Source organism: Eleginops maclovinus, chromosome 9 (assembly GCF_036324505.1).
Source record: "Eleginops maclovinus isolate JMC-PN-2008 ecotype Puerto Natales chromosome 9, JC_Emac_rtc_rv5, whole genome shotgun sequence".
In the NCBI taxonomy this organism is placed as follows: domain Eukaryota; kingdom Metazoa; phylum Chordata; class Actinopteri; order Perciformes; family Eleginopidae; genus Eleginops; species Eleginops maclovinus.
The window spans coordinates 12,240,776-12,365,931 of record NC_086357.1 but is presented as its reverse complement, the minus strand read 5'-3'; the positions used below and the strand labels follow the sequence as shown (position 1 = coordinate 12,365,931).

Here is a 125,156-nt window from a genome sequence, read left to right as displayed (position 1 = left end):
TTTAATTGAATAGATATGCAATATCAATAAAACAATGAAGCATTTGTTAAGACATATTATAAGCCTTTCAATTTTTTTAGCAGTGTTTTGTCCGAAGTACCATGTTTTTTAGTTTGGTGAAAAAATGACATAATTTGGAAATCTTTATGACATTTTAGGGGTGAAAAAAAGGAGATTATAGTGACCTTCACTACAACATCATATTTGGATCTGCATGCAGCTAAGGACATAACAGTATTAGAGTAAGAAATTAATACCCACTTGATTCCCATGCTATGTTCTTATATAACTGTTGTAAATAAAAGTGAGAAAGAAATATAATAAAAGCTGATCTCTATTTTTGGACCTGAGCATTTGGAGACATGTGTAAGTGATTCACTCTTGGCAGACTTTATGAAGTAATATACACACACACTTCACGGGCAAAGAACATACAGAAAAAAGGAATTCTGCTTGTGAGAAGCATAGGGCAAAAAGAGTGTGAAAGAAGATAATTGCGTGTTTGTGTGTACAGGAGGAGGTGAGGAGGGTGGAGAAAAGGGTTTATATTCCCTATGGTGCCATCTTAGGAAGGTTTTGGGCCCATGGAACCATCTGAATGGATGGAATGTTTCTCCAGACGTCCCAGAAGCACATTCTTCCACCGCGGGATCTCAGTTTGTCTTTTCTTGTTCCAAATTCACTCAATTATCCCTGACTGCTCTAAACATTCCTGGAGCCCCACATTCCTTTTTCAACTCCAGCTAGGATCACCAACCACCAGCACCCTCCTCCCAACACTAACACCTGCCCCCACCCAGACATCTCATTCTTTTTTTCCATCATTCCTCATCACGGATGGACGTGGCCCAAGAAAAGACCCTCTCTTTCTCTCTTCTCTTTCCATGCTGAGGAATTTGGGTTACTTTAGATGAAGGAAAGCCCTCATACTTCAGGCACACCTGGCTGGTACATTGTGCAGCTATAAAAGAAATGAGTGAAAGCAGACACGATCCTCCAGCTGCGGATGAAGCGGCACCAAAGCAGCACGTCTTATTTGTCTAGTATGATTGGACTTATGATGAGATCCTAGATGTCTAAAGTGACACAGTAGTGTTATTACACCAGGTGCTCAGGGCTTATTTAACTCCAAGCAGTCAGGCAAATGTAACCTAATTAACACAGAGGATAAAGTGATGAAATGACATGACATTATTTTTTAAAACTTGGTGTTACTAGAAGGAAAGGATTGTATTTTGAGGTATTTCAATAACAGCTTCAGTGTGGTCCGATGTTTTCCAGAAAATTCTGTCAAGAGTCTCTTAGCTTAAATAAAGTATGAATTAACATTGCATGTCTACATGCACACAAATGAATGACAGACACCTCTTGGAGGATCTTTGTACTATCAAAAGTTATTGTGGGAAATAATTTACAAAGAAACTGGTTGATGTAGAATGTATTGCCTCTACTCTCATGCCCCATTCCCACGCAGGCAAATGAACTTGGAGCTTTTAACATTATTTCCCCACTGGTAGGACCCACACATTTAAAAAACAATCTTTTCAACAGATAATGACAGGACAAAGCTGACGCACAGTGTCAGAAATCAGTAACGACATCTGGGAGTCCATCTAATCAGGTGGATAGCACCCTGGAGACAACCACTCCCTGCTAGGAATGGAGCTTGCTTTGAGTAGTTATCCAATCATGATTATACTCTATAGTTGAATTTTGAGGAGTTAGCATGAGAACTTCAGAATTGATTGGGCAGGAGCTGTATTATTTCGTTGCTGCAGCAATGTTGTTGTCAATTCTCAGGCTGTAACTTCTAATAAGTCTTCAGTGTCTGACATCCGATCAAGCTCTCCAGTGATCTTCTTGTCTTCCGAGTCCTTGCTACAAAAGTTTCATTACACTGGTAAGTTTGAAAGAAAGTTATTTTTCAATACCAATTTCAACATTCACCATCCTGCTGCTGTACATTCTCATTGGCGCACCAAATGATTATAAATCCACTTCTGAGAATAGTCTGTTTGTCTTTTTGATAATAAAAATGGATACATGTCTTGTCTGCTACATACAGTGAGCTTCACCACTTTCCTTTCTTGCTATATTTATCAACTGTTGATGCTCCAAGCTAGATATTTAACGCCATATCTGCATATATTAAAGGTCACCTATTATGCAAAATGCACTTTTTGATGTTTTTTATACATAAATGTTTCACCGGTGTGTAAAGAGACTCACAAAGTGTCAGAGCATACAACCCTCTCTCATTTCCTCCTTACCCACATCTTTAAAAATGGGGGTACAATGGAGTTCCTTTCCATTTAAAGCTACGGACTCAGAATCAGCCCTTTTGTAACAGGGCTGAAATAGAGGGGTATGAGGCATGGCTACAAAGGGTGATCTGTTTGGTATTTTGAGCAAAGACTTTAGAGACACGTTTTGCGTAAATACTGCCCTATAGTATATTGTTGAAATATAGTACAATAGGTGACCTTTAACACATGTGAGGAAAACACACTCTCAAGATCTCAGAACTGTCCACCAGGGGAAAACAGCCAATGTGATGATAGTTTGATTTTCAAAGATGGCCACAACGGAGGACTATTTGCTTTCGTAGGTAGGATATCTTATTATTAGAGAGACTAACTGGGAAATAAATGTACATGTTTGCTTGCACGACAGTAAAGACAGAGATGTACTTAAAATATGTACACTGCAGCTTTAAGCATAAATAATCCTCGGGAATAGATGAAACACAAATCTAGTTATGAAATAGTCCTCCTGAATGAATATATTTTATAATTAATTTTGTCAAGATAACGACAAAATGGCCAAACACATCGATCAAGTCTGGATGGTGCCTTTTTCTTTTTAAATAGTCGGCAAAAACTCAAATAGAATCAATGTAAGTATATGATTTACACGGGTCTGCTTTTTCAGCTCTACTTTTCTTGAGAACTGGACGCGTTGGCCTCATTGCTGCCCTCTTTCACACAAGAAGAACCCATAACTCAACAGACTTCCTGCTGCTCCATGAGCTGACACAGAAAGGAAGTGTTGCTAGTAAACACTGCATACCAGTTATGACATTTATTTTCAGTATAATACAATGGAATCCGTTGTTTAAACATTTCCGGCTGCTCTGTTCCATCTGTCACTTAGACCTAAAAAGGAAGGCTGAGGGCCGTTTGCCACAAACTTCCTGAGACCCAATTCTGAGAGCAGCTCTCTCTTCAACTGTGAATGCTCCTAGTGGGATTTGACAATGTGATGCCATTACATCAAGCCACAGCATAACACAGAGTAATCGTTCAAACATTGGTGAACAGTGAAATAGCTTAAGCATCCTATCTGGGAGTTGCAGACAACCTCGCTACAGAGCTTTGAGCATAATCCAATGATAATTTCTGTAAAGGAAAGAGACCCCCCTCCTCATTGTTCTGGGAGTGTGTTAGCGTAACAGGGGCTAGCAGACTTAGTGGAAACTATTATGCCAGGGCAATTGCAACATGGAGACGCATGTCCAGCTTTTGGAATATTTCCTGACCTGAATGGGTAATTAAGGAATAAAGATTACGGCATGTTATTCTCCATTGACGTACACTGACAACACTGTTTCCTATTGCCGTAATACACGGTTGGATGCACTGCTGCAGCCATATGCACAACTGTACTCACATACAGTATGCACATACACACTGGAGACTTCAGTTCAACATAGCAGGGGAAAATTAACAAAACATGACATAGGACCTGCTGTCCAAACAGTACGGAGATATTAAAGGGGTATTCCAACAATTTAGTGTTTCACTTTCACAACGTTAGGACACATGAGAGACAGTTAGAAAGAATTGACGGTCGGCATATCCTGACATTTAGTGCCTTATATAGGTCAGGCTCTAAAATTACTGGATGATACATATCCCATAATGCTGTGCATGTTCGTTAAACATTTCCTTTCAGGTAAATGCCTATGTGTTTCAACTTTTGTAATATTTCCAATTTGTAATGCAGGCTTTCTGTTTGAAATATGTATGTAGTTCCGAACCCAGAGACAATTACATAATCAAGCTTTTTATTTCATACACAATTTCATTTTAAAGTAGTTTTCATAGATTGAGCACCATCTTCAGGACGAGTACACTGATGTTGATGGGTAAAAAAACAAAGTGCCTTTTTAAAAATCTCGAACATGGCATATACAAATGGGACTAATTACCATGATGCTGCTCGGAAATACACACATGAGAGCATTGCACATGTGCTCATACAGACACACCCCCCATCCAAAAAGGGTGTGAACAGACAGGCACACCTCCAGTTCCAATACTCACACAGACACATATTAATCTGATTGCAATGTACAACATTAATATCAATTAAGAATTATCCACAATTGGACATTGGTTATTCTTAAGGTAAAAAAAAAGATATAAATCACAACCAAATCCCATGACGCCTGGAAAACAAAAGTCTGGTATACTAAAAGACTGAACATTCTTCCGTGTGTAACTTTTCCTCATCGGGTATTCAGCGGCCAGTAAAAAATAACTATGAGGAGTTATTCCCTTTTGCTGAATGGATAGGATCTGGTACGAATCAAGTTAAGCTGTTATGACTCATATTCAAATACCGGGAGCACAGTGATGAGTCACTGTTTTATAGATAAAAGCCGATTCATTATTTGCCAGTCTCGGAATAAATCGTCAGAATAAACTGAAGAAGCAAAAGTCCAAACTCACCGGAGTAGCTCTCCAGTCGTCTTGTTCACCGCTGCTGTCTCAGTGTACCGTCATGTTAAAACGACACGAGATTACAGGGGACAGAAATGAAATGTCCGATCCTTATGAACAGAAATAAACATTGTGCCCTCGTGCAAAATGTCCTCTTTGGAATCTGCCAGCCTCCCATGGTAATAATAATGGTTTTATGCTGCGGCTTTACGCACTTCATTTCCATCTGGTGAAAGTGTTCATCAATCGGAATAATTTAGAAAAACTTCGGTGGAGGGGACTTATTGAGACAAAGACCAAGTATTTCTCTCCCCCCACCAACACCACAACATCTCTGGTGGAAAATTGGATCACTTTACCTACAGCGGGACCCCCTCCGAAACGTGATGGACACATTGCGTGAAAAGTCAAATGGCCTCAAGGAATGAATGCAAAGGAATTTCCCTGCATGAAGAACATATTTAACAAGCCTTTAAGCTGTCAGGAATGCTTTGTGGTCTGCTGGCCGAAGGGAGAGAAATATGTTAATAATGTAGGCTACTGCCATACCAAATATGGCAATATTGTTACGTCTGAGCTCTGGTGCGCATCTGGAAACGCTTAGCTCCTCTGAATAAAGGCACTGGAAAGACAGAAATAGACGCTGTAAACGTATTTCTTCCCACACCTTTAGACTCGGAGAAAAACGTAAAGCTATTTTAAACGTGGCCCCAACAACATGCCAAAATATTCAGTTTACAGTTTCAATCAGCAATGGCATCTCTGACACAAATATGACAACAAGACTAACATTTTAGACTTTGTATAACTGATGATACAATTAGTTTTTTTTTGTAAACCTATAATACTTGCACTTTTTACCTTAAGATATACTATCGATGATCTTATGATATTTGAGTCATATGATAACAATTAAATAATAATTAAAGCTCAGAAACGGATGCACTGAAACCAATGAACTATAACATATAAATACTCTATTTCACTCATGTGTCTTTAGAGGGGGAAGAATACAACATTCATAATTGTAAAAGTTATAATAAAGTACCCAAACGCCGCTACTTATACAGAAAAAAACTCTGAACTTGAGTTGATAGATGTGAGAAGCGAGCAGAGGAAGAAAATGAAAGGGGGATAAACAAGAAGGGAAAAATGTGAGACGGAAAAGTGTGTTCAGATGGGATCCAGGGGGGAAAAATCCATTTGAGAAAGAGAAAAAAAGAGAGAAAGGTTTAGACAGGGTGGAGCTTAGGTCTTGGATGGAAAATGCGCCGAGAAACATTCCTGGCATAGTTTGGGAACAGTTCAGCAGGCAGCCCAGGAACGACGTCAGCTTCCCACTACGGTATAAAAGTCCGGAGGTGGCTGGACCTCAGCAGACTGCAACCGCTTTACCGAGAGCCTCAACTACTCTAAAGGAGCCTCTAACACTAGAGACTACCAGCAAACAAATCAAAAGACAAGACGACTGAGTGAGGGAATACTTAAGGACTCCTCCGAAGACAGACAATACTTTTCATTAAACTGGGACCAGGATTCATCTTGAACACGCAGAAGAAATTTTATCCAAAATGCTGATGCTTACCGTTGTCGTTACCTTCCTTGGAAGCCTACATTTGGTGAGTTCTTTCTCTATTTCAATCTTAAAGAGAGTTTGTTTCTAATCAGTCTGAGAGTGAAATAAGCAAATGTTGTTGTTTTTAAACGGAGGAAATCCTTATAAATGTTCGATACTTTAGGGGATATTATGTGTGGCATGAAAACGCTTCAGTGTTTAATGGAAGTGTTGATTGTTGGCTGTACAGGTCCTCTCCTCCTCCTCCTCCTGCCCCTCCGTGTGGGAGTGTCCGCTCGAGATGCCCAAATGCGCACCCGGCGTCAGTGTCGTCCTGGACGGCTGCGGCTATTGCAAAGTTTGCGCCAGGCAGCTGAACGAGGACTGCAACCTGACGGAGCCTTGTGACCACACTAAAGGGCTGGAGTGTAACTTTGGGGCCAGCTTTGCTGCTGCTACTACCCGTGGCATCTGCCGAGGTATGTTCAAATACCTTTTAGCTCCAGATGTGCAATGCTTCTGAATTAGTTTGGTGTTTTTGTTTTTTTAATAAGGGGGTTTCATTCAAGAGCATGGGGACTTGAGTGATTTCAGCACTGTGGAATGCAGATAGAAGGAAACTTAGACTAAACCTCAAAGTACAGACAGCCCACTGTGGAGGGGAAAAACACTCCTCAGGCAGCCTGAAGAATTTCACAGTTTAACTGATCCTTACCTGGCAGCCATGTGATGTGTTCAGCAGACGTTGCTGAGCAGAGCAGGAAAGAATAACATTCCTTTCCTCCTGTTTTTCTCCCCTTGCAGCCAAGTCAGAGGGCAGACCCTGCGAGTACAACAGCAGGATCTACCAGAACGGAGAGAGCTTCCAGCCCAACTGTAAACACCAGTGCACATGCATAGATGGCGCTGTGGGATGTGTCCCGCTGTGCCCACAGGAGCTCTCCCTGCCCAACCTGGGCTGTGCCAACCCCAGACTGGTCAAGGTAGCAGGCCAGTGCTGCGAAGAGTGGGTGTGTGATGATGGAAAGGACACAGACATCCTGGAGAAAATCTTTGGGAAAGACATGATGACCGATGAGTTGGAAAAGGACCTGACCAACAGGAATGAGCTCATTTCTATTGTGAAAGGAGGACTCAAGTCTCTACCTGGTAAGAATTATGTCTTTCAAATGTAATGGTTTTTTTTTACTGGATACATACATAAAAGATGTCAGAATGTTGGATTTTAAGATGCTAATGTGTTTTTCTTTTTCTTTCAACTACAGCCTTCAGATCACAGCCTGAAGTCCACATGTTTGACAGCCAGAAGTGCATCGTCCAAACCACACCCTGGTCCCAGTGCTCCAAGAGCTGTGGAACAGGCATCTCCACCAGAGTCACCAACAACAACAGCGAGTGCAAGCTGGTCAAAGAGACAAGAATCTGTGAAGTGCGGCCATGCACACAGTCACCTTACTCCAGTCTGAAGGTAAACATAAGCCACCATGACTGAATGTGATGGAATACAAACATGCCCCTGAAAATGCATCACTTCTGTGTCTTTAGTACATTGCTAATCTCCATGTTTCTGATTTATTCCTCTGCAGAAAGGAAAGAAGTGCAGCAGAACCAAGAAGTCCAGCCAGCCGATGAAGTTCACCTATGCCGGTTGCTCCAGCCTGAAGAAGTACAGGGCCAAGTACTGTGGCGCCTGCGTGGATGGTCGCTGCTGCAGCCCCCACGACACCAGAACCATCCGCGTCAAGTTCCGCTGCGAGGATGGCGAAACTTTTAACAAGAACATCATGATGATTGAGTCCTGCAAGTGCACCTACAACTGTCCCCATGCCAACGAAGCATCTTACCCTTTCTACCGCCTGTCCAACGACATCCACAAGTTCAGAGACTGATTGGTGAACGTCCAAAACCCCTCAGACAGTAAAACGATGAGCAGCACTGGAAGCCAGTGGCAGTCCAGATGAATGCAGGGGTGTAAATAGACTACCAATCAACTATCAACTTCTTGTTGTAACTAGATTCCCAAGGAATTGTGGGCTTACATCATGAGGACTAAATGAAGTGCACTGTTTGCTGTGACTAAGTCAGCATTCTTAACTATGAACTGCTTCATATTAATGGAGCATCAGAAGTAGCTTCGTTATGGAGCAAGATGTAATTAATATTTGTACATTTATGTTATTGGCTGATATCAATTCACTGTGTATATGTTGATCCTTTACTTCAGACATGACCCAGACTGTAGACTTGTGTGTGTATATGTGGTTGTGCACACACGCAACTTCAATTAGCCGACCACCCTGTATCTTAAGAGCAAGACACCGAAATGTAACCTCTGCACTTGTATAACAAGTGTGTGGTTTCATTCCTTCCTGACGTGGGCATTATTGTTCATGTTTTGTGGCAGCTATTGAAGTCCCTTCATGAAAAAGACAAAGCGAAACATGTCAAAGGATGAATATATGTTTTATTATTGTTATTATTATTATTATTTATCAAAAATGTAGCTACTTTATTTGGATATTATGTGTCATACTGGAATAAATTGTAAAATGATTTAATTTTATATGCTACAAATAAAACTGATTTATTTATGAAATATGACACTGCCTGAGTACAATCTGTTCAAGCAAAGTGCAATGCTAACATGCAGAGGGTATACAAAAAGCATGGCTCCCAAAGAAAATCCTCCTGTTATATCATTGTGTAGTCCGAATAGATTCTCAGACAGACACTGAGCAGGGTCAGTCTGTTCTTATATAACAACCTTGGAAGCTATCTCCTGACTTTCTGTGCTTTGGAATGCTATTCTGCAGCGAGCTAGCTTGCGTTCATTTGATCTGGCTAAGCCATACACTTGACTGATTCTAAGAGAAGAAAAAAAAAGAAGATTAAGTCCACGAGTAGCAATGAGTATGGGAGTATGCCAAGAATCTTAAGTGCTGCTCTGAATGGCCTTGGATTAGACACCATGCAAGGGGGGGACAATCACTATTATTGTATACAATGGGCTGTATACAAAGAATTGCATTCCCGGGTACACTTTTTTTTTCACAGAGCGGACTCGCAATTCCAAATTGACCTAATTCATTAGTAGTTGTCTTTTAAAGTGAATTAGTTGCATTGGCCTCTGTTGGCTCTTAAACTGCAGGGGTCTGCTAAACAGTTGTAAACAGCCTGGCGAAGTAGGGAGGGCTTAAATCTGTCTCAGTTTAACAGGCACAAAGAAATACTATTATGAGTTTGAAAAAGAGGAAGCACAGGAAACAGGGGTAACATAGATTGTTTTGGTCATAGAAGTTTCAAATCCAGTTTTCCAGCTAGTGAAACACTGTGTTCTACCGTCAAAAATGCCACTTTACTCTTCCTCTGGTGCTGTCATAATTTATGTTTACCTGAACCCAGATTGGTCCTGCATGCTTTAAGCTTTTAAGTTTTATCACCCAAAGATACATGAATCCCGGGAAATACGAAATGCATAATTAAAGAGCACAATAAGTATCTGTCTGAAAAGGATGTGTGTTATATTTCTTTTTTGAGACAAGTGATTTGATGGCAGATGCTTGCACCTGGTACAAATACCTACAGTGCAGTTTGTACTGGGGTAGAGAGAGCTCAGGGGCAACGACAGGGAAGGGTTTCTTTTTTGATCCAGGTAGAGGGAGTGGCTCAGGAATGCAGTAGTGGCTCAGAAAGCAGACATCCTGATGGGTGGCAGATGTTGGAAAATATTTCAGAGCAACATGTTCACTTTAGCTAAGAGGATTTTCCAAATGTACACAAACACTCCCAAAGTGCTCACTTGTATCAACTAAAGGCATTTAATCTTGACAAAAACAACTATAAAAAGATTTCTATTGGCACTCCTGCACAACATTTATGCACAGCTGCTGAAAATAAGTCTTAATTGGGTGTATTTAAACGGAGGTTGAGTGGGACACATTGCCTTTGATTGAGCTGCATACCACACAGGACGTGCCCACTGAGGTTTTACAGATTGCTCACATGAAAGGCTTCTGAGGTTTACCTAATCACAAAGATGTGTGGCTACCCCTTGCAGCTCAGATTTTACACTCCAAACACTTTCAGGGAGACCCCTTTTTGCTCTTTGCTGCCCAAAAAAATAACATTTCCATCTAGGTCATTCAGAGGTTAGAAAGTGTCGTGCAATCAGAAGTAATTTGTCTTGTTGACACGATGCAGCTAACTTGGTTATGAAATGGCATCTGTACTTTATGTGAGCAGTCCTTTCGGTCATCCGTAGCATTCCTTTATAATGTACAGAATAGCATAGTTCACATCCTTCAGTGTCCCTGCCAACACAGCACAAACCTGTAAAAACGATTGCTCTCAGACACACAGGCAAACAAAGCTCTCACACACATGCGCCCCTGCAATTAAATCACTCAGCGGCTACCTCATTCCCTGAACCCAAAATGTTTTTATATGACAAAGACATTAGCATTAAAGCTCCATCAAGCACTACGTAATGCTGTGCAACCAGAAGCTAACGGGATTGAGAGTGGTCATTACAACGTGCTGGAAGCTGCTGAGCACTGATGTCAGCTATTTAACAGCCCCCTTGTCTCTAACCTCAGATTAATATTCACTGTTATAAGGAACCCAGGGGCAAGAAGCATAGAGGGTTTAAGGCTGGCCAAAAAGTACAAATGCAGAGGGAGCAAGTTGTTTTAAAAAGCCCCATCTGCTGGACAAAATAGGTAAAAACATTCTGTTGAAATGAAATACACTTCGTCACCTTTTTACACTTGCACATTCTTAATATTCAATTTAGCATTTTGGCTGACTCTGAAATCCTGCAAATGATTATTTTACTATAAATGCGCATATTCATTTCTTCCATTTCTCACTGAAACAAAGTGATGTAAAAGGCATCCATTTGCCAAATCCTGATAGGGTGGGGGACCCTCTTGTTAAACCAGCATGAGCACACACACACAACAATGACAGTGATGCAAGTCTCTCAACACACCCATCCGATCCCCATCTGCAATTACATAACTGATGAGCAGACTTAGGGGAAAATCACATGCGATTCCCTCCCAGGCTGTTGGATTGTTCAGCCGGTCCCCAGAGGGCCACTGGCTACTGGAGTGATTAGTTTCTCAAACAGGCTGAGCATTGATGGGAGAGGCAGCTCTGAGATTTTGGGCGTCTTGAGTCTTGGCCCAATGGAGACAATGTTGGACTGAATAATCTCTAAGGGGGCAAAAACCATCAACAGCTGAGCTAATGTAGGCATATCTCTCTCACTGTTGTTTAACATGGGCAGAGCAATGACATTACACATCAAAAGTTGTCATTTTGCCTTCACAACTATTAAAATGTTTAAGGGATTTTAACACTACAGCTCTTTTTTTTGTAACAATTGCAATTGGCTTCCAAAAGGGCTACAAAATGTGAGATATCTTGGACATAAAATGTGGACCCAGGATGGGAGGTGACAAAGTGAATGATGTATCAAGTTTTTACATACATTTGTGCTGCATCTTCAACTTCAAAACATCGTCAGATTTTAATTCATATATACAGGCATTAAACGTCTACAGACTTCAAACTAAAAACTATTTTATCACCGGTAGATTTTTACATTATATAGTTACTCAATAGTGAGCTAATTCACATGAGATACATAAAACAAAAACTAAAAAGTGACGCTTCTGACCACTACTCTCTAAAAAAGCTACCGCCTTCTATATTCCATAATATGCTACAATTAAACTTCACTCTGGTCACACAAATGCAGCGAAACTAGATCATTACAGCACCATCCCTATAAGTCATGTAAAAAAAAGTGATTTGAACTCTGAGCAGGGGTTGTTCTCTGGTCAGAAAACAGATTTTCTGCGGTATTCTGCCTATGGAACCTTAAGTGACAAGAGTAATGTATTTTCCCCCATGCTGGGTAATTGCAGGCTGGTTTCCACAATTGTGGAGAAATAAGGGCCAGTAAGGCATTAGTCATTATATTGCCACCCATTTTCCCCTGTAACACAGTTCTGATTTCTTCTGCCTCTTTGATCTTTGGAGCTAACAATGGTTGAGCCATGGAAATTGCTAATGAGTGGCAACTATGACTCGAAGTTTCGTGCACTAAAAAAGTGCCTACTGGCCTTCCCCTGTCACAAACCACAGTAAAGTAACCTCACAAAGAAACAGATATAAATGTAAAAAAAGCACATACACATGCTCTTACATCAGTCTTAATCCTAGTGTCAGTAAAAACCAACCGATTTCGCAGCACAGATGGCACTATGTGGTGACATTAAAGATGTTGCATGAGAATGAAATCCTTGAAATGTTTTATCCCAGTTCAAAAACGTGATGTTGCTTAATTAAGTGTTAAGGTTCGCAGCACATATCGAGCTTTCTGAATGTATTATCCCAGGCCAGGTAGGATATATTCTGCTCCAAGGTTTCTCGCTATGGGGCTAAGATGCTCTAAACACGTCAGCGGCCTTCACTGGCAAAGAGCAGCATTCTTACTCCATGTTTCTTGATATCTAGGCTACACAAACTAGCCCTAAAAACATGGTGTGCTTGTTGATCTCACACTTAAACATTGAATCTAAAATACTTGCACTACTTCATAGCGGGCAGCATCTTGTATCCTTGGATGTACTAAGTTTCATAGCAAGTGCCAACAGAGACCCACATTTCCTCAGAGGATAACCAAATAAGACTCAACAGCAATGATAGCCAAAAAGAAGATCAAACACGGCAGATCAGATGAAATGAGTTCAAACTGTATTATCATTGGCCATCGATTGTGAAAGGGTAGCCTACGTTTTATTTTTTTGGACAGGCGAGGGTGTAGAACAAGTCCCTCAGCAGAAGTATGTAGTCCCCAGCTGCCTTGCTCTCCAGAACTCCCACTAAGACTGCGGTGCTCCAGCCAGGGGATAATGAGAAGCTCCAAAAAAGAAAACAAATTCCAGCACATGCCAATCAGCGTGGATAGGTGCAGGACTTCAATAAAATATTCATATAAATTAGAAAAAATAAACTAAAACTCAATTAAAAGGATGTGTCCTGTTACAACGCTCCATTGATATGGAGTCATTTTGTCACATGAAATGGAAGTTATTGAAAAAACAATTTTCAATAAAAAAAAGAGAAGAAATGAGATTTGAATGATGAGTACATGTCATTAGGGTCTTTTGATACATCCTCTTACCCTGTAAACCAATACATTGTTAATATTTGGCATGTCTATATAAAGTCAGGACAACACATTAACAGTAAGTCTGGTAAAGGCCAATGTTAGCAGGTGCTCTAAAATCAACTGCACCACGATTACCTTAAGGCTGATAATAAAAGAATAACAGAAAACAAGCAGGCTGTGTTTGCTCAGACTGTCACATTGAAACAAGACAGACAAAGGGAACATGTGAATCACTTCCTGCAAACAACTTACTAGAGATCGGTCTCCGAGGTGACCATGGTGACAACATTGCTGGTCTGTTTGTGTTGAAGTGTGGTAGTGGCTTTTGTTTATCCTAAGAGCAGGATGAATTTACTCAGCCAAAGTCTCTTGAGCTTTCCGCCTAAATCTGTCCTAAAGGGTGACTTAACAGGTTAGTAATACTTACGTTGTGTACAAAGTAAAGTACCCACATGTGACTTGCATGTTATAAGTATGGACTTATGAAGAAAATGTTTGGAAACATTACAAAGATTGAGCCTGTGCTTCCTGGCGAAGGTTTTTGTTGACTGAAAACAACTTATATATAATAATAAATAAAGGGTTTCAGATTTGATAATATCAATGACAATGAACAGGCAATAGAAAAGCCACTGCGGTTCAGCATTTCTGTGTTCAGGAAAACAGATGGCATCATTTAGTGGTACTGGAACAGCATGATAAGCAAAACATCGGTCGAATGTCAATTTATAACGTGACATAAGCATGCAAAATTGTAGACTTGGTTGCATATGAAAAGTGTTTGATTTCGAGCAATGAAAATGTTTTCCATGCCTTTAGGAGGTTCTGCCTGATAAATGTTTCTTAGTGTGCCTAATGACAACCACTCTATATGGCATGTGAAAGTGGGTGACATCAGGCCCTGGAAACATGATTTTGTGCTTCAGTACCTGCCTTTCCTGATGCAGTCCTGCCAACATTAGCCTGTTTCTGGGTAAGGCCACCACAGCAAAACCATGTCCCTGAAACTGCTCTCATAAAAGAAAAAGCTCTGCACGCAGCTCAATTGAACTCTGCCCACCAAATCAAGACTAATTAAGTGCAAACCAACTACAGAAATTTGAAAAGGCAATTTATTTAATTTAGAGGAATTATTTCCAATGCTTATGTTCCCCACTGACTAAAAAAAGCTCAAATTTACTTTTAACAGCAAAGAGAAACAAAGCAGAGCTTTTGTGTGGTCGCATTGAGTAACTTTATTGAGATAGAAAATTAAGAAAACTGCTAAAATAAAATGGGTGGTAATTCAAACCAGGCAAAGCCATGACAAATAAAGGAACAGATGTGTGCAGGCACCAGAGTTTTGTACTTTTATCCACTTGGTGGTATGTTACATGGGTCTTTGCACAGTACAGTGTATTGTCTGCTAAAAAGGACCCACATATCAAAGTACTGTACATTTTAGATTTTGAATGAATAGTACTGTGGGTGGCATGACAACACCTAACAACATCATTCTGCTCTAGCTGGGAAACAGCCACCATGTTGCTTCTTTAAATAAATCAATTGCCTTTTTTTGAAATATTGCTGCTTGCTTTCTTGCTTAGAGTGAGAGAAAAAAGATTTTGGCATCTTTGGACTGAGGCAAGCAGGCTGTGGCCCCTTTTCCAGTCTTTACACTAGAATAGTTATCCAGCTGTTGGCCGAAGTCTTGTGTTTCACAGACAAAGTGGTATTAATCCTTTCATCTAGCTCTCAGCAAATAATTGACAGGCATATTTTCCAGGATCTTTAAAACAGTTTCATATCTTTGTTTGGTCATAACTCGCCAGCCCATTTTTGTACATATATTTTTGTGTAAAAAATAAGTTATACTTTTATCCAATGCTGTTGATTGACCAAGCTGTATGAAGGCTGAGCTGGACATTACCAGAACATATTGTCCAAAATGCATGGTAAAACCTAAATATGGACATTAAAATGGAATTTGAAGGAAAAAGAATGAGTAGAATGAGTTAGGGGTCTCTGCGTCCTCTCTCGCAGAGGGATGCGCAGTCAGATGTGAGATCATTGCCTCTGACTGCAGAAGGGTGGAAAATGCGTCATCAGCGGCCGGACATCAAAGAGCGCCCGTCCATAGGGGTTAACATCCACAAGAGGTTAGCATAGGTTATAAAAACACATCTATAAACACAGGCCCCACCAATGAGCCACACTGTCAATTATATCTGGCAGTCTGTTGTCATCATAAACCAACATTAGGTAAGAACACGGTACGCAGAGGCACCACATGCGTAAGTACATTCAGACAGGGAGACACCCCAGGAGGTGTCAGAAAAACGAGCATGTCAACATTAACTTTTATTAGCTGATGGAAAAATCTGACTAATGGTCTAAGTGAAGCTCGACAGACGGGAGAAATGTGTTGAACTTCAAAGGTGATAGAAGCGCAGCGAGGTGCTGGTTTCCATTTTAGAGAGACAGTATTCAACACAGACTGCTTCAGGAGAGCTGGGCTTTGTCATAATCACAAATTATATTTTCTTTAAAGGAGAGCATTTTTCAACATTCTCAAAAATGTTTTTAATGACAATTATAAACTTATTTCATACATGATTAAAAACACTTTGAGAAACTGGAATCGATGCACACTATTGATCCTTCAAACAGGAAATGATCTCAAGGTCCATTTGTCATGTTCTCTGGAGCTTTTGATCATATCACATGATGCGTATGAACAGATGGGAGTCTGATGATCATGATCAAAATCTTCAGAACAGCAGATAAATTGACAAAAAGACAGGTATTAAAGAAATGAGCATTTGTAAATCCAACATATTTTAAAATAATGTATTAGTATGTTTGGTCCAATACTAGTGAGCAGCAGTAAAGGACAAATCCACAAAGATTTCCAAAAAATGTCTTTATTTAAGAAATGATGATTCTAGACAAATAAGGTCAACTTAAACAAACACATAACACAACTATAAAGTGGTACCTTAAAACGAGCTTTTGAAACAACTGAAAACACTGTCTGGTGGCAATAGTCTGCCGTACACTGACAGAAGATTGATGACCTCCTGTCAGATATGTCTGCCTCCTCGCTCATTTCACCCTGAACATCTGGGCGTTATCATTTCAGTCCACAGCTGACAGCAGCATTAGCTGACTAATTTCCATCCTGACACTGATGGGTATGAACACGCTCTTTCACAGCATCCTCCTTAGTCATGCAGACCTCAGCACTCTTCTCTGACAGCTCAATTGTCATCAGTGTAACCTCATTTATACACCGTCCCTGCTGCTGTCACTGTGTTTATTAATACCATCGTTAACATTTAAGTCCACCCTGTCATTAATCACCTCCATGTTATTAGCAGGGCTTTTGGCATCATCACAGCTCCTACCACATGGGGTATTGTCTTCAGTATGTCCTTCCCCCTCCTCTTTCTCTTCATCACTACTGTCTGGGATCTCTCCCTCCTCTACATCTTCCTTCCCTACTTCTCTCTTGGCCCTTTTCACTTGTCGGGCTTCAGTTTCAGGGCAGATGTTGCTTCCCCCCGGGGTGCAAGCTCCTTGTAGGGATGGTGAAACTCGGATCACATCTTCCTTCTCTCGGTCCGCCTGTTCCCTCTTCGTTGCAAAACTACTGCAGGCTGATGTGGGTTCAGCTGAAACAATATGACCCCATTGGTGTATGAAAAGCATGATTAAACACAGCCCTTGCTACAGTTACACATTGTGATAAGTCAATAGGTAACCACAAGTGATCAGAGCGGTCAGTTGCACAAATATGGTTAGAGCACAGCTTGGGGTCATGTTTAAAGCCACACGGTGGGAAAGAGAGGGAGAGTACAGACAGTTTGGGAATGATGACGCTATGGTTTGGCTTCATGCTGGGTTCCAGGGCGAGGCAGAGAGCCAAGCAATTAGTTATGCAATAAAGCAGAATAGACATGTGTGAAAGAAAGGCTGCAGAATAAATGACAGCAAGAATGATAATTGTAAATTATAAGCAATTCTTCCCCAACATAAGCTCCCCACAGTCTGCTGAATCATAAAACGAATGAACCCGTTTAAAAATCACTTAAAACTTCAGACACTTTTGCCATTATGTCTTTGTCTGTATTCTAACAAATGGTTATCAAGCTGATCCCATAATGTGAGAGATAAGTGCTATTAAGCCTCTGTTCTTGGTGCTGAAACACGCAACACAATTGAAAAGAACAGTCTGCCTCGCATTTACCATTGTCTTTCGCACGGACCATTTCTTAAAGGATTGAAAGGCTCTAAAAATGTTCGACCCTATAAAGTTGAGGTAAGGAGTTTGAGTTAGGAGCTTACTTAATTAACTATAAATAAAAATACAAGCCTGCTTTGGTAAATTGTTGACTGTGATGTCTCCACCAATAGTTCTTTGTCAAATAGGGCCGTTAGGAGCACAGTCTGTAGGGACTTGGCCTTGGAATCGTAGGATTGCCAATTCACGTCGTTATCAGACCAAATTATGCACTTGTAGCTGGAAAGCAGTTCACCTCCTGGGCACTGCCAAGCCACCAAAACCCCTCTTTACTCTGCCACTTCTCCTATCATCCATACTGTTCTGTTTGTGCATGTGTTAACACAACAGAGTGGAACAATTAATAAAGTATGTCTTATTCTTCATCCAACACCACCACATGCTCAAAATACATGTGGGCCTCCTGTTCACTTCTATTTTCATAGAGAAAAGGGGCAAAAATAAACGTGGTTACATATGCGATTAAACTTGTATCTTTGATGGAGTGCGGAGATCAACTGCAGTGGAGTTTCAGGCTGATATCGTTTTGCAGACGATGGTCACATTTGTATCTGTTATTGTGCCTTAAGGCTTAATAGTCTATTGGTACCGGGGTGAGGGATCAAAATTGCCATATATTATTGTACTGAAAGCAAGGCCATATATTACCATTTTTAAAGCTAGTAATGTTTTAAGTAATTATGTCTTTTTTATAGATATTTTTGGGCAACCGGTGCCTTGATTGAAGGGAGAGTTTTCAAAGGGGGAAGACGGAGGGAATGGAACATGGCAAATGGTCCTAGTCCGGATTTGAATCCGGGTCCTCCCCATGTGGAGCTAGTATGAAATATGTCAAAAATAATTTAACAATGTTACCCATATAACAGGTAACAAGGTTAAAATATCGTTAAAGAGATGCCCAATAAAGGGAGCTAAGAGTGAGTCTTGACTGGCTGAATGCAGTTGAAGCCAGAAACGTGACCTGCTCTACACTGCATGTTGGGAGTCTGCTGGACCCTCAACATTACTTTATCCTCACTGATGTGCCGCTGCCAGTGTCCAATTGCTCTTTATCACTTCCTGCCCAGCTTCCCAGGCCATGGCATTTGCAATCAACAGGATGTTTCTATGGCTAGCGTTATAACAAAACAGTGTGACACCAAGGCCTTATCACTGAAAACACACACTCCTACAGAAATTACCTAATTCGTCATTCAGTCCGTGTGGGTCTGACAGTGTAATGATACTGGGTTAGTGTGGTCTTTGGTGACCATACTCACCCTACTGGAATATACGTGCACAGTTAGACCACGAGTAGAATACTAGTGCTTTATGCTTTTCATAACATGCCTTTGTTCATGACCTAGTTTAATTTCCAGTCAAGACACACAGGCTGATCACTGTTTTCTTGTGTTCAGTCTTTTCAAAACTCGTGAGGTCACCTTTGAAAAGTAAGCAATGTTTGATCCTCTTTTTGGCCTGAGGTTAGGTTGATGTGTGTGATGCTGTGCAGAACACCCTCATTTCCGTTGGGGTAGTATGTTGCCATAGTGAAAAATAAAGGAACATGGAGCCACAAAGTCTCAGCTGGAGAAACCAGGACATGATACAATGCTGTTGGAATTGGGGAAGTGGAGAGGGGTTTGTGTGTTGGGGCTACGAAGGGTTTTTACTCGTGTCATGTTCACCCACTTGTTTAGTTACAGAAAAGATCAGTTGGAATGTGGTGATGAAGGAATGATAACATGCTAACAAAGGATTAGTAGGTTAGTGTTGGTGCAGGAATTAGTGAGAGGGCATGAAATTTATAGCTAGATAAGGGTGTTTTTTTTTACCTGGTCCTTTCAGTGGATACTCCTTCCAATGGTCTCTGAGTACAACATGCAGCACGGGATACTCAATCATTGTTTTGTAGCTCAGGTTGTCCTTTAGGGTCTTCCCAATGTCCAACTGATGGTACCTGTTTCAGGGGAAAATCCAGACATAAAAGAGGTGATTACAAGACATCGGTGCTGGGATATTAGGCTAATTTCAGCTTTATCAAGTTTGCAAAAAATTAAAACTTAAAATAGATACTGTTGAAACTTTTCAACAGATATTTGGTGGCTGAGATCATTTAAAGATTGTTAGATATTTGAGTCATGGCTCTGCCTATTGACGATCCTGCTTGGAGTTCTCAAGAGATGGAAACTGACTTTACCAAGAATCAACAACAAATCTCACATGGAGCAGATCTCATACCCTTCCTTTGGCTCTTTGTCTGAGATGACATCAGTCTTGTGTCTAAGTAGTCCTGTCATGCATTAGTGACGGTCATAAATCACCAGAATAAATAGTTAACTGGATTCTTGGGAGACAAGGCTTGCATCTACACTCAACTGATTCAGAACTGTTGTGCTTAAGCTGTCACCACCGAAATACAAAGCATTATATATTTTGGATGTATACAGTAATTGGCACCTACCTCGCCAACTGTCAAACCCATGCCAGAGTGAAGATTGTTGAGCCATTGTTTGTTTTGCTAAAAGCACAAGCAGACTGAGAACCGCCTAGGTAGACACCCTCTCCCAAAGCCAATCAAAGCATTCTGCTATAATGTGACATTTACAGGTCTTAACTGGTGGGCCAACTTCCAAGAAGCCCTCTCTCCTGGAAGAGTTTCTCTTAGGTGGGCAAGATATCATTTCCCAGGATCCTACAAATAAATGGCTACATTTTTGGCACTTCCTGAAGGACAGGATAAAGGAAAAAAGAGATAACCTGTGCCTTTCAAAACAGACAAAGAAATCTTGCAAGTGTACAACAAACAGTCGCAGGGTGTTTCTGGCTCGTGTCCACATTAGACGAGAAGCAATAGCTATGGTAATTTTAGGGTAGAAAGAAAACAATGTGGTCGAAGGTTAAGTATTGAAATGCTGGTATGTGCATATAGATATATTTATAGAAAGCAGAATATCTAAAAGGACCATATCCATTTGCAATCTGCATTCCAGACAAATACTGTTTCTATTTATTTTTGTTTTTATGCCAGTCTTGTGGATCAGGGATGTTTTTTATTTTTGGAAGGATACACTTACCAGACAAAAACACAAGTGTGTAAACAACAGAGAGAGCAAGTTTAGATGGCAGAGTAGATTGCAGCTCCCTGTGGTGTTGATCCATTGTTGAAGGTTCTGGCCATTTGGCCAAATGGATGGCTCAGCCAAGAACACACACACATCTGGTCTCTATATAGTGTTCTAGTGAATGAACAGAACAGAACAAAGGGCAACACTGATGTTCTCTTCACAGAGGTTACTATTGTTTCCCCTCTAACCCATCATCATGGACACAGCATTAGTTACAAGGACGAAACATTGCAAGATATTAGGATCCTGAAAATACTTTATTGTTTTTATTGGTACCAGCATTCCAACAAATGTAAGGGTGAAAGGTTAGCTAGCTTCAAAAGACTTGCAGATTTCTCATAGCTATGAAGCAAACAACTATGCATTATTTCGAACAACAATGAATCAACACCTTTGCAATGACATTGGAAATCATTTCTGGTCTCCAGTAACTACACATTTTTTACTGGTACAGTCTTTTGTAGCCAAACATTTTCAAATCTCTCCGCAATTAACTTTAAATTCCCTCTGAGCATAATTTAAATTGTATTAAAAGTCAGCTTAACAATTCTTTATCACCACATCGAAATCAGCAATATGCTGAACTAGCCATTTGAAACCCACAGATGCATCTAGATGCCACCTTTATTGCAGCTCTCCACTGGTAGAGGCTAGAAAATCTTGGCAGTCTTGGGAAGTCTGCATCAGTGATTTTCAGACCAAAATCTTTGTCAACAAGGTAGAGCATCCTGGCATATAATCTCCAAATACTGCTGAAGATGCGGCATAAGCGGCACATGAGGCTCAGAATTTGAAATGCTAATATTTGACCAACTGTCATATTTATTTTAAACACCACAGAGGCAGTAATATGTTTATAACAGCAAGTATATGCAACTCCTGACTACTAACAATGCACAGCAGAGGAGCTACAGGAGGCTGGATTTACAAAATATTGTTGCCTTGAGCTACAGTAAGTCATAATAATGTCGAGCCACCAAACATTACTGTGCAAACATACAGGACTCCTGCTGGCTGTAGCCCGAGGCACACAGGAGTTGACAGAGCTTCAGCAGTAACATACAAGTCGTTTTTCTGAAGCAGTACTGTTAGTTTTGAGGTTAGGAGCTTGTGGTACACACCAAATGCTGTTTCTACGAGCATCCCTCTGCTGATTCGGTCAGAACTCAAAACATTGTTAGCATGCCAATAGTGCTGCGATCTTATGGGTTATTGTTGTTATTATAAATGTAATAAAGTATTTGTTGAATTAGAAACCCTAGCCTTATATTACAGCTTGATAGAACAAACAGCATTTAATTGAACTACACTGTACAATATTTAATCTTACATTCTGTTATTGTATATTTAATTGTATTTACATGTACATAGAATCCTGCATTACTTGATCACTTTCAACATTCCATGCATAATTTAGCGTATTTTTTTTCTGACATTTAATATACTTCATCTGCACTACTTATAGACTGGTCTAACAAAATACCTGCACTATTTTACTCTAATTTAAACTACTCCGTTTCATTTTGCACTATATTTTATGTGATTTTAATATATGCCGCATTGTTGGAGGAGTTTGGGACCCATCTTCATTGCCATAACCACACTATAGCTACTGTGCATCTGACAGTAAAAACCCTTGAACCTTGATATTTGGAGTTGATGGACATAGCAACACTAATGTGGCTGTAGCATTCATACGGGACAGTTAGAGAAGTTGTAGCGTCTGTCAATAGTCTTTATATATACTGCACTATAGCATAGGGACCAATCATTTAGGGAAGGCTTAATAATGCTGACCACAGATTTAAACAGCTAAACATATTACCACAGTCTACCAGTGACACACAATTGCTCAATATAACCTGCTCGCTAATTTAGTAACAATTGCCCAAACCAGTGCACTGCAGGAGACCTGGGGAAGCATCTGCTGCACAGAAACAAATTTAACATTGCTTCAGGGAAAGCTGAGGGAGAGCAGATCGACAGGCTCAGGAGGGTTAAGGAGAGGGTTTGCCACAAATATGTGCGAGAAAAACACTGCCTGGACAGGACAGAAACATTACTGTCTGATGGGTCCACAACACTGGTTAAAAAAACTGAATGCACACACACAGAGGTTTCCTTTTTTTGGCTGTAAATGTAAAAACAGCATCTCTACTTCTGGCACGTCAACAGGCTGGCTGAGAGGAAAGGAGTTAAGGGAAATTAGGAAAGGGCATCATCTGGATCTTAGGAGTGGGATGAATACAAAACAAACATTGAATATAAACACAAACAAACATCCAGAAAGTTTGAAGGCTTCTTTTGATGCACGGTCAGTCTCCTTTCCAGTAAGAGAATGTTGACTGGTTGCACAGCTATGTTTAGCTTAGCACAAGAGCTCCTTTATAGGAGTCAGTTGATATTCCAGTAGTCATACAGGAACAACAACATGCAGTCATACCCTTTGTGTTAGACTTGGCTCTAAGTAGCCATGACTACTGCTGTCCATGACTTCACAACATGAATACCGCTTCAAAACTAGGGGCTTCTACGAAGATTACATCATTTCAAAAGGCCCCTTTGTTGTCCCATTGATTTGACCTTGTTAGTGACCCCCATAAAGGGATTTGACCTCAGTCTGTAGAGGCCTTTTCACTTATCAGTCATATTCCTGTTATGTACATCTACTTCAGGGGTGTCCAAACTATGGCCCGGGGGCCATATACGGCCCATGGTCTATTTGGAATCGGCCCTCAGCTAATTCAAAATCTATAATGGAATCTGGCCCACACATGAAACTTGTGCTTGTCTTATATTGTACTTAACTTATATGTAAAGAGATATTACACAGTAGTATTCATGTGTCAATAACCCACATGTCAAATAAATTCTGTTATTAAGGTTGAAAACATTTTCTAACAAATCTTAATTATTGAGAAAAAGACAATTAACTTATGCACAACACGCTTGAAATACAACCTTCATATTTCTATTTATTATCAGCAATCTGAGGCTCCAACTTTAAGGTATGAGCTCCCAATAAAATAAATGAAACCCTATGGAGAACTGTGATGTAGGCTGTTTTAAAAAAAAAGCATATTCCAGAATCAAGCATAATTAACCTACATTTGATTGATTTTGCTAAATTATAACTTAACTTAAAAGGCAATATATCTCACTTCTAGTAAGGGGGCCTAACCCTTAGTGTGTTTTTCTGTATGTGGCCCTCACATGTTTGGACACCGCTGGTTTACTACTAATTATAACGTTGAAAACAAACACTGAATTCCTGATCTGAATTGCGCACTTAAAAGCCCTTCATTATGCAGCCCCATTTTCAGAGCTATGACAAGGTATGACAGTTTAAAGTTACTCGGGGAGAAAGTCAGATATAGAGAGGGAGATTTATACCACTGAATTACTCATTATCAAGGACTTGACCAGACACATTCACAACATCCTTTCTCTACAGTCTGATTTACGACTATGACTGTATCAGGCTAAATGTGATTGGAGTCATGTCATAAACATTCTTACAGAAATGTGTAACACTGTTAGATTGATGACAGATTTATTAAAAGTTTCCCAGGCAATGACTGTGCCTACAAACCTCTCTACCTTGACATGACTAATGTGATACTCCCCCCCCCCACTAACACTAAATGTAAAAATAAAGGAACCCCAAGGTGATAATAATTGGGTGAGCTTAAAAACGACAAATGTAAAATGAACAAATTGTACCATATCTATTTCCTGGTTATGTTCAAAAGCAAGATTTGACAGCCTGGCAAAAATCAAGAAATATCCAATATCTATTTTGAAAAAAAAATTCAAATGTCACCAGAAGGGAAAAATGTGTGCGCCCTCACAGCTTCTCTTTTCTTTAAATAGCACTCATTGAAAACCAATTTCTTCTATTATTGCAGTCAATTTGCAAACCGCTTTTTATGGAGTTATATATGCTTTCTCATAGCTGAACAATAGCAGATGCTGACTGCATGTTTTCAGATGTGTGAGCAGACACCATGATGATCTAGTAGGATGACATCATATTCATACCCTGTAAATATGACTTTAACAATGAACAGTTTACTAGTCCACTCAGTCTTTGATTCTGTTTAGAAACACTTTATCAAAACTCCAATCATCTTCTTTAGTTTGTTTTAAATTAAAGGCTGTCTTGGAGCTGTGAGTCATTGGGTCAAAGAAATCAGGTGGATAATTGTAGTTTAATAACTCTTATGGAGGCACAACAAAGTCCAACTTTTTTATGAACCGATACAGACCATAATTGGTACATGAGCTTTCTTTCATTACACTATAATGTCCATCACATACGTTATTTAATACTGAGTTGCTCCTTCATAAATCATCTACACTACGTCAATAACATGAGCACTGAGGCAAGTGCAAAACACATTAAATGCAGTCCTTTTACACAAGTGGTTATTTATTATACTAGTTAGTGTCAGAGCTTATATCCTGATTGTAAAACAATTCTGGGAGATCAGCATTAGTAGCGATTCCCTCCCAATTGGGTTCCCACTTGGTATGAGCAGAAGCAGACTCCGAGCTATCATCACAAGTTGAAGTTAGTGTCAGCTAGTCCTCTTTAAGGAATCTTTTTAAGAGAAATCCACAGTAACGCTCTGACTTTCTTAGGTGACACTGATGTTGCATCAGAGATAACGGCACATGAAAATAACCTAACTTTTATTAACGTCATTTGATGGCAGTCTGACAGTTCAATTTCAATCTTGGCTTGCACGTCAAAACTATATACTTGTCTTTCATTAATTCCTGTCTAAATGCTGCTATAAAATATGATTGACTTGCTAAGAAAGCGTGTGCAGCCAAGCCCACTGGGACAAAGAAAAGCTGTGTGTGTGGATGAAGGATGGGATGGAAGGTTTGATGACGGGGCAATGATTATGAGTGGCGAGGATCATCATTCACTGCATGATTAAGTAAAAATGGAGGACAGCCAAAGTATCTGAAAGCAGGCGAGGCAAATGGGTGCTATCAACACCACCCCCTGACCCCCATTAAAAAGAGACTGACAGATGGGGCAGCAAGCGCAAGCGCATCAGAAAGGAAATATGGAAACATAAAGTGAGTAAGAGGGATGATGGAGAGATGAAGAGGAGGATTAAAGTAGTATTCTCTTGATCAATAGTGTATCCAATGTGTGAATTAAAGTCAAAAGGCGAGGAGAAAACCCTCTGAAGGCCTCCCTGCCAAAAGTCTGTGTAGCCTCGCAGGAATTTACAAGACGGTGATATAACATTCATGTACAACTGATTTCAATTTCATACACGCTGAGTATGTCTGTCATGGCAAGTGAATCAAAGAGTCACAAAGACCGGATGGTGGAGCAATGACAGGATTATGAGATAACTGCTCCATAGTTTATCTTTTGTTAACTGGACTTAACTTCACACTGTACATTTTACATTTAATATTTCATTCCTTCCACACTTAATGTAAATAATATCCTGCTTTATATTGTGTTGACTGAAAATGTTCCCTTCTAGTGTTTTATTTGTCATGTAGCTTATAGATTTTTTATCTTCACAGTCATCTGTATATTTTCTACTCTCTAACGCTGGTTTATTTCTATTTTGAGATGTTTCTATTTTAAAATTGTTTATTTCTATTCTTTTAATTTCTAATAAAGTGCAATGCCTTGTTTTTTATGCTGCCGCAACGGAAATAAATACCAAATTGGGATCAATAATGTACATATTATCTTATTATAACTGCTCGGTTAAATACTTGATTCTGATTGATCAATTTAGCAAAAAAGTAATACATTTTTTTTTATAAATACCATTTTTTTTAACCAATATGTAAGTCAAGGCGTTGGTTTATTTAGTACGTAGATGGGATAATGTACAGCGAGGCGGGATCCCATCTGTCCTCATTAATGAACACCTTGCTGCACATTATCCCCTACCTCAAAACTCAGCCACACATCTAAAATAAATATAAATGTGCAAGTCGTATCTTAAAGTGTTGATTTTACTGCTTTTAATTAATTGTACAGGGCAACATTTATACATTCAATCAGAGCGTCTGGATGGCCTCTTATTATTTTGGCTGTATTCATTTTTAGTGTTTTTAAAACTGCATTGCAACTTAGAACTGCATTCTAATGTGAAGCAAGAAAAGGACAACAATATGGTATGCTTGATGTAGTTTAGAAAAAGTGTAACCAGTGTATTGTCTAGTCAAGTCAAGATTAGTCAAGTTATTTTATTTCCTAACATCTCTCAGACTCTGCCTGAAGGGGCTTAAACACACAGTACAGTTGTTTTTCAAATGTTCAGCGTCCAACCCCAATAAACACATTGAAAGAAGTGCTGAATAAATGTGTGATATATTTGTTTAAATCATAGATTAGATGTTTTCTAATAAAACTAATATTGTCTGATGTATTATCATCAGTGTTTTCCAAAATTGGCCCATAAATCCAGTAACAGTCAAGAGGAAGATTGATTAACGACGACAGCTGAAGAAATGATCCAGCACATACAATGTTACTCCTTGGAGAAACTCTCTGACTTGTTTGCTTTTGTTTAAACCAATCCTAATTGTTTTGGTTGTCGGTAAACACAGGTTGCAGAAAAGGTCCCTGTTTAAAACAAAAAAAGTGACCTACAGTCTACATACGAAAAAGTTAAACTACCTAATATTGATCATAAAAATCGCCAGGATGACAAATAAAAAAGTGTTACCTCACTGAGTTGGCCTTTCTCCCCTCTGCTTTCATGAAGATTTTAACCTGATCTGTCGGGGTTTGCACGTACATCTTCAACCTGAAACAGACATTCAAATCAACACAGAACGTTACCAACTCAGCTCAATAATTACTCTTTAGAAATGACAATTAAAAACACTGGAACATTTGACTTTTTAGAATTTCCTAAGCTTGATAGAAAGAAAAGAAAGGTAAAAACACAAACAGACTGAGGTTTTTTGTGGAATGGAAAATCTTCCATGTAACTTATGGCCACGGCACCCGAGCCTGCTGTAAACAGCCAGCTAATGGGCCATAGAGAGCTAAACCCCACTTGAATCCAGACTAAGCAGAGGTTGTGTCTAAATGGTTGGCACTGAACCAAGTTAGGTGTTAAACACATTATAGTCTGCATTATGCTCTGGCTGGAGTTTTTACAGCAGACGGCTTACTGCTGACAGTTATCAGTGCAAAGTAAGGTCAAAGGAGTCATATCACTGTTCTGTTAGGAGGTAAGGATAGGAAATATTGAATGTTTTGAAATCAAGGAACCTAACTTGTTCAAAGACTGCAGTTCAGTAACATGAGCCTGGAAGAAGGAAAGACAAAGTGAAACGGGGGCAAAATTACAAAGATAAATGCAAGGAAAGTAAGATTGTGGGAATCAGACAGAACATAGGGAAACACAAATGGAGATTGGATTGGATGGTTTAATATTGAATATCAGGATAGAAAATGACCTTTGAAAAACTGTTTATGAACATTTTAAAATGTATTTTTCCTGTTTGTTTAATAAACCCAACCCATTCAAAAGCAGTTTATTCATCTGCTTTGTAGGAAATATTCTCATTAAAGTTGAATACGATTGTACGTGTATGTTTTTTCAAATTTGCTGTGAAACAAGAAAGAAAAAGAAGATTTAGAAGTGATGTGAATATGAATTTCTTAAGAGCTCTTGCACATGTGGACTCATTTTTACTCTGTATGTAACTGTCCCTCAACACTGCTGCCAAACGCAATGACAGGGTCTCTGGTCTGGTCCTGCTGGCTGTATAGGAAATGATAAAGGTCATCAAAAACCAAAGCTGCAGTCATGGTTACAAACTGCCTTTATTTCAAAATAAATAATGTTGAGAAGTCTGTTTTTTATGGGTGTTTACAACAAGTTTTGTACATGCAGTGGTTTTCAGGCAGCTTCTTAACGACAACGTTTTTGAAAATACACAAAGCTCCTATGCTATGTAATGATCCCAGGACGATACGATGCAATAGTGTATGAATGTAACTGCGTCACACTGGTGCTGGGACAAGCTGCTGCAATAGTGCTGATATACTGTGTCTTCATTTCAACAGCAATTATTGTTAGCAATTCAATTACCTTTGTTTTCCCCAGTCATATTCCCACTTGTTATGAACATCGAACTTGTAAGTGAACCCAGCTCCACAGTTGTTGCCAATAGCAAAACTGCTCATTTGAACTTTGAAAAGAGCTATGAGCTGAGCAGCAGTCATTACCGTCAAACTGAGAGGTTATACAAATAATACATCAAACTGGTGATGACTTCTATGTCTGTCATCACTTTGTTCATTGTTATACTTCTCTTCATGAGTTCAGTTACTCCACCAAAACAACTGACAGTGGACTTCTTCCAATAATTGCTGCACATTAATCTAAGGATTAGGGCTTTGCTCATCAGGAACTGAAGTTGATGACGATAAACTCCATCCATTTTCAACTACTTAACCCATAATCTGGTCCCTGAGGAAGCAGTTTGAAAGTTTCCCCCGCAACATCAACCAGCTCTGAAGGTGCTCCCAGGGGAACGTTGAGATACAATTCTCCACCTGGTCGCGGGTCAGACCCTCAGTCTCCTCCCAGCAGGACATGCATGAAACACCCCTATAGGGAAGTGGCCAGGGGGCATTCTTACTAGGTGCCTGGACCATCTGAACTGGCTCCTTTCTACCCAAAGGAACAGCGGCTCTATTCCTGATTCCCTCCCAGATGACTACACTTCTCACCTTATAAGGGAGATGCCAGTCACCCACTGGACCCTCTAACCCATTTTGAACTGATTATTTCTTAAAATACATGAAAACATATTCTTCCAGTTGCTCCTGTTAGGAGTCATCCCAGCAAGTCTCTATGTCATCTATTCCTGTCCTCTGCATCATCCCAGCCAACAAGCTACAAACTGTATATTTTACGGCCCAAGTGTGGGAAAAGCTTCAGCAGACCTCTCCCTAACACTATCCCAAAAATCATTAATGTAAATTGGCTACTTGACCACACTGCCATAAAACAAAGACACTTTGAGACATGAAAGAAGTTTCCAAGCTGGGTGGACTACTAACAGCTCACAACCACATATGATGCATACAGCAGCTCACTGCTGATTGTTAGGTCTGCGCATTGGCCTACACATATCTCAATCAGTGCCACACAGAGGTTTAACGCTGCAAGCCTAGGTTGAAGTGTCCGTATTGTGGTAAAAAAAAAAGTTGGGTGTATGCGTCAGGGAATACAGTAAGATTTAAAATGTAGGGCTTAGGTGTTAATGTAAAAAGACTCACTTTTGCCGTGTCACAGGGTCCGACTCTGTAGGGTGGATATAAGGCTTCAAGGTCTGCTCCAACGTTAGCCTGTCGGACACCCTAATACAAAAAAAGTCAAGTCAAGTGAAATGAGGGAAAACATCTCTGTTTAACTTTCACAAGAAATCTAGATCTGAATATCAACTATTGCCATGTCAGACTGTGCACCTACCTGGTCCACTGAGCTACTGAAACGCCCCATACAGCAACCTGCATTTTGAATATTAAATTGCTTTTCAAGTGATATGCATTTAAAGAAATGTAATTTAATTTTTAAACTCACCTCTTCTGACTGAACTCGGCGCTGCTCTGTGGAAAGATGAGCTTCAGGTGCCACAGGAACATTTTTTCTCTAAATAAGACAAAGGCAAAGTGATATTTAGTTTTTATTTCCAGGTTATCAAAAATAGTAGGGCTTGATGCTTTTTTTTTTTCACAGTCAGATGAGGACACCAGCGCTTGCACAGTATTCCCTTCACAGTCAAACACAAATGCCCTTGTTTAAATTCAGAGAATTCAGCCGTAATCTGTCCAAGACAATACGCCTGGCTGCTTCCAAAATCTTAGCCATCTGTGTGACTGAATGCGTGTAAATGAATAAAGCAGTCACCATGGAGACAATGATATATACACTCAATACTAGGACAGCAGCTGGTGGATATCACATAATGATCACTCTTTCTGGGGTAATAGTCAGGGCAGTAACTTTTAAACGTGGTTGGGGTTTTTTTTGGGTTGCTGGGCGTGCTCTGCAACCAAACATTTATCCCGTAAACAGCTGCTCTGTTTTGACCGACTAATGTCATAGGGATGTCAAAATAGCCATCAAAACCTAATATATCAAACATTTTGGAAGATATGAAATAAAAGATGTAATTCAGAGCTAAATATTTAACAATACTGTTAATAATAGTAATCACCAGTCAGCAGTAATTTAGATTGTATTTTATTGTATTGTCTATCCACTAATACGGCATATTCAAATAAATCAGAAATTAAGAGAAACATTCCTTCTACTGTATGTAGATAAATAAAAAAAGGAACACAGGCATCAGAGTCGAGTCCAAAGTCGTTTACCAACCATGCAGAGCTAAACTACAAAGACGCTTGATCACCAAGACCACAGTATATGCCATATAAAGGGTGGGGATGATTCATGAACCCATTCTCCATTAGAATTGTAGGACAGAGGCCTTGATGGATGACCATGAAACACACGACCCAAAGCATAATTTTAAGGCACATATGGTAAACCTTGTTATTAGGGCTCACCAAGAAAGATTCAGAGCTCAAATCTGAGGTTTCTTTTGATATCTATGTGAAGATTTCTGTCTTAAAACAAGTAATTTGGTAATCATTATTATAATAACAGATGAGCAGTTAGCTTGAAAGGTTGGGTATTTTAGCATGCAATGTTAGCATTAAGGTATTGACACACCTGGGGCCTGGAGAAAAAATGGCTTGAAAATGTTAAATATTATACCAGTAGGGATTTTATTATCAGGAGTAAGGACGAAAGGAGTATATAAGTTATGCGCTGCCTTTGACAAGGTTCGGAAGTCTCTGTGTTTTTGTTTTATAATCCTTGCAAAAAGAGGCACAGGCTGCCCTTCACAACATGATTGGTTGAAGTCTTTTTTGTCAGGGCGAAACCCTATCAAAATTATTCGATCAAAAAAAAAACTTAAACACTTACAAATTATGTATATTTGTGAATGTAATCGCATGAAAAATCCACACCTGTTATGTAAAGGCCTTTAATCCTATCCCATCCTCAAATCAATAAGTCAATCAACTGCTTCCAGTTTCTCAATTCTGAAGATTTGTTCTTTTCTGTTAGATATAACTAGGAGCGGCATTCTATTAAAATTTAGGTGGATAGCATTAAGTGCACACATTTTAACCCATATGATATGTATTCTGCATTCATGTCATGTTTGTTTTGATTTGCAGAGCAATAAGAGCCTAATTTAAAAATCAATGTTCATAAGCTTGGTTTGACCAAAAATGGCTCAATAATTGAACACATATAGACTTAATGTGGAATGAACTACCAGCTAATTATTGGTCAAATGACTAAAAAGAAAATGTAAAGACATTAAGTTCATATTCTAATGAAATCCATAATCGTGGCAATGTGCTGCTCTACTCGACCCAATGTGTGGTTTGACAGCAGGCATGGTTCTGGAGCTGGGGAGGTTTTATTGTGGAACAGGGGGCATGTTTTTTTTTCCTTGTAACAGAAACAGGATGGGTAGGAGGAGTTCAAAAGAAAATAAGTATGTACATAACTGGCAGGACACCCAATGAAAGGGGGTTATGAGTTTCCACTTGGCTGTAAGGGAAGGCTGAAGCAGGACATTTTCGAGTGACAACAAGGGGCTTTGAGGGGATTCCCTATGCAACTGTAGACGTACCCAACACCTCTTACCCCTTACAGGAATTTATGCTTTTCCCCAGTTTTGGCCGAGTTTCTCCTTCAGCGCAATGGTGTGTGTCCACGTGTACAGGTGTGCATGTGTTTGTACGTGCAGGCAAATGAGGGTGGAGCACCAGGTGGGATGCCATTATTCTGTCATTACAGCAAATGGAAACTATGTCTTTCAATGGAAAAGGGGCTTGCCCAAAGATGCATGCAATCATTTCAGGCAAGGCCACAGTGCATACCTGGGATAAGTGCCATCATTCAATGTCGGGGGAAAAAAAGAAGGGAGAGCAGCATTTATAAAAAAATGTTTTAAAAAAAGTCAAAACAGAAGCATGAACTGTAGAGGACGCCTGCTTTAAATACCAGAATGTTTTTAGGACTAGAAATAGTAGGAATCACAACTAATCCCTTCAGCCTTTATTGCTATAGGGCCTTGAGGGAGGCATTTCAACTCTAAAACGAGAGCAAAGAGTGCACAACGAGTTGTGCAATGCAGTTCCCATGTGTAACTGTGAATATGACAAATACAATTCCTGCTGAAAACATGCCTGTTTAAAAAGATTAAGCGCTTAAACCACACAAAGATTATTGAAAGGTTTATAACCTCAACGGAATCCCATGCAAGTAAGCTATCTGCTGCCTTACATGGCCTGCATTAAAAGGCATTTTCTCCTTCAAGAGGGATTATTCATCAAACAGCGTGTTGGAACACAAGAACTAAGCCTTACCAAATAAAATAGGATTGGTACATAGAAAAGAAAGGACACAAGGTAAACATGGGTAATTAGAAATACTGCTCCATTGATAACTGTTAGTTTTTGATTAAAATAACCTGATTCCTTCGTATAGGAATGTACCCACCAGAGAATCAAAACACCCCTGAGGACCACACCGTACTGGGAAATATTATTTGTTTCCTCTCATTGTGAAACCTCAGTGTCCTTAAACACTGTGAGGTTTGAGATTATTTTCAGCAGCCTGAATTGCTTAAAGAGGATGGAAGTGGTCATGTATCTCAGGAGGTTTCCAAAGTAGTTGCCATTTATACTTTCTTGAATTGGAAGCACAATAGTATTTTTGTTTTGTTTCCTCCTTTACACGATGACAAAAATAAAGTAATAGTCTGGAGAAAGACTCAATTTAAAAAAGGAACACGTTATGCCTGTTGCTGAATTTGGAAAGGGAAAACTAGGGGGACAGATTCTAATATCCAGGCCAGCAATTAAAGTTGGATGATAAATCTTTGGATAAATACAAATTTCTGCTAATGGATAAATGACGCCACTTTGTCCTGAAGAGCTTTTAAAATACAAAGGCTGGTGTCCAGGCTTTAGTAAGTACTATCCTAGATTGCTCTATACATGCCTGGCTACAAAAATAGGGTACAAAGGTTGAAACTTTTTATGCAGTTTTAAGTGCATAATCAACACCTTATACAAATAATTGCTAAACATCAACTTTTAGGATTGTAACTGCCTCTCTGTATAACCTAAATTGAGTCTGAGCAATTGCCTGCATCTGTGAGGCAGACTGAGAAATAAAGCAGACTCAGAGGAGGCTGGATGAATTCATTAACAAAAACACACTCTGTTGATTAAGTAAGCGATTGGAGCTGCTTGTGCCATCAACACTTGAGAGCAGAGGGCCTGATGGTGGTCTGGCATTGTGAGCAAATCCATCTGGCTGGATTAAGGATTGGACCGTTCCAACAAAAATGGTGCATTATATATAACCATGTGTCCTGTGGGTCTGCCCATCTGAGGTAGAAGCCTGTGTTCCAGGGTATGGGTAACAAGTGGGAGCCAGTGTACTGGCATGACAGGACTGTGCAGCGAAACAACATAATAAATCCAATTTCCAAAGCCATGTGCAACCTCCAAGGGTAGAATGACAGAGAGGCTGATGAACGAAAGAGAGAGGAAGAAAGATTACAGGCAGCTATATCTTATGACTTTGCCTTTGCATCCTGGCTTGGGCCTGAGTTGCTGGACAAATGCCGCAAAGTTAAGCCATTGGTCCCCTGAAAGGCACAGAGCACACACCAGTCGAGAGGCAAAAAAGATGTGGCGGGGCCAAGTGTGCATGTGTACTGAAAAGAAAAACCCTTGTCTACAGCGACACTGGCGGCACCATGAGGCTCTGATCATTAGTTGGGTAAATAAGCAGCTATTGAAAAGATTGGATGTTTTTTTCTAATAAAGCATGCTATATGTAAACTCAAAGTATAACACAGGTATAATAATTTATCAAACCCTAATTTGAACCACATTTAATGGAAATATGACCATTTGGTGTCAATTTATTTGGCCAATTAAGTAACCCTTAGGGCCAAAGTGGGGCTTAGAAAAAGACAATTTATTTCTATTAACACATACAGTAGGTACCTAATCATTAAACTTCAGTCTACTAAACATGACAACTGGCAGTTTTATATTCCCTCTAATTCATGCAGCACACTCACATTTCTGGTTAATTTGCAGTTTGGAATTGCATGTAGAGCCAGCAAGCAGCATGTAGCCCACAGATATGTGGCCAATTGTGATGACAGCGTTTGCAACACTGATGAAATTGCTGCTTGCCATTCTGATGTGAGGTTTGCCTCTGATGGCAGTCGACACAGACTCTGTTCTCCATCAGCAGTGGTTAATCAAGCCAATGGCAGCCACGAGGCAGTCTGCTGGAGTCAGAAAAACATTTGACTAAAGCTGCTGCTGATCGTTTCATTTGAACTTCATTTCAGGAAAGCCATAGGGTAAAATATAGTTATGTCTACATAAATCCTAGGGTGCATTTATTCATCATACATTATGCAATGTTTCATATACCAGTCATGTTTCTACAAACCTGGCATGAGTGTCTACATTACAGTAACATTAAAGTCATTTCAAAAATGCATTAATTGGCCTAATGAAGGTACTACAATTACATACATTTTCCAATGTAACTGCAATTTCTTTGCATGGCACCTTCACAGCAGGCAAACAAGACCAACCTGCGTTGGTGATGGACGTCTACTATCAGCTCACAGGAGTGGTGTAGCACCTGCACTGTGCTAAATTAATTCAGTACTGAATCGCTGCCTAAAGAACATGTAAATATTCCTGTATCTGTTTTCACCAACCATTCTACTGAAGAATGGGGATATGCTTTGATAGCATACCTACCATCTATTTTGCTGAATGCTTTGCGCTGTTGCTTTGGAGTAAGAGCGGTCCAAAAACCAAGCAGTGGGAAACTTACATTATGAAGCAGTTACAAGAATAGCTGATTTCAGGCTGGAACATGCTTTTTCGACAATGTATGAAGTACCAAGTAAATTGATGTGTCAACTAACCATGATCGAAGAAAAGGGTGTATAGCATTTCCCAATGGTCACACTTGAAAGCAGAGTTAAAAACCTGTCGTCACAGGGATTGGACTGTTGGTTAACAGTAAATACGTGTGGTAATGAGTAATGGTGGTGATACCCTGCCAACAGCCAAAAAAAAGAATATTAAAAACTGAATGGCTGCATGCAGAAGAAAGAAAGGCTTTTGTGGATTGATTAGTTGCAGCAAGAACAAGGGGATGGTGACCAAGTCATTCGAAACTCTCTTGATTCTTTGTTTCTCAATGTTTCAGTGGAATGGAGTGATTTATTTGACATCTTAACAGAAAACAGGAGCAATAGGGAGAGTTCAGCATGCTTGAACAACAACTGCATTAAGATTTCTTTTTAAAAACTGCATGGAGGTTTGATAAGCTAAAAGCACTACGAACCCTAGGCACAGCAACACACTAAGTGTTAACCCAGTTACTAGGTTAACTATGTCAAAGAATTTAAAGCAAATTCAAAATGAAAGAGGCTATAACTGTTTTGAAACATATTATACATTATAAAGTGGAATAAACAGGATAGTTAATAAACCACTTTTGTTTTCATCCAACATACTGCACTTGTAACCACTTGGAAACTGAAAATACCAAGAACTAATTCATCAACAAGTAGCACTTGACTTTAAAGTCAAAGGTGCCATAGAATGCATCCATCTGGTATTTTAAATTGTTCTCTGATATCTACAAAGAAGCTATATAACTTTAGTTGATCTCAAAAATGTCCAGATGTGGTTTTACAGGCCCATTACAACCCTATGATTTGGTCCTAGAATGAATCAAGCTGAATTGCCTTATTTGGGGGCAACATTTAAATAATTATGACAAGCTCTGCTCTGATTGGCTGGTTTACAAAGAGCAATCCATGGCTGCCTTAGAGCTCACAGAAGTAAATGAAGTTCGCGAAACTGTGAGAGATGAACCATGGAGGCTATTGGCATCCAACCTTACATGTTTGAGCCTTTATCGGAGGAGGAAACCGATGAATTTGAAGAACAACCAGTTAGTCGGAGATTGGAGAGCAATGTTACGGAGTGGCAAGTGTTAGCGTTAGTGTTTTCCAGTAGCTGGTTTATGCAGATGTTGGGGCTGGACTACTGTGTGTTACGTAACACACAGGGATTGTTGTAGTTCGCCCGTTTTAGAGCTGTGATATCCATATTCATGATTTGCAAGTGAAGGAGGAAACAATGGGGTTTGAGGTTCACGGTATGTCAGTTCAATGTGCCGAACTCTCCTTATTCAACTATGCCAAGGTAAATACAGTTTTCCATTCTGTGGCACCTTTAACTTTAATATCAGGTAGTTCAGAGAGCTGGGCTGATAGAAACCCATTCGCAATATGGTAGACTAACATACATGGCACAATTCTGCAGATTCTCGTATTACTAATTATCTCAGGTTGTTATAGAAATATGTGCAGTTATTATTCACAGTAACTGCCTTTGAAATGTGTTGGCCAGGTCACTCAAGCTGTCCCTGAGGAAAATGCCGTGCCATGCCAGGCTGAGGCTGTAGAAAACATAATTCCCCCTGAACACAGCTCACAGCTACTCCCGATGTTCTGCCAAATGCCAGCTATTATATACTTACCCTCCAAGGGGTTGGACTGAGAGGCAGCCTGTGATTTCTCATCAATCTCCACTGTTTTTGCCTCTTATTTGAAATTAGTCATCGGTGAAAGGTGGAAAAGAAAGTTGTTGCACGGCCAATATTTAGCATGTGAACATTGAATCAGAGAGAAACATGCTCACAACCTCGCACACATAGGTTCACACATATAGACACACCATTGCCAGGAATGAAAGCTCCCTAGTCAGCTGTCTGCCAGTAATGATCCTTCTCTGGCAGCGTGAGTGCGTAGCATGAATATGTCGCTAACCAGCTGCAGTCACACCGCTCAAACATCTGCTTTTCATATGATGTACTTGGTACATTCTGAAGCACATTCTCTATGGATCCCTCGTTATGTATTGTATACCTTCCATCCCATCACTTGTGTTCAGGGTCTCTGAATGGGACACTGTTTGCACTAACCAGACTGCGGCCGGCCAAAGATTACTGCATGGATAGTGCAGCAGCCAAAGTGTGAAGATGGTATATGCAGGGGTTTTTCTAGAAAAATAAAGATGCAAAAATGACGTCCCCGCCCACTTTCCAGCAAAAAGATTGTTTATTCACGGCTTAAAGCTGCTGAGTCATATATTGCACTTCAACAACAAATAAATCCAGAGTTACGGCTTCTTTACTTTTTCTACAGAGCCGTCTGGTGGCATAGACAGCTTTGGAGTATATATACAGTTTTTGAGGAACAGAAATCTTGTGTTCTGGCATCACTTTAACATTTTACGGGGAAAAGCTGCATTTTGGCAAGAAGTGGTAGCTCCCCTGTTACTCGGTTTAGACAAAACACTGGTACTTGTGTTACATTTACACAAATGTTACATTGTTGAACCTTTATAAAAAGACAAAACTCTCAATCTGGTATCATCTTTCAAATACTTTCAGCCACCATCTGTGTATTGGGCGGGGAGACTGCCCACTATAACGCAGCCTAATGTGGCCTGATCTTTCAATGTGACATGCACATTCACCTCTCCTCCAGCAAAACGCCAGAGAGAGACATGGCCAAGTTGTATGCTTAAAGGATGGGAAAGAGGCTGGTGAAGGGGAAAGTGACAGCATTAAACCAGCTGCAGGGGCTGACAAAGGATTCTTTTTAGTGGCAATCCTGATTGGCACCCAACGCTGTCCCTGTACTCATAAAACTTGTGCGGTTCAATAACCATTTTCGCTCTCCTCTGTTCTTCCACAAAGGGATTAGAGACATGTCTCGTCCTAAAAAGAAATGTGAAGGCAGGAGGTTGTTGAAGGAGGGAGAAAAGATGCCAGACACGACAAGACCACCAACAGAACAGAGCAAATTGGAAAAGTGCCCATGCCAAAATAACTACTTTTATTTCAGCGACTGAAGAAAGTAAAACACCTCACTCGCTAACATACTGCAAGTCTGCAAATCTGACCAGACCAATCATTTCTCCCAAGATTATTAAACTACAGATGGAGTAACGGTTAAATCACACCAGCCCTGATGGTATTGTTGTATGTCATATGTTTTAATAGAGTACTCATCAAGAGATGGTTCCACATTTAACCTGCTACAATATTCACAATGTAAGGGAATCAACCAGAAATAAACATTTATATGATGCTTAAAGGTTTCTAAACAACTAGCAGGCAAGTATGATGTGCACCATGGAATGCAGAGTTTATCCGATGCCCCTTTACTACATAATGCAAGTCGTCATTCTCCACCGTGTCGTTTGTATTGAGTGCCATTACAAAAAATAAGGATGACACATCACCCTCTGTTTTTCTGGATGCGACATTATGTATTTATTACATTCAAATTCAACACCATTTGTTGAAATGACATATACAGCTCCGGAAAAAATTAAGAGACCATTCCAATTTGTTCTTAAGTCTTTATCTCTACACGTGTGGCATCCACTGCAGTGTCTCTTGAATTCCAACACAGAGAATAGTAGTTTATAGAATGCAATAAAAAAACAACAACATTTAATTCAAAGACAAACGTATAAATAATAAAACAAGAGAAAATAATAATGCTGTAGTGGCCTCTTTATTTTTTCCGGAGCTGTATATTTAAGTCATTATGAAAAGATGAGGTCAACAACTCGGGAACAGCTGGGCACTGACCTTTCCCCCCCCCCAACAACATTCTCAAAAATCTGTTTATGAAAGACTAGAATGCATAATGTATTACTACCGAAACAAACATAGCCTATACTAGTTTCGGGATTGTTCCTCTCACTGGGGCAATATCGTTAATGGAAGAGATGCAGTTCAACTCCTCGATGGTGGTTTGTCTAGATCATGTAATACTGTAGCATTGGTTCTGCATGTGTGTGCTGCAAAAACAGAACACATCTGGCAAAAGCCAACAAAATAGCTAAAAGTGAACAGCTGAAAAAGGCCTTCCTCTAAAGAGTTCAACTGTTGTGAAAAACATCCAAACTGCAAACGCTGTAAATCATCATCATGGATGAATCTCCCTTGAGGAAGCAGAATACTTTAACTCCTCTCACACTATCAGAGCCTGGTATGCTTATGTAACACTGCCTTAGGAAAATAACCAATTTCAGGTTTAAGCCTCATAGGTAGCTGTCCACTGACTTTCATCATCGGACCATTCCGCTGTGAGGTGACATGAAGGGAGCCAGCACCAGATACAACTGTGTGAGGGCTAAACAAGAGTGCCATCCTGTGGTAAAGTGAAACAACAGTAATCAGAGGCCCCAGTCTAAGCAGGACTTCACCAGGAAACTGGGACGTGTTATTTTGGACTGAACGAATCACTCAAAACCACTGAAATGTCTCTCATTAGGGCAGTGCAACCTTTAGTTTGACCCTAATACCTTTCTGCTTGGTTTAACTACTAATTGTGTCTCTGCTTGGGTTGAGTTTCCATCTTTTCTTTGATACTTTAGCATGTGTGGTGGTGTGTATGTTTAAGATAAGAATAAATACCTACATATTTCACCAAGAAAAGGATTCCTGAAGAGAGTGGGATTATTTTTGTAGTCTCTACATTCAGTAATAATATTCATGGGACCTTCAATTGTGCAAAAGAGGCTTATCCACTCTGTTTTGGAGCCTTAAGGAAGTGTTGATCCTGAGACTCTAAATCACCTCTTCATTAAAATAAGTTCCAAATATAAGTGTGCTCCTGTGCTCTCTGCAACACTAGATTGGTAAAAAGGAGTTTCTTCCTTCTTACTTTGTGATGAAGAGAGTGGAGTTTTCTTTGCTCTTAGTGAAGGTGATAGGGAGGAACCTCAGTGTGATGTTCACCTTTCTGGCATGGGCTGCCAGCTTCTTTGCCTGTAAAACAGAAAGTATTTTATTACAGTATAGTATAAGAGCTGAGATTAGTTTATTCACTAACTTACAGACCAAATTGGGCAAATGTTTTGATCAACAATTGGTTTTAAACAAAAAAATGTCACAAATGTACTGCTTTAACTCCTCAAGTACTTTGTCTTCAATGGTTATAACCTGAATACCTTTGGGTTTCAAAAAACATTTTGAATATGTTGATTTGAGCTTTAGGAAATTGTGTTACTGACCAAATCTTTAATTGACTAAATAAAATAATTTATAAACGTTAGATGAGAAAGGATTAATGTATAACAAATATAATTATTGGTTGCAGCCCTTAACATCATGCACAGCATTGAATAGCATTCTGTGCAAGTGTCATTTACAATTAAACCAAAGATGAGCTGCACTTCTTCTGGCCTCAGTCTAAATGTGAGAGGACAAGAATTTACTTTCTGGCACTCGTGTTGCACCTTCAAATCATTGGGGTCTGAAAGACAATAAAAGAGATTTATCCAAAGGTATTGCAACACGAGGCTACTAAACGATTACTGCACTCGCTATGTTCAAATCCCAAAGCTTATTATGTGTCATGCAGTTTTCTCTCACAGAGAATGAGACTCTTTATTTTGATTGATCGGTGTCCGCTGAAGCAGCCGGTTTCTCTGAAAATCCCATTAAAAAGAAAATGCTTCAATCCAGGCTGTTGTTGACATGGAGTGAACACAGATTCAAGTGAAATCTGGCGGGGACACTCAATGTTACATACAAATGAATGTGTGTGGGCTGGAGCAACAGCACCAAGCATTTCATAACTAAAGTTGCAATGTATACTTTAAGTGAATTAATAAAAGCATAAAAAGAAAAACATTGAGACACTGCTGTTGAGATTGGCAAAGCTAGGTATGTACTTGCATCGTTTCCACGTACGTTCTTAATAATATTACAACTGACTGGTGACATGTATTTAAATGTGTTTATGCTATAAATGCAACTTGAATGATTGTAAATCCCACAACATTCAGTTTTTCCATTTCCATTTTATTATAATATAAAACTATAATAGTTTTATTCTGAGAAGGACCTGCACTTGAGACAGCCAAACAAATACATTGCCTAAAAACTTGCATTCCTACTCAGAAACATTAAAAAAAGTGAAGCTCTTAGTGACTGCAGCCCAGACAGAGAAATGAGCACATACCTGCGCAATAGGGTGGATTAAACAAACAGCTTACATAAAAGCACCATTAATAAAACTGGCATTCAGTTTGTTTTTGATCACACTCCAGGTTCTCTCATTTTGTGCACCTGGCACTAAAGTCTCCTTGTCCTTGTCTCCTTATTGTATGATTCATCTGATGTACCCAGACTAACGGCAAAGGAATTTGTTTCCTGCTTCAGTTTTCAAATTTTTGTTTGTATTTCAGCCAGATTCCTCATATTCCATCCCTGTGTATTTATCAGAAACATGTGTTTTGCATAAATATATAGTCCTGTTCTTCCTTTTTGTTAAACTTATTAAGTTTGTGAGATTCTATAAGCTTTTAAATCATACTCTGTATTGGCATATTTTTTATTTAAGCTGCGATTTGGTGCTGCGATGGATTTTCAGCACTCAGAAATGAATAGTATTGGCTTAGCAAATATTAACGGCTTCCTTTTTTCAAGGAGCAGAAGAGACAACAATAAAGAGAGGACCATCTGCTTTTAGTTCCTAAATGCCAAAACAATTAACCAGGAATTTATTAAATGTGTTATGATTTGAATAAAATAAAACAACTACCTTTTAAATCCTTACCTAATAATATGGAAATGGTTTGTTCACACATACAGCATACTTCCACTTGGTACAAAACAATCTTCAGGGACATCAAAATAAAGTATAAATATCAGTTTTAGGTTTATTTTTGAATAAGATAAACTCAATTTTGGATCCTACATTATTGACCAGCATCGCTGCTTTCTACTGTATTCCTACAGTTTACAAGAGAGTCGGGTGCAAAGCTAACTTCTTAAGTATATTAAAATGTTATTATTTACAGCCATGTTTACAAGGTTGCAGTCTGCTGTTGCCTTTTATGGCTTTTTAGGCATGTTTTTACCACCTATTGATCAGTGGAATAGTGTGAAATTTAGACTATGTTGCAACTGTGTGAACAAAATAAACAATATGTGGAGCGAGCAAACTTCCCAGGGAACCTTAGAGGTTCACTTAAAAATACAACATACTTTTAGAGTGGAGCGAGGAGTCCCGATGAGCTTGTCTCTGGTGGCACCATCAGCAAAGCGTCCTGTATCCTCCAGAAACCTGTAGTCTACAGAGCAGGGAGGGGACAAATAGTTAAACACCAAAACCCAGCTAAAAAATGAGCTTTTGTCTTTATATAATGGATTATTAATAAAATGTAAACTAGTTATTATTTTTTTTCTTATACTTAAAAGGAACACGTATCTGCTGCCAACAATGACACAAAAAAAAATCCATAACAACTTTCTGGTGAATTCTACATGAAGTGATGATCGCTCTTCAATTAGTGCTTGTGTGTAATCCAGTAATAAGGCATATGTTAACATTAGCAAAGAGAAATAAGGATAAAATATATCACTGCATACTGTTGTGATGTTTACATAAACAAACCAGAAATGGAAAATAAATATAATCGAGTTAAGGTATTATCAAAAGGTATATGCAACAGCAGGCCAGGAGTACACCACCTAGCATTTCCAGGTATCTCATAAACGGGATATGGTGTTCACATGCTTCAATTCAACAGTCAAGCTAAAAAGAAATGTCCCTATCATGGTAGGGAGTACAGAAGATGCTCACCATTCAGAAGTGTCATTTCATCAAAATGTGAGAGGGTCACAAAGGCAGATTTATTTCTAATTCCACTGCATCCTGAGTCTTGCTTATGTTTCTTCACACACAGCAAGCTGGGAAATGTAGAGAAACAAAATGTGTTAGACAATGCCTCAATTGTTTACAGGAATTTGGTTTGGCTTCATTTCAGCATGTCTAGACAGTGCACGAAGAACAGCAAAAAGAACACTGGACAAAGAAGAATGGAAGATAACGTGCAAATGTTATCTAAGGACTGATGGTCTGCGGAACTGAAGTGGACAAATATAAACCCCTGACTAAAGCAAATAACCAGCACTGCACATGGACAAACACTAGATAAGCTAAAGAGGTTATCATCATTCCAGAAAGATTTTTCATATCTGCATGCTAGCAGAAAGACCCAGGGAAAACAAGCTGATGTTTTCTTGATTCATATACAGTATTTGTGGAAAACATGGATCAACTGCTGAGCCAGACATAAACACAGTCCCACAGGAAGCTGACAGTATTTGGGTTGCACTTACTAATACCATCTGACACTCTTTTGCCCTCAAACAGTTTTACTAAAAGCTGATCTGAAAGTGTGATAGCTGGATTAGACTACAGAATACATTCAAAAATAGTTAGTTAGTTATTATTAAAGTTATTACACATAGGACATAAGTTACCCAAAACAACATGAATCTAGTAAACACTCATAAAGTTCATAGGATTAACCATAAAAAAGATATTTGTTAACAGTTCACCTAACGCTAGATGGTGTTTAGGCTACATTTGAATCAGACAGCTTCTATAATAAACAGCTTGTTTATCAGAACATAAAGTAATAAAGAAGAATCACAAAAAAGAACACAACTCACCAACAAGGACATTTTCAAAATACATAAAACAAGCCTTTTCATTTAAACATTTTGAAAGGTAATGTTTATTTCAGAAATAAAATCAGTTTTCGATCTCACTCCCTGGTTCCCTTGTTACTTCAGTTAATGACCTTAATAAATATTCCAATTGAGTGGAATTTTTTTCAAACATCGCTGAAGCCAATATAATTATAAAAAGGGGCTTATTATTTGCTTTCAATCTAACTAAAAAACACCAGCCATGGAAATACCCATCTTTTTGGAAAGACAGGTATTTGGCCAGAATCAGACAAATAGTGTAAACCTAGAAAAATATGTCAAAGGAATGCTGAATGATGCCTGAAACAACAGGCAGCCGTGAGAGAAGGGGAAGTACATCCACTGGTGCCATGACCTTGAATATGCCACTTAAGTACTGAAAGGTGAAGTCGTAAAAGCTTCAGCATCCACATAATTTAAGTATTAGGCCATGAGCCATTGCCATTATCTGCAGCATGTTGTTGCTGGACATGAATCAAAGTAAAGTCCAGTTGGTAAAAAGAGAAACATTAAAAAAGTAAAATGTTGATGCACGCAAAGACAGTCGACATTTTTTGTACTGGTTTTGTTTAATCATTCTTCAGAAATTTGAGTTTTTTTTAATCAGAAAAACCATTGCTTTGTTTTAGTGATATCATTCACAAGACCAAGCGTTTATGCTTCATAAAATGAAAGAGATGTGTAAAAAATATTTGGTCACCTATACACATTAATGTAATTGGTTCAACATATGTTCTCCAAAGAATGGACAACGTTTTGTAATGTTTTCTATGCTTAAAGGGTTATCATCAATAACTATGGGCAAAATAAAACTTAATAGAAATTCAAAGATGTCTCTTTGAATCATTGACTATGGATTAAGTCCTGTAACATGACAGAAGGGGGATAGTAAGCTAATGAAAATCTGCAAGTGCATCAACGTCATGATGTGTTTATTTGCCAGTAACAGCTGCATTGACTTGAACAGTGATCTCACCTGCAAGAATGGGCAAGGCAGGCAGGACATCTGTACTTCGCCTCCTCTGATCCACAAACTCCACAGCTGCAGGAAAGACAACATGTCAGCATCGGGCACAGACATGTGCTGGCAGTTATACAGGTAATTTGTAACCCCATATGTGCAAACAAAGAGCAAATAACAATCCACTTTAAGGGAATACAGCTTAGAAGAAAAACATACAAAGTAAACACATCATCAGGCAGTTATGACAATCACACATTGGAGTTAGGCCGAAATGAATCTATGTACTGACTTTGTTAGTAACGTTAGCTAACTAGCACATACAGCTATTTAGCCTGTTTTATTGGTATCGATATATCCTCCTATTCACATACTAATAACCCTACAGTAGGGGGGACGAACACACTCCCAACGCTGTTATCTAGCTGCTGTTTGGAGTTTTATACGGACTTCCTGTCTGTTAAAGCACTTACTTGCAGAGAGAAATCTTTCTTTTGCTCGCTTTCAGCTCTTCTTCTTTGTCACTCTTTTCCACCTGGCTCTCCATGGTTGACATTATGTCTGTTCCTTGGACAGTTACAGAGCACATGACAGCAGAAGTGTACCTGCACGTTGGACACAGCTCTGCGGCTTCAAAACAAACTCTCTTCCGCCCGGGGCAACCGGGAGCACGTGGAGAGGAGTTCCGGTTAGAGACCAGCTCAGTGGCTCCCCCCTGGTGTTAATGGGTGAGAACTACAGCTTTCTTCAGTGCCGTCACAGTAAAACACACTAACAGCAATAACACTGAGCTGATGGGGAAAATATCTGTACAAATACAGTATCATGCAGGTGGTATTGGAACATATTGGCAAAAAGTATCCTCAGACAATATTCAAATGTCTAGTTTTGTTTTGCTCGTAGTAAATAAACAACAAATGCCAATACTGCATGCAGCTGCGGAATGCTTTTTTTATGACCAACATGTAGCAGCAAGTGTGGACAGTTTGATTCCTACAACACTTGGTGCTTTTTTCCAAATGTAGTTCCTCACCTCTTGTAATGTATGCTTACACAGGAGGAGTTTATTGTGGTTGGAGTCATTGCAGATGTATATCTGTATTTATTTAAGGAAAGTGTGAAAGACGATTTGCTCAAACCGCATCTGATAAACAGTTTCTATATAAATACATGAACTAAAAAAATACTTATCTAATATTCAAGATCATTTGGGGATATTTTGTAACTTCAAGCATTTAAAAAAAAAATACAGAACCATTTGTGGATAAAATGCTCCATTTATTTGTTTGACAACATATTTATTATTTACACATTTGCATCCACCTTTATCCTGCAAAAAACTTTATATAATTACACTTTGTTCAAGGTCACATAACTTAATATGATGATTGGGTTTTTTGTGTAATCTGACTCTGGCCTATTGTAGCTGCCAGTGCACCTAACTGACTAAACCAAAATTACAGTATGATAAACATGAAGTCATGGGTGTGAGCACACAAACACACTGTTAACACATAAATACTTTTTTTAAACTGAGTTGTGTTTGGCCAGATAGTTTTCTGAGAGTATACGTTACTGTGGTACAGTAATGTGAACACAAACAAAAAAGGATATAAATAAACATACAGTATGCTGTCCATATATACACAGGAAATGTAAAAACTCACTGATGATTCTGTATTGCAGCACCAATGATAGGTTTCCCCTGAAGAACCTACCATTAAAAGGAAAAGGTCCAATAAAACGTAGTGTAAAAAAAAATGGTTCATAAATTAGAAATGACCAAATCAACATAAGTACTTAGACAAAAACAAATCTTGATGTAACCGGTACATACAACACAAAGGCAAAAAAAAAAAAAACACCAATTTGATATTAGCAACTATCTAGAAAGCAATTGACCAGGTAGAGGTAGAGCACCATCTGTCAAGATGTGCAGGTCCAACTGGGCAGGACCAAAGAAAGTGAAATCAATGTATCATATAGCCTCTGATCGGAAAGTGAAAAATCAAGCAGTCACACATTACTCACATGCTATTGCACTCGAAAAAAACGTTAGATAGACAGTGCTCCTATGTAGAGGCCTGGCACGCTCCTTCGGGTTAGGCCTCTGCTTTGGATGGGCTGGGTGCGCTTGGGCATGGGGGGGTGTGATTTTTTGGGTTTAAATAGGCTGCTCCCTGTGGGTTCATGTACAGCCAACCTAAGCACCGTTTGACTAATTATCAATGAAAAACATACTTTTGTACATACAATTTATGATAAATATTGGTATACACTTCTCCTGTGGCCTTGGCCCGGATGTTCCAGAGAGATTGAGTTCTTCCATGTTAGCGTGCTTTCGATTGTACATGGGGCAGTTGTTCCCACAGCGGATTCCAACAATCTGTCAGAGACACTTGCTCTTGGGTAGGCAGCTTTTGCAACAGCCTTGCATTTGAATAGTTCATGTAAATTTGTTACAGGACAGTGATGTTGGTGTCAAAGGAAGCAGACCGGACTGATTTCTATTCGTCGCTGTCTAGTGGGCTGTGATGTGGGAAACTCCTGTATGTTCACAATCGGAAGCTGACGACTGTCCTGAGAATGGAAGAAGAAACGTGACCGGTGCCAGCTGCCATCTTGGATCTGAAGGAGGGTGCGTGGAGGAGACAATAAAAAGTGATTCATCTTAAAATTGATCAAATATGTATTTTATAATATTGCAGAAACAATTCTGTCATGGTCATTACCTTGCACTCGTCTTGTGGCACATGTGGTTCAAGTTGTGTGTCTTTCTCAAACATCTGTTTGTTCCAGCCCTGAAACCGTAGTGTGCTGTTCTCTCGCTGTGAGGGTCCGGCGGAGCCGAAGCTGTCAGTGGTGCCATAGGGAGGATCGTTCAGGCAGTGGAGTGTGATGCTGTGACTGGCCTCTGTACTCAGTAAGTGGAGGAACTTCATTTGGACTTTCCCTACACCAAACAACATCTGTGGATGAGAGCAGAAACAGTGTGCTCAGTCTGCCTTTATTACTTAAAATTCAGTTTGAAAAGTTGGACACAACCGCCAACAATGTCAAAGCTTTGATAAGCCATTTATTTATTTGTCTGAACACTGCCGACGAGATGATGTAATTGAAATTGATGGGAAAGCACCTTTAATTTATGGTTTACACCAGGGATGTCCAAACTTTTTTCACTGAGGGCCACAAACAGATACGATGGTCTGGGCCCCTCACTAGAGGTAAGGTAATACCTCAGAGGTAGGTAAATGATGCCTGATACTTTAATATGCTTAAAGAAAACAAGCAGCCTAGATCACAGCTCTCCATAGGGTTTCATTTATTTTGTTTTCAGCTCATTCCTTAAAACAGCCTCAGATTGCTTATAATAAGGGGAAATATGAAGGGTCTATTTTAAGCTTGTTATGCAAATAAGGTATTGGGCTTTTTTTATCAACTAAGATTTGGTAGAAAATGTTTAAAACTTGATTCTTTTATGAACGTATTTGAAAAGTGAGCTTATTAACACATGAATCCTACTATGTAATACATGTTAACATTCATATTTAAGAAGTACAAGATAAGAACAGCACACGTTTCAGGTGAGGGCCATTTTCCATTACACTTTTTAAATTTGCTGCGGGCCAATTCCAAATGAACAACGGGCCGCAGTTTGGACACCCCTGGTTTACACTAAGCATTGAAACAGTCCTTTGTTTTATCTAGTACCTTGATGTATTCATGTTCATCTTTAGAGTTACCTTATCAGAGGTCACTGGATGTAAACAGGTCTGCCCTCCTGCGGTAAAGTTGCAGAAGACCTTGAAGGCATCAGAGGTACAGCCCAGGTTTGGATCAATCCAGAACCAACCTAATAATTGCCGATTCAAAGAAAGGACAGAGGGAGACAGGAAAATCAAGAAAGGAATTTTATATACAAACATCCTCATTTGCCTAGAATCCCTCCATCCCATCAGTATCAGGTGGATGAGACTCACCATCTTTGAGCTTGTGATCACAGTCGATCAGATCTTTACAGACACGCGCCGGGTTCTCCCTCGTGCCCAGAGGCGTTTTGATGCTCTCAATCACACTGCTAAGGTAATGTAAAGTCTTAAGGATCTCCGTATTCTGCTCTGGCAGGCTCATCTCTGTGTTCTGGTAACTCTGGTTGAGAACAGAAAAGACAGCGTTTTAGAATCTAAAGATCAATATCTGACCAAAAGTCATTGGTCTGTCCACACATGAAGGAATTCAGCCTTTCACCCCTTCAACTGCTTGTGTGTATTAGTGCCTCACCTCTGTCCTGAGGGCAGCATTTGAGTCAGACAGACCGTAGATTGCTGAGTCAACATACAACGGCCTCTGTGGATTAAAAGTCTATTTAGTTTAATGAAAACATAATAGATTCAGTGCTCTGTTCATTATTTAACTGAAAGATTTATATCCATAGGCTCTGTCATTGGATAAAGAAAACATGGCAGTTTCCATACACGTCTGGATTATAGAGAAACGTTGAATAAGAATACACCCTAATACAACAGAAAGGTAGTAAAATAAGTATTGCATCAATAAACCTGACATTCCTTTGTTCAGAAGGGGGAAGAATAACACATTCTTCCCAGCATAAATACTACGGTTATTACATATTGTGTGTAAACAAAAAGAAAGATAGCTGGTATAGATGTTTTTCTGGGTTCTTGGTTTGTTTTTCTGGGGAATTGTTCCATCAGGAAAAGGTCATTCAGATAACAGAAACCTTTGTAATCCAGAAATTCTGACAGAAAGGAAACGTGAGGAGGGTTTTTATCTCAGTGCCAGAAAAGGCTAATCATTGATGTCTGCCGCCAAAGCTACAGCACAAAGTCGTTTTCATCAATGATAGGGATGCTTTTCGGTGCATCTGTAGTTTAGCAAGTAGAGCACGCACACACTTGCCCTTGCTCCATCATATCAAAGCTTTGCTCTGACATCTTTTTTATTTCAAATGTCTATTAAAAAATGTAAAACAGTCCCAAAGCTCAGGTTTCAGAACAAAGTAAGAGTAAGACATACACCAGAATGAGGATACAAGGCTTATCCAAATGTAAAAAAGATATATTTTTAAAATCACTTCGCAAGAGCTGGACAATATTATATTCCCTACGGCTTTATGGTCCAAACCTTTCGTCTTTCACATTCAAGTGTCTTCAAGCCTAACTACCTGTCTACATGCACTTACTGTTGGACCAGGAGCCCCAGGGGGTCCCTAAGGTGGAAAGAAAGAAGACAAGATGAGTGACAGTGAAAAATGAGCTCAATGTGGTTGGTGTCAGTTCACATTCTGTTAAACCATATCCTACACATAATGCAAGAGAAAATGTACAAAGCCTGGTACTGCTTTATAATTAGACTTATCAACATACAGTACAGAGTATGCGAACTGTCGTAGAAAGCTGAAAAGAGATAGTAAGGTTAACTTACACTGGGTCCTGGACTTCCCTGTGGTCCTTGTGGCCCCTGAAAATGTGAGAATGATAATGAGTGATAACATGATGTATAAACAATGTATTCAGTTGATCCTGTTGGCTCTGTTGACTTGTGAAACCACCTTGCATTTATACCACATAAGCGATATGTGAGAGCTTTAAAAATCGGATGTTAAAAGTGAAACTCCACAGGGACCTATTTTACTTCTAAAAAATGATGATTCATTTTCTCCCGTGATCATGTGTCCACCCAGATGTAGAAACGTGTTTTTTTTCCCACAGATAACCACGGCAAGTGTTCTTCGATATCGAGTACAACACAGCTTGTAGTGTATTGATGTTTAGTGTGGCACATTTCACATATTAACCAAGCCTATAAAAATGTGTTAAAAATGAGGCAAAACCGTGAAAATCAGATCAAAGAAATGCATAAAAATGCTGAATTATTATTTTAGTAAAAATGAAATTCGGAATAACAGGATATACTGTAGCCCGTCCTCCTAAGTGTGTTGGTACAATTTTTAATTGGTGATGGTGGGGGGTTTCTGGTAGTTCATGTCCATACATATATATGTGAGAGCATGAACATGTGCAACATCTTCAGTTTTGGAGAAAAGGCTAGCATGAAGAGGCCATTGTGTGCACAGTCTGTTTGTGTGTACATTTCAGAGGGATTGAGGCTAAACTCAAAGTCTTACTACAGTTTACATCACAGTGGGAGCAGGGATATAGGAGTGAATATGTGGATTGCACTGTGGTTAGCCATGCTAATATTTTGACAAGGCATTTCCTCAACAGTGTTTACACAAGAAGGTCTGAGAGTAATGTAAGGCCCCACAGAGAGACTGAACACAGCTACTTTTATTTTGACCTAGGAATGCAGATCTGCAGTCACTTAAGGACAGTCATTTAAACACAACAGCTGAACCCCAGCTAGCTTTCATGCATCTTAAAACACAGCCTTCGTCATGTACAGTTGGTCTTTTTCTACACCCACAAGTTGCTGCGAGGAGGCGCCATGATAACTGGCCCAGTGAAGTTTTCTGACTCAAAGTACAATCATGATATAATTACATGGAAAATAAGCATACTGTGTAATCACACACATTGAAAATCACTATCAAATAATAGTCCGGCAGACTTTTCAGGATTTGATTATGGTTTGAAACAGATCTTACCATTTCACCACCGTTTCCTTTTGGACCCCTCGGCCCCTACGGAAGAAATATACGTAACAATATTAAAACTTAGTCAGCAGCATTGTGTCTAACTATTGTCTCATAAACTTGAATAAGCACATGGCAGAACATCTGCGACTTCTTCCATTGTGTCATATTCCTTCTCAGTTTTGCTGAATTTGCTGATCATTGCCTTGCATTACACAACACATACACACACATACACAGACACATAAACATACAAAGACACACACATGCACGCAGAGACTTACAGGTTTTCCCATTGGGCCGATCATTCCTTCAGGGCCGACAGGTCCAGTGAATCCCTGACACAAACAAGAGGGGTGAGAATCTCAATTGTTACATTAACAACAGTGAGACTGTAAATGGGTTTCAATGTATCGTTTCCCACAAGACTACGGGAGTTTACTCTACAGAGGAGTTAAAGAGGTCTGAAGGTGTTTTTCAGATTCTGTATTATTCTATTACACAGGTACAGAAAGCACTGCGGTGTGCCTTCTGTTTGTATTTATATAAAAACTTACCACAGTGCCCATTGGGCCTTTAGGGCCAGGGTAGCCTCTGAATCCCAAATCCCCATGCGGCCCCTGTTGGAATGAAAAAGTGAATTGAAATGAAATAGTTATCTTATATACGTTATGTTTTATCATGTTTAACTGGTAACATTCTTACCATTGGCCCTGGAAAGCCCTGCAAACCCACCAATCCCAGATCTCCAGATTCCCCCTGCAAGCAGAAAGACAGTTATGTCATAGCAACAGAGGAGCTTTGCCTTTACACACAGTGTATGCGTTTTGTACCATAATAACAGTATGTGCAAAAATAATTGATTTGAAATGATTTTTTGTCACTTAGATAGTTTTCTCCAAGTCATTCATTAGGACTACACCATTTTTGTAAAACAATGGGAATAAGATCATATCGACATGATACATTTTAACTGAATGTGATAGCATTCCCTTGCCAAAAACTGGGGTAAACACAAGGCTTTATGTCTGAATCTAAAGTAGTCTCAGCCCACTTTAACACACACCCCTCTGTGGGGTCTGATGTCTGCACCCTATTCTGTGTAAGAGCACTGTCTGTGGTTCAGGGTGGCAGACACTATGTTTGCACAGTCAGTCATCCATATCCTCGACAGCTCTGCTTTCGGGCCAGCAACTTCAACGAGAAACTCTACTCAGTGAAAAGTGTAAAGCGATCGGACCCAAGGGCCTGAGTGTGCTCTCGGTTTCACGAGCATCAATGGAGAAATCTATTGAGGCTGGGGAGGGCAGGGGATCCAATGTTGTTTCTTTTCTCTTCATCTTTGAAGAGTTACATAAGAAAAGTGGAGCACCTCTTTTTTCAGGTCTCTGGGGGGTGAGGATCTTACATAAGTTGGGCTTACTACTCAGAATGTTTCCATTCCTGCTCTCAGCCGGATAAGTTGTTACTGCACTCAGTGGAAAAGAGTCAGACACGCACAACGGCAACCTAACCCCCTGAAGCTATATTTAGAGAGGTAGAAGGTATATCAGCTTATAAAACCCAAGAGATGGGATCAATTCAACACAAGGAATGTAGTAACCTGCACTTTTATGGCTGAAACTACTCAGGAAAATATATTATGTGTGAAAGACCTGCTGTTTTGTGAAACATTCAAAGGGAAACGTATCAATCTAATATCAGGGGTAAAACGATGAACAGGTGTCACATAAGACATTCACATTAAAAAGGATAACCCCTTTTTGTGTCAATAGTTTACTAGTACTTGATTTTTTTTTGTTTAGCTAACTTAATACAGTTTATTTTATAATTAGAAATCTGAACCTCTAACATGTGCCCTATAAACTAACCAGCCGATATATTTATTACACTTACTTCTGTCTAACTCCAGGCTATTTTAGAATGTTTTCGCTTTAAATACCAAATGCTTGTATGTACTCACTGGTTGTCCTTTGGGTCCAAAGTCCCCCATCCTGCCCTGGTCCCCTGAAGACCCCTCCCTGCCTTTGATTCCCGCAGCTCCCCGGTCCCCTGGCAGTCCCAGTTCCCCCTGAACCAATGAAGAGCAGGAAGTAAATAAAAAGTATATACAACCAAAGAAAATGTTTCTTAACCAGATTTTTTTACAAATATGTTAATATTTATTATTTTTTCACCTTCTGACCAGGGGGTCCTCTTTCTCCAGGTAGACCAGGAAGTCCAATCTCTCCCCTGGGACCTGGACGTCCAGCAGGTCCCTCTTGTCCATCCGAGTTTTTCGGACCCTGGATGCACACCGGAGTTGGTGTCAATTAAATATTATCTATGTAGAATACAGAGTTTAATTTACTTTGAAAACTATGAAAAATCTGCATTGTTTAGATCCATGTTTACAGGGAGTGTTCCAATCTTCCCGGCCTTTAAGACTTAGTTACTTTGTACAGCAGCTGAAAAACCATCAGCATTGTCTGTTTGAGGGACCTTGTACACAACATACAAGCACAGAAAGCATTGCACTATCAACATATGCTCCATAGTTTCTTTTTAATGAGTGATACCTAAAAGTTTAGAGGTCAAAGTCTTGTCAAGACTCATGAATATGTGGTTAACAAACAACCAACACAGGGATATATGAAGAGGACGAGCACTCAAACATTGCGCTTAAACAGCTGACGTTCTGATGGTGGAGCTTAAAAGCACCAACAGGAAAAATGTCTCAATATTTAGAGGACAAAACTGTTATATACAATAAAAACGTGCTGAAATTATTTTCAATGTTTTACTTTCGTTGTTTATTTAAATATATTCAAATGAATTCTAAACCCATCGTACAGTCATAGCCATAAACCATGGTGCTGAGGTCTGTTGCCCCCCCCTGGTTTACTTCTTCACAGTGTGCTCCTTAAGTGTATCCATGAGATGGGCTGCCTGTCACTGAGCGCTCTCTCACACCGCAGAGTGCGGTGGTTTCCCGCTCCGTCAGCAGTGTGCTGAGGCAGAATGGAGCGAGTGATATTAGAATAACAGAGTGAGTGGGTCGTTGCCTCACAAAACGCGTGGCTTCTGTTCCTCCATCACTGTTAGGAGAGCGGATAATTCAGGAACCAGATTTACTGGGTGAAGCCCAAACCTGCAGGTACTGGGAAGCTCTTGCATAAGTAAGATCAGACACATCAAAATACATTTTTAATTGGCAACACTCACGGACCAAGCAGCTCAGGCGTTTTTAATCCTCTTTAAGCGAGCTAAACATGTGAGGCCATTGCAGGTGGTTTTGAGGCTTGTTGATTCAAAATCAGTGACCATCAGAGTTTCCTGATGCAATCACAGGTCCATTAACCTTTCTACTTGATTTGGCTATCCCAAAAGAGGCTGACTTGCTCAGTACAGGACATTTCTTTCTTGTTGTTCACTGTGAACATGCATCCAGCTGGAAATGTGAACAGAAAAAAATATTCAGCAGATAATGAGGGAAGTAAAGGAACAAAATGGTTTTAATGACTCACAACAACAAAGTGGATTCTGCAGCCTGCCAGCAGCAGGAAGGAAGGAAGCCTTATTACTGTATGTTTCCCACTATGGAAGCATGTAATGTGAAATTGAAAACAAAGGATCCAGCGGAACTCTCCTGCTGTGACATCCTCCACAGAGCAATAGAGATTAAGCTCATGTAGTGAATAGGGAAAAGATGAGGATGTATCAATAGCTTCTTTAATCATCCTGTTTCAGACCACAATCTGCTGCAGAGAATTGGCCATTGGAGTAGAGCAAAGGAAAAGTCCTCTTGAAAGACATGCAATTAAATCACCTGACTGCTTCTGCGACGTACATTTATGTTACTGAGCAAGAATAGTTTGAGAAATACCTTAATAAAACTGGGTTCGTGTGTGCATGAGTTTTAGTGAAATAGTCTGATAAAAATAATAAAAAAAGAAGCCATTCATTTAATCATGACTGTCTTTATGACTGACTATAACATGCTGCCGTTGATTACCTTTCGTCCTTTTTTTCCTGGAAAACCTGGTAAGCCAGTCAGTCCTGGGGGACCGTCCGATCCTGGGTAACCCATCATTCCTGTGAGTCCAGGAAAACCAATTGGCCCCTGGAAATCATTCAAAAACAGAAACAATGTCTTACTATCTCAGACAATGCTTCCAGGTTTCAACACCCCAATTCTCTCTCTGAAATCTCCATCCATAACTTCAGCCAAATGTTTTCTACCAGGACTAAATTAAAGATCCATAATGTTTTTGGGCGAACGCTCATCCATCATATTAACTTCTAATCGAGACCAGCAACGCATATAAGATACATGATCATTTTATCTCCATTGCCTTCTCTGTCCTCTTTATATGCGGTAGTGGTAACCAATTTGTAAACGTGCAATAATTTGGTGATGCTGTTCCCCTAGGCCAGGCTGCATTATCATGATCAAAAAGCTAAAAACAGTGGATCGTGCTTTAATTGTTCTGCTGCTGTCTCTCTGAACCATGCATTTGGTTGAGCTGATGTGAAACTCACTTCAATTCCAGGAGCTCCAGTCAGCCCTCTTGCTCCAATTTTTCCAGTCATGCCCTGGATTAACACACACATGAAGAATGAAACATAAATGGGGATTCACAAAACACGGTTATGTACGTCGCTCGCCTCACATTGAAGAGTCGAAATAGCAAAGACCATGTCTTATACGCGTCTTGTGGAGAACTCTGTTGCAGAACTGTTTCTGTACTTTTCTAATTGATTTCTCCTGGTAAGCTGAATACATTTTTTTACCCTTACTTAAAGTGGCAGTAGAAACATGCTGATGCTGAAGCCATCCGTCATATTTGCGGAGAAGAAACCAAATTTAAAAATGTATGTTTACAACAACTTTATGTTTTTCCTGCAATTGGGATTTACATGGACTCACCGAGGCTCCTATCTCTCCTTTTGGACCTGCTTCTCCAGGGATGCCTGGGGACCCCTGAACAAAGACAAACACACAAACAATATTATTTATCATTTCTATAAATTCATACTCTACACAAAAAGGTCTACAAAATAACCTGCTGGAATAATGATGTTAAAATTGTTCGATATTTCTTTTTGAAAAGATTAGTGATGGGAAACTTGTCAAATGTAATGAATGGAATAACACTTATTACATTTGTGATACACACATACCCTACACTTTTTCACCCCTATGCTAAACATATTTATATATTTCACATATTGAGCCCCACAACTGTAAGGATATAAAAGCGACACAATTGTCAGTACGGCGTTTATGTTCTTTCCTTTGCTTCACTTTACAGTTCAGAGTTTATGCGCTCCACTATGTGTACAATCCCCTGGTATGATGATTTCAATGGTTCTGCCAAAAATAAGTAAGAGTGTTTATACAGTACTATTGTCATATACTGCAGATTCTACAACAGGGAAATGTAATGACTTACCGGTGGGCCTTGTGGTCCAACAGTCCCACGAGATCCAGTGGTTCCAACATGGCCCTGAAACACATTTTTTAAATATAATTATAGTTTTCGCTGATTCTAAATCTTTTTGAGTTGTGAGGTGACCATCACTTACTAAAGGAAGACATCACGCCACAAGTCATGTTACATGTACTCACATGGATTATTTCTATTGAGTCTTTGGAGGACTGCACTCAAAGACAATAGTCTTAGCTGTAGTATGCAGGGTTTCAGCAAGAAAATCTGTTGGTCACCGGGGTTAGCCACTGTTGCTAGATTAGTTAAGTGCTGCAAAGGCTAGTTGGCCATGCTGAGAGTTCAGATCAGAAATCAGAAATCCTTTATTAGTCCCACAGCGGGGACATTTCATGCAGCATTATTTCTGGAAATTTAGAATATCCTCTTTAACTTGTATGGTCTGCGCTCACTGTGCCTCAGCGGTAATGAATGGAGCCAAAAGAGTATGAACAATAACCAAGCAGACTGTGTGAAATGTCAGAGTTTTTTTTTAATGGTTTTGTCTACCTGATATCCTTCATCCCCAGGCTCTCCACGCTCCCCTCGTTCTCCTGGGGGCCCCTGTGTAGACACAGATGCTCACACATGAGCACAAATACTGTACATGCATACCTTCATTTATACCCACAAAGCCTCAATTGAGCTGGGCAGCTACTTACAGCAGATTGTATAGATGTGACCTGTGAGAACGGATCTTAACTGGAGTCAAATGGAAAGGCACAATTTCACCCTGATCTTTACTTTCAGCCAATTTTGGTTGGGACTGCAGCAAGACACATGCTACCATTGTGTAGCTCAAGCTATGTACTCTAATACTGTGCCAACTTGATAATCCGATACTACTCATACGGTAGTTTGCTATCTATACCTTCCAGTAACCCTGAATAGTGCATGCCATATAGGCCTGTCATAGTGGCCACATACAGTGCAGAGAAATGTGTCTCAAAAAGCACAAGAGTCATTGTGTAGGATAACTTCGGACTTTCCCGGCGGTGCTAAGACTCTTGATCAGTACTTATCCTTTTTTGGTATTAGTCTAAGAAAGGCTTTGTTTTCTCAACCACATAATCCTTTGGGGTAAATTAAGGTGATTCATGGCCATCATCAAACTACATAAACAAACAACAAATGCACGGAAATGAAGCCGATTTCAGTTTTTATATTAGAGCATTTGTGTTCAGCATGATGAGACCTTTAATTACCTTATGGGCAAACATTGGAAAAGAAACCCAGCTCGGAAAACCGTGGTCAACATTTTCAGCTTGCTCATACTCCAATAATGAGCAAAGAAGATCCTTGCCACACAGGTTGATAATCTGGGTTAATATGCAGGTTAAATAACAGAAAGACTTATTCATTATGGTCAATCTGGTGGGACAAAAATGTGTGTACTTGGCATAAAAATCAAGAGATTAACTCTTACATCCAGTGTCAATCCGGTAATGAAATGGCTTGGAATAAACAGAGTTTGTGTTAGGGATCAGAAAGGAGAGTTTAAAGGAAAGCAAAACCTACTGGTTCACCTAAGGGCCCTGGCAGTCCTGGGGTCTTATTGTCCTCCCCTGGATAACCCTGGAATGTAGCAAAAACACAATCACACATGCAGACATAATAGATTTTGCAACCTGTGGTAAAGCACAATAACACCAAAAGCCCAAACACTGGAATAATTCAATTGCAAACACTATTTTAAGTATCATATTACCTTTTCACCTTTAGGCCCGGGTGGTCCAATGGGCCCAGACTTGCCAGGGTGACCCTGAAAAAATAGCAACGCAGATTATAGTAACCAACAAAGCTGCCAAACTCTTTCTGGCTACAGCATGTCTCTACAGTAAGACAAACATGAGCTTTGCTGTCAACATATTAATCACAACTGTTTAATGTAAACAACACTCTTTGTAGAGGAGCTCCGTCTGTCACTGAAGGATTTGGGCTTTGGCACACACTCAGAAATCACACAGCAACCAAAAGTTAAGTGAGTCAAAAGAGTCTGAGAGCCTCCGTACACCACCGAACACCTTTACACACACAAAACGATACTAAGTGAACTTGAGGTGCCCCGCTCAAGTAATGGAATCTAAACCCACTGATGTTGTCATTAAAGAAGGTCTGGAGTTGCTAGAATTGTCCATGTTCAATTCCACCTCTGTTCTTTTATCTCGCCATTATTTGTGTATTGTTTCCCTGGTATTTCACTTAATCAGTAGAGCGTAATTGGAAATAAAAGAATAGCAGGGGTGATGTTCACTTCACCAGACTCAGACCACGATGTCTCGAGCAAATGTTTGGTTCACAGCACAAGGCTCCCAGGGGAGATGAGTATGATTGAACCACACTATGTTGAGTTGAGATCTGTATCTTCAGCATGTGTTGAAGTAGGCTTAAGTTTAATGCGTACCCTCAAACAGCTGAACTCTAATAGCTATTTCTATATTGGAGAGGAATCTTGGAGTTCTTGAAAAAGTCATTTAGATAATTTAGTATTCCTCTTCTGTAAGATGTGAATGTAAACATGGTGGGATTTGCCGAGCCTAGATTACAGACCACTCAGGGTTTACTATGCTGTTAGAACATGACAGTATGTGTAACATAAAACCACTGATGGGAGATACTCACTGTGTATCCTGCCAGTCCTGGTTGCCCTTCTATCCCCATGTTTCCAGGCTGACCCTGGAAACAGTGCAGAAAATGTCCATACATTAAGACCAAAAATCCATTTGTTCTCATGTAACACCAGTACTCACACAGCATGCTAGTTGCAGACCCTCAAACAGTATCACTCTCATTTGTAATAATGAAAAACTATCAACAATACTTTGATTTGATTATTTTACAACAAAAAGGAATGAATAAATGTCTGTGATTCTGAGACAGCAAGAATGAAACTAACTGGTGTGCCTCGAGTTCCCCGGGCCCCTTTCAGTCCTGGCTCGCCTGGCTGGCCGATGTCTCCATGAGAGCCGTTCTCACCAACAAGACCCGGAGAACCTCTCTCTCCCTGGAAATAGACAGATTGACATTTGGGAGTGAGAAACAGCACACTTCATTGTGGATGAACATACTGTAGAGAATAAAGTAGTGGTAAAAAAGTACTTACCTTCTTTCCGTTTCGCCCTCTGTTCCCTGGGGGCCCTAGTTTTCCCTCTGGCCCCTGAAGCAGGAAACATTGAATGATTATCATAGACATAATAATCCATTCTACCATCAGAGGCACTGATAACTGCCCCGGATTTATAAATTCTGATAAGACATTATCAAAGACAATATGAGTGGAACATGTTCTACAGAGGTGAATAGGTTGTCGTCCACAATAACATTAAAAACTGGTACCAGATTTGTCAGCTTACACATTTATAAACTGTGCAACACTGCTTTCATGGAGATGTCTGTATGTGTGCCCTGAAGGGGTCTAATATTGTGACACCTGTGACCTTTACGCCGCTAAAAGACCTTTAGGAAGGCTCTGTATCTCAAAACAAACAAACAAAAAGGTGACTTTGACTGACGATTATCATGCAGAGCTGAAACCACAATCAATGACATCGTATTTTATACTGCCACTGTAGCAAAAAGCTTTGTTGAAGAGAAGGCTGACCCCTACTGGGATACTGAAGGCACCATTTGCTTCAAAGCATTTCAGTCATCTGCTTTGTTTAAAACTCTTAAGGTGTGATTTATCTTGCCATTACGCATCAGCTTTAGGCTCATAATCCATCAATCTGTGGTTGGGTCTCACTTAAAAAACACAGTCAGGAACCAGAGGTGCCCGTTCTCTGTCTAACTAAATCCACCAGATTTTTGTCAGATCTAGTTTTGCTTAAAAAAGGATATACAATCATATATATCATTGTTAAAGCAAGTGTTTCTCTTTTGAGTCAAACTGATTGATAACAGCAGTGTCTATGAATGAAGCCGCTCCCCCAGATACAGATAGTATGGAAACATAAAATAAACGTACACGAAAGCCCTGTTTCCCAGGCCCTCCGGGTGTTCCTATGGGCCCAGGGTCTCCTACTATTCCTTTTTCTCCTGGCTCTCCGATTGGCCCAGCCTCTCCAGGTTCACCCTAACAGTGTCATAGCCACCAAAAAAGAGAGGCAGAGCAGTGAAAACTGAGTTAAAGACAGAAGGTTTAATATTAGAGGTTGATGTGTGAGACACTTGAAAACATTCCTACTTATTATTGTAAAAACCATGCCTCAGCTACATCTGGATTTGTATTAGAAGGGAGTGAAGTAAATGTAAGAAGGACTTGCTCAATCTTACCTTGGGTCCATCTTTTCCTTGAGGGCCGTCTTCACCATGGGGACCAGGAAGACCCTAAAAGAAATTCCCATTTATAATAAAACGTCTTCACTGTTGTACAAATTGACATCTCAATTTGGAGAATTGTTACTTTGTTATTTTCTCTGCGATGGTGTATTGCCTTATTCTATGAGTGTTTTTCAAAGAACTCTTGCTTACGCATTAGCAATTTAAATCCTGGGCCAATTCAAGCAGAAGTAACAGCTGGACATAAAGGGTAACTTGAGAAAATATATGTTCCCTTTTTCTGTAAACCAACCTATTACAGATACAGAGCATGGTTAACTTTCAATATCATCCATGTATGCAACTGTCAGAGTCATGAGGGAACATGTAAGAGTGACTTTACACCAGTCTTTCACTGCCCTCTCTGGTTGAAGGTTTTAAGGCAGCTTTATATCTACTCACAGCCAATATTTCTGATGGGTCATAAAATAAGAGACATTATAACGTGTAAGACACATTTGGTTTAACATGTCAAAATTGCTGATGTACACAAACACAAACCATGTCAAACTTTTCTAAACATTGCAAGATAGGGCATTTGACCTTGGTAGAGGTCTGTGCTCTCTGTGTGCCCTCAAATTATGTGAAGCAAATGAAAATACCCAGGTCACCTTGTCAGTCTGAGCAACTCCGTTAAAGAATGTTGAATCTAATTATTTTTCCAGAACAGTAAGATGAGACACAGGAAGTCCAAGTGCTATATACAGTATATCTCAATTTAAAGGTCATCAGACAAAAACAATCTCATTGTCCGGCTTTCTACTGGCCTGGGATTACACATCTCCGTCAAAATGAGGGTGAATAAATATACTGCTGGGTTAAATTTAACCAAACATAAAGAAGGAAAGGATTAGGGAGCTGTTTGCAGTTACTCACTCTCATTCCCTCCGGCCCCTGCTCCCCTTCAGCTCCTGGAGGCCCAGCATCACCCTGCAGGAACACAAAACACAACACAGGGCTGTCAAAACAAATTATGTGCAGTCCTAGTCTTTCAGCAACCATTGATACCTGAAGCTGAGTAACAGTCAGGCGGTCAGGTAGCTGTGGTTTCACCCAAGGCTGTACTTATACTAAGTACAAATTGAGAGGTCAAGGTCACAGCTTTTCACTTCGCTACAGGGTTGTTGGGACTGAGGCTCAACATGACAAATGCTGGGATGGGAGGGGTGGTTGCAAAACATTGGGCAAGTTCATACAGACCTTTGACCCCGGCTCTCCAATGGCACCCGGTTCCCCCTCTGCACCAGGCACACCCTACCAAGATGAGAAACAAAAGGCATGAGTCGTGTTTAATTTGTTCTGTATACACTGGAACTACAGTATAATACCAACAATCATGAACAAATAATTGCAAAATAGTTAAGTACTTCAGGTCCTTGCTCTCCATCAGATCCTTTCTCCCCAGGAGGTCCTTTGGGTCCCTGCAAAAAAGATGAACCAACATTAAATGCCTTGAGGGCACAATCTTAATGATACAATCACATCACTAGGTACTGTATATTTAAGAATTCAATACTAGTACATCATAATATACAACTCAAAACAAACAGATGGTGTAAGGTTGAATCTGTAGGGCTGCAGAGTAGGAACATCTGAGAGTTCAGAATGCTTGGAGCAAGACTGAAGACCAGCCAAAGGCAAGACGAGACGCATAACATAAACCAGGCCGCTGGTGTTTTTGGAAGTTCCTATCCTAATAAATATTTGTGTCTGATTGTTTGACATCCTTGATGCCCTTGAGGTTCAGCTAATTTCTAGGAATACAATTAAGCACTTGAAACCTAATCTAAGAGGAGAAGCACAGGTTATGGTGCTTTAAGTTGTGAGGAACTCAGAGAATAAAGCAATAAACAAACACAAATCAAAATCATTTCTTAACACTGGTGATTCTGCAGTGTTGGTTAAATAATTCAGAGCCTGACGGATCGTTTCACTGGAAATATTGCAACGAATAATGACGCATTACAAATTACAGACAAGGTAATCACAAGTTGTGGTTTGTTTGCAGATTCCTGAAATAACCACATTAAATGGAAGACGGCATCACTTACTGGTTGTCCGTGGGGTCCCGTCTCTCCGGAGCTGCCTGGAATACCTGCTTTTCCCTGGAGAAAGACACAGTTATGAGTTCAGTGTAGCTTCATTAATTCATTTGCGTAATCACACAAAACAAGCATGAGAGTGCTTGGCTATTGCTTCAGTCCTTTTCTCGTCATTATCATCATTATTGTTTGCAAGTTAACCACAAACAAGAATACTACGCCTAATCATCCTGCATGTTGCCTGCAGACATGGAACAGAAACCCTTTCATCTGATACAGACAGACTGGCTTTCCTGCGTTGTGAAAGCTGGCTGTTCTGAACAAAAATAATGTGCCAAAGTCTGATTAGATAAAAATGCCTTCAGCAGCAGCCTCCCACATTAGCTGTAGAATAAATTGGTTAACAACTTCTTATGAAACATTAGTTCCTGTTGCGTGAAATAACATATGTTTATAACAGATGACTGAAAAGAAAAAGAAAATATCTCAGGTGTGTAAAAAAAAAAGGTCTTATAAAGAGTGAAGCAGAATTAAATAAAAAGAGAAAATAAATAAATAGGAAGAACCTCAAACTGTTTGCACACCTCACATATTCAGCCAGTGAGAGTTTATTGTCAAAGAAAAGAGTTATTAAAGTATAGTGAAACAAGAACATCTATGCAAAACCTATCAATGATCTAAATCAAAGAACAGGAATGATGAGGACTAATGTATGATACATTGATGTCTGAGGCTGATTTGATCAGACACAAGAAGGCGCTGTGAATCAAGAGGTGGTCTACAGAAATGCTGCCCCGCTCTACTGTATCTGCATCTACTGTATGGCCTGATGAAGCAGATATATATAATGTCAATCAGTGAGGTGAATGACAGTGGGCAAGTTCTCAGGATGGGGAGATTCATTTTAACATTAGCAGCATGTGATGAGCAGGAAGGCTACAGCTGAGTGTGAGACAACAGGTCTGCGCGTGTCTATTAGGGTCTTTGCTCATCTGATAAGAGAAATTACAAACAACCCTGAAGTGTCAAATGTTATTCAAATAAACAATTGTTTGTCTGTAGACAAACACTGATTATGCGTGCAGGTGTAGGGGCTTTTTTCTTCTCACTGGAATCATCCCTTTGTAATTCCTGCCATAAATGGATGAAACAAACTGCTAAATAAGAAACATATTTGAAATATAATGACCATCATTAAAGAATTAGACAGTCCACTTGGATATGCTTTTGAATCTGTTTTTGATTTGTTTTTGTTTGCACATTTTTACCATCTGTGGAACATCGGTTATTTCATCCTCCTGCAGTTCAAAAGCAGATAAAACTACCATCCATCATGTCTTTTATGGTAACAACACAAACAAAAAAAATAACGGTCTGCTGGCAAAATTGTGCTTCTAAGCTGCCAAAAATCTGTCTGTTGTGTGGCACTAAAAAAAGACATAGTCAGTGAGTGTCCTACACAATATTCCTCGTGGCTGAAAGTACTAAACTCTCCGCTGGGATAGTTAAAGTCTCATTGGAGTGGAGCCTGTGGGCTGAAATCATTGACCATCATCAGCTAGATACATCAGTGGTGAGGACGGATATGTCGGCAGAAATAACAAGAAATTACAGTTTATAAATGTCAAAAATATGTTTGTGGTAATTTGTCAAAAAGGCTTAGCAAATACACAGTGTGTCCACCAGAGAGCACTGCCAAGTGTGTGTTTTAACTGTACATTATCCTGCTCCATACTGGACATATCATGGTCCCCATTATTTCATTCAAAACCATAACACCTATTAAAGGCTAGGCTCATCTGTCATATGAATAATTTCTCATTATTTCTCAAATACACAGGCAGGAAACGCAGCCAAGTTTCAAATATGTTTTGATGTGTTTATTGAAGTACTGCGGAACCAAACCTCATGTGTCAAGTCAACTCATTTTTTCTGTATCGCCTAATATCATAAATAACACATTTGGCTTTATGATTTGTACGGCATTAGACACTGTGTATTTTTCAAACCTCGCTTTGGATTAGTCAAAGCCCCCAAACTCCATTAACCTCTCCCAGGATGGGGGTACACCCACTCACAAAAGGTGAATACATGGACATGTGTTTTGATTATGAGCCTGAAAACAGGGCTCGGTGTCTCTTTTAATGATTTAACTTCCTCTTGGGTGAGTTGGGTGCACACGCTTCAGAAGCTGTAATTATATATACTACAGGTGAAAGAGGATGTGGAAAATGTTTTACAAGTGCTTCTTGCAAAAGTGAAGAGGATAATTAAGGCTCTGAAAGAGACATTGAGCCATCAGCTTCAGTTAAGCATTACTTACATTCTTCCCGGGAAGGCCTCTCTCCCCTGGACTGCCAGCCTTGCCCTTCAAAGGAAAAAACAATGATTTTAAAATGATGATGAGGGTTTGTTATGGCTCTGACTTTAACTTGTTTTATAGAAACACATGTTCTTGTTTATTGCTTCGCTAAGAGAGCAGATCCACAAGGGTTTTCCCGATGTTTATGTCAGCTCAAACTTCTTAATCATCTCGTACATTTCTCTGAAAAGTAACATAAGAAGGTTTACAATGGTAAAAATGCTATAAAGGTTTGAGGTTTTATCGGGACTTCTGGGCAACATGCTCCGTTTAAAATGTAAAGGTGATCTCAAGTAAATTAGAAATATCCTTTTCCATCAACTTCACTCAACCTAAATGAAAATGACCAAAAGAGGCATTAAAGGGACACAAATACATCCCATGGATTTAGCTCATATTTCCTCCTAACAATTGGGCAGCGTTACATAACCCATGTGGGTTCAACCTGATACAGAGGCAAGAATACAAAGGCCCATTTCTGCGAATAAAAACTGATTAGAGGCTCATCAAGCTTTAGCGGAGGCCCTGAGGGTCATGCTGGATATGGTAACATCTTTTCCATGAGGTGGGTGTGTATCTTTAGAAAGGGATGTGCGTGTTAACTTTGATGCTTTGGGATGAGGCTTTTTTACAACAATGATTATCCTTGGCTTCTGATGAATGAGGGCAAATCAAAATATGCCTTCTCATTTCATAAGAGCCTGAAGCGTTCATCCAGAAATGTATTATGCATAACACGTTTGCAGCATCATAACCATTCATCGTGTTCAACTTGATCATTCCTAATACTTTGAGAAAGCTTTGTAGCGTCTTATTTAATGGCTTTTGGCATTTCCCTGTCTGACTCTTACTCATGCTAATATTAGACTAAAGACAATAATTAAAAGACTACTTACTATGAATCCTGGCTCTCCTTTGTTTCCAATGTCCCCCCTTTCACCCTGTAATGAAAAAGCATGCCATAAAGGGACAAATTATAAAAAACATTCACATTATTTGACGTTATTGAGTCATTCACAAATCAGTTTTCTTAAATTGGACTGATAATTCCAAATATATTTCACATATTTGAAACGAAAGTACAACATGTCGTTCATTTTCACATTTACATGGTGATGTTTCCAGGAGGGTGGTGTGTAGGTTTACCTTGGTGCCCTCAGGGCCTGGTTCTCCAAGTGGGCCATCCGGACCCCGGGGCCCCTATGTGACAGCAACATGAGACACAACTTTGAACACCACTCAACAGAGAATGAGCAATACAGGAACACATTAAGCATCAAAGCATTATTCAAAAGTTTCCACATAGTTAACTCTGAAATTAGACCAACAACAAAGTAATTAGTCCTGTATTTATCTACTTAGGAGGGGGGGGGTTCACTTAATGCCACAGCCCACGACTCCGAAAACACTCCAGAGATTTCCCAGCATTAGAGCACTACCACACAGGTAGAGTGGCAGATAGCAATCTGTAAATACAACAAGCCCCGCCTCTTTTACTTCCTGTCCCTCCTTTTCGTCCTCGGGACTTTTCCACTTTCATCTGTTGTTTCCATCTCACCCCCCCCCCCCTTTATATCTCTTGATGGCCCTTGTTTGGTTCCCATTTTGTCTGATCTTCAGGCTTCCAGTCACACTCCCATCTGGTTCAGGTAACTCCTCTCTTGTTAAGCTTCCAGGCAGGCAAACCCCACCCTATCTTTCTCTTCTTTCCTTTCTTCCTTCAGTTAATCACCCTCAAATCTTTTCCAGTGACTGTTATAAAGTCATTGAGGCAATAGTTTCTGCCCAGTGAACAATGCTACTGGAACATGTGGTCCATCCTTTTTAGTGTTTTATTGAGTCCTTTCAATTGGTTAACTTTAAGTGGTCAAGAAATCAATCTAATAAAAAATCAATACAGCTTCTGGTCCGAGGTTGGTATTAATTCATTACCATCATTAACAGTTTTTGTCCAGTAGGTCTGAATGTATAATAATAAACAGTATGCATACAGAATGGTTAAAAACGTTTATATGTAGTCAATTCAACAACTGCTAATCCATAAGTAATAACTAACATCATTACAGGCCATTTGTCTACCGGACCATTTCTCAAGCAGGTGAGGTTCATTTCACTGTGAGTGATCAGTGAAATGGGGAAGAGGGACTTGACTTAAATTAGAAAGAAGGGAAGACATCGTATGTCATAATCCAAAGGCGGCAGTTACTGTTTTTCCGAACTGACCAAAGCTGTAAAACTAGTGCAGGTGTGTGCCAACCAGGGCAGATCCTTTAGCTCCAGGATATGACTTGTTTTTTCATAGCTCAGAGAGTAAAATGATAAGAATGAAGCTGTGCAGCACTTTCCTTTTGCTTTCTCTATGTTTTAAATTTGAAATCTTTTTTTCAAGATGGCAGGTGGGGGGGACATATGTGAGGTGGGTTAGTGTAAGATTCACGATTTGAACTTGTCCATAATGGATACTATGCCCTGATAATTGAAAAGAAACACTAATGAGGAAGTGGGAGGATTTGAGGGTGATTATATCTCACCTCAGCAAGACAGGAAATGCAACCACAGACACATGTATGGATTCCAGTAAACAACACAGGCAGCGGCATGTTAAGGACTACCATATGCTTTGCTTGGAAAAAAGCTATTTTGGAAGAAAATAAGGGAGCAGAGGATTAAAGGAAGTGACTAACAGATGATTGATCTAGTGTGAGAAGAAGTGTGGAAGTGTGTATCACTCACATTTAATCAGAAAGAAAGCTTTACGAATGAACTGTTAAGCAGTATGATCCTGGAGGTAATGCATGTTAGCCATAATTTTAGGAATCATCACTGTAAATTAAAGGCAGGATAAGCGCATGTTTCCTGGATACTATCATGCCCGGCAAACATCCACGCAACACAATCCAAACCCTCTGCACACAGCACAGTCAAGTTGCTCTACTACTAAAACACACTCAATATCTTCTTTATTAGATACATCTCACAGTGTGAACAGTCTTACGGGCTTAGAGGCTGGGTAATAAACGTCACAGGCTAAAGGCAATACTAAACATTATGATTCTAATAAGAGCCAGGATCTAGTAGGTCCAGGGGAATAGTATTAGAGCAATACAAACTGTGCAAGAGTAAACATATGAATCAAGTTGAAAATGAACTGTCTTGAAACAAAGATTTAGTTTCACTAAAGTTACATTTTAGGAAGAACTACTATATTCCAAAGGGGATCATACAGGTGTTGCTATTACAGTGTCCAACCCCCGTAGGTGTAGCAAATAAAATAGACAGTATTAATAAAATGGAAATTTCAGACGTTCTTTAAATTAGGGTTTTATTGTCCAATATGTTTTAGGGTGAGGTATTATTCATGTTCAAACATGTGACATAAGTAAAAAAGGGAATGTATTAAGTTTTGTTTCATTCATACTGAAATATCTTGAGTAGATATAAGAGAAGATTCAGGAAAGCTGTAAAGATCCCTAACTGCAGTAAAACCATGAATCTATTTGTGCCTCCTCGCCTGGAGGTGTGATTCTCCTCTCAGCCACACGATGTCTCACTAGTATTACCACCACACCACATCCATTTTACATTAAAACATGTGATTCATGGCGCACATGAAACTGCTGTAAATGCACCAATAAAAGAAGCCTGGACCAAGTGGAAGGACAAACACATGTCTTTTAATTGCCCTAACCTTTGGTTTGTGGGACTGGAGTTGTGATGTGAAACAGACTACCAATGATCTTATAGGGGAAGTGTTCACATTGAGTACATGTGGGCTCACAGGAACATACAAAGAACTAGTACAAATAATGCCCCAAAGACAGCGCTTACCCTCCGGCCCTTTGACCCAGCAGTGCCTGGACTCCCCGTCTGCCCCGCTGGACCCTGTTAGTGAAAACAAGAAACACAAGATGGACAGCAGAGACGGGATTAGGATGTGGAGCAGCACTTTAGGAGATGTTCATGTTTCGTTGGCATGATTCAGTTGGAGAAAAATAAAATACAATCTGAATATTTGCACAAACCAAATGGGGCATAAACCTCTCCATGCTTCACTAAACCCACAACACCAGCCCGGATGGACACTTTAAAAAAGCTTCAGCAGAGCTGCTGAACACTCTGCCAGTTCATGCTGTTTATGCAAGTCTAGACTACACTGTGGGAAACATGAACACTGATGGATTAAATTCCCCCTTACATTTTATGTGTTTACAAAAACCAACAGTATTCAGTTAAAGTTAACCTTGTAATTTAGCTGTTTACTATAGTCAGCCAAAACACTGAGTAGGCGAGATGAGAGTCAAGTCTTCCAAGCTTTTCAGTCAATTTAGTACTAATGTGTTTATGAATCAAAGAAGGAGTAAGAGAAACCTGCATCCGGGGGTGTGCAAGAAGGACACAATTCAATATTTTCAAACCATACAGTAACTTAGATTTATAGCGATTATTACAATGAAAACCATAACTTTTTGATAATGCATAGTAGTGGTGAGGATATGACACTTACAGGTTGCCCCTGCATGCCGATGTCCCCTGAACCGCCTGGCAACCCTGGATAGCCCTAAGACCAAAACAGAAGTAACACACATTATAGAAGGGCAGACAAGAAGATACCATGTCACTGTTTTGGACTATAAGGGTAAAACAGGTGGTTTTGTAATGTACACATTATTTCTTCAATCAGCTGCAGACATCTGTAACGGGAAATGATTTGGATTGATTGTGTTTTATTACACTGTCTTAGTATATGTTCCATCCCTGCGAGAAAAAAACAAACACCAGCTGTGTGTTGTGGTTTTTCATCACAGTACCCGGTGTCTTTCTGTAAGAATCAATTGAGGAGTATGATGAAAAAGAAAGTATAGACAAAAGCGGCTGATATTTTCCAGGAATTGGGATCCCTGCCCTTAAACAGAAACAGAACCTTGTAACATGATCATTGAACTCGATGGAGATACAGCCCAAAGACTGTCCCTCCTCGCTAATGTGGTCCACACAGTCGTCATAAGCTCTTACATAAGTCACAAAACTCTCTCTCAGATTCAATGCACACAGACTAACAGTGATTTAATCATCTAAATATTCAGCCAGCCAGCCACAAGATTAGTCATCCTCTCATCCAGCCAGACAATCGCTCAGCCTACTAGCCAGCTAGGTCAGGAGTGGGGCCCAAAGTCCCAGGCATGGAGTTAATTTAAGGCCCCTGGTACAGTGAGGAATCCTGGACAGCAGCGTTTTTTTCCCCTGGGAATCAACACTGTTTCAATCATAAATCAACAACACATGTTCCTCAATAGTGTGTGGGCTAACAATCGTAAAATTAATTATTAACAAATATCCAAATATTTATTATACTATGTGGATTAAGGGATGACAACACAATCAAAATTTGATATACATTTCTGCATAGTAGTGTCAATGAGCTATATACTTATCCAGCAAGATATTCTTACAGACTTTACTGGGCTTGGATAGAGTATGTTTGCAGGTAAAGCTGTTCTTTGGTATGAGAGAGTGCTCATTCCTTCATTCTGTCAGCTGTTTAACAGAATGAATTTAACACAGGGAGCCTTATCAGTCCCAATGTAATGGATACACCAAACAACACTGGTTCAGTTAGATCTATCACAGGTCTCATCATAGCAAGAGAGATTTGACCAAAACGTTTAGGACTGCAAAAAGCAGTCAGACACAGGACAGCAAAGGGTCTTTTTTTTGGTTGTTTGGTTGGTTTGGTTTCATCCCCATCCAGGCTGCTGGGGGAAAAACCAATTTGACACGGCTTAATTTTGCCGAGACTAGTATCTAAAGAAGTTACAACATTGAGTAGTCTGGATCCTTCAGACCAAGAGAGTCTGCTTTCATTCCCATGAAATAAACCTTGTAGCTAAGAAAAGTCTTCCAAAGCTCACAAACCAGATTTTCTAAGCGATTTAGTTCTTCATTTTTCCTCCTCAGAAATGTGTTTACTGAACACTATATTCAAGTTGTGATAGGCTGTTTTCCTAATTTACAATATGTCTCGGGGTTTATCTTGAGCTAATCTACTCACCCTTGGCCCTTTCTCCCCAACTGGACCCGTTGGGCCCGCTGGTCCTCGGTCACCCTGGGGAAAAAAACAGCAAGACCGTGAGAGAGCTGATCATTAAACTATGACCTGAAAGCTAAACACACTAACACCCCAACACAGCTTCACATGCACTAACCTAATAAGAAAGTGGGGAGCCGCATCTCAAATGCAGAATATCGACAGCTGGTTGAGTGGAGTTTAAAGAGAGAAGGTACTTTAAAACCCAGTTGGTGGCACAGTGTGTTAAAAGTAAAGGTAACTCGAGGTGAGCAGTAAAGCTGCCTAGGTCTCCACTCTAACCCCACTAACACTTGTGTCAGTGATGCTTTAATCCCCCTTAAACTGTGCAACACTCATGCCTGTACAAGTTTACTTCCTGAGTTCTTGTTGGACTTCTATCAAACAATGAGCACAATATGTAATGGACAGAAAGTCTAAACCACAGTATGGTATTGAATTATAGAATATCTACATAAAAAATGTAAAAGATATTTGAAGGCTGTCAGGGTACGGCTGGTGATCACAGGATTCTGGGTAATCGAGGGTGGAGGATAGCCAAGAGTCTGACAAGCAGACGGCTTCCCATCACAACAACATGTTCTGACACACAGTCAGGAAAGGGAATGGGTTGGAATAGAGAGAGGGGACAGTGAAACATTTCTGTCAACATTCAACACCCAAACTGACAGTAAAATCATTTCACCAGAGCAGCAAGAATCAAAGCCCTTTAAAGTATTTTATTTTAGCTGAGAGGCATCGAAAACTGAACATTAACAATGCATGAGTTATTTTACAACCATAATTAATGACTTATGCATTAGCAATTGTGTGAATATAAACAGAAGATTACATAACGTGTCTAATGACCTCAATCAGGACACATTCTGACATAAAGCCATAGACCAATTTGTCTCAAGTAAAAACTCAGGTGAAACGTATCCCTGTATTAACCTTGTTTGCTTCAGCTGGGGTTGAGCGATGAGAGGCAGTAATGCTGACATGCCTGTGACTATATTGTTATTGATGTGGACGTGCGGGTGTTGAGTATTTATCTAAGCATGAGTTTTGGGACCTCAGGTGCCTCAAGCCATGGCTGCTTAACACAGCCCAAATTACAGGGTTCTGCTGCTGACGAGCAATAGCTGATCCTGATGGACAGCTTAATGACAGAGAAACACACTCCTTACCTTTTCACCGGGAACTCCCATCACCCCAGCAATCCCAATAAGGCCTATTGGACCCTGGAGAGGAGAACAGAGGACAGGGGTTCAACACAAACAAGAGAAAGTATGTCAATGTGAAGACGGGATCTTTATTCATCTAAGGGTTGTTCTCTAACGTGTAATGACACCTTGAATAGAGGAGATCATCTGTTAAAAAGGACTTCTGCAGCGCAAGGCATGTCTAAATTGAATTGCATTCTTAGTCTTCATTTATTTACATTTGCCTTTACCAGTTCTAATGTTTTACATGTACAACGAGAAATACATGCTTTTTGACCTTTTATAAATGCAGGCGTCTTACAAGGTGTATTCGTATTCAAAGGGAATTCATGCTCGAATAAACAGCAAGACAGAAAAATAAAGCAAAGCAGTTAACCAGTCAGTATTATGGCCCGCTGTTATTCAAAAACAGTTTTTACAATTCATTTGGAATGGAAAATAAAGTATGATTCATCAATGAACTACCAGAGCAAAAAGGTTGCAACCTTGATGTTTTGTGAAGTGTTTGTGAAGTGTGGATCTAAACTTAAGTAGGAATAACATGACCTGGGCAGAATTTCAGTGATTGGGAGTAAAAGCGCATGATAGAATTACATGGTAAACCAACTCAACACAAATGGCCTCAAAAAGACACTTAACTGAGTGAGGGAAAAACATCAGCTAATATAAATATGAGAGTTATCAGAGGAACGTAACTAACTCCAGATAAGTGGTATGGGACAGGCGTTGTGGTTTGGACCAGAGCCAGTCTCGCTACTGGAGTTAAATACCAAGTGCAGGAATAATGGCAGGATGAATACACAAACAGCCAGAGTGTGTAATGGTACTTTAAAACCCTGTCTCGTCCCCTTTTTTTGTTTTACTTAGTTATTTCTTTACACTTAAAGTACAAATACTAATCACATGCACTAATACGTAAACAGGTGGCCCAAAATCACAATAGTGCAAGTTTACAGCACCACAGCACGTGCACTAAGCTAGTGGGACATGGCAAGCTCTCAGAGCATCTGAACCTAACTGAATTACAGTGTTGCTGTAATAAATTATAGGACTGCCCAGTTTCAGAGCGTGGTTTCACTTCTAGCCAACCACGAAAGCCAACGCGGTCAGACTGCGGCTCTCTCTGGTTGTGAGGTCCAGGTCTTTTCAATTGCTGTGCTTCCTTATTGCAGAATGATATACCGTACAAATAGGTTACAAGTGTGTACATCAGTGCTATTCAGAATTTGGTCACATAACTTTAAAGTATATGTTGTTGTTGTTTATGTCTATTCCTTTATCTGTATCTCTCTGTGTCTAGAGAACAAGAGGGACATATGCTAAAAGAGAGACAGTGAGAGACTGAGAGTAACATAACAGATTGACATGGTGATAGCCACTGTCATAAACACAATAAGATTGCCTTCCATTGGCTTTTCCCTCACTCAGCTACAAAGGCTGATAGCTCAAAGTGTTCGTCATGTATCATCACCAAATGGTATTATCCTGTTGGATGCAAGTGAAGCAGTTGAGCTATGGATAAGTAGCAGAGTGTCTGTGAGGGGATGCAGCCTGCAGGCCTGGGAACAGGAGCTCTAAATCTACCTCAAATCCCTTAATTAGAACTCAAAGTGGTACAATGTGGTACCCTGTATCTTTTTACAGATGGAAATGGTTTTAAAGGGGTTTCCATGAGACCTGATCGTGGAAGCTTTAACAGTGCTGTTTGAAGGCAATCTGGTTCGTCTGACACAGCTAGGGTTCCTAAAGTACTGGTACACCCATTATCCTTAAGGTAGGAGAAGAAATACAGCCCACGTCACTTAATGTTGAAAGTATTAAGGTTCTCCCTCACAAATGCCTATTTTTTAGTGCACACATGTGAGTAGACACTGAGTCACTGAAAGTCAAAAGCACAGAGGTTGACATGTGAACTATATATCAAAGCACACCTGTGTCTGGCTTTGGTAATTGAGGACTGATCCATGTTTCATTCACTGTGGACTGGAGTGTCACTTACAAATGGAACACTCAGCAGTCAATCTAAATTGGCTGAAACTGTTAAAACCTCCAATAAAATTTGACTTGAAACAGTTTATGGGGGTGGGCCCTGGTGATACAGGGGAGCTCGGTGAAGACAGGCGACCTACGGCTTGGCTGCTTCGACCCCTGGATACCCTGTACTAGTCAACCTTCTATCTCAGTTTCTTACACATCAAATTTATTTGGAAAGTGATGTAATGGCATCCATTAGAGCCTCCATATGTTTGAGACGTTTTTTTCTCTCTGCGTAGCCCCATGGCTCATTCTTTGCTTCAAAGGCCCCTCTACTCAGTAAGTGCTTAACCACTCTCATATGTGCACTCCAGCAGCAAAGAAGAACATGGCCCGCTCGGTTGCCTCCACTATGCACAGAATGCAAATATTAACATTAAGGGGCCTCCGGGAAGGACGGACATACTTTGGATGTTCAGAGCAGTTGTGTGCGTTTACAAAGCGGAAACATGTCCCAACAATTCTCTAGAGTATTTGTGCTGGGTATAAAGAATTAAATGAAGCATAAAACAGGAAGACAGACATGAAACTGTGACTTAGCTGATAATTGGTACATTTAGGCACAATCCTAACAGATGTTTTGGGAGACATGCAAAGCCACTTGTTGGACAAGAACAACATGTTTTGACAACTGAAGTTATTATGTTATGACATCATGCACCACAAATATGATTATTGGGCAACATCAGACATCAAACCCACGCTTCAAAACATTTGAAACCCAAACGAGGTGACTTAAGCTGATGATCTCGGATTGGCGCTCTTTCTGTTCTACTGTGGTGTTCTGCTTATCTCATTATGAAAACACAATTTGGTGAATGGAGAGGATTCAAACTTCTCTCAACATCTACAGTGGCTTACAAAAACAAGCTGCAGGATAATCTTTTGATTTTAAGTCATCAAAAGATTATCCTGCAACTCCCTCCACGGTTGGCACACTGAAGGGTTTAATTCAATTAGTTATCAAAGCATTGCTTTATCATCTACGTGTTGAATGCACTTTATCTAGAGGTAAACCATTAAAGCATTTGGGTGTAACTAACACTATTAAAAGATACATCACAGACTCCACAATAACTCTTTGAAGAGGGAATTATTGTGGCGCTTAACAGCAGGGTGGCTGTTAATGAATGTCTGTCCTGAATGATACAACTGTGGAAGAAACTCACTTGTGGTCCGATTTTCCCAACATTTCCAATGTCCCCTTTTTCTCCCTGCAATCAGAAAACATTAAACAGTGTGCTGGTTAGCATCCTGTGATCAAAGAGATGAAAGAAATACAGCACTCAGTGTAAACATGAACACACACACACACACACACACACACACACACACACACACATACACACACACACAACTGGCAGAGATTTTGCTTTTTTTCTGGTTTGCTAGTATGTGTGATGATAGTCCGGAAGAAAATCATTTTCTGTCTGAATCAAGAGCATGTTTACAACACAATAAGTATAGGCAATAAATGGGTCACAAACATGGAGACACTCCATAAATAAAATCTTGAAACACATGATATAATGATCTTTGCACTGCATTTGTGGTTTGTTCTAAATGAAATTACATGCAATGAAAAAGGGCGAGGATTGAGTCTGGAAGGCTGGGGTTTTCTTAGGTAAAACAAAACTGAGAGTACAAGCCATACGACTGTCAGTGTCCTACAGATGGAGGCATTCAGATATAGTATACTTATACAGATTTAGACTCACTTCCAAACCGTCTGGGCCAGGTTCGCCTGTGTATCCTTTCCTTCCAGGTCTTCCCTAAAAACACAGGCAGAAACACACACAAACGTGAGGATCAAAACAAACATGTGTTCCTGATAGAACTACTAAGTGAACTTTTTTTTTTTAAACCCCCACAATGCTCAATTTGTGTGCTTGTTGTCTATTTGTTTGTATGTGTGTACATATAAAGTATGCATGTCTAGGAGTTCTTACATTCGGGCCCATGCCGCCAGGTGGGCCGAGTGGTCCTTCATCACCCTGCAGATCACAGTGTTCTTCATCATACACAAATATTTGCAAACATAAACACACGCTCACATATACACAAGAGTCAACATGTGATGAAATGCACCCACCGCCACATCACCATTCCATTAGCATGACTCTCAATATTAAAGGTCTCCCAGCTTCCTCCTCCACTGTCCTCCCCTAGCCTCTGTACACAGCTGTCGGATAAATGTAATCCAATTTGGTTTTTGGACTCAAGTGGCTTGAATAGATCCACTTAATTACTTTCTATGTGTCTATGCTTTCAGGAATCAGACAGTTTTGGTCTCTGTTTTCTATGTGACTGAGTTTTTGTGAGTGAATACCTGGAAAGTGTTTGTGAGAGGAGTAGAAAACGTTGGCCAATTACACCTCTGTGAACAGTTGCCAGATAAATGCTGTAACTTTCAGCACAGTTGCAAAGTGTGGGTTGTAAGTCTTCCAAAAAGCGGTCAATGCTCAACGCTTTTTTCCATGGCTGGAAAACTTTAAGCTTTGTTTTTCATAACACCTAATTGAATAATGACTTCACCCAGTGGAACATGCCCCGAGAGATATGGCAAAGAGAAACACTCCCACAAGGATCTAGTCTGCAACCGTTTGAGATATGACTAGAAGCTAAATGTGAAGCACTGTGTTAGGAAAACTTGCCTAAGACCAATGATCTAATGGAACTCTCTTGATTTTTCCTACTTTTAGTTTTCCATTAAGGAGATTAAAGATGTGTGGAAACAAGTTGGGTGTTGAATTGTCTCACCTGCGTTCCTTGTGGACCTTGTGGGCCTAGGGGCCCTCTGGCACCTTGCAAACCCTGAAACACAGCCAGGTGCATGAATGTTAACAGAAGAACCAAATGAATTAATCGATAAACAGTCAGAGAGAGACGTTGTTGTACCTTCGGTCCAGGTGGTCCGTTAGGCCCTGGTACTCCAATGTCCCCGGGAAATCCCTTGCAAAATCAGGAGATTAAAGTATTACCATATGTTTGTATTATTTTACCCGCTATGAGTCACATGACTAATTGATTGTGTTTGATACCATCCACACATTAAATATACTCATTGTATATCTGTGTGCATAAAGGAGGGGTAAGATTAATCGGAATTAAACTGTCAGGTATAAAGTAGGTGTATTAATATGTTTATGTACTGAAGCAGCTCCACTTTGCAAGTATCTGAAGGCCTCTTGCAAAAATCTGTATCAGACAGATAGTGTGTGTAGGCCGACTTATTGAAAAGTCATGTGAAGATAGTGATAGATTGCGACGGAGTTGATAGAAGCTGAATACCTTCAGGCATGCCTGCCATTACATAATCACTCATTTCAGAAAAATACATAAGCAGTGGCCTTTGTGACCTATGGTGGTGTTGCACGTTCGACTGCAGCGTGTACTCTGACATTTTCCATGCTTTTCAAATACTTGGAAGCATCAACAATTATCTTCTTATTTGACAAAAGATGAAGTTATTATAACTAACGTACAGGCATGCTGGAGGGAGATGCCATAACAGGGAGAACAAAAGGTTATTATCCTTTTGGTGCAACTGTGTCTGTACGTTTTGGGGGTACTGAGACTAAATTCAATTCAAATGTCATTGTATGCCAGTGTGTTCGCGTAGCAATACAAATTGTGAGATTATCATTACGAGTCATTAGAAAAAACGTAAAGTTCCTGATATTTTAACAGAACAAAAAGGCTAAATCACCATTAGTAGCCTCCATTAGGCTTCAATCATCATTACACCACTCAACACAATTTGAGATGGATTGAATACTGACTGAACCGTACGTCTGCACCACTGACCCGTCTCAATACAACACATAAAACCTCAGGATCACACCGCAGACCATGCAAGGTAAACAATAACGTTCGGCAGAACATTACTGGTGGTGTAATTGGCCTGTTTGATTATAACATATTTAATATACGATTGGAAAAGCTGATGTAGAGTGGCAAGTGAGGGCAAGGTCATTAGCTCATTGATAGTTCATATAATTACAAAATGAAAACTGAATTCTCTTCTTGTGTCAAGTTTATTGTGATTTCAGCATCAGATTTTGAGATGTTAATAATAATAGTTCACCCCAGAGCTGTCAAAAGAGGATATGTCATGGAGTCATAATTTGTTGCAAATAATGTTCAAGAATAAACACAAAAAAATACTGTTTTATAGCTGGAGTTCACAAGTTTTGTCTCCCCCCTCTGGCAGGAAGAGCAAATCACTAACATTGTTGACGCGCGCTTAAGACGTATGCCTGCGAGCTTTTGCTGTAACTCCCCCGCAGAAGCCCTAAAGTTAGGTTTTTTATACTGAGCCAAAGCTTTCACTACACGCTTAGCTACTGTACCCTCTGAAACCCATTCAGCCCTGGCTGGTCACGGATCACGCATCACGGTTGAGCCAGCATAGGAAAGTCGCCACAGTAAATAGACACCACAACTGCTGTATGCTGAAAAATATGGAGAGCTAGTCATGGCGGCGATGGTATTAATACGCATTTGTGTGATCTTGTTTGGTAACACTTTTATCCAACCGAAGTTCATTGATGGTTAGGAGTCCCGCACAAAAGCTTAAAACACAACCTTTTATTTACATTTTTGAAAAAAGTTAACCATTTAATCTGATGGTAGTGCTTGAGGAAGGCTTCACCATCTTGGGGGAGGGGCATGAATGTTCTCATTAAAATCATTTTAATCTGCAAGATTTTTATATATGTTTGGTCAACAAATACTTATAATCGAGGCACTAAATGCATACCTTAGGGGATCACCAAAAACAATACAATTCATTCTTTGTTGGCTGCATTTATCATCAAATTATTTCTAATTTTTTCTGCTGATAAAACATCAGAACAAATATTATGTAACCAGAATATTTGGTACAAGGTGATGTCATGTACAAACATCCTTCCAAAACACAAAGAGAGTTACCGTACTATAATGAGAGTCAGAATAAGACACTCCTCACATATAAGAACCTGGAACCATTATATGTTTGACATAAAAAATACCGATCAACATTTAAACAAGAGTTTTGATAATTATGTCCTACCTCTGGTCCTGGAGGCCCGGCTGGTCCTTGTGCCCCCATCTCACCAATCTTACCCTATTTGAAGTAAAGATAACACACCATTATTATATTGGGTTCACTGTGTCACCATTTAGGTTACATAATATTATTACATTTCTTTATGAACTGAATGTGGAAGCAAAAAACCAACTTAGTAGTGATGAGTCACAACATGATGCAGCATGTACACTGGTTATCAGGAATCAAGGCTAAACTCGGGTCACTCCGTCCGGTCACTAAACACTTAACCCCAACGCTAAACAGTGCTCTCAGTCTCTCACTTCATACTGAGTATGCTTTTTCTACTTTGTATTAGCATGTTAGGCAGCTACATTTGAAAAGATACAGTAAAGAAAGTTTTCTTTATTTTTTGGGGGGGGGTGGAATCCGTAAGTCACAAGCAAACAAAGCAGTAAGACAAAACAATATTGAAAACTGAGTTTGGATAAACCTTTATACTACTTTTTAAAAATGTTTGCTACACTACACTTTCTTCGGACAGCATCAGACATAAGGCTCCTTACATTAGAGTTTAATGCACACAAACTCAATGTAAGAAGAGAGATATGTTTTCCTGATGGAAGCTAACTACCAGCAAGTGTACAATAAAGCTAATGTGTTGAGCCAATGTGACTGACTTGACTTAGGTTAACAAGCTAACAACTTGTAACCAAAACAATTTTGCATCTCTTTGTGGTACATTGTTAATTGGAGTTCATTTACATAGCACTTTTCCAATCTTTACAACTCCTCAAAGCACTTTCACATCAACAGCATTCATCCAGATGCAAGGGGCCACCTGCTCAAGGAGTCTGAGCATTGAAAAACTTTCACACACTGTTTCCATGCCATCCGGAGCTATTGGATGGGTTATCTTGCAATAGGCCACATCAACATGTTGACTTCAGGGCTGGGATTGAACCTATTGGCCACAGATGCCTACTGTTTACTTGGCTTTATCTATAAAAGCTGTAAAGAGTGGTATGCACGCACGCACACACACACTTACAAACACGCATTAAATGCACAAATAAATACACTTTTAGTAATGTCTACACATGTGCCCTTGGCTGCACAGACACATATCACACTCACACGAACATACCGGTGGTCCTGGTATCCCTCTCGGCCCAGTGGGACCAGGTGCGCCAGCATCACCCTGAAAGAATCAGACACAACACTGTAAAACTCAAACTGGTCAGACACAACACCTGTGTGTGTCATTGTTTTTGTTACTTATCCATTTTCATATACCTGAGTGCATGCTTGGTTGCCAAGACGTGTGTGTGTCTACGTGTGCACATATAACACATTTATGATGATCTTTCTATGAATTTATATAAGTTTCAGATAGTGTTCATTTGTGTTTTACTTAAAATCTTGCTTGTGTGAGGAGAGAAGTACCTTATCACCTTGGAACCCCATCTCTCCTGGTTCGCCCATTTGTCCCACTCCATCCTAAATTTCACAGTATCATACAGAGATATAACACTGCCCTGCCACAGTGATCACAATATGACTGTAGATGATATATATATATATATATATATATATATATATATATATATTATTTGTAGTGTATAATGTTAAAACATTATGCAAACACACTTGTAATATGTAGAATTATGTGAGCTTGTCTATAGACACAAAACACACAGAAACACTGCAATAATATAAATATTTAAATCACCTTATCACCTTTCAATCCAGGCAGGCCCGGCCGTCCTGGTGGGCCCTGCCACAGTGAGAGGAAAACGGGAGGGTATAGAATTAGAGAGACAGAGAGGAGAGGGGAAATTTATGTAAGGAATCCTAGTCAGACTACAGCAAAACATGATATTTGATGGTACTACATATGAGGTGGAGATACTTACAGCACATTTTTTGACAGATTACAATGGTTTAATTTGTCTGTATTGTAAAGTATTGGTTTATAATTTAGACAGTTTGCTGGCGCAAATGTCTAACTTACCTGAGGTCCCATCAGACCAGACAGTCCATGCAGTCCTTCAGGCCCTGTGTCCCCCTGCAGAGGGAAGGAGGTAAACAATGGAATTCATGTATCAATAACATGCAGACACCTGTTAAAACAAACTTCTGATACTGGCCCGGTTGTTGCCCGACACTCAATGGGTTTTTTCACACTGAATGTTTACAATTTCTTCTTGGCAATGATGTTATTTTGACACAAACACAATCCAACCCAGAGCCTTCCTGTCACATCCTAACAACAAAACTAAGCTGTGCTGAAAGTGCATCCAGTTGATTTGTATGGGCCTGGGCTTAGCCCTGCTCACGACTGCCAGCCCTCAATATTGGAGAATCGCCAGAATGTGTGTCTGGACAGCAAGAATACACCCTTTACAAGCAAGCATGCAGTTGGTGAATGCTTAAACCCTTCCAGCAGCTGTTATAATGTGGTGTCAGACACAAACACAATTAAGTAAATATAACTTTTGCAAATAGGTTTATAGGCATGGATTCCTTTGGAATACCTTTTTAATGGAGACGGAAGTAAAGGTGAAGAGACGTTAAAATTAAATTGACATGTAAAAGACAGCCAGGAGAAGAAATTGTCATGCAATCACTCAGCTTGGTCAATATGCAAAAAAAAATGTATTTAGAGGTGTGTAAGTGAAAGCATAATATGGCTAAATGTTATCAAGGACATGCGGTGTAAACTACGAGTCCATCTGGACTCTGGTGTTTGATGCTGTAACTCAACTTTGGTACTGCAGCAGGACATACACAAATCACATGTGACCTATCAAAAGAGCCTTTCTACAGGGAGCACATGAACCATGACATGCTGAAAGGTGGAAATGCCCCAAGAAAAAGAAACTCCTTTAAAAAAGTTTTAGGAATCTGGTACATGTATATCCCACTCTGCTGTCAGGACATAGCCTGACAGGCGGGCGTTTAGGGATCATCATCCAAACCATTATCTCAACCAGCCACACTAGAGACAAGTGATTAAAGTCCTGACAAAAAACAGATTGTAGCATTCCTGTAACACGTGTTTAAACACATCCACTGTAACCTCAGAAAACCCAATCAAATAAAACTCTTCAGCATAAAATGTATCATTAACTTGACAACATGCGATTATATGACTGTACATTAAGGCCTTATTTTATCGTGAATATGAGGAAACTGGTTGAGGTAAGAGTGGTTGTGCATTAACACACACATAACATTTCTAACAACTATTTATTTATTCTCTACAACACTTTTGATTTACACTCAGGCTGTTAATGAGTGCCTGGCTGCATCACATTTTCTTGAGTCACACCCTGGGAAACACATCAATTGCAGAACCAACACGGCTTTGTTCTCTGCTCTCCCTCTGATTATGTGAAAAAAGCTCCAACTAAGTGTAAATGCCTTTCTATAAATCTGTGAAAACAACTGGAGCCACGAGAAGGGTTTGATTGACACTGGGAACTAAAATGAGTGTTAAATATCAAATCAAAGCTCTAAATCTATCCGGTGTCAAAATCACTCAGCCGTGAAGTAGAGTAAATATGAATTACATCAAGGACAGGATTAAGGAGGTGTAAGTATTTTGGCGCTCTTGTTTGATTACTTTTTCACTTTTCACAGGATTGGCCAATCATGATAGGCTCATTGACTGTATCATTTTAATCCCTGCTTGATTGTGTTTTGATTTATACCACAAAATCACTTGTAATAGGACTTTAGGTTCAACAAAACAAGGTGAAAAGGAGTTACAACCAATTTGGTTGAGAACCAAATCTAGTTCTCTTAACTGAAACATAATCTGGTCACACCTCTTTCTTAAATTAGGGAAAACAAAAATGGCTAAGGAAGATTATGTATGAGGTATATAAAAGAAAGGGAAAGAACATGACTTGGAGAACAAATCTTGTACAACACAGAGTGAGAACTAATATACTAAAGCCATGAGCTAAAGATTCTACCACAAGAGTCCACTCTCTCGCCATGGGCTCTCAATCATATGATCATTTTTTTGGTAAACAAGATTGATATCCCAAGGCAGGCGTTGAATCAGTCAGTCCACCATCTCTGATTTTTTTTCAGAACTTAGGAAGAATTTCGGCACTGTATTTTTGGTAATCATTAAATGAGTGTGCATGCATGTGTGCAGATATTCGCCACATCACACACCATATAAAATGATATATGATGTGAGTAGTGAAAAATGTATACAGAAACTTCAGACCTCTGATCTTCTATAGCCTATAATTAGATTGCTCTACAAGGTAAAGGTTTATTGGGATGATATCCATGTTTCTGTAAAAACCAAATGAAGATGGCGGGTGCATGTTTAATGTCTGACTGTCTTCAGTCAGTTATGACTTACAGCCAGTAGCTTAAGGGAAGGTTTAGGATAGCCCATCCATCCAGATGTGTCTAGCGCACACCGAGTGACCCTTCCAGCACACCAATAAATCCCAAAGCTATAGGGACAGCAAGCCACTGTAGTGAAGCTTGAAATGACTGCGCAGGAAAGGTAATGCATACAGTTGCATCTCACAGCAAATTTCTGGAGTAAAATAATCTGGAGTTACACAAAAAAGTGTGAAAGCGTTAGATTTGGGTTAAGGGATACTCATTGGCGGAGTAATATTTTGGTGTTCAGTCACTGGGTGTTCAGGAGTTTGATTCAACAATACTCTGGTGTATATGCATCAACTGCTCTGCTGCCGCAACCACGAGGCTTCACTTGGACTTCGTCGTGAGGGAAGGTGAAAGTGCTGTTTAACATCTCAAACTATATTTTCTGCTAGTGTAAAGTTAATGTTTGTTTATTTTCGCTAGGACGAACGTAGCAAATGTAACTACCTGCTGAATTTAATGCTTGCCCTGAACTTGTTGAACGTAGCTCGATGACATTGTATTTTATGCTCGATGATTTAGGCTAAGAGTTAACGTTAGCTTACAGAGTTGTTTCTAGTTCTTTCAACATAGAACGAAAATGCCTTTTGCCTTTTACAGTAACGGACGAGTCCCGCGACCTGCATTGAGGGAAAGTGGACGAGGTGACGCACATTTCCCGACATTTTTGTTGAGATAACAGCTAGCTAGTAACATGATTGTTTCCCGGGTTCGAGAGACTTTTTTTCAAAGTAAATGCCGCCTTAATGCCCAAACCTGATAATATAGGCTGGCTAATAGTCTATAATAAGCTACCTGAAAATGCTTAGGAAATAATATTACCACATGGCTACCACAAATACTTTTGTTACAGTCAACGTGTTGCTAAAGTAAAAACTATCTTTTTTTCCCATTAAGTGGTTAAGATGTTGCTAAAGGTAAAACGTGGAGGGACAAAAAAATATGTGAAACTGGAAGAAGTCCGCTTCTCAGACTTCATCAGTGCAGGTAAGTTCTTTCTGTGTTGTTCAAAGTCATTAAAGGGGTAGTAAAAGTAGTTTTGTTAATTAAGTGTTTATTGTTATGCTTCAGTGCAGCAGAAGTTTCTCATACCAGAAAACACAGTGCTGAAAGTCACCGATGAGCAAGGCATAGAGGTGGATGAGGATGTCTTTCCTGAACTTGCAACAGTCCAAGACATGTTTTGTCATCTACACTGATTATGGTAAGGTGATATTACTGGGTTTTGTTGCAGAAATACTTTGAGAGATTTGTATTTTCTATCTGTAAGAAACAGATTGTTTGATATTCTGTACTAGCCGATAACAAACAGCAATCACAGAATGTAGCTAGTATTTTCACTCTCCACAGCAAACTGTATCATGTGCATTTCAGACCTTCCACTAGCAGAATCATCCAAGAACATGACTGACTGCTCCGACCTGACAGAATGTGTGACTCACACCTGGTGGTAGGCAGGGTAATAGTAAATGTTCATATTGCATTGAAATGCAAAGTAGCTTATGGGGCAAGTTGTGATTTTGGTAAATTGAAGTTTTTGGTACATTGCAACTGTACAAAATTTGTGATTCGTTATAATGGGCCATATGGATAATTGATTGATATGTATGATGTTATTTGTGATCCCCAGATCTTACCATCCTGCAGCAAGATGGTGAAGGGCCCTTTTCTCCAAGTCTTACAGATACATTGTCTGTCTCAACCTCAAGCGGCCTAAGCAGTGACACAAGTGATGCTGGATTTGAAATGATTCAACCTATGACGGACAGTACCCGAGCAAGAAATGTAATTTTATTACTTAAATACTTGTACACTTTGCTCTTTACTTGGTCTGACATGAAAACCAAGCTTAATCAAATTGGTGTCATGGAATTGAAGAACCATTGTAATTGATGATCGATTTGATCAATAGATTGTGGTAGTTGTTTTGGTTACACATGATCTCTTGTTGTTAATTTTTTTTTTTTTTTTTGTATCTTATATCAATTGTGTTTAGACGGTGGAGCAGGTTCTCACTTCTAAGCCAGCAGGGTTGACTGATCAAAGAGTATGACGACCCTGGGAGTTTGAAAGATTCCATCAGGCAATTAATGGTGAACATCATTGTAGCTCACATGCGTGAAAAGGAAGGGTAAGAGCCTTGGTTTTAATGGCATGAATTATTCATTTGTAGAGGAGGCAAAAATCTTACCGCAAATAAGGTGTAAGTAAAGCAACAAAGTTCCATGCCCTTGGGATTGTGTCACTTTTCCCATCTTTGAAGGACCCTTACTCAATAAAAGGATATGTGAGTTTGCATTGTAGCCGTATTTTGAAATAATGGCAGTGGTCACATATTGGTAATTTGATCTTTTGTGGACAAGCAGCAGCATATATGCACTAGATCTATTAAAAACCTGATATTGTCTGCATTCCAACCAGAAGCACTGTTTATTTTTAGGAACATTTCTATGACATTCAGAGCAACAAAGGCTTTCTTGAGTGGCGTGTCAAGACTGTGCAGCGTCAATCCAAAGCCACATCTACATCCCATGACAGAGTGAAGCTAAAAGGAGGTCCGACAATGACCTGCAAACGGGAGACTCCATAAGTGTTAAATAAACATGCTTTCAAGCGTTTACCGTTAACACTATTATAGAGTTCACATTAAAATTAACTCTAAAGTGGTAGTTGTATTTTACTCTCCACTGTATTACTTTCCACTGTCTGCAGAGTGGGTCAGTGACATGACTTCTCTTCTTGTCTTGCCGCATCTTCTCACTCCACAACCGGCTGGGAGGAAGCGGCCCAAGAAAGTCAGTGTCAGAGAGGCAATAGATCATCTGGTAATTTTTCACAAGGTTTGTCAAGACCATCTGATCCAATTCCAAATATTGTGGTTTGTCCAATATTTTTAAACTAGTGGCTTATATGAAAATGCTTTTCATTTTGTTTCAGTCCTGCCAGAGCCTTGAGGATCACCTCATGACCATTGAGCCATATCTTCTGGCCGCAGGCACTTCAAAAGCACAGGTTTTCAGCTTCTACATTGTCTTGGATAAAAAGCTTCTTCCTTGTCAGTCATGTACATCCTTGGGCGCATTTGATGAGCTGTTCAAGTCCCATTCATTTTTAGTGTGACATATGATGATGTTCTGTCCAGCCTGTACACATTTGTGCAGACTACTCTGTACAATATTGATATTGGCACAACAGAAGAAACCCTTAAAGTCAAAGATTTTAGAGCAAAGCTCTTGAACAAGCAGTAATTAACTAATGCAGCACAAATGTTGAGATGTTTCCTCTGTGCTTCATCTTTTGATACAGCTTTACTTTTGTTCAGACACCTCAAACTAATTCATGGAATGTATCCTAGGAAAAACTTGAGACTAAAATGTGGTCAAACAGGATGTTGCTTGCAATTCTCAAGTTATTCTGGATTTAGAAGACATCTTATTAAGATACATGCTCATACTGATGAGACATGTGTGCCTCAAGAGACCCCTTCCAACCATGACAAACAACAGCATGACAATTCTCAGTGCTTAAATGATGAAACAATGATAAAATATTGGAGCAGGCCCTTCACTATCAACTCACAGCAAAGATATGGGTGCCTCCATTGTAGCCAAACTTTTGGGAAGCGGTGTTCCAAATACTGTTGTGCTTTCTACAATTGAGAATGTACAGGAATTTGTGGGAGATTTGCAGTCCTCAGGACAGGACAAGTATTGAACTTACTCCCAGACGACAATCCCTCCAGATCAGCCATAGAAGAGCTATTTAAAAGTATGGACAACCCTTTTAGCCAGTTGAATTCTGATACCAAATGGAAGAAATATTTTGAGGAAAAATGGGATATAGTACAGCCAGTTGAACTGCGCCTAGGAGTAGACATCATGCATGATATTTTGGAAGGGGTTGTTTCAATATGAGGTCAAACTACTATTTGAGTATTTAGTTAAAGATTTCATGTCTAAAGAAAGCTTGGTAAACAGGGTCTATTCATTTCACTATGGCTATTTGGAAAAGAAAAACAAGCCAACAAATATTAACCTTGACTGTGGAGGACATGGAATAGGGTTAAATGCATCACAAACACTGTGTTTGATCACAAACATACCTCTGATATTTGGTGACTTGGTACCAGAGGATGACTTGCACTGGCACTTGTTGCTGAATATTATAAACATTGTGTTCTCATACTCTATCACCGAAGGGATGACTGTGTATTTAAAGCACCTTATTGTTGAATATCACCAACTCTTTAAAGAACTGTACCCTTCAAACAACCTGATTCCAAAACATCCTTTCATGGTCCACTATCCGAGGTGCATTCGCAAAATTGGACCACTCATTCATTTCTGGACTATGAGATTTGAAGCGAAACACACATTTTTCAAAGATTGTGTAAAGAACTTTTGACAGTATCACTTGCAAAAACACACCAGTTTGCATTGGCTTATCATTGGGAATGCTTGACTTTAAAACCAGTTGAGTCTGGTCCAGTCAAAATGCGTTTACTTGAAACGCAAGAATATACAGAAGATATATCTGCATATCTCAGCATTGATTAACAAGCCACTGTCAACCTCACAAGCTGGGTAAAGTGTTGTGGAGTTGAATATCGAGTTGGCCTCTTTGATTGCACAAGGACCGATGAAAACATGCCGGTGTTCAGTAAGTGAAAAAATCCCTAAGAAGATACAGGTCCTAGAAAGAGAAGGATTAAGACATTTCAAACCGTTTGATTCCCAAATGTCATATGGGTGTGACACACATTTTGATGTTGTGTCAGAGAGTTGTATTATTTAATTTGCCAACATTGATGGCTTCATGGAATGTTTCCATTCTTTTTTTGTACATGTACTTGAATTACAGGTTGAAAGTAATTAGTCCAGAGAAGTTCTGTAATGCAATCGTTTGTGCAGTGAGCACGTTGGTTTATAATGTTTGCACTTAATGCACTGAGTTTATGCAATACCATCCTAGAGGATGTGGTATTAACACTATTCTTAGTTTTGTTGACATGTGCACATTTATTTTTTATTTAATTGTATAGTTTCATTTCCATGGGACAATGAAATGTCACAACTGCTCGAAATGTGAATTTTCATGTTTTCATCATGTTTACACTGTTAAACAGAAACGGCACTTGATTCAAAATGTAAGTATCAAGCATGGAATTTCGAACACCATGGATTTGTTAAATAAAAGCAAAACATTTCTATGAATCAATGTTGTTTTGTAGTAATTTTTAGTATTTTTATTTTAACTCCATAAGTGTTAAATAAACATGCTTTCCAGCGTTGACCGTTAACACTATTATAGAGTTCACATTAAAATGAACTCTGAAGTGGTAGTTGTATTTTACTCTACATGGGAGTAGTTTTAACTCCAACAAGTGTTCCGGTTTAACTCCTGAAAAGGGTTACAGATCAACTCCAACAAAAGAGTAACTTTAACTTTGTCGTAGAGTTTATTCGATGGTCACTTATGTACACTCAAATGTAGTTGATTTTAACTCAGAGAGAGTTTATTCCAAAGGCCAGAATTTGCTGTGTATGTTTATGACATGATCAGGGGGATGTTTAAAAGGGTCTGTGATCTCAGACTGTAGAACAAATGTACATTCTGCAGTGAAAAGAGAGCATGCTCTCTATCATTCCTGTGACAGGTTAGATTTTGTCCCACTGCCATGATAACACAATGCCTCCAAAGATGTTATATAGGTAATATTTAAGTCTTTGGAGGCTGGAGATGGCAGTCTTTGTTGTTTTTATCATCATTTGATATGGTATGGTATATGTTTAGGGTACCTTTACTGTACCCAACCATGAACAATGTTGGTCAAAGTAAATGACATCTCTTACATGCAGGAAAAACGAGTACTACAGCAGGTCAGAGGGCCGCTACAAAATCCACATTCATTACTTATGGAGAGAAACAGCACATCCTGCCATACATCCATCATCCAGAACAACATTTAACCTCTACAGACAGACAAGTAGGAAAAAAGATGGACAGTCAGGCAGTAGATAGAACTATGAGAAATGACATATTGTCTATTAGCTGTGGGAAATGTATCACATAATAAAACTTAGAAGATTGCAAAAAATGATACTCACCCTCAGACCAGGAAAGCCGCTAATGCCAATCCCACCAACAGGCCCCTGTGAAACATCACAGCAACATCCTAAGTACACAGGACAGGACGCTTACAGTAGCTCACATTCCTCATTTCCAAGGCTACATCGGAAATGCTCTAAGTGTAATTTAATGTTCAATGTGCAAACACTTGAAATGAGAAAGCATCTTAACATTTCTATGTCTGAACCCAAAAATCAATTAATCCAAGCTGCTCAGTCATTTTTATGATTAACCAGTGATGACCATTCATGTGTATCTGCCAACAGGCTCCAAAACGGACAGTAATGAGACCTACTGGTAAGGTTAGTCATATTAATAGACCATCTTCTGAGACGATATCAATGGGGGACAGAAAGGTAAATAACAGGCAGAGGAAGATGAAAAGGGTAACATAAAAAAGGAGAGGTGGACAAGACTTCTCACCTCATTGCCATCAGGACCGGGAGGCCCCCTCTCCCCGGCATCGCCAACCACACCCTGTGGAGGAAGTACATCCACACTCAATTTAAGAGGGACAGGGCAACCACTGCAAATAATAGCCTCGACTTATCAGTCAGTATATAGCAGCTTCATACCGGTGAAGGTACAGTAGTTTTTAAGGTTTTCCCACTTCCCTACTGTCACTTCAAATCTAGGTTATCTGTAATGCACGACATACCATTTTTGAAATATAAATAGCATTTAACCTGCTATCCCCAAATGGTTGATCAGATTTACATTGACATGGTGCAAAAAACCTGCTCAGTTAATGAAAGACGTGCCAGTTTTGTTGGTGTGCTTGTGGACGGGCTCACCGTTGGCCCAAGGCTTTGATCCATTTAGCCGGATGAAACAAACATTGGGCTGAAGGCCAGGTTGGCCACTTGAACAGAGACGCTAAAGCTTGTTTTTAAACATAACGTTTTCACAGTCTGAGGGCTCAACCTGACATTCCGTTCCACTTACCTTGATCTGTAGTTTTGCTCAACGCTGCCCAGCTACAAACTTGGCATTACATGGACTATGCCAAATTCCATAAAACAACTATAATGTGATTTGCCAGAACTTGTTAAATCCTCTAAAGGAGTTATTCCTCTCTTATGTTCTTTCCCTGTGTACTGTTTGAACTGTGGCATTCAGAGTTTTGCTGCATTAGCACATTCACAACACATAGAGCATACAAAATAAATGAAAGCCCACATCGCTGTGATTTCAAAGATACTCTATAAAACATTAAATGGATTTTTACAATCTCTACAATTATGAGAGCATGCCTGCAGCTGTCTATATTAGCGTTACATAGATGATACATGAAAGATACATTTTAGTGTCTGGAAGTAACCATAAGCATAGGATCGAAATTGAATGGAACATTACGTGTCTTCCTTTCGAGCCAGGTTTTCCGACAGGACCAGGAATGCCCTAGAAAAGAAACAACAGCTGGGTAAGTGACTTAAATCTTCGATCATTGAATTGCGCTGCTCCCTTGGATTTGTACAACACATTAACACATTTTAGTCACCCCCCCCTTTTCATTCAATGACAATGTTACATAGAGATTATTTGAGTAACATGGCCTGTTGTGAGCCAGGATCAAAATATGGCTACATCACATTGAAATAATATTGCTCTTAGCACAAACCACCTAATGTGCAGAAAACCACAACAGAGAGATAAAGACCAGGTTTTCCTGAACAGTAGAGTCTCAAAAGAATAAAGGAATGAGTGACTTAATTCAGGTATTTAACTTGGAAAATATACATTTACCTCACGTTTTTTTTGAAACCCAATCATTGTAAAGCCGTAATTAAGCAGCTTTAAAGAACAGTCTCCAAGCACCTTTTTTTTTACCCAGTGGTTTATTCGGAAAATGACTGAAAAATGACTGTGTAAAACAATGGCATTTATCTATAAGTAGTTCAACATGGATAAAGATATTGGAAAAAAGCTGACAGCTAAAAGTTGATTAATGCAAAGGGCTCAAAGAACCCAAAAACATAATCTCCTTAATCCAACCAGCTAGTCAGGAAGCACTAAGTATCCGACAAAGACAACGACTGGAGAATACAGCGGGTCCAAAAGAAGACATGAATGAGAGGAAACTTAACATGAATATTCATTTTCACACATACAGGACTACACAGCATTCGTAACTTCAACAAATATTACTCACTTTCTCCCCCTCCGGTCCCAGTGGCCCAGCAACGCCAGGAGGCCCAATGAAACCCTGGAAAATCAGCAATATGTTAAACCACAGCATTGTCTGAAAATGACATCAACAAATCTGTCTGCAGTGTGATACAGTATCGTAATAAATTCATCTCACCACAAAACTTCTATTCAGTTTAGCATAAACAGTGTATATGGCTGATCCTTGTGTTTTCGTCGCTCTGAAACCCAGGCAGTCATATCCCTGGTTGTCTGGCTATGTTAAAGATGAGCATTGTTTAGATCTGTGTTTGCTTGCTAGCAGTGTTGCTCCGTACTTTAGCTCACCGCCACCTGCTGTTATGTGGAATAGTGTTAAACAATTGGCGGGAATGTGTATCACGTTGTTGGCATGCACAAATCTTTGTCTTTGACATGACAACCCATCATCAATTTCTTTATTCTTAAAAACCCAGATACACACTCTCTGTTCTGTCATTCAGGACATGGCGACGGTGAGATTTTTGTTTCTTGAAAAGGCAATACCTTGGCTGGATTTCAAATATTTATGTCAGATGGCACAAGATGTATTCATTTTGTCTCCTTTTTTTCCATCACACACACCATAACTCACATCTTATCAGAGTATTGTCTGTCATTGCGGCTATTTTTCATACGGCCTGCCTCACACTGTAATAATAATCTGAGCTATGCTCTTTCTCTGGGCTACCAGTCCCATCACTCAATACCTCATGTCTGCTTTCATATTTTCCTATATGTTCTTTTCCAATTCTCTTCCTAGTGTTCTCCTGTTTGGGGGCCTTCTTGCATGAACCAAATGAAGACAAACCAGTCAGCTTAAACAGAGACAACCTAGAGCCCGGACCAGTCCCCACAAGCCGTCTCGCATAAGACAGTATGTCAGGAATACAACTCAGCGGTCTCTCTGCAGCAGGCCTGTGGGCCTGACACTTTCCTAATCCTTTCAGGAAATTAGGTGTCTAATTCAGAGCTGCTGAAGAAAAGAAAGCAGAATGACAGCACAGAACCACTTGTACTTACACGGACACCTTTAGGCCCTGGGTCACCTTGTGGCCCAGCTGAGCCCTGCAAAAAAGAAAAAGACTCAGGTAAGGTGGACTTTTTGTCACATTATGCAACTGAGTGATTTCACATGAGACTCTGAATGGATTGATAGGAAAAATAGAATGAGTACTTTAAGTTGCACTTGGATTTCCTCTACCACACTGCTGGCAGTTTAACAAGGTTTAGGCCAACAGTCTACATACATGAATATAATATCAGGAAGCATTAATGTATGCACTTCAATGGTAACTTTGTGTCCTACGTACTGTAGTGAAAAGAAATAGCAGGTGCTTACTGCTTAGTTCCAAATCCAAATTGGGGAAGAAATGTGCACATGAAGGCAGATAGAAGTTAACTTAGTGTAGATATCATTATCCTTTCTGTGTTTTTTCTGTACAGGTCTTTGTGGAGTAACAAGAATCTAAAAGGGTCAATGGAGGAACTGGAAGCGTATTTTTGTATTTTTCACTGCACCTGCCTGCCAGGGTAACCTGCAGCCCCGGTTTCCCCAGGAGGTCCCGGTGTGCCCTGCAGCAGAGAGAGAGAGAGAGAGAGAGAGAGAGAGAGAATGAATGAATGAATGAATGAACGGTGAATAGGGAGATTAGATGGATGGATAAAGTGAAAGAGGAGACTCACAGACCTCTACAAGCATTGCCAACTGAGGAATAAAACAAGCACTGTTCATTCCTGACAGCCTCCATGAACACAACGCTGTCTATTAACTGTACCTTTCTCCACCCGTCCCCCACTTGCTCACTCTTTTTTCTGTCCACTGTTAAAGTGACACTTTGCATTCAAACATTCACCTGATGCTAATTTTAAACATGAATTAATTGCTGTTATAATTTTTTTATGTCTTGTGCATGTGCACAACAACCCACATTCTCTACCAGAACTCTCAAACCAAAACATAATTTGGAACCTCCTCAAAGAGTCACAATCTAAACTGTGCCACTGACTTTTTCTAAATCTCTATGCAAAAAGTCCATGTATTGAGGCTTAATAATTGTAAGTCTTTTGATGAGGTGAAAGAGAGTGGGATAAACAGAAGATAAAAGGAGCCACTGATTAGAGTGAACAGCTGAGGACTGATCTCACTGGTTGGTGGCACACATCTGTATTTGCGTGTGAAAATGTATATATGCATATATGAATATGGACTAATCCTTTTGTGTTTGTGTATGAACATTTGTGTACTGTACGATTGCTGCGACTGTATCTCAATAAGTGTCTTTAAAATGAAGGCTTTGTTGTTCGGCACACATGTACAATCAGTGCACACACACATTATCACTCACCTGTTCTCCTTGCAGTCCGGCAGGCCCTGGATAACCTTTAGGACCCTTGAAAATAGAACAAATATATTTTAAATATATATTTCCCCCAAATACACCATCCACATTAACACGACTAAGAGTCTACTGCCATGCTAGCTACTCAATGAGGCAGGAGCAGCTGTGCTTTAAGTTAAATGCTTACGTCATCATGCATCATCATATTAACATTGACAATGCTAACATGCTAGCATTTACCAAGTTAGCATGCTAACATTTGTTGATTGTAAGTAAACACAAAGCACAGCTTAGGCTGAGAGAAATGACATTAGTTGTGCAGGTAAAACCTATCCCATAATGTATAAGGTATTGGACAAATTCAAATTAAGGCCCGATAGTGGCAATACACAAAGAGATGGTAAGGTCAGTTAAGGTTGTCAAGAATTTCACACAAAACCTTAAGGTGGCACAAGAGTAAATGTCAGAGAAGTTGAAACCATTTGGGAAGCAAGGATATTTGAAGCAATAATTATCAATGCATTCCCCTGAAGGACAACAATGTCAACCTGCTCATTGGAACTACTGAGGAGCAGACAGTAGAATGTTAAAATGTTTTAAAATGTGTTTTATGATCAATCTACATGGTTTTTACTTCCTGTTATTGACAGCAGAGACTGCCAGGGAGATAATGAGCAGGGAGATTTGTGGTAGTGTCTGCATGTGTGTCCATCAGATGGAATTGGTGATATTGCAGGTTAGAGTGTGAGAGAGGTTTAAAAGAAAGCTTACAAAATTGGAACATACAATATTTTCTATAAGATTAATAGATGGCTCATTCTAGTCCACAGTCAGAATTGTGCCACAGTATATTTCTGTATTTAGTTAAACAAGCACTTAATAAACAAGATTTAATGTTTTGGTAAGTCCAATCTTTTCTTTCCCTTTGACTTTAGAAAGATAGAATCGGAGGATGCACACAGCAGAGCACACACAGTGAAATTGGTTCTCTGCATTTAACCCATCCTAGTACTAGGAGCAGTGGGCAGCTATTGTGCAGCGCCCGGGGAGCAATGGGGAGGGGGGATTGGAAGTGTCGGTGCCTTGCTCAAGGGCACCACAGCAGGGCCTAGGAGGTGAACTTGGACCTCTCCAAGTAGTAGTCCACTTTCCATATTTCAAGTCTGTTCAGGGACTTGAGCCGGCGACCCTACGATTCCCAGTCCAAGCCCCTACTAACTCAGCCTCTGCTGGACTTTTTTGCAGCAGTAACAGCATGACTTTTTGAATCTTTTCTTTCCCTTTGACTTTCTTTATTTTCTTTCCTTTTGACTTGATTATCAACAACAGATGTTTACAGCTCAAAAACAAAAGGTGAGGGCCCGGTCAATAGCTTGGCTCCACTGTGTGTATCCAAGGTTGTGACACATGAACCTTCACACTCAATAAAACGTTCACTTGGGGGTAGAGAGCATAAGACCGGAGCCAGTCATTTCCTCTGGAAATAGTTGACAGGGCAGAGTTCATGTGCTAGGTGTATTAGGTTCAGCTACTGCAAACACTGATATTGCCTCCTAGGAGGCAAGGTGAAGGCCAGCTATGTGGAGACCAGACTTCAATAAGAGGCTTCTTGGACAACTGTGCAGATATAGGTAAGTGGGAGGCAGGGCGACTGATAGCAGATTCAATCTGTTCTGTTCTATGAAGGCCAAAAGCTCACAGTAGCAACAGATCTGCTGGCCACAGAAACAGCTATGTAGCTTTTTGAGCAACACATAAAAGCACTAGAGCAAAACAACAACTCTTAGTCAACAGATAGAAAGCATGAGACCCTGTGAATATATGTGTGAATATATAGTGGACATAGAGAGGATGTCAGTGTCCTTCATATTTTTGATTGCATTGTCAATTAATCTTTACCTCTAGGCATGACAATTGCTGACCTGAGGAGTCATGGGATGTTGTGTGTTTCATTGATCCCCTGACTCTGGACAGGGTGCCTTTCCTCTTTTGGAAGACCTTTGGCCTTGACCTGAACGCCTATCAAGTTTAAGTGAGGTAGCACCAAATCCTAACAGCCCAGTCTGAAGCTCAGAGGGAGAAGCGCAGCTACAAAGATAGCAGCCAGAGCTTCATGCAGAGACAGAGGTATGCACAGGCAGAGGAGAAGACAACAATGTATGAGGTAGATAGAAGTAAAAACAACAAGAATACAAACTAAATGTCAAAGATGTGTATTTTTCTTTTATTGAGATAAGACTAAAGACAGGCAGAGAGCACGGTGGGCTGAACTCTGTCTCTGACACGGTAACCTAATACTGACCAAGAGAGGCCTCAGCTAACATGTTGGGGGAGAACAGTGTGTGTGTGTGTGTGTGTGTGTGTGTGTGTGTGTGTGTGTGTGTGTGTGTGTGTGTGTGTGTGTGTGTGTGTGTGTGTGTGTGTGTGTGTGTGTGTGTGTGTGTGTGCGCATTCTTAAACCTAAAACTTTACTTTTAAAAACTGAAATATAACTTCAACAAATCCTTTTGCTTCATGTTTCCACTGATTTAAAGACAGAAGTAAAGCGCCGTTTATAAAGTAAAATGTACTCTGAGGTTTGTGACACACGTTTCTTTTCTGGCAGTAACACAGTTTTTTTTATCTTCAGCATTAGATGCGGGTTTGAATACAAATGGTTTAATAACTTCAATCTTACCAGTGGGCCCGGAAATCCTTTCTGCCCGAGCAAACCTGGCGGACCTCTGTCACCCTGTTGGAACAATTCAAAATGTATACGCACCATCAGTACAGAGATGAAGATGAATGAAAAAGATTTACCAAGGCATTTTAACACTGAATAGTGTTACACTGTAGAACAGAGTTTTATGAAGGACATTTTTCTCATTGCTTAAGGTCTCTGGCACATAACCCGGGCAAACAGAACTTAATCAGAATTGATGATTTGACACTGAATGAATCTCAGTTTTCAGGGTATATCAGTGACTAATGACCAACAGGGCAATGTGGATGCTGGGGATTTTCCACAGATGAGTGAGGGTGACAATTTAAAAGTGCTTTTGTACTTCAGGCAGTGTCAAGCCTTTGTCTATATTAAATATGATTTATTCAAGATGCTTATAATTTAAACCATATGGTGAGCATTTTGGCTATTCAGAAAAATTGGATCAGACGTGAGGTGAGGGGGTAGATGGAGCTGAGAGGTAGAAAGATAGAATGGCTAAAAGATTGCTAAAAACAAAAAAGGTTAAAAGAGTTGTTAAAAGGAGTTATGAGAGGTTTGCAATCATTTCTGTGGAAGACACCAGGAGGATATGATGTATTTGTTTTCAAGTGAATCTGACATCATTTCGAATATCCCCGGAAAGGCTCTGAGAGGAGATGACAGTTTTTCTTTTGAGATTTCTATGAGTGCACAGACCATTAAACCTGAAAGGAGAAAAACACGTTGGAAGATTATCTAGTTCAAGACCTGTATCTGCTCAGGAAAATCATTACTGTGGGGATGTTTTTTAATAAAAAAAAGAACAAGATGGAGAACAAGTAAAGAGAAAGAGAGACCAGCTGTGTGACAGCAGACAAAATGACGTAAAATCAATAGATAGATTTGACAGTATGATGTCGATCCAACGGTTCTCAAAATGTACGAGAAAACATAAACACAGTGACAGATTCATCTTGCTGGTTAGATTTTGATATCAAGAGCAGAGGAAACAGCAGTTAGTGAGCAGATAGTAATGGACGTGTAAGTGAGGACTGAGGTAAAATGTTTCAAGATTACACTCAATGTTGTAAACACTGAGAAGAGGCTAAGAGAAATGCAGAAAGAGCACAGACGACCAGGGAGCATTTGACAGATTTGGCAGAATTGTTACCTTCTCTCCTTCTGGAGCCTGGCCTGGAGACAGCCCGGGATCTCCCTTTGTCCCCTACAATAGAAACAGGGTCACAGAGTAAGAAGAATGAATTTGCATGTTTGTCTTGTCTTACATTTTTTACTGTTTTTGGCCATAAAGTTGCTTTCTGAAAATCAATCAGTGGTTTAGCTCTGAGCGGTTGCAGTGCACAAACATGTCTATCAACCTGATGATAAGTCACACGATTTACTGACTGACAGTCAGTGAGGTATAGAAAAGCTTGGGGTTAGGAGAGTGATACTCCCATAACAGCATTAAACCCAGGACCCTTACAATTAAATAAAATAAAGCAGTCAGCAGTGCATAAAGCAGATTGAAAGGCTCGTGTAAGTCCTGCAGGCACAACGTCATAACATTTCCCGGTGTGCCTGACACATATGTCCACAGAGCTCAGCATCAGGGACGATTCTCCTCTGCATCAGTCTTAGTAACCAAACATTTCCAGAGAAGATATTTTCCCAAACTAAGACAAAGAGTCTCTCAATCTCTATTCCGTGCAGGGGTTGGGGGAGTCAGAATGACTCACTGGCAGGTCACAACGGTATTAGATACGGTGGTTTTGCTTTTGTATTTGTACACACATGTGTGGGTGTATACACTTGAGGAACAGCGAGCAAGCAGGTGGCCTCATATTTCATAAAAACCAATCAAACTCCCTCAGCCAAATGTGCTCAGTGTCCCCGCAAGGTCAAAGGTAACTCAGAACAAATCTATCCATCTAACTGTGTGGTTTGACTAATCAAGGAGGAACATAGAGCATTATTCTTATTATGTGTGTGGGGTGAGAAGACAAAGAGAATACAATTCATGAAAAGTAGTTTCAAATATGTGTCTCATCTTCAGCTATCCAGTGTACTAACTACAGTACCAAGTGAGCAGCTATCCAGACTAGAGGGTGAGGGGAGAACCATCAGTGTTCCCCTGCTGACTGCATGGTGTAAGCACTCACTCTGTGGTAGACATTCAGGACCACAGTCACCACAATCATCTGCATGGAGTAGACCACATCCTTGCTTTACTGTAGCAATGCATCCCCTTACATATGGCACCATGGTGGAGAAAGCTTACAGAGGTTTCTTTCTTTCTTTCTTTCTTTCTTTCTTTCTTTCTTTCTTTCTTTCTTTCTTTCTTTCTTTCTTTCTTTCTTTCTTTCTTTCTTTCTTTCTTTCTTTCTTTCTTTCTTTCTTTCTTTCTCTCTTTCTTTCTCTCTTTCTTTCATATCAGTGTCATGGCCAATGAGTCGGGTCTAGGTAGATTATGCCATGTGGTAAAAATGATCCACGATATGGGGTATGTCATTTCGGCAAAACACCACCGCTGTTTCCTCAAGCCTTTCCTGTTTTACTGTGACCCCGCACTGGCTCATTAATATCGCTATCGCCTCCATCTGGCTGTCTGGTTAAATCCGGATTGTGCACGCTCTAAGCAGCAGAGTTGGCTCTTTAGGTAACAGTAAGTCATTCTCGAATATAATTGATGCCATTTGATAACAAAAAACTTTGACTACAGTAGAGTAGACTTACAGAGTGCAAAAGATTGAAGGATAATAAAGTGCATCACTACATTAATGTTTCATAAGGAAAGCAACATAGGCTGCAAAGGGCTCCTAAAGAAGTCTACAAAACAACCTCAGCTGAGAGGAAAGACAAATGTTCAAAGAGTCAGGCTCAATAACAGTCAACAATATGACTATAAAGAGAACCTGATGGAAGCCTGGGAGAGGAAATGACTATCAGTTGAAAAACGTAGATTTTGGCATCAAGCTAGATAAAATGTCCTCTGATTTCTGCCTTGTGATTGGCAGGTTAGTATGTACAGTGACAGTACACTTCCTTAGGCAGTAGAAAAAGATCAGGCTTGTCATCCCCATCTTTATTTAACTATAAAGACCCAGAAATCCAAGCGACTACCATTATGAACAAATTCCCATTCATCACCACCCCTTAGACAGAAGATTATAGCATTAGAAAGTATACTTTGAGACTTTAACTATGGGTGCAGAATGCCCCCAGGGTTCTACTTGACTGGCATCGTTCTGATTTTCTTGAATTTTAAAATACGAGCGGTTATCAGCGGTTCAACTAGAATTCCAAGGTATTAGAGAAATCACCATGGACTTGGCATCTCTATTTTCTTATGAATCTGGCATAACATTAGATTTTAGTTCCTTTTAACCAACCTGAATTATAATCACATAAAAACATTTATAAAAACATAATTCTCTTTCAAGTCAAAGTCTGGAGTTCAACCAAGCAATCAAAATATAAGAAAATAAATGATGTCATATGTGTATTTGTGTTATTCATCATCAGACAGGTTGGGTATCCTTCAATTTTCCAAATTGAGAAGATCTCCAAATGTTCCGAGGCCTCATCATCCATGGTATTTATAATTGTGACATCATCTTCTGACAGCATGGTCCCTGATATGTTCATCATCATAATAGTAGTTCAGGTGGACCACAGCAACCCTGGATTGACTGCGTGAAATCAACAATGATACATTGATATCCATCTCTGTTGTAGATCCCTCCATTGCCACAGCTTCTTTGAGAGTTCCCTCAAACAGCAGAAGCTTCTCTGCCAAATCTCAATGTATCGCCCTTTTCTATAAATGTTTTTTTATCTGTTTACGTGTATTATTATACAAGGCCTCTCACCTTGGGCCCAAGTGGTCCGGGCTGTCCTGTGTTTCCATTTGGACCAACGGGACCCTGGAAAAGATGCAGACAGAGATAGAAAGAGCACAGATTTAATAACGAATCAACTACACCTCAGTATCTAAAACAGGTGCATTGTGTTTTGCATGGCAAGAGGTTTCAAACTCATTCCCTGATAGATGCCATCCAACTATCAGAACATACCATTAGTGAAATAGCAATTTCCTTGAACCTAACAGTTATGCAATGCTTTATTTGCACTACATATATCTATATTTGTCATTGTCTCACGGTTATTTTTAATTTGGGTAATCTGAAACAAATAAAAAATAGCAATACGAATATGTATTGCAACACTTTCCTGCTTAAAACAATTATCAGGGGAATTAATCCAGAACTACATTATTAAACTGTCTTCCCCTTCAGAAATTGTTTAGAGTTAAAGCACCTCTGATGTTATTTAGTCTGTTTCCATGATAAATGGCACCAGCAAATGGGGTGCCCTGGTTTATAGTCTGATAACGTTAACAATTACAGGCAGCAAAATAAGACTGCTGCTCTTTGCTGAGACAGCAGACACAACCACAGTATCCATACTGCCCCCAGCTTCCCACCCCATAATGATTGCAAGGCCTCCCTCTGTCTCCACTTTATGACTTAGCCTATGGGCTAAGAGTATGTTCCGTATCAGCTATGTGCTTTCCAAGTCTTTTTACTAGAAACATGTTTTACTGTCTGCCACCTCTTTGTCTACCAGCCTGTCTTCCTGTTCATCTGCCGTTCAGTCTGCCTGTCATTCTCTTTTAAAAAGAATACAGCAGAACATAAGGCCACATTCTGTCCAATTTGCAAAAGATAAAATAGTAAATGATAAAATCTCATCTTTTACTGTACCATTCAACCCAACCTCTTAAGCGGTGTTAATACAGGGATGTTTTGCTCTTAATAAAAATGTAAAAAGAAGCCAATATATGCTACAACTGCTTATAACTTAAAATTCATGTAAACAGTTAACTATTGCTTAAAACAGACACCACAGTGTATACAGTGTACATTCCACAGAGAGAAACAACCTATGAGCATAAACATGTACTAACAACAGTCTAAAAGGTAATCAAACGTGTTTATTGTCTCCAAGAAACACTGACACGGTGTCTATAATTACAATATCCGAGTTAAATTAGCCAGAAGATATTGCTATGCAGGGAGACTGCTACAACAACCATGAGAGAACTTTTCATACACCTTTTCTGTAACACATACCACATCCATTATGTAGATAAGTCTTGTTCTGTTTAAAGATGCCTTCAGGGCCTGCGGCATGAACACAGCATTGCATCATGACAAAATCTACAGTTGCTTAGAGTGTAGTCTCAAGTTCAGATGGGAAATGCAGCCTGTGCCGCCAAAGCCTCTGCTGGTTGCAGCTCGTTTCATGGATCAGTTTGGTCACTCATCTTTGGTGCTCCAAAGGTGCTCACAAGTAAACAATGTTGCCTGCATCCTCAAAATAATATGGTCTTAATGTCATGATCCTTCACAAAGCTGGGCTTGTTCTTGAATTTAATCATGCTAACCACAAGAAAGTCCCCTCTTTCCTGACAGCAGGGTTGTGACGGTGAATATAATATGGTTCAAAAAAAGGTCATTGCCTGATAACTGCCTTAACAAAAGATGGAAATGAAAAAGATATGTTGTGCATGTGTTAGTGTAGCCAAGAAGCCTGATCAAACCACAGCACTATGTCCTATGATGCCTCCTGAAGAGTGGCTAAACAAAACAGCTCTTCTCTGTCCTAGATTTCTCCTCATTTGTATTTTCCTTGTATGACCAGCAATAAAGTTTTTGTGTTTATATTAGCTGGGATTAGTCTTTCTTGGCACATGTATAACCTCCCTATTTCAAAGTTTTACAGCAGTTTTCTACTTTATGAAGAAAGATAAAAGACACACATCTGCTAGTGAAAAATGTTCCACTGTCACATACAGTGAGATGATCATAATACTATTCTTCATCCATAGATAACACCATTTTTTGCCATTTGCAACTGTACCGTCACTTCAGCACAGTTTACTCACCCGAGGACCTCTTTTTCCTGGAGAACCAGGTAAACCAGGGGGACCAGGAGGACCCTAAATTAGAGACAGGGAGAGAAAGAAGGGTATGTTTTAGGGAGTGGGTGGGAGAGAGGGGGAGTGAGGGGGAAAAGAGAGATAGAGTATGTTAATGACAAGCAATAACATGCAATTCACTGTCCAGGCCTCTGCAACGAAGAGTATGTGTTATATTTATGTAAGAGCTATGAAGTTCAAAGACAGGAGCCAACTGTTTTCAACTAAAAGCTCTATTAGGAATTCTGAGCAGAAGGGTCAAGTTACATTCTCGAGATGAGACTGACAACACTACCCTTTGGTCAACCCGTGGGATTAACTTAATCCAGCGTCATGGAAAAACCTAGTATGAAACATGTGTAAGAAAATCATGTCATGTCCTGGTATAGAGAGTCATGATGAATGGAATCAGATGTTTCTTACAGTGTTTTGGTAGAAGGTTTTTTATAATTTTAATGAAAATGAAAAATGAAAATAACTGAGAATTTATGAAAAAGTACAGTCAGTAGAGAGTGGCTCAATGTCAGCACCATAACACAAGAGAGTCCATCAGTAAGCAAAGAAACTGTAAAACAGATCGGAGGATCAGTAAATAAGCAAGGCTTTACCAATGGGATTCGACTTTGTAAATTAATCAAGGACACATCTAACACTACTTAACAAATGTCTTTCAAACCAAACCAGGCAGAGGGTCCACTGTATATGGGGTGAGACTGAATGTCTCACTTTTAGTAGTAGGTTCCAACATTTGAAGACCACTGGATCCACCTTCAGTGTTACATATAATTCGTACTTTGTTGAGTAAAGGGGTTTTTCATCTGAATATTTAAGTCCTCACTAATGCTGCTTGTTATTATAATTGCTGAGTTTTTAAATATCTTACAATTGATAAAGGAGATTTAAAATAAAAATATAAAGATTTATCAGAAATAGCAGGACAAATCCTTTTGTTCTAAAAGAAAAGAAATGTGTTAGAAGTAATATCATTTTCCTGAAAGCAGAGGTTTAAACAGCAATGTTAATGAAATGGACAACATTAAGGAGTCAGTAGGAAATTCCTTCAAGAAAAATAACTTGAAAAACATATTCACACTTGAAAACAATCATTGTTCTATTGTGAAATTAATATTTCGATGTTGATGATTTTTTTGCTATTGAGCTTCCTCATCCCTGGATAGAGCAGTAGATGGGCACCAGGGGAGACATGAATAAAGAAACAGCTGTTTGTTCCTCTAGACTCCCACACACAGACACATGGAAACTGTGAGCACACCACCGCCTTCACCACAACAAACAGAGGCACTCATCATTCAAAATGATAATATCATCTGTGCTGACCAGAAATATGTCAAATATTTCATTGTCAGCTCTTGCAGCAATTCAAGAAGTAACATTTCTTTAATGTAAAAGGGTAGAATGGGTCATCCGAACTTATAGAATTGCGTGACACTATCATGAAGCTTCAATACTGCCCAACATGCAGTCAATAAGCATGTTGTCTGCTGTACAGAGCAGGTAAGTGAAACGTAACCATAACGCATTAGGGCACGGTGACGACTAACCAAAGTCAAATGTCAATCTCTTTTTAAAGCATTTATATTTATTCTGAAGCATTATTTAATTCCCAATAAACAAACTTTTTCCAATCAGGTCCCATTAATTATAATGACTTCAAAAGTCAAAATGGGTCCCTCTCAAAACACCTGGGATTTCGAGACAGAGGGTTCAGGTGAAAAACCCTGGCAGGATTGCAGGGTTTAACCAAGCTCAAGTTTTCACCCTGCAGATGCCATGCGTGTTTCTAGTAATGTGGCTGCACAACTATCAAATGTTTCCCCTGAGGAAGTAAACCGGGTGTCTTTCCAAGTTTAAACATAGATGTAATGATACAGACTGGCCACTGACCCTTAGCTGACCCGTGTTTTAAAGCGTGCATGTATCAAAGTAGTCAACGTACTCCAGGCTTAGACCATATAATGCTCACAATACTGCAGTACAGTGTGACAAGAGAAAATTAGGGCAACGACTCAGTGCTGGCAAAGCTGTTTTACACCTAAATACCTGTAAGCACTCTGACAGTGATCTATGGAAACTGGTAGATGAGTCCAGACATCTTACTCATTACACACTCCTAAGTTAAACATACCTGACACATTTCATTCATGGAAACACAAGCAAATCTAAACTATAAAAGTGTGTTCAGTGGCAAAGCTATCCTGACAGGTAGATTACATCATTGTGGTTTGATTTCTTTGAGAGGGTATATCTCCAACCGTCAGATGATTCTCTCTAACATAATAAGATTCAAGGTTGCTGGTAGTATTTCAGCGAGGGAATGATGTGTTATTTTAACAACTTGTAGATACATGAAAAAAGAACAGTGCTTGAACATGCCATCATCTCTAAATCACTACACCGCCCTGCCAAATATATTTTTATATATCCTGGGTGTATGTAACAAAGCCAAATGTTACATAGCATTTTAAATGTGATGGTCATAAATTACCTTTAAGTGCCTTGTATGAATATTTTCCTTTTGAATATGCGTTGCAATGCACAGATTTGTGCCTCTAGTCTTTTCATTCAGAAATTCAGTCACTTACCGCAGGACCTGGCTCTCCTTTGGGGCCACGGAAACCATCTTCGTAGTCATAGAAATAATCCTGATCCTCATATCCATCATCATATTCTCCCACGTCTACATCATCGTAGTTGCCATCCAGGTCATGCTGTTCTGATGTGTCCACCTGATTCTCCCGGTACAGCGTGGTACCATTGGCTCTAAAGTGAGTCTCCAGGAGGTGATGAGTCTGATGGGGCCCAGAGCGCGAGTCCTTGGAGCTGGTGATGGAGTTGTTCCTGAGTCCTTCCTTCACTCGACTTTGCATGACTGGGGAAATCAGACCAGTTTTGGCTTCTGGAGTCTGCAGGCTCCCAGAGCTGCTCTCTTCCTCTGTGCTGTTTTCAGAGGGGACCATGTCCCCCTGAGGGCTACTCCCTTTTGCCAAAACATTGTTGGTAGTGGTGATAGTACCAGATAGATCCAGAACTGTTCGTCCACTTAAGGTACCAATGGTGGTACCGTCAGCCTGGGGTAAGGGTATGGTGGAGTGGGCAAGGGAATCCAATTTGGAAATGTGGCTCCGATCCCCCATTTGAGGATGGTGTGTGACCGTTCTACCCGGTGACACATTTAAAGTTGCTGTGGTTTTTAAGGGGGTATGATCAGTAGCTGCTACTCCAACAATGGATGTACTCAAGGGGTCAGAAGGACGGTCATTTGCCTCAATATCTGAACCGGGATGGGGCAAAGGCAATCGGTAAGTGTCGGCCAGCCGGCACTGTGTTTTAAGGTATTGGCAGTAGTGCGCGGCAGCTTGGGCTGAAGGATAGATATCTAGTTGGCAGACTCGACCATTAAATGGTGCCGCTTTGGAGTTCATCCTCCCAAGTGTGAAGAGACCCCCATAGTCTCCCAGTGTCTGAGATCTCCCCAGGGTCTGCTCTCGCTGCTGCACCGCCCCGCAATCTGCAAAGAAGGATACTGAGCGTGCACGAACACTAACAGCAAAATGGTGCTGGTGCCCATCCTGCCAGTTGTAGCTGAAGTAGATGGAAGCTTTCTCAGCGGTGTAAACCACCACTCTGCGTGGCAGCAGCTGAATGCCAAATCGCAGCCTGTCCCTGCCATCTCTGACACTAAAAAGAAAAGCATTGTTTGCGCGCCATGAGCTTAGGCTAACAACGACAGAGAACTCCTCGCCAATCTCAGGCGAGAACAGACTGCCTGCTGCCGCCTCATAGAGGGAGTTTGAGTCGAGTAATACCCCATATCCAGAAACAGGAAAATTCAAAGACGAGGGAACAGTGGTGTAAGTAGTTGATGGTGGGCTGCTCCTCTCGTCTCTGCTGCTTTGAGCTGTTAGCCCCAGTTGGTAGAGGATATCCACTCCTAAAGGACAGAAGAGGCAGTGGTCAGTTAACAAAGAAGACAAAGAATTTTCACATAAAACAAACAAATAAAACAGCACTGGACTTCTTTTAAAAAGGTACTACACTTTTTTCACAATAACTTTACCAGAACAAGTATAAATGTTTTCAGTATTAAAAAGTGGCATTTATAAATACAGGTACAACAATAAAGTGGTCCGAAATTACTATAAATATCAATAGATATTGTGCACTTCTGTAAGCTCGAGGAAAAACGTAATGCAACAAAGGCAAACAAAAGTTGGAGATTAAATAGCATTTAATCAAATGACTAAGAAAGTAAGTGACTAGTCAGTCTCCCATGATGCTGGTTACCTCCTGTTTTACTCTTGGAGTATAGTAAGTACCAGAAGGCAGCTGTGATCCAGATGACTGAGGGGGACTACAGAAGGATGGGGCCTGACAAGGATACAGGAAACCAGTCCACACAGCCTTTTTTAATCTATCTGCCACCAGAGAAGAGCAGAGTTCCTCCAAATGGTGCTGTCTTTATTTCCCAATGCCCAAAGGTCATTTATGGTAGGTTGGCTGCTAGCGTGGCCCGGTCAGCCAGGCACAAGCACTTCAAATGAATTGGAGACAAAATAGTCTGTGCAGTTCTGGCTTCACTAAAAGCAATATACATATAACTAGGTTGGAGGATATGTTACATGTATCACATATGTAAGTAATGCGCGGTTATAGTTTTAGGGAAATGCATTAATAATTGGACAAATGGGAAGTATAGCTGATAAATATCCCAAATGTAAATCACATCAGATCAATAACAGGTGGTTCATTTTAGAAGCTGACCTGACCTGTGTGTGTACATGCAAAAAAAGAGGGAAATATTGAGAATAAATACCATGAGAGTGCATGTTTTGATCTGCATGCTGACACTACCTTGCTTTGAATTAACATAAATTGTATATAACTTTCAAAGAGGGGATCGTGGATTTGTCCATGCTGAGGGGAAACAGAATGCACTCACTCAATCAATGAAATGCATTTCCAGAGCAACATTTCAACTGCCTCATTGTCTTTAAGCAGGTCTTTTTGGCGAAGCATTATAGGATCACACTTATAACAACTGTGAAGACTTCAAACACTAAATGAAAAAAAAGTATCAAAGCAGTAACTTGCCTATTTCAGAGAAGTTGCACGTTTACAAACTTCTGACCTTTACCTTGGTCAGGGGATCAAATCAAATTGCCTATAACTTCTGAGATTCTGAAATGTTGACAGGAGCAATGTTTGAACAAGCTACCATATGCTCACTTTGTATAAGGAACAGCTGTAGGAAAGCAGCAGGAATTAAAGTATGCAACAGTGACATAAATCAAACCTGAAGTTTGAAGTTTACATTTCAAACAATTGGATCATGGTTGATGCAGATATTTACCCTATTTTAAGAACTGGCCAGACAAGGGTGAGCAAGATTTAATAGCGTAACTTTGTCAACATCCAAATAAAATGTGTTAATTCAAGCTAAATATTACAATTGCGGTGTCTGTCTGTCTGTCTGTCTGTCTGTCTTTTCTCGCATAGATGGGTGGATATAACCCTGAGAACAGAAACAGAAGCTTTCTTTTTTCTGTTTCACTGCTTTGTAGGAAACGGAGAAACAAGGGGAAATGTCTTATAAACAGAAATAAGACACGCGGTTCAACGTCTTTGACGTTATTTGCGGCGTTTACAGTCCTGCAGCTCAGGTAGTGAGACTATCTATCTGCCGCTGATCCAAGCGTGCACTGAGATGTCCTTGACATTCTTAGCCCCAGGTAAAGTCAGCCCAGATTCCAATTAACCTGTCTCATATGTGAAGACAAGCTGCTAGCACTCTGTGTGCATTCCTCCTCTCTTCGTTCTGATGGATTGATCCTGCTTGGAGTGAGCTTTTCAACTATAGATTTGTGGGGGGAAGACAATGCAAGATGAAACAAGGGAGGGACCCATGAGGCAATTTGTTACCTCTGATAGAGAGGCAGTAGACAGACAGACTCCACATACTGTATATACAAATGCGGTCTTATATGTGAAGATTAATTGCGAAATCAACCTTAAGTGAAGTGTGCGTTCATTGTGTAATATTCCTGGCAGTGACGCAGTGATATGCCAAAACAATACAACCTCTCAACAAATACTTAATGTGCAACCTGCTATATCAAAACATAACAGCGTTTTCTTCACATTCTTTAGACACCATTCTTTCTTTCTGAGTATAGACACATTCCTTCAAGGAATTCACATCCGGAGTTATAGTCCAACAGCTATAATGAAACTGTCTACACTGTACTGAATCTGAACTGGTGACATAATTATATTTTACCTGTCATGAATCTCTGCCTTTCTTACCTTCAGTTCCCCTCATTAAGGTTGCCTTGTTTGCTTGTATATCAAACTGATTGATATAACGTTATCCTCAGCATTTGACTAAATGCCAATACATGCTAAGCTAAAACTTGAGATTTCCTCTCCCTCTTTGTCTGACTAATTGGTGTACTTTGCCAGAGTGCTCTCCTTAGCATGTTCTTCAAATTGTTTGTACGTGACATATTTCAAGCCTTCTCTGAAGGACCAGAGATGAGAGCAGTGGAGGTAAACAGTTTGGCATCTGGAGAATCAACAAGAATTGAGAGGCTATTAACAGTGCTTCTACAGTAAATTCACGCTCTGGCCTGGAAAGCAAGAGCCAACATGTTAAGGTAAAGGTTAAAAACAGGAAAGATGAGCTGCTTGAACAACTGGCCCTTTAGACTTGCTTCAGAATAAAACAAAAAGGGTAAACAATTTACCTTTCAGTTGTTGTCTACAAGTACTTTGAATCTGTTTTGCAATATGAGGGGTTCACCAAGAACTGCTCCTGAACATGAGTCAGGTTATCTCCCAATGCAAAGTATGAATTTGATACAAATGTTATCTTTCCGTAAGATTTGAAAACGTGTTTACTGTACATAAATCATTAAACTCACTTCAAAGATTTGTTTTGTGAGATAGCAAAAGGCCAACTATGGATGAGGTAACAAAAACTGGATGTAGACATGGCTGAATGATCATATCAGAGGGAGGTCAGAGGGAGTACTTGTGAAATGAAGTGTTAAGTACATTTGGGTGTTGTAGTTTACCTTGAGCTAGGTAGTCTTCTTCTCCAGAGAGTACTGCTGAGCATACTGACAGGAGCAGGATAAAGTTCCACCTACAGGGACACATAAACATATTATGTTGAGCCGATTAAGAACAATTCTGATAACAATTCTGCTACGCAGATAAGTATATTTTACTCCAAAAGACCCTGGCGAATAGAAATATTACACACAACAGTTACATGTATAACTAAGCGTGATAAGAAGAGAGAAAAATGATGACTGTACATAGAGGACCACAGCTGGAAACTGCTTTTCTCTTTTGCTGTAAGGCAACACCACATAACAACCGGGACAGCCTTTCCCAATCCTATTATAATCATGTTCATATTGTTAAAGGAAATATCATTTATCAGGAATTCAGAGATGCATGCCAGGTTGTTGTCACCACATGAGAAAGTCTGTCAATGGAGAGATGTTAGAATACTACTGACTACATATTGATACTGAACAAAGTAATATAAAGCATTTGAGCCAATACTCAAGTCAAAATGCATCAGCTCTCCAGACAGAATGGTAATTTGTTAAGGATTTGTCTGTCAGAAGTGAATTGTGAAGGGCAAAATTGTGGTACATCTGAGAAATACGCTAATGACTATAACTTGGCTTTCATTCATCAACTATTAGACAATGTGCCTCATCCTGTTGACAAAAGGAGAAATAGTCTCCCTAAAATTGGTAGTTTAGCAAAGAAGTCACAGATATCTTGAGTAATGCGAGATTGCCAGATGGAAGACCACTTGACACAGAAACAAGAGTTATATTTGTCATTATTTATAAATGTCAGAAGCACACATACCTACAAAAAGCAGCATTGACATACCACTTACAATCACCACAGGGCTCTAGAAGTTGAGAGCATACCAGCAGGGCAGGGGTACATGGACAAATAGTTAAGACAGTGTAGGTTGGAAATGTTTCCATCAAAAGGAGACACACATATGAATCAAAGAATAGGAATAGCCACTCAAGTTATGACCTAAAAATATACACATGGGCTTTTAGGAATTCTCTTTTTCAGTGGTCATTTTGACATGTCATGTTAGGAAATTAACAGGTGCAATCAGTAACGTTAATCATTTCAGGTGTGTAGAACAATGCTATTAAACCAGCTGTCAAACAACACAAGAGCCCTGGAACTAAAGCTAATGGAAAGCAGCAGTAATTACGGACATTCGTTACACCTGTGTTGGCCAAAATGTCAACCATCAAAGTGTACTGTAATGAAATGAAAAAGAGTAAAGCGGGTAAACCTCTAACCACAAATGTTCAGTGACTCTTCTCCCAGTATTTTGACGTTTGGGGACATTGAAACATTACAATAACACTGAATTATATGACAACAAACAAAGAAAGTCTCCAAAAGTCAGCCATAACGTTCAAAATATAAAATGTCACGCATAGTGACAATCGTACAGAAACCCTCACCTTCTTTGCGAGCCTTTTAAATATATAGTTCCAGACACTTCAAGCTGTTAGGGGACGCTAAAAGACTTGAAGTAGGACTGAAGCTAACTACGATATAGTTTAATCATTATTGGTCTTATTCGTGTATGTATAAAGAGAATGGTCTCATTCGGTTTTACTGCGTCCATGGTTTACTGAGGCTACATTTTCTTTCCGGGGTGTCCCGACAAATCATCAAAGGGCCGAAGAACGCCCCTTTGCGGCGTTCCCTCCGCCACGCCCGTTTTTAGTCTGTATGAGTATGAATTATTATATTGTAAAGTCTGTTTAGCTAGTGTTAGAAATAATCAATATATTAGAGTGGAACTTTAAAAGATAATTCACTGTTTCTGGACGGATCATATTTGTCCATTTCCGGTAGTATTACAGGATGTTGTTTTTAGCCTCAGATAGCATAAAGCTAATATTGTTTTGTATATACGAGTAGAGGGAGAAGGACCAGTGGAGTTGCATATTAAACACACCGCCTCTACCTCTCACTCATTGATGCTGCAATGATACAGTTGCCTGTTTAATAACTGATAAACCTCCTAAGAATTGCATAATAGACTATCGTAGATGACAGCTCCAGGACTTCGCTAACAAGATGGCGACGGTGACGTCATAAGAGGACCCGCCCCGACGACGTCAGCCTATAGAGGAGGATCCAGCCCCCCGCTACCAACCAATGAGAGCACGACAGCGGGGCGCGTCTGATTTTGAAGTTGTTTATTGTATGGTCGGAAAGGGGTGGTTCTATAAAACATGTAAGGATTGTGAAATCGAGCTCTCTTTTGTTCCGGACCGCCAGACAGTAACTACTGATGAGCTCCGCTCAGTCAGTGGCCTGTGGACGCGTGTCCCGGGCTATTGAGCCACAGCTGTGAAGCTTTTGTAAAACCTACCGCTGCATCCTTTTATTAAACACTCCTTTTATAATTTTTAAGGGAGTTTTGCTTTCTTTATTTTAAACCGTCTCCTGGGCTTCAAATAAACGAACATTTCTTACACTAGTATCAATCCTGTTTACGTAAATGGGTAGTATGTTTTATCGTTGATAGTAAGCACGAAGTTGCGCAGAGATCTAGCACAGTGTGGAGTGTCTGGTGCTGTAAATGTACAGTTTACTGCAGTGGCCCAATCAACATGTCTAGAAAATGTCATCATATTGTCCATGTTGGGTCAAAATGTCAAAATGATAAAAACACAATGGGTAAAAATGGGGAAGGCGTAGGTGGAATAATGTGCATGTGAATCACATTTATACAAAAAAAAGAGAGAATTCCATAAATACAAAATTTTACAAGAAAACATTTGAATATGATAGAGAATGAATGGCTCTAACACATTTAATTTTTTATTTAACATAAAAATAATCCTTCAAGCCCCCAAAGGCAACCTGACTCCTTGGCGTCTAAAAAGGCTTTCACCGTTGACATTTTTATGTATGGAAATATAGTGAAAAGTCATGCAGGTGGAATTTTTGTGTCATGTTTTATTGTCTCCAGACAATGATTTATTTTGTCTTAAAGCCACATTTTGTTATTGAAAAGGCAAGCCAAGTTTATTCATAAAGCACCTTTCAGCCAATGGCAATTCAAAGTGCTTTACAAAAATAAATTAGACAACATTGAATGCAAATGCAGCAGAAACGTATTATAAAAATGGCATTGAAAAACAGGCATTAAGAAGCAAAGACAAACTGAATTCTGTTAATGGAAGCATGACCATGAAGAGGGAAAAGCCCCAGCTAATACGAGAGAGAGAAAGAGCAGGCCTGTCTTTTAACCAGATTTGCTTTAACTTATGAAGAGCATGTTGTCTCATCTGTCTTTCATCCTTAAACCCTTTACAGAGACTACTTTTTCACATTTTCATAATTATAAGCTTTAGAAAATGCATACATGCTCAAAACAAATAGACAGACAGGATAAGCTCAACATATTGTTTGTGAAAATAACACTTACATTTGACACCAAAACTTTAATTAAATTCAACACATGTAAGAGGAAAACAAACAATGCAAAGCACACAATGAATTATTAGCATATAATTCACTCATTGTATGTTTTGATCTCATTTTATAATAGATGCCTGGAACTTCAGCCCTGTGACCCTCACTGACCCCTCCTCTAGGGGGCACTGCCCACCATATAGCTCGGAGGGCTAGAATAGTGTGCATGCAAACAGAAGTAGCAGACAGTGCCAAAAAATGAGAGCAGTGATGATGGATGTTAAAGACACTTTGATAATTACAAATTCAGATCCCACTGTTCTGATGGCATGAAAACAACCTCACATGTTTATTTTTAAATTACAATATATAATCTGCTCATAGTATCACACTGTGTCAAAATATAATAAATCATAGCCCCTGTTTCATGATTCATATCATACATCTAGATTCTTCCAAATACAGAGCCCTAAGTAGACATAGTGAAACAAATTATTGCATTTCTAAAAATGTATTATTTGAGATAATTGTATTATTTGTTGTATCTCCACTAAAATATGTGTCACTACAACAACAAAACAGATGGAGAAAAGCAGAGTATGAAGCAGTTTCTCTAACCTCGAGAATGTTTAACCATACTGTGCCAAAACCTTTTCATCTTATGTGTTTTGAAAATAAAGTTTGACTCGACTTGACCATCATACTAATATTACGGTTGGCTTAGAAATGTAAATTGTCCATATACAGATGAACATGAGAGAGATTTTCTTACTGATGTTCCTCTGATAATCATTCAAATCTCAAACAACTAAATGAATAAATCAACCACACTTTAACTGAAATATCATTTTAACAATAAGAACAACTATTTTGTAAACATGGGAAAACTTGCATACAAACATAGTCACTCCAATGTCATGTCTTTTTCCTACAACTATAACCTAAAACATAATTATAACTTTAAAGAGCGTACATAGTGTACAGCTTCAAAGCATACTCTGCACATTCAAACCAAATCAATCACATCGGCAGGCCTGTATATAGTAACAGCTGCTGACACTGAGGCCTCTGGCAACATCATGATGACTTTCAACACAATGTGGTAATAGTACAAAAGACAGGAGGAGACAGTAGTCCTGCTATTCTAATATGTAGTTATGTAACAGTGCTATCAATCATAGGCTTTTTTTATACCTTTAACCATCAGGGATTATTATGTGAGTGTGATAGCTTCAATAGATGGTAGCTGTCTAACTAAAATATTTCCTTCATTTCCTTTGAGGACCAGATTAACTAAGCAAAGAGGCTACCAGTGTTTGTGTGGCCCTGTGCAAAAGAAAATTACAAACAGGCAGCCATGTTTGTTTTCCCAGAGACATGTAGCCCTGCCGACTAGGACAAAAAAACACAAGTAAAAAGAAAAAAGAGTCGAAGAAAGGAAAAGAAAGAGTTGGGCAAAAAAGACAACAAGAGATCACCGGGAAAAAAAAGATTGAGTGAAAGTACAAACACTATGAGCTGTGCCCGTCACCTGTTCCCCATCGAGAAAGTGGTGCGACATTCCACTGTCTTGAACACAGACATATCACCCAAGCAGGAAAAAGCAACAGAGAAAAACGATGGGGGAATTCAAGATTACAATCATTCATCTGTTAAGGGGATAAAACTGACATTTACGAAGTCAACGAGTAGCTGGTGCCGCTTAAAAGTTGGCATGGTTTAAAAGTAGCCCCAAAAAAGAAAAGAAAAAACTAAATATAACACTTAACATTCCCTTTTGGAGTGCCAAGTGGGGACATCTGATGCTAATTCAGACAAGCATTTTTCTGCCTGTCTGTCCCTCTGTTCAAGTCTATTTAAGGCATCACTGAGACTGCCACCAAACAGGCTCAGGTTATTGCTTCTACACATCCACAGTGACGTAACAACACTAACCCAAGGATTCAACCATACATCTGTCTCAGCTTCAGCTGGTGTACTTTATGTAATTCTTTAAAGCTTTTTGTTGCTGTATTGAAATAGAAACTTGTGACAGACAAAGCTTACATGCAGAGACACCAGTTGCATAATTTCTTTCTGAAATCCTGTGGTAAATCCCTGTCTAAGTGACAGCACACTATGACATGCTTTTCAGCCTGTGCAGTTAATGGAAAAGACTGCTGAAAGCAAGACAAAGCTCCCCAAACACTGCTCTGTTGACTAAGGGAAATACCACTATGTGGGGGAGTGGGTGTCCTGTCAGGACTATAAATAATCAGAACTTTAAACTCCCCTCTGCAATGACTAATTCCAGCAGTAACAGATCTCTTCTTTCTCCCCTCTAAATTAGCTGGGATCCCTAACAATGGCTCTTTCAACTGAGGAAAACGACTGAGAGGCAAATGGAGAGGTCAAGTGCTCAAGCTTGATTGGCAAGTGGGGAAATGTCACTTAAGTAATGTTTACAGTCCTCATAAGTAATGGATATCATTTCTTACTTTCATTATTGATATCTTTCCTGTGGTGGCTTTGTAAGCAGTGATACCCATTTAAGGAATCCATTAGTATCAACAAAGCTTGCAAAGCTGGTAATCTACTCAAATAATTCTATAATGATTAACTTCTTGAGGGTTTAAAAAGAAAATAAAAGGGTAAGATACGTTGTTGATCGATATTGGGGGTAATAGTAATGTACAACAACCTTTTTTACTTTGCCTTTCGTGGAAACGCTCTCTGATTATTAAGGACAACATAGTCCACCAAAACAAACCTGATGGTATTCACCTTGACTGACCTGCCACATGTAATCCCTTGAGTTTACTTTGATAAGATTGTTTCTTCTTAAGAAAAGTAGAACCCTTGAGAGGTACTACAAATAGTCATTATTCAGAAAATTGAGGTTTACAGAGTTTGACCTTGGAGCATTTTCCTAACATCCACTGTTTTATGCTAAAAATTTGTCTCAGTTTAAAACAAATTTTAAATGAACTGAATTCAAAACAGAGGGAAGGCAATAACTCTGAGAAAGAAAATGACGCAGTGCTCTCAGGAGCTGTAATAAGGCTCATTATAGAATTTCCTTAGCAAAGACATGAAACTGGAAAATAAATAAATGAGTCATCTGAAGTATAAACATAATATATACAGTAGATATCTCTTGTTAAGACCCTGTATCGCACACACACACACAAATTATTCACATGCTAAGAGCTTGGGGATATTTCTCTCAATTACACATCTGATCAGGAGTTGTGTTCTTGCATGCTTCGCTTCTCAATCTCGACCAAATAGTTCCCGGACATGAGCAAGTAACTGATCCAAAGCCAACTTCCCACTGGCTGGGTTACAGCTATAACACCTGCATTCTGATTATAATTACTTCATAATGGAAGCAATAAGTGGACTTGTCCTCTTCACATGTCTAAACAGCCCTGAGCAAAAATTAGCAGGTCAACAAGAGTCCAGGTTTCAGTTGCCCATTTAATGTCCTATCTCTGGCCAAGGCTTCAAATACTTTTTCGATCTGACATCCAAACTAACTGGAGCAACCCACAAAGAAAATACATAAATCTACATATAGTTTTGATCAATATGTCAGCATACTTCTTAATTGACAAAGAGTTGAGCGTGGTGCATGTTTGTGCAAAATCAGATGGGTGACTAGAGTCAAGAGGTCACTGCAACGCAGAGTAAATATTGACTTAGTCCACAAGACAGCGAGCAGACAAAGGGCTGTGAGTAAACTTCCACTGGCCTTTAATAGTTTGCCCTTTTCCTGTTGTGGGGGGACCTGCAGATGTTTGGAGGGTTAAATATACTCACTCACACAGACAGGCCAAAATTCCCACAGGCACCGGTGAAGAAGGTGAGCACACAACAGCAAGAAGGTGGGCAGGCCTGGATTCCAGCATGCATTGTTTTTGTTTACAGATGATAATACTTCTGAAAGTATCAATTCCAAAATGTAATTTGTTTTAAAGTGTAAGTTTTACTGAGTTTCACAGCTATGATAACTTTGAACCTCTTATCTTCATATTGGAATAAGAGTTTAAATATCCATAAAGTCTGCTGCTTACTTTGTATTTTGCCCGAATTTCAATAAGGTACCCTTTTTCAGTTAATTATTAAGAGAAAAACCATGTATCCAACGCCTTAGCAACACACTGAACACACCCATCATTATAGCAAAGGAGCACAGATGTATCAATCAAACTAAATGTCATAGTGTGTAATCATGTTAAAGAAATTGAAGTGTTAAAAGCCAGCCAAAGACAATAAGACTTACTTGGTTGAAAATGTTTCTTACAAACTAACCGATGTGGGTATGTAAAACGGGCCATTTAAGTTAAAAGCTTCTTCTGGTAGAAATCTACCTGCCGAAATTCAACAATAACATCCTCATATATGGTCCATTTTTTGTGTGTGTTTGTTCTAATTTGCTTGTTATTGTCCCACTTCCCACCATATAATTATCTTGTTGTTGTTTTTGTTGATTGTGAGGTCTAATTGTCTTTGTATTGTCATTGAGGACCCCCTTGAAAACAAGATGGTACATCTGAAGGACTTATTGCTAACAAAGAATTTCCCCCAAAAACAAAGCCCTTCCTTAAGAAATCATTCTCTAGACTCAGCATTTTTATAAGCCATAAGTCTAGACCCTAAAGTATAGCCCTCCACTTCCTGAAAGACTTGCATCCTCAACTCATTATGGGAAGGGGCAGGTTGTGTTGAGCTGACTGCATGCCCTCAGTCAAGTGTAGCCTATGAGAGTAGCGGTGAGTCTCTGCAGCTATACAATCCAACCACCACCGTCAAGCCGGCAATGGGGCAGCAATTCTTGCAACAGTGGGTGATTGTCTGGGGCTCAGGAGCCAGTCAACCACTGATGCATACATACTAACTATCCCAGTGAATTCAAGGGAGGCCACACTTGTTCTCTGTCAACCTAGCTCACCAGTAAGGCTCTCATTTTCACTCTCAAGGGCACAGAAAAATGTATCTCTCAGGATTTCAGGTTCACTTTCTTTTCCATCAAATGCAACAACAGAAAGCATTGGTAGCACAGCTTTTTTTTAGTTCTTATCTGGAAGGGATTAATAATAAATTAGAGACAACTTGGACTCCCTTCTGATGGAAGAAATACATTTCCTGTTAAGTAAGCTATTGGAGGCGTGCACATTTCTGTAGCTCCACAGAGCCAGCTGAATGTAACAGGACAACAAAACCTGCATGCAGGATGTCAATAATAAACACTTCCATGAGGAATGTTTAGGTTTAAAGGCACTAAAAAGATTTGTTCCCCTATTTAAACACTTGTGCATGGTTTGATTAATTTGTTAGATATTTAGTCCCTGACAGATTCTCTTACCCCTGTGTTTCATTATACAGGATAACAAAGATTTATCACTGACATTATTACTTCCAAGCCAATTTCAGTACTGGTGTTCCAGATTATCATAGCTATGCGAATGAAATACAAATCAATAGAATGGGGTACAGCAATAGAGCACATGGTATTCATATTATAATGTAAGAGATCCCAGGCTGCATGTTCATGGCGAGTTCAAAGCCAAGACTAAGATGTCAGCTACATTTATCAAGATCAACTAAGAGTCAGAAAGAGGCTCACACAGTAAAACTTCCCACATGTGCAGCTGTAGGCTACTGTGGCTTGAATGATTATTGTGCAGAATTAGCAAAAAAAAGTCAACAGAAACGAAGAGATCTTATTGAAAACATCCTAAAATAAAAATAACAATAATAGACACCATTGATTTTTAATATTTAACTCGTGCATTTATTGTATTGACCAAATGCAAATATTGTATTGCTAGACACGTTTTGGTTGCAAAACCTTGCTGCATAGACTTTGTTTAGTCAATTAGCACTCCTGTTCAGGAAAGATGCCAGACAACTGCATAAGTCCTGCAGTTGCCATTTTATATGAAGCAGTTCTAGAGGCACAGAGACGTAAATGTGCATATGTAGCATAACATCTGCATATTATTAAACCAAATGCTCACTTACGTTGCTGCCGCGGAAACGTGTCCACTCCTTGTCCGTTGAGCTCCTAAATGCATTTGTATGCATTTGTCCAGGCAGCAGAGATCTGGGTGAAAACAGAATCACACTCAAGAGGATACCTGCTCATCGGCTAACCCTTTGGTAACAGCCAATGGACGCGTAGAGTGGACTGATGAGTTCTGCCACCTCAGAATTTCCTCATCGCATTGCAGTCCGGAGGAGAGATCTCTCCCACTCGCTCAAACCAGAGCTTCTCAGATCCTTTGCGCTCTGCGGCGCGCAGTGATCAGTCTATTTCTATCCAAAGTGGAGACGCGCAACCGTTGCATAGAAAACGTTGGCTAGGAGAGCGGCTAGTCAGACAGGAGCAATGACTGTGCGATACAGAGTCAGAGCTCGACTGCTTCTCTCAGAGTGGTCTCCAACACAACAGCAGATCCAGCTCTGTGCGTCTTTACCCCCAGGCGGCGGTTTCTGCTATGTGCCTTGACTTGCACGGATGCAAGGGGACCCGTGTTCACCCTAACACAGCTCCTACCAGCTGGTGGTGTTGGATTTCACCTCTTACAGGCTCGTGACATCACAGATAGACTATGCCTTGTGTTAATCGATGCCTTTTTTTTCTACACTGGCTACTGTTAGGCTAAAGCAGATACAGTATGTATTTAAACTGTAAACTCAGCAGGTTGGAGAACATTTTTAATCTTAAAATCTTAATCTTGCTTGTGCACACATGGTCCTACTTACACACACACACAAACACACACACACACACACACACACACACACACACGCACACACACACACACACACACACACGCGCGCACACACACACACACACACACACACACACACACACACACACACACACACACACACACACACACACACACACACACATACACACACACACACACACACACTGAAATAATGGCAGAGAAAAATGAAAGAGATCAGCTGGTGCAGCCTCTTGTGGTTTGCTGACAAGCAAATCTGCCAGGTGATGCAGCTCAAGCCACTGATGTTCTGGCATAATGGCAAGAGTTCCTGTTGTCCAGCCATCAATGCTAGTTTACAACACATAATGTTGGTGTAAAAACATACAGTGAACAGTGTTTGCAGACAAAAGTCCAGCGTATTTTCTTAGCAGGGAAGAGAGAGTTGTGGTATGTTCATTTGAATCTCATAAGCACTTCACAGTATGAAGTGAGAAAGTCTTTTGGGCAAAGGTCTATTGGTTAATGATCACAGAGGGTTCAAACTGTCAAAAATTATGCAAAAATAATCAAATAAGAATGTCAAGTTTGGTGTGAAAATATGCAACAGTACAGTATCTGCAGCCAGAGGCATGGTGCTGTGTGTAAAATGATCAATTGCATCCTGGTCTGTTTTTTTTTCTTCACGTCAGCATCAAAAACACTTCTATCTAACAGGTTAGGTAGCATTTCATGTAGATTGAGTTGTTTTTATAAAGCCCTAAATCCAAAAGCTGCATTGTTTTGAGATGTACACAAACAAAGATTTAATTGGTGTATACAATCTTGCAGTGTTTACCATAAAACCTTTTTGCTCTGGCACTGATTATTGTCAGAAATAGCCCTTCTTTGTTCCTCTATAGCCAAAGAACCACTGTGTTTCCTCCTTGAAAATGACACCGTTTCTTTTTCTTTATCTTTCACATCGATATTTCCAAACAAACTGGCTCTTACCTACTTCCACCTTTCCCGATCAAGTTTAACCCATTAACCTAGAACAAACACAGCTCTGTGGACCCCCAGCCCTCCCCCACTTACTCCAGCATCCTCCTCTGGATGTCTGCCGCCTCTCTTAGCCAAACCTGGACGGAGAAAAACTCCATATGGTTTGCAGTTTAGGGAACAGGGGGACGCTCAACAGTAGACTTAGAGGAGACAGAGCAGTTCCTGCCTCTAATCCCAGGTGGAGCACACAGGGTTTCTTAACCTGCAAACTGTAAAAGGACAGTTACAGTGAACAGTCACAATGCCCAAACAAGGAGTATTATAAGAGTGGTCAAAGTGACATGGAAACTTCAAGCCAGGCAGTCAGGTTAATGAAAAGCACTAATTTAGATATGTGGCTGCAAGCAAGTGATACAGGCCTTTGTGAGACTGCTGCAGTGGGTGAAGCTACCCTGTCCCTCTTCATCAAAGACAGTTGTCTCAGAGGAAGAAGCACTTTGCAGTGGATGCACGATCACTGTCTTTCCCTTTCTTTCACTGGCTTTGCCATCAGCCAGCATCTTGGGATAGTAATTCTTCAACCAGATGTTTTCTTCCAACTTCACTTCCAGGAAACAAAAATGTTGAAATGCTGGTTCTCTGACACGATCGTGAATCAACATCATGAATAAATGAATTACATGATCAGTTTGTAGCAGATCAAAGATATTGCCATTATAGGCTTAAAGTATATTTTTCTGAGTGTAGAAGAGCATTTGCTATTTGGTGACTTGTAAACAAAGTTTAAATCCAGACATGTGTCACATTGATTACACTTTGATGAAATCATAGCTATAGGGCCTATCATGCTGCAAAAAGGTTCTATGAAGGTTATTATACCATAAAATTACTTCAACCAAGTATGCACGCAGATTTACAGCAAACTTTTCAAGATGAATGTTCTCTTTTTTCACATGTCCAGATGTGTACTAATCAGTCCATTGTGCACCATAAGACCAAAGAGTGACTGTTGTCCAATAATCAGAATCAGATCAGCTCTCTTTTTCTCTCTTGAGGAATGGGCAGACGCAGATGAATGCGCACTGACCCTCTCCTGAAACATGTGTGTTCTCCTTTCAAAGTTTCATAGTTTATCCAATGAGATTGCAGATAATTGTGTTTTGCAGGCAGGATGAAAGTGAATGGACAAGTGTTTTCAGACAATAACTGCAGAGATTTAGAAGTACATAACAGCTAGGGAAGATTCGGATCATAGCAGCATATGGGCACAGACAAAGTCCTTCCATATGATCAAAAATTACATAATGCATGAGGAGCGCATGTCTATTCTAGTTTGACTTCTTAACATACTATTTTTTGCTCTTGCTGGCAGCATGTTGTGAGTCGTAGATTTGGACTCAAGTTGCCTCTGGCCTCACTCCCAGGGCCATGTACCTGCACACTCGTGATTTTCATCTCCAGAGTTTCCCACTGGAAGTCTTGAATTCAAACACCATGTGCTGGTTGGAGAACATATTGTCTTTCAGGTTAACATATAATAGTGCAGTAACAGCTTGTAAATGTGGAGTGTGTGGAAACTTTAAGCCTCGCAGGACCTGAGTGAAGCCAAAGTCAATCGAACTGGATAAAGAAAAAATAGAAAGCGGATGAGGAAAAGCTCTACGATTGATAGAGCGTAAAATAAAATGTTGACTTGAATCAGCCAGGAGACATAATAAAAATGTGCTTTTGAGAGCCTACTGTTAGTGAATTCTTCCCATAATAATATAGCAATTCATGGTGAAGCGTGGCCTCATTAGGTGAACAGCTAGCGTCTGCCATGAATCAGCCTTAGTGAGAGCAATAGTTGGCATGTGTGTATGTGTGCGAAGAGGTTGACTCTACCTGCAGACTGACCAGACACTAAACCTGCCTCCGTCTCTAATTAGCACACTGTGTAATTTCTGTCCTGCGTGCGTGTCATCAGCACGTAGGGCTGTTATTTTCATGTGGGGAGAGAGTGGGCAACAGCTGGGAGAGTGCTTAACAGATGGTGGAATACAGCGCAGTCAATAGCTGAAACAATGCTCCATGTAAGAGCGTGTGTGTACAGTGCGCATTGAGGTGGTTTGCAGAGCTTAAGGGACCATGGGAAAGCAGGGAGAGAGGGGCCAGGGGAGTCCAGGGTAAAGGGGGAGTTTGGGCTGATAGGAAGTTTGGGAGCGTGCAGGGAAAGTGAAACTCCCTTTGCGGGTCATATGGGGTGGAGAGAGGGCACAGAGGAAGAACACACACGGTGCATGGGGAGGTGTTGCCTGATGCTTGGCTTTTCATTTTCGTTGTGCAGCCTTGTAAGCAGACCTGATGCATTTTATGTATATATTGCTCTTGAAACAATGCCTGGATAGTTGATGGTTCATTGGAATGGTATCCCAAAACATAATTTCAATTAAAAAATACGAACATATTTTATTGTGCTTTATTGTAAAATCATCAAAAAGCTGT

General features: G+C 39.8%; 3 protein-coding genes across 3 annotated transcripts; 1 reads left to right on the top strand and 2 right to left on the bottom strand.

Moving 5' to 3' along the window:
- Positions 1 to 6,089: 6,089 nt before the first annotated feature.
- Positions 6,090 to 8,875, top strand: ccn1 (cellular communication network factor 1). Its single transcript, XM_063891831.1, has 5 exons — positions 6,090 to 6,343; positions 6,530 to 6,758; positions 7,084 to 7,428; positions 7,545 to 7,747; positions 7,866 to 8,875. Exons 1-5 carry the CDS (start codon positions 6,296 to 6,298, stop codon positions 8,166 to 8,168), a joined length of 1,128 nt encoding a protein of 375 aa, XP_063747901.1. The 5' UTR covers positions 6,090 to 6,295; the 3' UTR covers positions 8,169 to 8,875.
- A 7,474-nt stretch (positions 8,876 to 16,349) lies between these two features.
- Positions 16,350 to 46,298, bottom strand: znhit6 (zinc finger HIT-type containing 6). Its single transcript, XM_063891861.1, has 10 exons — positions 46,045 to 46,298; positions 45,587 to 45,652; positions 43,697 to 43,803; positions 43,099 to 43,184; positions 40,769 to 40,872; positions 30,451 to 30,519; positions 30,147 to 30,227; positions 27,571 to 27,651; positions 19,559 to 19,683; positions 16,350 to 17,115 (listed from the first exon to the last, which is right to left on the bottom strand). The coding sequence occupies exons 1-10, from the start codon at positions 46,158 to 46,160 to the stop codon at positions 16,727 to 16,729; spliced, it is 1,224 nt and encodes a 407-aa protein (XP_063747931.1). The 5' UTR covers positions 46,161 to 46,298; the 3' UTR covers positions 16,350 to 16,726.
- Positions 46,299 to 46,826: 528 nt separating this feature from the next.
- On the bottom strand, positions 46,827 to 113,164 carry LOC134869739 (collagen alpha-1(XXIV) chain). Its single transcript, XM_063891621.1, has 61 exons — positions 113,156 to 113,164; positions 112,998 to 113,041; positions 111,552 to 111,622; positions 107,061 to 108,409; positions 104,425 to 104,478; positions 102,347 to 102,400; positions 99,646 to 99,699; positions 98,469 to 98,522; positions 95,798 to 95,842; positions 94,971 to 95,024; positions 94,473 to 94,517; positions 93,436 to 93,489; positions 92,640 to 92,684; positions 91,707 to 91,760; positions 91,262 to 91,306; positions 82,747 to 82,800; positions 82,465 to 82,509; positions 82,179 to 82,232; positions 81,880 to 81,933; positions 80,757 to 80,810; positions 78,599 to 78,652; positions 78,461 to 78,514; positions 77,650 to 77,694; positions 77,419 to 77,472; positions 76,870 to 76,914; positions 73,631 to 73,684; positions 72,426 to 72,479; positions 70,881 to 70,934; positions 70,205 to 70,258; positions 67,523 to 67,576; positions 67,273 to 67,317; positions 66,338 to 66,382; positions 64,024 to 64,077; positions 63,340 to 63,393; positions 63,173 to 63,226; positions 62,849 to 62,902; positions 61,928 to 61,981; positions 61,620 to 61,727; positions 60,759 to 60,812; positions 60,552 to 60,659; positions 60,278 to 60,331; positions 59,364 to 59,417; positions 59,174 to 59,230; positions 58,166 to 58,219; positions 57,623 to 57,676; positions 57,097 to 57,150; positions 56,709 to 56,762; positions 56,182 to 56,289; positions 54,365 to 54,472; positions 54,151 to 54,258; positions 52,893 to 52,946; positions 52,745 to 52,807; positions 52,472 to 52,525; positions 52,200 to 52,235; positions 51,017 to 51,052; positions 50,775 to 50,801; positions 49,853 to 49,918; positions 49,552 to 49,720; positions 49,315 to 49,424; positions 48,304 to 48,540; positions 46,827 to 48,199 (listed from the first exon to the last, which is right to left on the bottom strand). The coding sequence occupies exons 1-61, from the start codon at positions 113,162 to 113,164 to the stop codon at positions 48,053 to 48,055; spliced, it is 5,148 nt and encodes a 1,715-aa protein (XP_063747691.1). The 3' UTR covers positions 46,827 to 48,052.
- Positions 113,165 to 125,156: the final 11,992 nt, after the last annotated feature.

What these genes read in the sequence shown, in the direction of transcription:
- ccn1 (XM_063891831.1), top strand. Translation starts at nt 6,296, where the DNA reads ATGCTGATGCTTACCGTTGTCGTTACCTTCCTTGGAAGCCTACATTTG. An exon ending in TCCTTGGAAGCCTACATTTG is followed by an intron (nt 6,344 to 6,529) that starts GTGAGTTCTTTC and finishes TTGGCTGTACAG; the next exon opens with GTCCTCTCCTCCTCCTCCTC. An exon ending in AGGACTCAAGTCTCTACCTG is followed by an intron (nt 7,429 to 7,544) that starts GTAAGAATTATG and finishes TTTCAACTACAG; the next exon opens with CCTTCAGATCACAGCCTGAA.
- znhit6 (XM_063891861.1), bottom strand. Translation starts at nt 46,160, where the DNA reads ATGTGCTCTGTAACTGTCCAAGGAACAGACATAATGTCAACCATGGAG. An exon ending in TGAAATGACACTTCTGAATG is followed by an intron (nt 43,185 to 43,696) that starts GTGAGCATCTTC and finishes CCTGCTCTGTAG; the next exon opens with ACTACAGGTTTCTGGAGGAT. An exon ending in AGAAAGGCCAACTCAGTGAG is followed by an intron (nt 19,684 to 27,570) that starts GTAACACTTTTT and finishes CCCCTGAAACAG; the next exon opens with GTACCATCAGTTGGACATTG.
- LOC134869739 (XM_063891621.1), bottom strand. An exon ending in CTGGATTGAAAGGTGATAAG is followed by an intron (nt 82,233 to 82,464) that starts GTGATTTAAATA and finishes TGTGAAATTTAG; the next exon opens with GATGGAGTGGGACAAATGGG. An exon ending in TGGGGTTCCAAGGTGATAAG is followed by an intron (nt 81,934 to 82,178) that starts GTACTTCTCTCC and finishes TGATTCTTTCAG; the next exon opens with GGTGATGCTGGCGCACCTGG.